We start from the raw sequence: 144,179 nt of genomic DNA on the forward strand, positions 1-144,179 counted from the left end.
ACAAAGAAGGCTATGCACATCATCTCCATGACCATGCTTGCCCAGCTATGATCATGTTTCCTTCTAGTCGGCTTCACTGGAATGGTCCTTGCCGTTCACCTTGTGAGACTTAAGTTCTTATCTTACCTGACGTCTGTGGCTTTTGAAATTACTGACCTTTCTTTAAAACATTCTCCTCTCTTGATTTCCCTGACCCTGTGCGTTTCTAGTTTCTGAAGATGAGCTCTTGTCTCCTTTATCTATTCTGCTTCTTGTCTATGCCTTAAATCTTGGTCTTCATCGGGGTTCTGGTCTTGGTTTTTTCTCACTGAACATATTCTCCTGAGTATTCTCCCCCGTTTCCCTTGTGACTCATTGTGGTAGATGCTGTAGAGTTGCCTGCTTGATGTCCATTCTTCTCAGTCTTCCTTATAGCTAGGGAGTTCTAGTCAAATGAAATGTGAGTGAAAATCTCGTAAGCATTTTAAGGAAAGTTTCTGTCTTCCTGACACAGGCACTACCTTTTTATTCTCCTTTTTCTTTCCCTGATTGTAGATTGGAGATCAGAGTTGGAGCCTGAGGGTGAAAGCCTCATGCTGAGAAGAGTGGAGCGGGAAGATAAAGCATGGCAACACTGATGACACCCTAGGCCTAATACACCAGCCCTGACCTGCTTACCTTCTCTCATTTGTAGGCTATGTAGTCCAGTCACTTTTACGTGCAGCTGAGTACAACCCTAAATGATATATCAATCGCTTCAGTGACCATTTATATGTCAATAGCTTGCACATTTATTATTTGCAACCAAAGTATCTCTGGAGGTACTGATGTGCATATACAGTATTACTGGAAACTTCTACTTGGATATCCTCCAGGCAACTCGAATATTTTAACATGTCCAAAGCACATCTTGTCCTCCAACCTACTCCCCCTGTGATTTCCTTGTATCAGTAATGGCACCAGCGTTCACACAGGTGACCAAGCCTGGATAGCAGACGCATCCTCGATGTCATTCTCCATCCTCCGCATACCCTTCCCCCAAGATCATTTCTACAATCTTTCAATTCTGCTGTTTAATATCGCTCAGATTTGTCTCTTCCTCCTCATTCCCATGATGCTACCTTCACCTAGGTTCTGGATACTGCAATTGCCTTCTGACTTTCTCCCTGCCTTTTGTACTGGCCCATGTAATTCTTTCTTCAAGATACTGCAAGGGTGCTCTTTCTAACGCACAAATATCGTCATGCCACTCTCTGCCAAAGATTTTTCAATATCTCCCCATCTTTTTATTTCTCCTCCTATCCTTTCTCTCCATTTCACCCTAGTTACAAACCTCATCCTCTCAGTATGTCTACATAGATGTTGAGAAATCTTATTAAGTAAATTGACCTTAAGGGAAGCTATCACTTAGTTATCTCAAAAATAAACTCTAACAGGAATCTCAGCATTGTGGGAAAAAGAATTTTGGGGCATGAAGGATTTATCCCTTGCCACATCAGCTTAGGCTGGTTTTACCTCTACAGATGTAATAAGTTACAACCTAGGGCCATGAGGCATGGGGTATAGAGATGTCAGGTTGCATACCAACTAATGAGACTGGCTTCAGTCATCGATGGAGTTCTTTTGGTAACGGATTGTGCAGTTATCTATTGCAAAATAAAACCTACAAAGTTAACTATAACATCGACAACATATTTGAATGCTACATATGCATATTAATATTTTGTAACATGATACTTGAGCTGTAGTGGTAAGCATTTCACATTAGTGTGTGTAGTTAAGACATTAATTTTCTCTTCAGAGGTAAGCTGTCTAGCATCTATAATCAGCATCTCCACTTTTGTTCATCTCACATCTTGGAAGACAAAAGTCTTGGCCGGGAATGGTGGCTCACGCCTATAACCCCAGCACTTTGGGAGGCTGAGGCGGGCAGATCACGACGTCAGGAGATCGAGACCATCCTGGCCAACATGGTGAAACCCCGTCTCTACTAAAAATACAAAAAAATTAGCTGGATGTGGTGGCGCGTGCCTGTAATCCCAGCTACTTGGGAGGCCGAGGCAGGAAAATCACTTAAATCAGGGAGTTGGAGGTTGCAGTGAGCCGAGATCACACCACTGCACTCCAGCCTGGTCACAGAGTGAGATTCTGTCTCAAAAAAAAAAAAAAAAAAAAAAGACAAAAGTCTTAGATCCAATTTCCCAAAGCTGAGATTCCTGTCTAATTTTCTACCTTTTTTGTTTTCTAAGCCTGGGCACAGATCAGAGGTCAAAAGGTAGTCAGCCACAGGACAGTAGTCTAGCCCAAATAATTTTTATAGTTCTTAATAAGGATTTAAATTAGTTTTTAATGTTTAAACATCAGGGAATTGCACCTAAAATCCAGATTTCCAGCTTCTCTTGAAAATTTAGAGGATTTGACAATACTGGGCTTTCATTCTGACATGGTAACTATGACCTCCCTTGTACATGAACTTGACGCAAACTCTTAGGTCCACCACAAGGCTTGCTGGGGATCTAGTCCCATGGGTGGTTTGAGTCTGTGACCTTTGGGTCATTCATTCATAAAAACACATCTTGTGCATTCACTACATGCCAGATACTATTCTAGGCCATTTATATAGGCTCTCACTTCTCACGACACTGTCACTTTCATTTTATAGATGCAGAAATGGAGGTTCAGAAAGTCAAAATGGGGGTCACGTAGCAGGTAAGTGGCAGAACCAGATTTAACCCAGGTTGTATCTCAGGTCCTGTAGTCACTGCATCCATCGTTACCTACTTTAAGAGGCCCGTCCTTTCCTTTTTAATCACAGCTCAACCTGGCATTTATGCTTATAGTATAATTTAAAACGGCCAAACCACGTCATGACATAGAAAGACAGCAATTTGTATAAGTTTCCATTAGTCAGTTTTCCCTCACTGTAGTTATTTCATGCATTGTTTTATAACAAATGACTTACATCAGCTCATAAATGCAATCATTGGCATTTCTATGAGCACAATACCCCAACATTTTTCTGGATTCTGACATGAAGACTGTCACCCATTTTATAAAATTATTAATATAATTTAAATAGAATTAAGGAGCAATAGAATTGATTCTATTACTTCATCTGGAAAAAAAACTTTTCTCCAACTTAATATTTTTAAGTGACAGAAATGTACCCTTTTGCAAAAAATACCCAAAACCTGTTTAAAAGATGTACATTTAAAATCAAATTATACTTTGGGAGGCCGAGGCAGGTGGTTCACCTGAGGTCAGGAATTCGAGACCAGCCTGGCCAACATGGTGAAACCTTGTCTCTACTAAAAATACAAAAATTAGACAGGCATGGTGGTGTCCACCTGTAATCCCAGCTACTCGGGAGGCTGAGGCAGGAGCATCCTTTGAACCTGGGAGGCAGAGCCTTTAGTGAGCTGAGATTGTGCCACTGCACTTCAACGTGGACAACAGAGTGAGACTGCCTCAAAAAAAAAAAAAAAAAATTCAAATTATACAGAAACTTGAAACCAATGTAGAGAAACAAAATGGCTTCTGAACTCAGCAACATTAACCATTTCGCATGGAGATCGGTTACATGGGGGAGGGACATGAGGAAGAATTAAGCAAGTCAGTCAATATGTTGGGAATACTCAGTCATGATTCTCACTGCCTGAGAAGAAAGTTACAAATTTGGAAAAAGGGAAAGCTTGAATGAACCCTGTTGGTGTTGGATTGCAGTTGGAAGGTTGGTGTGAGCTCATGGTTTTTATGTATGTAGGTAGGTATATGTATGCGTATTTTGCAAGTGTGCACCGAACTGTGCATATTCATAAATACATTCTAGCTCTACCAAGACAGCCAAGGAGTGGTGACACCCAGTAGAATTGAGCCTATCTAGCACCCAGATGTTGGTTTTAAACATACCATTCTTATCAAAGCAATCAGGGCTCTTTGGGAAAATGGCTGATTCCAGGGCCAAAGGAGACATTGCGTAAGATGGGGCTGAAAGTATGGAAGTGTTCAAAGAATAATGGTGGCTTGCCAAGGATAGAGAAGCTAGCTCTCAGACATTCCCACTGGGCAAATCCGCAACAAGTTGAGCAAATATATGATGATACATGATAAATAAATGGGAGAAGGGAAAGCTCTTCTTTGCAGCAAAATGTTGCGAAGAAAAAGTGAAGGAACTACATCACCATTTGGCAACCATCAGAGTAATATATTCAGGCAAAAAAGCTAAGAGCAGAGTTAAAACTGGGCAAGAAACATCATATTTATGTAGTCTCAAATATCACCCCCAAAGAATACTTCCAATTATAAAGGTGGATTTTAATTATAAAAGGAAAGACTAACTATACAGTGTTACTATCAGTTATCACCAGTGACCGGGCAAACGACCTCTATGCCTCCTGACATGACACACCGAGAGGAGCACAGCATCACCTCTGTGATGTTCCTGCCAAAAGTGCATACTCTGAATCTAATCAAGAAGCAGCACCAGACAAACTCAATTTGAGGAGCTTCTATAAAACAATAATCTGAAATCTTTAAAAAATTAAGGCCATTAAGGTCAAGGAAGAACTAAGGAATGGCCCTGGATTCAATGAGACTGAAGAAACATGACAACTGAGAGCAACCTGTGATCCTGGTTTGGATCCTCTTGCTATAAAGGACATAAATGGGCAGCTGGTGAAACCTGACTGGGGTCTTTGGGTGAAGGGTATACAGAAGTTCTCTGTGGTATTCTTGCAACTTTTATATAAGTATGAAATTATTTCAAAATAAATAAAAGTAACAACATTTGTTCAAAAACTTTTATTTACTATAAAGACAAAAACACCAAAATAGGTACAAATACTATAAAATCGGTTCAATGGGGTAAAAATTTTAATTAAAATATCTCAATATATTTAAAATAACAAAGGATACATTTAAGCCAAATTTTCTTAACCCAGAGATTTTTTTTTTTTTTTTTGTAACATTTGCTTACACAGTAAGGTGCTAATAGAAGTTAGCCCTTAAGCCCTGGAAATCTTAGGAATCATAGTCACACAGCAAATATAATTTCATTGTGAAAGTGAACTTTGGTAGAAGAAAAATCTATAGGACACCTGAGGTAGTAGAAACTGGAATAAACAGTAGTAGACGTTATTTACAACTTGAGTACCAAATAACATTAAGAACACAAAAATAATTACACGATACAATTTCCAGTCCAGCTTTGATCCAAAGAAAATAAGAATATTACATCACATTTGCATTGAAAACAAAACAAAAAACAAAACACCACAATTACCAGCAAGCTGAGGGAACTGCAAACAAACTCAAACACAATGGATTTTGAAATCTACAGATAGTTTGAGTTTGAAATGTGGTGGGCATGGTGATCTACAAAGTAATACTGATTAGCTGAGGTTCCTCAGTTTATACAGTTTACATTTTTGTCAGACACAGTATTCATCTGACCAATGATCTTCCAGTACATAAAATGGCAAGAGTGCATCCTTTAAAGCTTGCACATGAGAGACTTGGAAACAATCTTATTAGAATTGTGAAAATTCTAAGTAGTCAAAAAAAAAAAAAAAAAAACAAAATAAAAAAGAAAGTCAAGTACAACACATTTAGAGCTACCAAACTTCACATTTCTGTACTATTTTTAACTCTTCAAATATCGCCAATCTTCCAAAACAAAGGAATGTAAAATTTCACTAAGAAACATATTCACATAAAAAACAAACTGCCTTTTAAAAATTATAAGCAATATATCCCTGTAAACTTATCTTGTAACTTATTTTATTTCCAATTTGTGTTGTACATTTTAAATGTACTCTATATATAGCTTATTTAGTTTATCCTGAGTCTTTGAGAATAACCAATTCTATTTCACACTGGCTTCTGAAGAGTTAAAACTAAAATCTCAAAGTTGTACTTAATAGTTAATCAGTACTTGATTTAAAAGACTCACACACACACAAAGATTAAAAAGCTACCATTTTCCTTCAGGATTCCATGCATCTGAATTTAACTCCAGACTAAAACCGTTAGGTAACTGTGCAAAATCCAAGGAATTAGTGTATAAATGAAATTCAATTCCATTTTTCTTTCTGAACACATTTTCCAAGTTCAAAGCAAATGTACTGTTTAAAAACATTACTGATTGGTAGTTGAATAATCTTTTTAAAAAATGATCTGCCAGGCCTACTGTAAAGAGATGATGCATGGTAAAAGGAAAATGGCAGCTCTATGTTATTACCAGTAGTGAAGGTGAATGATGGATTGTTACATACAGAGTAAGACTTAAATGTTGTGAAGTTTCCTACAGTTTGACAACCAAAACATCTAAAAAATTCAAATAAATTTTAAGGTAATCTTGATCTTGGTTGTGAGTTGCACCAGAGAGGACAGTTTATTTTTAGTTAACTTGTACTTAACCTGCACAATAAGAGTGGTGACTGACTCAAATGTAGGTAGTACTTTATTGTATTCCAATTAAAAAAAAAAAATTAAGTCTATATTTTAAAAACTCTGACAATAGCAAGATATTTAATGAACTCTACTTCATATCTAGTTCATTTTTTTTTTCTGGTTTGAAAAAAAGATCACCTTTCCCTGAATAAACAAAAATGAATGTAAATAAAAATGAAAATACAAAACCATAATTTCCAAAAACGAAATGAATGGGCCAACAGTAAAATGCACAATGAGCCACAATTGCCCTGGTATTTAAGAAAATAAAGGTCAACTGTGGGTCATAAAGAAGTATCAACTTTTAAAAATATATGTATGTATTGCTACTCATAGCATACTCTGACCTAAAAGAGGCAGATACTGATTTTATAGCCAGTGACAAAAAATTTGAACGGAATTGCAGAACCCCCTGCTTGTGATCACTATATGAAATGGAAGAATAATTGAAATATTAAAATAGATCCTGAGCCCCTCAGCCGCTAATATTGCTGAAAAAGTGCTCCAAAAAAATAAAATTATGCTTCTGCAATTTAGTCATGCAAACTTCATTGTTTTCCTGTTCACCTAGGGCCAGTTCTTTGAAAGGCACGGTTTACAGCTTCTGCACTAGTTTGGGCTTTTGCATACTGAGCTTAGGTACAGATCATGATTTGTCAATCACATACTTAGGTAAGGGTTCCCCACTGGCCTCGTTCATAGCTGTTCAGTGGCATCATGGCCAGTAGAATATCAATGTGGTTCCCCACAAGTTTTTTTCTCTTGTTGAGCATCCTGTTTCTATTGTAGTTGATCTGCATAATTGGCTACCATGTAGTACGAAAGACTGGATGCTTCAGTAGCTCTCTTGATGGAGGTCTGTCCTGAGGTTGAAGTTCTAAACAACGAAGAGCCACATCTCGTAAACCAGGAGACAAATGTGAAGGGATCGATGGAGCAGTAGTTGCACTAGCAATCTGTGGAGAAAAAGCCAGAGTGTTGAAGCTTTGCACAACTGTAACTTCTGATACAGAAACACATGTGCATAGACCTCATAACCCTTACATTTACATCCTGAACAGAGAGGAACTGAAGCAGAAGTGGGAGGATTTTCTGCTATCAAAAAGTCTATGAAAAAATTCATCCACTGGATGGGAGGTTTTCTCTAACAATCTTTCAAATTTTAGGATTTTAGGATTTGATCAAATATATCCTATTCCTTATTATTTACATCAACAAGGCTAAGTACATCAAAATGTTCAGGTAGATAAAGTATTCATTCAAATGAATTCTGCTGTCCTCATATTCAATCTCCGAGATGGTTTGTTCTTACTGCACGTTTTCTATTTCTTCAGCATACAGAGCTATTTAGATTAAGAAAGACTAAAACTGAAGAGTCAATTTAATACATAGAAAACACAACTGCATTGTTTTTTTCCTTCCGTGTTGGACAAATTCTGATTCTTAGTATCAAATACACGATGAAGAATAACTTTTTTATAAAAAAATTGTAAGTCTGAATACTTTTTTTTTTTTAAAAAAGAAATTTTATTTGGTCTTATTTGTAGTTTTTCTAAAAAAATTCAAAATCTGATAATTATTTTTAAATTGTGATACACTCTTTACATTCTAAAATTTGTGCTGCAATAACCATATTTTAATTTCAAGTCATATATAAAAAAAAGTATTAGTTTTCTAACAATTTTTGAGCACCCATTATGAATCAGAGCTGACTCCAGGCAGAGATAGTGTCTTTCTTGCATATCTGCCTATTTGTGGTATCAATTTTCTTCTTCTTGAAATGCATTCCTAAAAATAATTTTTTTCAGTGAGTGTCTGCTGAAGGTAAACTTCCACAATTCTCATGTGTCTGAAAATATCTATTTCATTCTTATTTTTTGATGATCATTTAGCTAGCTATGAAATCCTAGGTTAACTGTTATTTTATTTCAATCACTAGAAGGTACAATTTGTCTTTTGAATTCTCTTGTTGCTGCTGTATTCTGTTATCCATATAATTGTTATCAATTTTTTTTCTTGTAATTTGTCTTTTCTCTTTGGTTACTTCTTGTCTTTAGTATTCTTCAGTTTCATTAAGCTGATAAGCAACTTCAGCAAAGTCTCAGGATACAAAATCAATGTGCAAAAATCACAAGCATTCTTATACACCAGTAACAGACAAACAGCCAAATCATGAGTGAACTCCCATTCACAACTGCTTCAAAGAGAATAAAATACCTAGGAATCCAACTTACAAGGGATGTGAAGGACCTCAAGAACTACAAACCAGTGCTCAATGAAATAAAAGAGGACACAAACAAATGGAAGAACATTCCATGCTCATGGATAGGAAGAATCGATATTGTGAAAATGGCCATACTGCCCAAGGTAATTCATAGATTCAATGCCGTCCCCATCAAGCTACCAATGACTTTCTTCACAGAATTGGAAAAAACTACTTAAGTTCATATGGAACCAAAAAAGAGCCCACATTGCCAAGTCAATCCTAAGCCAAAAGAACAAAGCTGGAGGCATCATGCTACCTGACTTCAAACTATACTACAAGGCTACAGTAACCAAAACAGCATGGTACTGGTGCCAAAACAGAGATGTAGACCAATGGAACAGAATAGGGCCCTCAGAAATAATCCCACACATCTACAACCATCTGATCTTTGACAAACCTGACAAAAACAAGAAATGGGGAAAGGATTCCCTATTTAAGAAATGGTTCTGGGAAAACTGGCTAGCCATATGTAGAAAGCTGAAACTGGTTCCCTTCCTTACACCTTATACAAAAATTAATTCAAGATGGATTAAAGACTTAAATGTTAGACCTAAAACCATAAAAACCCTAGAAGAAAACCTAGGCAATACCATTCAGGACATAGGCATGGGCAAGGACTTCATGTCTAAAACACCAAAAGCAATGGCAACAAAAGCCAAAATTGACAAATGGGATCTAATTAAACTAAAGCGCTTCTGCACAGAAAAGAAACTACCATCAGAGTGAACAGGCAACCTACAGAATGGGAGAAAATTTTTGCAATCTACTCATCTGACAAAGGGCTAATATCAAGTCTGAATACTTTAAACTCACCTATCCACTCCTAATCACAAGAAAACTCTCTTTTCCCTACCCCAGTAATTTCATAAATGCTTTGGGTTAAAAAATGCAAAGTAATATAAAGAAAAATCCTCTAAGGTCTGTGATCCTATATCATGATATACTCAGCTGATATATACACATCTTACACACCACAAAAAGGAAAAATACAAAACAAAAAAAGTCCCTCTTCCTTCTTTTCCCCAAATGTAACTTACTGATGATTTGTGTGTGTGTGTGTGTGTGTGGGGGGGGTGTGTGTGGGTGGGTGTGTGTCTGTGTGTGTTTTGTGGAGGAAAAAAGGCCAATATATTCACAGACTTAAGATTTTCTAAAATGTCTACAAAAGAGAAAACTTAATTTAGAGACAGGGTCTCTCTCTCACTGTCACCCAGGCTGAAGTGCAGTGATATGAACATGGCTCACTGCAGCTTTGACCTCCTGGGCTCAAGCGATCCTCCCACCTCAACCTCCTGAGTACCCTGGAGCACAGGTGCGTCTCACTATGCCCAGCTGATTTTTTTTTTTTTTTGGTAGAGGTGGGGTCTCGCTATGCCCAGGCTGCTCTCCAACTCCTGGGTTCAAGTTTTGTTCTTGCCTCAGCCTCCCAAAGTGCTGGGATTACAGGCATGAGCCACTGTGCTTGGCCAGGATCACTTTATATACCTTGCTCTTTTCACTTATTAATGTATCTTGTAGCACTTTGTAAATCAACACCAACAGCTTTATACTCGTTTAATTTCTGTATAGTGTGGATAATTTAATTACTTTCTTGAGTAGAGTGAATAATCCTGAACTTGGCACTTGGTACTTCTGGAGGTAATCTTGAGTAAATTCCTAACAATGGGCATAGCTGAGTCAAAGAATAAGTGCATTAAAAATTCTGGCAGATATTGCCAAATCACTCTCTAAAAAAACGTGCTATGGCAATTTATACTACCATAAACAGGGTATGGAAGTGTTTGAGAAAGCTTTGGGGTGCTTCCAAAAACCTCAAAGTATTTACTCCAAGTTAAGGAAACTGAAAATGTTACAGTACAATTCTCTTTAAACTCTACCTAGGAAGGAGAATGCAATGAAATCTGTTAAAATATGAACTGTGCCAATTTGAAAATTATTTACAATTGTTTCCAGGGTCTCATCAAAACTCTTAAAATAACATCAAACTTTCAAATTGATCCTAGCCATGAGTATTTATTGAGCAACTTCTGTATAAGACTCTGGGAAGAAAAAAATGAATCAGACATGAATGGACCTCAAGGAGAATTAGTTTGAAAGAGGCAGCAAGATAGGAACATAACTAGCAAACAAGAAACAAAGTGTCAGAAACAAGTATGTACTAAAATGCTATGAGAATCTGGAATGAGTAAAAAGGGGCTGCCCAAGCAGGAGAAGCACAAAATGGGGGCCTTAAAGAGAATAAGAATTTGAACCACGTAGAGAATGGACATGGGACGTCTGAAAGAATAGAGGAAATGAGGTGATAATACGAAACAGGTATTGTCAGACAGGTGACTGAGGAGGTTATATAATAAGTGTGGGGAGCACTGGAGGAGGTTACGGCAGGTGGAGCTGACTGTGTGGGCTGAGTGCTTGACTAAGGCCTAGGTATAATTTTGTTTATCTTCATAGTAATCCCACGAAGTACATGCTTCATGGGGTTCTTGCACCAATTTTACATGTGAGCAAATGGAGGGTAGACACAAAAAATAATTTTCCTATGATTACATGGCCATTAAGGGGTAGAGCCAGGGTTTAAAACTAGGTCAGTGTGACTCCAAAGCCCATGATTTCAACCATCACATCTACTGAAAAGCTAAGAATCTCAACCATTACCTATTCTATGGTGGAAAAGGAGAGAATGGATTTGTGAGTTATAAAAAAGTAGGAAAGGCAGACAGGACTGAACTGACTTGGGTGTGAATTTTTAAAATATACAAAATAGTAAATTAGGCCAGGTGTGGTGGCTCACGCCTGTAATCCCAGTACTTTGGGAGGCTGAGGTGGGCTTGAGGTCAGGAGTTCGAGACCAGCCTGGCCAATATGGTGAAACTCCATCTCTACTAAAAATACAAAAATTAGCTGGGCATGGTGGCGCGTGCCTGTAGTCTCAGCTACCTGGGAGGCTGAGGCAGGAGAACTGCCTGAACCTGGGAAGCGGAGGCTATAGTGAGCTGAGATCGTGCCACTGCACTCCAGCGTGGGCACTGCAGCAAGACTCTGTCTCAAAAACAAAAACAAAAAACAAACGAACAAAAGAAAATGGTAAATTAGATTTTAAGATTTTTGAATTATGTAAAATGCATGAATTTCACGTTTTTAAAGTGATAGATGGATATATATACACACACACATATACATATAAACGCACTACATATTTCTTCTAGGAGCAGTGTTTTAGTATTTGCTAATTCAATATTTGTAGCAACTTAACAGAGCATAACTACCTCAAATAACAAGAAGTGACTATGTATGTCACTAACATTGACAACACCATTGACAATATCAACTCCTGGAAATACACACATACACAGATGCTCTTCAACTTACGCTGAGGTTATGTCGTGATAAACCCCTTTTAAGTTGATGATTTTTTTTAAGTTGAAAATGCAGTTAATACACCTAACCTACCAAACATTATAGCTTAGTCTGGCCTACCTTGAATGTGCTTATAATACCTACATTAGCCTACTGTTCCGCAAAATCATCTGACAACACAGTCCACTATAGAGTATTGGTTGTTCACTCTCGTGATTGTGTGGCTGACTGGGAGCTGTGACTCGCTGCCACTGCCTGGCATCATCAGAGTGTATCATAGCACATATTGCTAGCTCAGACAAAAATCAAAATTCAAAGTATGGTTTTTACCAAATTTGTATTGCTTTTGCACCATCTTAAAGTAAAAAACTTGTATATCAAATCCTCTCTGAATAAATATACAGACTATTTATTTACCTTCATGCTAGATTGTTAGGGAGAACCCATCAAAATTTGCCTCCTGCCAAATTCTGCTGTACTCCTTTTAGCACAAAGAAGTAATTTTTATCTCACAATTACCTTAAATATCAAAGCGAGATGATTGGAGTGTTTTTCTGCATTCCATGGTGGTTTTGCACAAGCCATTTCTATAATAGCACAGCCAACACTCCATACATCACAGCTCCTTCCATACTGTTGACCTCTTAGTACCTAAAATAAATCAGAGTTAATTTGGAAATAGGACTCATTTGAAAAAGAGAAAGCCATTTTGTAGTTATAGATTCTACTTTCTTACTTTAGGGAGAAAACTGGTACAAACAGCAATTCTGTGGACTACCTAATATCTAATTTATTTCATTAATGAGCTTAATTTTCCAGGTAGCACAAAAATATTTTGGAGAATTGTGAGATTCTGAAGCAGAGTCCCATCACAGAATTTTGCTCTTAGCAAACTATGTGGCAAGAGGACAACAGATCATTACTACATATGAACATGAAGAATTATGAACACGACAGAAGAAGCTGAGTCAGAAGAACAATGCTTAAACTCCTTCCACTACAGACAGGACCTGCCTCTGTATGCTCATCTCCTTTTAGAATAGAGAGAGAATATTTTTAAAAATTTGTTATGTGCACTTTGAGTTTATTACAAAACAACTGCTATAAATTACCCCAAAATTCTTTATTAGTAACAGCCGTTAAGCAAATCTATTAAAACCTATTTTTTGAATATTGCCAAGGCAAAGAAAGGTCGAGAATAAGGGTCTGAAAGATATTATTAAAACCGTATTTTAAGGGCCATGGACTTCTAGTTGGTAAGTACATACTGGATACCACTGCAAGATAATTTAGTATAATGCTGTTACACAGAATTCCAAAATATTTTCTGTCATCACACTCAAAGATGCTTCTCACCTCAGGTGCCATAAATGCAATTGTCCCCAGTAATTGTCCCTGAAACTCTCCTGCACCAGTTCCTTTTGATGCCAACCTGGCTGCAGCTCCAAAATCTGCAATTCTTAGTCTCTGACCAGTGCTGTCAATTAGCAAATTGGCACCTGTCAACAAACACAGCAAATGACCTTGTATGTTAAAAACAAAAATAAGGACAGATAAAAGCCCAGTACAATACTAATGAACTAGGACAATGATAAAAGAAAGAAGTGAACTACATGTCAGAGGTGCAAACACTTATTCTCTTTTCCTTTCACTTCATTCTTGCTAAAGGCACACAGCTCTCTCTAGCGTACGCTAAATTCATAATTAGAGCTTAATTTAAAAAGTTATAAAATTACTTCAACACATTATGTCAAATACTAGCTAAAAAGAATAATGACAGAAAACAAAATTTGCTCTTGAGAAAAATAAACTGAGGCCAGGTACAGTGGCTGACGCCTGTAATCTCAGCACTGTGGGAGGCTGAGGCAAGCGGGTCGCTTGAGCCCAGGAGTTCAAGACCAGCCTGGGGGCAACATGGCAAAACCCCATCTCTACAAAAAATATAAAAAATTAGCCAGGCATGGTGGTGCACACCTGTTGTCCTAGCTACTTGGGAGGCTGAGGTGGGAGGATCACTTGAGCCCAGGAAATGAGTTACAGTGTGCCAAGTTTGCAACACTACACTCCAGCCTGAGTGACAGAGAACCTGTCTCCAAAAAAAAGAAAAGGATAAGAAAAATAATGGGACCTACAAAGGATTTGAAGCAATTTTTCTTAAAAGAAGTTGATGATATCCCAATATCCCAATTATTCTAAATAAAACCAGGAAAAGGAACTTTCTGGGAGTCAGCGTATCATGAGGCCAAGACAGGGAATCTGGAGACCTGTGTTGTATACTTTCTGCCATTAACTAGCAATAAAACTGTAGAAAAGGCACAGCCTCTCTTGTATTCAATGTACTTTTCTATTAAACGAGGAAGGCAGATTAAATGATCCCTAAGGCTCATTTCAGTTCTAATATTCTGAATTACTCAGAGAAAAAAATCCCACTGTTAGAAACTATCAACAAAGGTCCATTTTTTTTTCTTCTTTGAGACAGAGTCTCACTCTGTCACCCAGGCTAGAGTGCAGTGGTGTGATCTCAGCTCACTTCAACCTCTGCCTTCCGGGTTCAAGCAATTCTCCTGTCTCAGCCTCCCAAATAGCCAGGATTACAGGCATGCACCACCTTACCCTGTTAATTTTTGTATTTTTAGTAGAGACGGGGTTTCACCATGTTGGCCTGGCTGGTCTCGAGCTCCTGACCTCAAGTGATCCACCTGCCTTCACCTCCCAAAGTACTGGGATTACAGGTGTGAGCCACTGTGCCTGGCCCCAAATTTTAAAATTAATTTTTTTATTGTCACTAGATAATAATTAGAAGAATTCTCACCTTTGACATCTCTGTGAATGATTTGGTTTTCATGGAGATACGAAAGGCCACGGAGTAACTGTTCAGTGTAGTTAATAACTACTGATTCTTTGAAGGCTCCATATTTACTCAGCAAATGAGCCACCGATCCCCCTATAAGACAATAGAAATAATTATCATAAACTTAAGACAGAATTAAAAGTATTTATTACACTTTGGTTTCTAAAGTTTTCACTGCATGAACTCACACTCACATCTGAAACAGAAGAAAAACATTTCAAAACTAACATATTCCTGTATCATCTCAAAAACCTACTAATTAGGAGACATTTTCACAGAACCCACAGGGAACCAGTTTATTGGAGAGTCAAGATTTCAGAAAGCTGTAAAAGTTAACAATTTCGGATTAAACTATTTCTGAAATGTACAATTCAATTCTCTGTCTTCTCAAAATACACAAAACAACTTTATTAATGACTAAAGTAAACAATGTTAACATATTATGTAGTAAAAGGTGGAAAGAATGGGAGGAGGAACAGAAAACCCAGAGTTAGGCGTCATATTCTACCATTTACTAGCTCTGACCTGGAACATGTCTCAAATTTAGCCCCTTTTAAAAGTGTTTATAGTAGTCAACCTATCTACTGTAGTGTAAATCTTTATTAAGACCAACAACAGATAACGTACTTAAGAACTGACTGGTAAAGAGAAATGCACTCTTAAATACACACACAAATCTAAGAAGTTAAACCAAACAATCTGTTCATCACATCAGGTCATTAATTTTATTGTATACATTGTATAATACAAAATAAAACTCAGTCTTCATTTATTTCAGCAGATGACAAGGTTCAACTTTATGCTTCAGTGCTAGTTTACTTGTAGTAAGTTTTCAAGTTATATGTTAATTTTGTTTGTATACTGTTATGTTAAAACACTTCCTCATCTGTCCAATTTATCATGGCTACCTGGAAATATACATATCTTATACATATCAAGTATTAAAAACAACAATGCTACACAATCATTTAAAAACACACTGGAAAAATTTAAAAGGTAGAGGTAGTCAATATTTCATTTATAGTAAATTAAATACAAAACGAAGTATTTGTGGTTCATACTAATATATTGGGGTGATTTGTTTTTAGAAACCCAAACTATTTGATAGAAATAAATTTTAATTAAACCGGTTTTTCCTAAATTGCAGAAAGTTAAATCCACGTACTACTATTTTGTAATTTAAAACATTAACATACCTGCCATCCATTCAATGAAGAGATTGTAATTGCTCTTCTCACACGTGGCTCCCAACATCCTAATGATGTTTGGATGATTCAGATGGCTCATCATTCTTATCTCTTCTCTTAGTGCTTCTACTACTTCTTCTTGCTCAGAAGATGTGTTTCTGACATAAGTCACCTGTTTCAAATAAACACATTCACAAAGTTTTGCATATTTTCACTAGCAATCTGATCTAAAATGAACAAATGCAAACTAGCATTTTATTAGCAACAGATGGCATTTATGCTTATGGATGCAATGTACTTTAAACAAACCCAAGTCAAACTCTTTTAAACACTAAGAATCTAGCTTAAGCAGCAGTAAACATCAGAAAAATGACAAAAATATTGGGATATAGTCAATATTCCAATAGTCTCAGAGTAAAGATGAGAAAAGCCCAAATATGGGAGAAGAATCAACATGATTTAAAAATGAAAGTTTAATAATTTTCCTATGCTGATTAAGTATGCTCGTTATAATAAAAAGTAAACCACTGAAACCCCAAGATGGCACCGCACAAGTACACTGTTGAAAGAAGTACCTGAAAACCACCTCTACTACCTACAAAAAGCAAAACCAAAAAAACCTTTGTAAGGCCCATCTTGATATTGTAGTCTTACAATAATCATACTTCAACTTTTATTTATTTATTTTTGAGACAGTCTTGCTCTGTTGCTCAGGCTGGAGTACAGTGGTGCGATCTCGGCTCACTGCAACCTCTACCTCCTGAGTTCAAGCAATTCTTCTGTCTCAGCCTCCTGAGTAGCTGCGACTACAGGTGCCTACCACCCTGCCTGGCCAATTTTTGTATTTTTAGTAGAGGTAGGGTTTCACCATGCTGGCCAGGCTGGTCTTGAACTCCTGGCCTCAAATGATCCAACCACCTCGGCCTCCCAAAGTGCTGGGATTACAGGTGTAAGCCACCACGCGTGGCCTCAACTTTTAACAATAACAGAATTCATGATGTTTCTGGTGCTTTAGAAACATCTACTTTGAAAACGTAAGTTTCTCAAAGTTTAAAGAACTAAAGTACACACACGTGGACATATCCTTTATTCTTTTTACTGAACATGCTTCATTTTGTGATTTGAGTCATTTCATTTATATGTTCACTAGATATTTACCTGTTTAACAGCCATTAAAGTTCCAGTTCCCACATCTTGAGCCTGATAACAAGAAGAAAATGCTCCAAGGCCTATCTGTTGACCTTTCAGCCATTCAGTGTCTTCTCTATACGGTTGTTTTGCTTTGGTATGTCCTGGTAGAGTCTCTGGTGTCTACATATTAAACGAAAGCAATCTTTTTACTGTTAAAGGAGTAAGATTTTGTGAAATTAGTCTGCAAGATATTATTCTTATTCAGTCTGGCTTCCCAAACCACCTATAAATGTGACCTCTGAATGGAAGGTATTTGTGACCGACAGCAAATGCAAAAGTAATCACCATTATACAATTAACCGGAAATGCCCATAGGCAAGAATTATTGCTGTTTAAACAGTACAAACATTATTGTTGTATAAGTAATAATTTTATGTGGAAAACTCTGCTTCTGAATGTTAGAAGCAGCATTTCTGAATTGGGTTTATTTTAGTATGGTCCAAGGAAGCTCTCTGTGAGACAGTGTCTTGCTCTGTCATTCAGGCTAGAGTGCAATGGTGTAATCACAGCTCACTGTAGCCTCAAACTCCCAGGTTCAAGTGACCCTCCCCACCTCAGCTTCCTGAGTAGCTGGGACCCCAGGTGTACACTATCATGCCTGGCTAATTTTTAAAATTTTTTGTAGAGACAGGGTCTTGCTTTGTTGACCAGGCTAGTTTCGAACTCCTGTGCTCAAGCAATCCTTCGGCCTCAGCCTCCCCAAGTGCTGGAATTCCAGGTATGAGTCACTGTGCCCAGCCCCAAGGAAGTTTTCTAACCTCTTAAAGAATCTATACTTACATCCTGTTGAATAATGATGATATCTTCTCCATTTTCAACCTGCAGCTGAGGAACTATGGGGAGGGCATCCTGAGACGCTGACATTGCCATGGCAATTGCTAAAGCTTCTTCTTCTTCAGCTTCCATCTTCTCTTTGCACTTTTGATTATGATTCACATCATCTTTGTAGGTATCATCATTTTCAGCCTTTTCAGGAGACAGGACAGCAACTTCTGACTTAAAAGTTACTGTTGTATCACTTGAAGGCATAGATGCCTCAAGAAGGTCCTCAATACTGGAGTTGAGCTCTGTATTGACATCTAATCTGCATTTCTCCTCTACTGGGGTGAACACTGTCTCGTCACTGGGTATAACAGCATTACTACTATTGCTGCTACAGCCAAAGCTGTCATCACATTTGGAACTACTGTTCAGATCAAGTGTCATGCTATTTTTTGAGGGATCTCCCTGTTTACTTGTATTACCTGGGGTAGGTCGAGATGGCTTTGGCCTGTGTATGTTACTGGAGGGCAAGGGTCTTGACTGAGTAAAGACTGGGGAAAGTTTATCTGAGTCTTTGTTTTCAGGACAGTTTCTGTGGAATTGTAGAGAAAACTTGCGCTGTGTTTGAGGAGATGCAGAAGGTATTCTGCAGGGAATGAATCCCTGAAGTCTATGCTTAGAGACATCTGTTGCAGTGCCAGCTGGTACAGATGGGGTAGAAGAAGAAGGGGTTGACAAGGCTGGAAACATTAATTGGGAATGATGAGATAAAGGAGAGGAGTTCAAACACTGACTGTGGGGTCTGCCTTTTGTTTGAACCATTGGCTTTGGTTGCTCTGTTGTTGTTGTTGTTGAACTAGAAGGTCCTACTGAAATGCTGGCCAGTCTCTCAGAAATGTCCTCTGAACTGGCACTCAATTTTGTAGCACATAATCCTTTTCCAGTTTTCTCTAAATGGATTGTGCACTCAGGGGAACTGTTCTCTGTGGTTTCCAGATAGTTGTTGGGAACAGATGCCTGCAAGAAGCTGTCCTGTTGACCATCCAAAGTGTCTTCTACACCCAACTGGATGGCTTCGGCAATTTCCACCTCATCTGCAATAGCCATCAAACGGCGACGCATCCTGGTGAAGTGAGTGGAACTGGAAACACTCAGCATTTCTAACAGTTTTGAAAACACATGGGGTACTGTAGTAACCATTCTTGCAGAACTCAAGTAGATCCTTCTGGAAAGTTTGCCAACCATTGAGTGGGAATTATCAATGGACTGCAAAGCAAAGGTTAAGAGGGACAGCAGCTTCTTATACCTGAAAGAAAAAAACATTCATTACCATATAAGTTCCAATTACTGAAAAATACATGGAAACTTAAAAAATGGTAGTAATTTACAGCATGTATACTTCAAAAACCATTTCAGCATAAAGTATCTATAAATTTTTAATTAAAGAGCCCAGACTTTGGGTTTTCATATGTCAATCAAATATTAAGGTATCAGCAACCTATTCATGCTCTGTATTTTCTGAGTCTTTCAAAAATCTAAAATGTGTCATTCTTGAGGAGGGTGTAGGGAGGGTAGGAAGATACAAGTAATACATTTTCAGAAGAAAAATTACCTGATTTCAACAGGCTCAGCTTGTGAAACATCAGTACTGACAATATGAGGATAAAATTCAGCAGGAAATTCCAACAACAGTCTATCTATAAGACAAAGGCGGCCAAGAAGTTCTTGCCAATTGTTTGATTCAGTTTGGTTTCCAAGAATACAATTTAAGACATAATCAACACCACCAATACCAATGGATCCTACAAAAAGGAAAGTAAAAATATATGATTAAAAAATAGTGATATTAAAATCTAAAACAAGACATGATTAAATGGTGTAAGGCCAACAAAAATATTCTGAACTATTTTAAAGAATTTCTCTCTCAGAGTAATTCACATTTCTAACTGTAACGCAGTGAATCAATTTATAAAATTACTTCAAAATCCTGTAAACTGCCTCATGAGAGATTATGAGATTAGACAAGGCTGCTCAGGAACATGATAAAATATGCTATATTCATTTTAAGTGAAAAGTTATTACCAGCTTTTAGTATTTCTCTGCCAACTGCCAACTCTCCTGCTTGGCCTTTGCACAGTTCCAACAGTGTTGATATGGACAGCTGACTTGTGCGGCTAAAAGCAAAGGAAAAGCAACATCAATCCTGGATCTTGGCTAAAATACTATACAATATTAGAGGAGTAATGTAATGCCTTGTGAAAAAGTGGAGAAATAATGTTTTCAGGAGTGTTTACTTTTCCACCACTAAAATCACATTAACAATGTCACCATAAGTAGTAATATTCATTTATTAGGTCTAATTTCGTAAATTTAACATATCCCCTATGTTAAGCACAGAATTTTCAACAATGGCTCTTTGCAAGTATTGATTTAAATACCAAATCAGATAAAAGTCTTATATTTTGTTAAAAGAAAAAACAAGGACCTTGATATTTTGATTTCTGAACTTTCACTAAGAAGCTCTTGAATTAAAAACAAAACCTTCCTATCCAAAAACCCTCCATTTCCTTACATAGCCAAAATGAGGTCTGAATATTATAAAATCTCTCTACAGTATTTCTTATGTTCAGTCATTCAGGTGACCAGGTAAACAACCTAAGTTTAGAGTTTCAAAAAGTGAGCAGCATAACAAATACCATGAGAACACTGAATTCTCAGAAATATACCTATTCTAATATTTAAAAATAACATTTTTCCTATGCATTTTGCAAATTACTTGTTAATTTGCAATATTTTACAGATATACAATGTTTTCTCTAAGCAACAAGGAAACATCCAATATTTTCAATCTATAGAGAAAACAATAGAGGCAAAAGACAGACTTCATGATATGAGAAATTCGTTAAAGGTAGGTACCTAATTTTTGAGATCCTGTGCAAACTAAGTCATTATGACTTGCAGAGGAAGAGAAAGGTTGTACTGAGAGAACTCTAAATGGGTGAAATGGAAGAGGCAACAGAAGGGAGATTCAACACTTCTTGCTAACCAAGATCTGCTGGGATAGAAAGAAATAGGAACTACCAAATAACTGTTCACAGTAGCTGTGATTATTAAATGAAAATTGATCTTTTCCTCCTATTTTATGGAAGGGGAAAATAAAAGAGAACCATTGGTCTGAAAAAAGCATGGCTTGTACTCATCTTTACTGTCATTGTACCTCAATTCTCTACTTCATATTTTTCTTTCCAGTTAGGGTTATTCTTGTTCCCTGTCAATTTTTAAGGATATTGCAGGAATATATAAAATCTAAAAATTTTTTGACAAAACTGTCATAAGTAGAGTAAAATTCCACTACACTGAAAATGAGATGGATTTGTTAATTTTTTATCCTGATAATAAGGCATATGCAGGTGTAATGATCTTACTGGTTCCTATTCTGTGTAACCCATACTCTAATATGAGATTATAACTTATAGATATAAATGTCAACTACTGTTCTTATCGACTGGTCTTCAGATTATGAATGTTACTAAAGAGAGTAAATCACAATACAATAATGTGGAGATCCATGCAGTTTGTTTGCCTGGCTTTTACTTGCCAGTAGTTCTTCCCGCCAGTCCTTAAGAGCTTTAAGTGCTGCATTTTCATTTTAAATCTCACATTAAAAGACAATGTTCAAAGACTCATTTAATAAAATGTATCAGATATTCACACTAGGTGTGAGGCTTGCTGCGAGGCACTTTTAAGACAAGAGGGTTTGAAGTGGTTCATCAATAAAGCCTTACCTATTGGCATCTGCACATTTGACTAGGATGGTGTCTACAACTGGCTGGAGAAGTCTCTGAAGTTTGATTCTTTCCGCTAAACTGTGGCAAGGAGTATATACCAGCATGGCTCTCAATGTTTTCTAAGGAAAAAAATCTGAAGGTCAGTTTATGTACACTTAAAAAGCATCAGAGATAATGGCCTAATTTGAGACAATTTGAGCAACAAAATAAGTAGACAGGAATGGATTATAACCCATAGAATAAAATAAGAATTCCATGCTTCTGTAATAATACAACTAACTAACAATAAATGAATGGGGCAGGAAGGAATTTTCTGAACTCTTTTCTCTGCAATTTTTAAAAGTCTGAATTCATTTCAAGATGAAAAGTTAAAAAAAATTATTTTAAAAAAGAAAATGAGAACAGGCGCCAACCTGAAAGAGCTCCATTCAATGGTCAAGGCTGGAATAATTAGAGCAACAAAACAAATGATGGTAGTATTGGGTTGCAACCCACAGAACAAAATGAATACCCAGGAGCCTACACCAATACAAATTAAAAATTGAATAGGTATATAAACGGAGAAGCTCTTCTTTATAGAATAATTCCAATTAATTAATGTAGAAGGAATGAGGAAAATAGAAAATCACCACTAGAACACCATTTTTAAAATTATACTTTAGTTGTGGGGTACATGTGCAGAACGTGCAGGTTTGTTACATAGGTACACACATGCCATGGTGGTTTGCTGCATCCATCGACCCGTCATCTACATTAGGTATTTCTCGTAATGCTATCCCTCCCCTATCTCCCGACCCCCGACAGACTCCAGTGTGTGATGCTCCCCTCCCTGTGCCCAAGAGAGCACCATTTTTAATGGTGTAGTAATAACTGCTATAGGCAAGATCCACAAATGCTTTTAAAATCAGTGGACAAAATTTTGAGGTGAAATAGGGTATTTGCATAATCTCAAAGTAACTCTCACAAGATATTTAGGAATATTAACTTTACAGCAGGGAAACTTGGTAGACATTACCTTAACTGACAGCATCACCAATAATAAAAGCCATGGGCATATGTACCCACTGATATGATGCACTAAGAAAGGCCTGTCACCTCTGTGGCATTCTTGTGAAAAATACATAACTTCCATCTAATCATGAGAAAACATCAGATAAACCCAAATTGAGGGATATTCTACAAAATAACTGGCCAGTAAACTTTGAAAGTATCTGTCAAGGTCATTAAAAACCAGGAAAGGCTGAGGAACTGTCATGGATGAGAAGACATTAAGGGGACATGGTGACTAAATGCACTGTGGGATCCTGGATTGGATCCTGGAACAGAAAAAAGACAACAGCAGAAAAACTGGTGAAATCTGAATAAAGTCTGCAGTTCAGCTATGAAGGGCACTGTTGGGCAACTGAAGAGATTTGAGTATGAACTTTATAGTACAAAACAGTATTGTGATTAATGTTAATGTGCTGACTGTATATGGAAGAATAAATGGAATTATGTATTTGGTTTTAAGAGACACATATTTAAGTGTCATGATGCTGCAAAAAACTCTCAAATGATTCAGCAAAAAAAAAAAAAAAAAAAATTATGCAGAGGGAGGGAGAGGAAAAAAAGGAAGAGACAGAGGAAGGGGAGATAAGAGAAAGGGAAAGGGTGAGCCTTAACAGCAGGAGCCATTTCTGCCTCCATGGAGCCTGGTATCCTTTATACAATCTTTGTGCTCTAGGAACTCATAAGCTAGTTGGGAAACAGTCTGAACTTAAGAAGAAACAACCACAACAGTAAGGCAGTTACGGTGTGTACAAAAAGAGTAACACAGCAAAGGCTTTGCAGAAAAGGAACTAGCAAAAAGAGGATTTTATTTAGTCAAGTATGCCTGAAGGTTTGTGTTGGAAAATACTAAGTAAGAGGCAAAATATTGGGCCAATTGGTCTTTATTCTATAGTATGCTGGTCCCTCCAGATGCTACATGAAAAAACAGGGTGTAGCAAAATAACTCTGGGAAACAATGCATTCTATCCTTTGATCCTTTAGGTTCACAATGTACATTAGCTTACTGAAGGATCCTAGAAGCCTTTCAGTCAACAGACCTAGTTATCCTTGTGTAATCCAGTGTTCACCAATCTTAACTGAATACGGGATTCTTTCTTCAGGGAACTTTTCACAACCCTGCCAAACTTCCACAGAATATGCTTTAGGAATGTCAAAGAAACAGAAACCTCTAAAGGTTTCTAAATGATTTGGGGGATAATCCAAGTTGTGTTTAAGAAATAATGATAACTATTACATAATATTAAATGTTCTTACAATGTGCCAGGCATATGGTTGAAAGTTTCTACATAATCTAATTTCAAATCTAAGAGGTATTTTCATTATTTTATGGGTGAGAAAACTGAAGTTTATTTAAGAGAGGTTAAGTAACCTTCGTAAAGCCATCGTGCTAGTAAAAGGGAGAACCAGAATTTGAATCCAGGTCTGTCTCTATGATCTTGATCATGTGTTCAGATTGCCTAGGCTAGTCCAACTTTAACCAGCACATTATGCAAGCATTGTGGTTGGAATGATAAATTATGAGATCACTCAATTGTGACTCCAAACCCATGTTCGTAACTGTCATGCTGTATTACCTGTCAAGAAGATTCATTAGGCCCAATCGGTAGAGGATGCATTAGAAAAAGACTGAGGGAGGAAGCCTACAGACTGCTCATGAATTTTAAAAACAGACTAGATAAGAATTAAAGTAGTGATTCTGAATTGGGGGCAGTTTTGACCACTGGAGACATTTGGCAATGCCTGGAGACATTCTTGGTTGTCATAACTGGGGGCATGATCGGGTGGGGGTGGGTTTGCTCCTGGTATCTAATGGGTAGAGGCCAGGGATGCTGCCACAGTACACACATGACAACATCCCTGGCCCTCCCCCCACCCTCCAACAAATAATTATCTAACAAATGTTAATAGTACTGAGGCTGAGAAGCCCTAAAGAGACATATACGCAGAATGGAGAAAGTCCAGTTAGTCTCCTAAATTACCTCCTTGTCACTCTATTCCACCCATGAAAGAACTTTTAACAGGTTAAACTGGAAAACAACTCAATGATCTATGTCATGGAACCCTTTTCTTTGAAAAGGCTTTTGAATCTCCACATGACAATGTTTATTAAAAATCAATCAAAATGTTTATTAAAAACATATCTTCCTTAATATCTGATAAGTTTTTTAAAAAATCAGAATAACGTTGATGACTCTGCCATCCCAAAAAGCATTTTTAATTTGGTCATGTATAAGGTATCTGCTCAGAAAAATGTACAGATATGAACAGCAAGACATTAAAAAAATCTTTAAAAATTAGCAAGCTTGTCTAGCTCACCCTATTTGTTGTTGTTCTGTTTTGTTTTGTTTTAGGCTTTAGCAGCCTGAAGCCATGGTTTTTAGTCTGTCTCCAGTGGTAAGTGGAAAAGGAGGATGAGGAAGGAGCTTTACTGGCCCAAACAGAAACAGAAACTAAGAAACCATGACTATATTCTCTCCCTTGGATACCCCTGCAAAGCCTTTAAAACAATGAAACTAAAAAGTAAAACAGTTATATAAGAAACCTTGGACATCATAAGAATCAGTAAAATTCAAATTAACAAAAGAAAAGCTGTAATTTCCTGGAATTATGGAATAAAAATAAAATTTGGATTTTCCAAAATTAGGTAAAGTAGCTTTATTGTATCTTAAAACACTATCTACGAACCATCAAAAAACCCCAAACCCATAATGATATGATTATGGAATAAAGCTACTTACTAAAGCAGCAACGTACACTTTGTAGACAGGGTCAGCACAGACCATTGACAGAACGCTGCAGCATGCCTCCACCACATCTCCTGAGATACTGGTCTGGGAAGACCCACTGGTGGCTCCCCCACTCGGGCTGCTTCCACTGCTGCCCCCAGAATTTCCAGTGCTCTCCCCATTTGCCAACAGCAGGGCCCCACTGACATCATGGGAAAGACGCCTGAGGGCCATCTCTCTCACATTCCAGTTTCTAGAAAATAAGCAGCCAACGAGTTCCATTCCAAACACCTGTATCAAACACACACGATGAATTCAATGTAAAGAAAAGCTTATGGACCCAGAGTATTTTGAGTTTAGCATCATTTTTGATTACTGCATAAAAACTGGACATTTCTGAAATCTTTACCATCCTTCACAACTTCAAATATATCCAGCCACTTAAGCATCATAAGGAAGAATTTTATACTGAAGTTTAACTGGTAATTATCCAAAGTCATTAATATTTATTAGCTCAGGTAAAATTAATAATAAGCTCCATTAAGTCACTAGATGGCTATACATACATTCTATGCCTCTACTGTCCCACATGCTTACCAAAACGCCAAAAAACTGTGAAAACCTCAACTCTGTATTCATATTAAGGTAGTTTAAAGAGAAAAACTGGAGCAAGATTAAGAAAACAAACAAACAAACAAAAAACAAATCAAAAAAAGCACCAGGAGAAGGTTTCAAGAGATATAGAGTATTTCTCTTACAGACAAGAGCAATAAGCAAAACACATTTAATTGGTTTTTGTCTGTATAAAAAGGTTTAAAAAACTAGACAAAACAGGTAGGACTGTAAAACGAACGGAGTGGACAAATCAAACAACTGAAGAAAAAATGCTTGTGTTCGAGTAAGCAAAGGATAATTGTAGACGTAGAATTATAGTATATGCTGTTATCGTCGTCAATACCATGCCCCAAAAGCCAGAGTCCCTACAGTGAGGAAAGGGTGAATGGTCTTGACATTATGGGCCAATTAGCTAAAAGTAAGCTTAATACCTAAGATAATTCATTATGTGAAAAATGTCTAAATATTAAAGATGAATAAACACAATTTTTGGAAAAACAGATCATAACATACTTATTTACATATGTTTTGTTATAAAGGGATATTATGGGAGAATGAACCAACTAGAATATAGTGAGCTTCTGGTACTGTTAAGTAGTGTCCCACTACCTATGTTTTAACTGTCTTACCTAACATGCTTAATAAAAAGCTAGGAATGTAGAGCCTAGTCTGACCTAAAGCTTAGGCAAAACAAACTAGACCATATGCTTGAAAGAATGAACTCTAACAGCTCAGAATCAACTTGAGAGTTCTTTGATGGGTCATGAAAGGGCAGGTGAGGGCCTATGTTCATTAATAGTTCATTAAATTTCATTAATGAACTAGGTACAAGAATGTGTTTAATATTTTTGCAGATTTTATTAGATTCATAAATGGGTTGCTAATATGCTAAGAGAATTCCAAAGCTGCAGGACTGTAATGGTCACAAAAGAAATATGTAACAAATCCTAATGATATATAAGCTCAATGTGTTAATGCACCTGTTCACAAATTTAATTCAACAGAATTTAACAGATTATTGAAAATAATTATTTTACTTTATTATTGTCTACTGGAGACCCGTCTGGTTTTAGATCCTACATTTAAAAAATAATAGACTGAGCATTCAACAACCAAGAAAATCATTACAAACCAACTGACAAAAAAGCCCTACTTAGGATGAAAAAACATTCAATCAGAAGAGATGGTAAAGGGATGGGAAACTGTTCTTACAAATAAAAATGATGAACTCAAGGTAACCATCACATATTTTTTTCTTATTCATCTCCTCTGCAATTATTAAGCACCCATTGTATGCCATTAGGATATGAAAAGAGAAATTAATTTTAAATGGCAGCAAATAATAAACATGATAAAAATTCTTGGCAGGCACGGGGATTAAACATTGGGAAAAGTTAGCATTGAAGGGTTCTGGTTTCTATCCTTCTATCCTTGAATAACCCCGTATGTCCGTTAGTTCAGGAAGAGATGTTTCTAGATATGTGAAGTGAAACCACAAGAAGTTTTGAAGTTGAAGCTGTACAATAAGCAGTATAGTATTAATACCAAAAGTAACATTAAAATTTCCAGTGGAATAAAGGTCATGATGGAGGCAAGTAAAAGTGTTTTTTTAAATTATAAACAACTGAGGGAAGGAGACAAATACATTAATTGATCTATAAATATTTCTTTGAGAAATGAAAAACAAAGAACTACTTACCTGAATCCATGGCTCAGCTAAATCTTTGTAAGCAGGAGGGATTTGCTGAGTTCCATAATGAGTAAGGTTAAAATTGCTCTCTTGATTCCTTCGTGATCCAGCCAAAGGCTGCTGCTGTACGGTTTGCTGCTGTGCAGCTCTGAGGGAAGAAGGGGAATCCACAGGACTTGACAACTCGTGGCTAAAATGAAAAATAACAAAACTTGCTTTAAAAAAATTAAGACTTAAACCACACTTTGAGAAATTTTAAAAAATTAAACATATCCGTATCATTTCAAAATTATTACCTGTAGAAATCATGAGATCTCCACTTAGATCTACAAAGGGGACATATTAAAGGTTCTCTATTTCTTCTACACTCTTCTGCCCCTGAAAAATTACAGAAACAAAATCTTACAAAAATGTAAATGCTTAACATTATTTTTATTTCATAACTGTTTACAATTATAGAATTTATATAGAAGGAACCTCAAAAATAATCTAATTAAATGTTTATCTGAAAGCAAGTAAACACAGCAGGTTAAATGATTTTGATTTGCAAATGCTATTTTATTCATTCTGATAACATGTACTCTGCTTACTATTTTTCAAAACATTCTGCCCTGTTTGACTACCAGGTAAAGTCCTTCCAAACCTTACTTTGATGCTAGCCTTTCTGTAATGCCTGCCCAGGTCTTCTTCCACCTCCTTCCCTTCATGTATACCTTCCAGATTGAAATTGTTTCTAATTCTGTGCACTTCTTCCATTATCACATATGTCACACACACTTTATTGCATTTCTTTGCTCACACAGGTCATCTCCTAAAGATCCTACATTCCCATTTGTTGAAAACTTTTCACATAGGACTTAGGACTTAGATATACTTTTTTTATTCTCTCACCAATTTCCCCTCAAGCCATGTTACACTCTTAAATAACATAGTTAGCTCAGAGAGCAACTGTGTTGAGTAAGCACAGGGAGAAAAAGAGCCACATACAAATTGACATGCAGTGGTGGTGCAGCTTGTTCCTGCAGCCGTCTTCACACACTGTAAGACTTTCTTCATCAAGCATGCCCAACAAGCAAATAGGACACATCTGTTCCTCTTCATCCTTTATGCTATAGAAAAGGGGAAGAAAAAGTATTAAGCATAAAAGAATATAAAGTAGAACGGATATGCTAAAAACACTTTCTGCTTGCTTAGAATATAAATACATTAGAAATTCTTGTTTAAGAGCATCTTATATAACTGAGATACATATTTACGCTATTAATATACAGTAATTTAAAATCAGATTAACACACGAGTATTTATAGATTGTAGGTGTGAGTTAACCTTCTTTGCTATGAAAACAATTCAATACACAGACTGCAATCTTAGAAAGAAACATTTGTATCCCCCAAATTCTGCTACTGTACCTTTTGAATAGACCAACAGGTTTGACTATGTACAAAAATACACTACATGGTACCAGTTTCAAGATTTTAAGTACTGGCGGACCTTAGAGCTCAAAGATTCCACATCCTAAATTTAAATGCCTATTTCAGAAATTTCTGGTGGCAGTATGAACTGATCCAACTTTCCCAGAAATGAATCTAGGAACACATCACATTTTAAGTGTACACAATCTTTCACCTAGACTTCTAGGAATGTATCATAAGAAAATAAAAAGATAAATATATAGAGATATATGTATGAAAATGTCCACTGCAATATTATTTAGAATAACGAAAAGAAATCAAAACAACCAAATGAATGCCAAAAAGAGGCTAAACAAATTATGGCAAACCCAGACACCTTGAAGCCTTTAAAAAGGAACAGAGAAATCCATAAATGAGGTCAAAATAAAACTACCATGTATAGGATGATTCCATTTATGGCAAAATCACAACATAATGGTTAATTATATTGCATATACTTGAGTATTTCTAACATACAAAGTACTTTTAAAAATCAGTTAGAAAAATACTAATAAATAGTACAATGGACAAAGGAAATAAAAAGGCAATTGGAATAAAAAATAATAGATTGGTAACATCTGGCCCTGATAATGGCACAGAAAACCAGGTTCTCATATAGACTGCTGGTAGGAGTAAAAACTAAAATCTCTGGAAGGAAATTTTGTTAGTATTTCTTAAAATACTACATGGTATATATTCATGACTTAAAAATCCTATTTTCTAGGATGTTATCGCTACATATTTTAAGTATGTAAACCAAAAAGTGGAGGTGTACTTAATGTACATTAATTAAGGCAATGGCTAAATAAATTATGGTGTACCAACATAATCTTATACAGCCATGAAAAGAAAAAAGTATGTAATTTGGTGATGATGTGGAAAAATATTCTTGATATATAAAGTAAAAGTAAAAGAAAACTGCACACCAGAACATATGGCATGACTTTGTATTTGTTTAAAAACAGTAAGAAAGTTGAGAGAAACATGGATGGGGGAACGTGCGTGCATGTGTTTGCTGAAGTACGAAGTGTGCAAAGAAGAGTTTCATTCCTTGATTTATGTAATTTTTAAAAGTTGTATTAAATAGTTAACAGTAGTTATTTTGTGTGCAGCCAGGCTAAAGAGGGCTTTAGTTTTCTATTCATAAATGTTTTTATTTAAACCTTCATGATGTGAGGGATGGCTTTTAAAATCAATAGCCGTATTTCCATTATAATATAAAGACAAGGCTCTGGGATGTTAAATAAGTTGCCTCAAATCATAAAATCAGTTTGTGGCAGATTTATCATTACACTTTTATCTGAGAAGAATATGCCATAAACTTACAACATCTATAAATTTCAGAGTCTGCTAAGCTAGGCCCAATATTGCACTTCTACTATCTTAAACTATTAGGTTGGTGCAAAAGTAATTGCGGTTTTTGCCATTACTTCTAATTTTTTTAATTCTAATTTTGCCATTAGAAGTAATGGCAAAAACAGCAACTACTTTTCCCTGAAAAACAGATCTGAGTAACTACCAGCAAAATAACCAGTTCCCCAAATGCACAAAAAGCTTTCCAAAAAGCTAGTCAAACAAGTCAGCAAAGTCATAATGTGTGATTCCTGTGATGAAGGCACACTTACTAGTCTGTCCCTCCTGATGTACCTGCCCATCTCTTTTCCTAATTATGGAGCTACTTAGGATGGGGAAAAACTGTCAAGACTATGCATGCATTAGTAACAAAGAATTAACAGCAGCATTACAGAAATGATGTATACAACTACCTATAATAAAAATATTCATGGCAAAAATAATCCAAGGTCAACTAACCCTTCAAATAATTATACCAAAATTAAGCTTATTCATAGAGGAAAATAAAGTTTCACAATTTAGTCAAATTATAAGTGCAACTTATTAAATACTTCTCTGACAACAAAAAGAATACCATTCTGGGGTATTTCCTGCCTATCTTTTTTCCAAGTACATATTTTGTAAGCATTGTTCAGATCATTTATGTATATATATGCACTATTTCATATTTTAAAAATTTTTATTATAAAATTGCACTTAAACTCTTCATATACATAATTCTTTTTTTTGTTGTGGCAACATATGCATAACATAAAATTTACCATCTTAACCATTTTTAAGTGTACAGGTGAGTGGTATTAAATGCCTTCACGCTGTGCAACTATCACCACTATGTGTCTCCAGTATCCTTTTCATCTTGTAAAACTGAAACCCTGTACCCATTAAACACCATTTTCCATGATCTCCTTCCTCCAGCCTCTGGCAACCACCATTCTACATTTTTTTGAGACAGGATCTTGCTCTGTCACCCAGACTGTAGTACAGCGGCATAAGTATAGCTCACTGCAGCCTTGAACTTCTGGGCTCAAGAGATCCTCCTGCCTCAGCCTCCTGAGTAGCTGGGACCACAGGGGCATGCCACCCATGCCTGGCTAATTTTTCTTTTCTTTCTTTTCTCTTTGTTTTTTTTTTTTTTGGTACAGACAGGGTCACACTATGTTGCCCAGGCTGGTCAACATATCCTCCCACCTAGGCTCATTCTACTTTCTGTCTCTATGGTTTTGACTAAGTATCTCATGTAAGTGCAATTATACAATATTTGTCTTTTTGTGACTGGCTTATTTTGCTTAGCATAATGTCCTAAAGGTTCATCCATGTTGTAGCACACTTCCTTCCTTTGTAAAGCTGAGTAATATTCCACTATGTGTATATACCACATTTTATCCATTCATTTATTGATGGACACCTGGGTTGCTTCCACCACATAATTTTTAATGCCATCATAATTTTCCACTGACTAGATAGATCCTGTTTTAAGTATCCATTAATGTTGGACATATAAGCTGTTTCCATATTTTTACATTTTAAGAAACCATTACGGCCGGGCGCGGTGGCTCACGCCTGTAATCCCAGCACTTTGGGAGGCTGAGACGGGCAGATCATGAGGTCAGGAGATCGAGACTATCCTGGTTAACATGGTGAAACCCTGTCACTACTAAAAATACAAAAAATTAGCTGGGCATGGTGGCGGGCGCCTGTAGTCCCAGCTACTTGGGAGGCTGAGGCAGGAGAATGGCATGAACCCGGGAGGCAGAGCTTGCAGTGAGCCAAGATCACGCCACTGCACTCCAGCCTGGGTGACAGAGAGAGACTCCGTCTAAAAAAAAAAGAAAAGAAAGAAAGAAACCATTACAAACATCTTTGTACTCATTTTTTTTGACGTTTCAGATTTTTTTTAGCATAGTTTTTTCTGAAGCAAAATTACAAGTATAGAGCAGGGAGTAATGAACTTATAAGGAAAACAAATCAGCCTGCGGACTACTTGTGTAAATGCAGTTTTACTGAACATAGCCATCCCGTTCATTTATATATCGTCTTTGGCTATTTTCAGGATATAAGGGCAGAGCTGAGTAGTTTTAAAAGAGACCAAATGGACCACAAAATATTTAAAGTTTAAAAAAAGTTACCCATAATAGCACCTCCTATTAATAACCAGTGAAGTTTTTATTCCTTCTGATTTTTACATACTTGTAATACCTTTTCTGTATAAAACTGGGTTCATGCATAATATATTATTATAACCTAGATTTGGTTTTACTTATCGACATTTTCCCAGGCCATTCAATGTTCTCCAAAAGCATAATTTTAATGCCTACATGACATTTGTAACATGGGCATATGCTAATTTAATCATTCAATTGCTGTTGGATATTTAAACTGTTTCTACTTTTTCACCATAATACTATGAGAAACAGTCATATATGATATATGTGAGGCTTTTGCATTTCTCAGATTAAACTTTTACTTAAGAAGAACATTTACTGGATCAATGAATATAAATGTTTTTAAAAGCCATATTCCTTTTTTCTTCAAAAGGCTATACGGCTTTACATACGATCAAGCACATGCTTACAATAACTGAATTACATCATTTAAAAAGTCTTCATTATTTCGGTAAATAAAAACTGGTATCTTTTTTTAAAAAATGAACATTTCTTCGGTTATTAGGCTGACTGAACAGTTTTTGTGTTTCTTAGCCCCTTAAAATTCTTTTTTGGTGGATATTCTCTTTATGCCCTTCATTTTCAATTGAATTTTAAATTTGTTTATCCTAATTCTTTTATTATTGTTTTGGGCATAACATTTAAAATTGTATGTAATCAGACCTCCAGATAAATTTCCTCTGTATTTTCTTTTTATTGATCTTAGATATAAAAATAGTGGTTATACGAAACAAAAATCTATGTATGTATGTACAGTACAATCTCAGTAACCAAGATAACTTTTGTGATTCCCCCCATGGATATGCAAATCCAAATATATATATTTAACCTCAGAGAGAAACTTTCTATTTTGACTACTTGGTTTTAAGCATCTGTTATTTTTCTCCACAGTAAAAAGTTACAGAAATGTCACTCAAAAGGAAAAAGGAGCTGGGTGTGGTGGCTCACACTTGTAATCCCAGCACTTTGGGACGCTGAGGTGGGAGGAATGCTTGGGGCTAGGAGTTCAGGAGGCTGGAGAAATAAAGCTCATTTTTTTCATTTTATTTAGAAGAGATGAGGGGTAAAACAAAGATACCCAGGTTCTGGCTATACCTTTCCTCAAATGAGCTGCATAACCTCTTGGCTTCACTTATCGCTGTGTCACTGAGACATGCCAACTAGAAAATCTTCAATGTCTAAAAACTCGTAAAACTCTAGGATTCTAAAATTATTTCATTTAATCAAAATTAAGAAAATTCTTCAAACATTTACTTTTTCCACAGATGAAGAAAACCTCTCTTCTCTTCACTGCACCCTTGTTACGACCCTGCCACTTTTTCATTCTTCATGAATTTTGAGGTAGTTACAATACTTAACAGATTAATAGGATGAAGACAGGATTTAACCACTCAGAACAATGCTTCTCAAACTGGGCACTTCGGGAATAACATAGAAGGTGCCCTGGTAAGAGAAGCAGCACTCCTTTGTGGATTAATTTTTAAAAATCTAATTTTTACACTAAAACCAATAAAGCAATATACAGAACAGAAAGAAGATTCACATGAATGCTGTAGTTTTTAGCACAAAACGTCTATATACACACACACACTCACATGACCTTTAACATACATACATATATACAGACATACACACACCCATATATTTTTTAAGAGACAGGGTCTTGTTCTGTCACCTAGGCAGTGGTGCAATCATAGGTCACTGGAGACTTGAACTCCTGGGTTCAAGCGATCCTCCTGCCTTGGCCTCTCGAGTAACTGGGACTACAGGTATCACCACTCCCAGCTAATTATATTTTACTTCTGTAGAGTTGGGGTATCCCTGTGTTGCCCAGGCTGGTCTTGAACTCCTGGGCTCAAGCAATCCTTCTGCCTCAGTCTCCCAAGGTGCTGGGATTACAGGCACGAACCACCATGTCCAGAGAACTTTTAGTATCTTCACCCTTGATTTTAACTTGAAAGCCAAGATTCAATAATTAAATCATTTTAGAGCAACTTAACAAGTAGATATAAAAAATTACCCCTAAAATTAAAAGTAACACTGGATTAATGTTTGAAATCCTTAAAAAGTACTAACCTGTTTTCTGAACTAGATGTAGAAGTACTAGATGATGACAATGTATGAGAATTTGACATGCGTGAAACAAACTTCTGGATGGTGTTACGAGATGGAGCTTTGATCCTTGAGCTACGCCTACTGTGATATTTCTGGAACAAACTCTCAACCTAACATTGGAAAAAGACAGTAACAATGATATTTGTGCCATAATTATACATATGAAGAGTTCTAGAGGCTGAATTATTTATCTTTAATTTGCATGTTTTTCATAAAGTTGATTTAAGAGCTTCAAAAATAAGAACACATTATAGTTTTTACTAAGGACAACATTCTTACAGCAGGTCAGTGTTTGTTTTTTTCAAGCTAGAAGAAAAAGTTTAGTAAATATCTCATGAGAACTATTTATAAGCATCAACTAATTCTTACATACCTTCACACCTTTAAAATGGTCACTGCCTAAATTTAGTGAAGGATAAATTTTAAGAATATATCCTAAGAATATGCTAACAATTTTACTCTAAGCATTTATTAAAAACTACCTCAAAATTCTTTAAAGTTTTTCTCCATAACATTGGGTCTGAAGGTTCTAGTTGAAACACCCGGAGCATCACAAATAGCAGATGAATACAGAACGTTCCACGTGCACAGCTGCAGTTCTAAAGAGTTAAAAAGAAAACCTATAGGTTAATACATCTGTGGTTCACAAGAACTTCTAAATTTATCACTTTTACAATATTTCCAACTTTTTATACTAAAGTTTCTATTAATTCATATTCTTCATTATCTTTGTATATAAGAAAAATCTACAGCTATTTCCATGATTTAATCTTTCATTTTCACTGAATTTATTAAATAGATCAAATTTCTATTCTATGGTATATTAAGATAGTAAAACCTCATAAATACATTAAAGAAAAATATTAGCCTAAAATACATTTTAAGTTTACCTTTGTTTACTATAGGGAATTAATTGATCTAAATTTAAGAACATTATAGTATATAAATTTGAGGTAGTACCATATACTACTACTAATAAAGTATAAAATGGTGACGAATCCTACCTGAGGCCCAATAAACACCCGGTATTTATTGTCTGGGCTGTCTCCTCCAATCAGGAAAGAGTTAGGCCCTATCTGCTGCAGTAAGTACAGTCTGGCCCGCATCACTTTGTTAACACGGCGGTTTGTTTCCTCAGGGCTATATGGTGAGAAGCCATCTGGTGAAGGGGCTCTTCGGGGTGGTGTGATTCTGCCACTCTGAAACTTCACAACATTTTTTTTTATTAGGTACGTTTCTCATTTCTTAATTAAGAAACTATTATCCGGTCAGGCATGGTGGCTCACGCCTGTAATCCCAGCACTTTGGGAGGCCGAGGAGGGCGGATCATGAAGTCAGGAGATCCAGACCATCCGGGTTAACATGGTGAAACCCATCTCTACTAAAAATACAAAAAATCAGCTGGGTGTGATGGCACATGCCTGTAATCCCAGCTACTCTGAGGCTGAGGCAAGAGAATCACTTGAACCTGGGATGGAGGTTGCAGTAAGCCGAGATTGTGCCACTGCACTCCAGCCTGGGCAACAGAGTGAGGCTCCATCTCAAAAAAAAAAAAAAGAAACTATTATCCAAAGAAGATCATACAAGACAGTCATGTGGCAGATTACAGTCTGAAAAAATGTCCATTTTAAAATATTATGGAACAAAGGCTAAATGATTTTGTCTGACATACTCATCTCAGGTGAACTTTTAAAATCTCAGTCATCCCCATAAATGTTGATAAATATCTGGCTGAGAGAGACAACCATGTGGTAATTTTATAAATTATTCTATTAACATTTGAGTTCTTCGAAACATCTAATATAAACCAAAACAAAAAGCATAAAAAGTATATATCATAAGCAGGCAGAATGCTGTGTCTAGTAGTAAAAACTAAAAATCCAACTTCCTGGGATCTATTGAAGGCTTTATTAATCTTCTTTAACAGGAAATTTACAAACGCTGCCATGGAATGCCTCCCAGCATACACTCTGCAGACTCTTCCTCAATAAAAACAAATTAGTGGAAGCTGACAAAAACGCTCCTAGGGTGAGGATAATATATAACACTCTCACTATACTAATTTTCCTAGAACTTGGTCTTTCCATCAATGTCCAGTGGAAATTCCAGTTTTTTGGATCCCTAATTAAATAGTTAAGGGTAATAAATGTTGGCAAGACCACAAAGCAATTAGAATTCTCATATAGTGCTGGCAGAATGTAAAATGTGCAGCTGGTTTGGAAAACAGTATAGCAGTTCCTCAAAATGTTAAACGTATTACCCAGCAATTCCATTCCTAGGTATAAACTCAAGAGAAATGAGAATATATGTCCACATGAAAACTTGTACACAAATGTTCACAGTAGCATTATTCATAATAGCCACCAAACAGGAGCAGCTCAAATGTCCATCAACTAATAGATAAACAAAATGTGGTATATCCATACAATATTGCTCTGCAATTAAAAATGGAGTACTAACACATGCTATAGCGTGGATGAACCTTGAAAATATGATACTAAGTGAAAGAAGCCAGTCATAAAAGATCACCTATTAAGTGATCCCATTTATATGAAATGTCCAGAATAGGCAAATTATATATAGAGAGAAAACAGATTAGTGGTTGCCTAGGGTTGGGAGAGACTGTTGTTAAATGGAAAACTTTAGACAAAATAAATTTAACAGAGTTTATTTGAGCAAAGAATGATTCATGAACCAAGTGGTACTCAAAACCGCAAGTTCAGAGATCTCTGATCTAGCACCTTGAACAGCCAGCTTTTACAGGCTGAACACAAAGCAAAGCAAAGCAAAGGAATTAGCTGATTGGCTACAGCTAGGTGTTTGCCTTACTTGGGCATGGCATTATGCGAAGTCCCTAGTTATATAACAAATAGGCTGGCTGGCTGTTTGTGATTGGCTAAAGCTTGGTTTCATTTCCAGGTGTAGAAACAACCCCAGGCTACCTACTACCTATTTTGCTTTAATACTGCTAATAGGTATAGGATATCTTATTGGGGTAATAAAGATGTTTAAAAACCGACCATAATAATGGCTACACAACCCTGTGAATATACTATAAAACACTGAATTGTACAATCTAAACAGGTGAATTGTACAGTAGATGAATTACACATCAATAAAGCCATTATTTTTTAAAAAGCAGTTACTAAAAAGTAAAAACAAACAAAAAAAGCCAATTATGCATGCACACGTCATTTTGACCTGCTAGGTATCCAGCCTATGGATATGTTCACAGATACATGCTCACAGATGTACAAGATGACATATGTATAAAAATACTTTTGAAGCACTGTTTTCAGTAACAAAAGGTTAAAAAGATTATAAATGTTCATTAGTATATCATTCATTAAATAAACCATGATTTATCCAGCTAATGAAAGGCTATGTAACTGTTAAAAAGAATGAGGGGGTAACTTTGTCTAGCATATATGCCCAAAGTGGGTTTTGGGGGTGGGGTGTGGGGAAGGAAGACAGTTCTGTTTATACTTGTTGTAAACTTTCATTTTGATGGCCCCCATGAACCATACCTCCCAGTATTTACATTCTTGTGTAGTTCCCTATCACGTCAATTCTGGGTTTGGGCATGCAACTAGCTTTGGACAATAAGGCATTAACAAACACAATGAAGTGGACGCTTGAGAAGAGCCTGCATGTTGAGACTTGCCTCTCGAAACAATACTCGTTGCAACCCAGTCTTCGTGCTAGGAGGAAGAGATGCCAACAGCCCCCCAAGTGTTCTAGTATCCCAGCTGAAGCAATAGGCATGTGAGTGAAGAAGCAGTCTTGGACCTTTCATCTTCAGAGAATGTCACGAGGAACAGAGATAAGCCACCCCTGAGCCCTGCCCAATCTGCAGATTCGTGAGCTAGTAACTGATTATTGTTTTAAGTTAACAAAAATTAATAGTTAATTTAAAGGTATTTTAACATAGAGCCAACAACTACTGTTGGGCATCAGGTTTTACTGTAAAATGTTTTTGCTTCAAATGTACTTTTTAACGAATTTATGTACCTTAATAACTCCAGATCTTAAAAAAAACCCAAACTCCTCTTGTGGTCACTATCTCAACCATTTTTCCATTCAATCATTTGTTCTTCAAAGTTAGAAAGTGAGTCTTAACATGCATTTCCACTACTAGAAGTCTCTCTCTCACATGAATTTACCACCTATCTTTTTGCAAATTTCTTTGATGTTTAGCTTAATATACAAGACAGCTAAGATTCTCATAGCTGCTTCTGCATTCAATCTGCTGTGATATGATGTTTTGATTAAAGTATATGAAAGAAAGTTTGGCCTCATGCAGATACGTAGATGTAAAAGGAAGGAGTATTTTAATAGCCTTTTTTTTTTTTTTTTTTTTTTTAAGGAGTCTCACTCTGTCGCCCAGGCTGGAGCGCAGTGGCGTGATCTCGGCTCACTACAACCTCTGCCTCCCGGGTTCAAGCCATTCTCTCTGCCTCAGCCTCCAAAGTAGCTGGGATTACAGGTGCCTGCCACCACGCCTGGCTAATTTTTGTATTTTTAGTAGAGACGGGGTTTCGCCACGTTGGCCAGGCTGGTCTTGAACTCCTGACCTCCAGTGATCCGCCCACCTTGGCCTCCCAAAGTGCTAGGATTATAGGTGTGAGCCACTGCCTGTTCAAATAATGATGAATATTCTTTGGTACTATACCAAAGCTCAAAAAATGGTTTCTTAAAGGCAGTTGTAATGTGGAATCTGAAACCACATCAACAAACTTTTCCTACTGGCACATTAAAAATCCAAATGGTGTATTTTACACTTTGAATGTATCTTTTACCTATGAATAATTTTGTTATTATCATACACTGATCACGTGGAAAATATTGGTTCCTTAAGTTACGCAGATCTTCCAAATGTTCACATATTTCATTATACAGCATGAAAATAATCACATTTGTTATCACCAATCTTATCAGAAAAGTCTAAGCACTGGGAGGCTGTCAAGCTCATAGTGGTGGATAGTAGCTTTCTAAAATTCTAATTTTTGTTTCGACATCTCAACTTTTAACACTAGTGAAAAAATACTTAAGTTGCTTTTCTTTTTTTCTTTTTTTTTGAGATGGAGTTTCGCTGTTGTCGCCCAGGCTGGAGTGCAATGGTGTAATCTAGGCTCACTGCAACCTCTGCCTCCTGGGTTCAAGCGATTCTCCTGCCTCAGCCCCCCGAGTAGCTGGGATTACAGGCATCTGCCACCATGCCTGGCTAATTTCTGTATTTTTAGTAGAGATGAGGTTTCACCATGTTGGCCAAGCTGGTCTCGAACTCCTGACCTCAGGTGATCTGCCCACCTCGGCCTCCCAAAGTGGTGGGATTATAGGTGTGAGCCACCGCTCCCAGCCTTAAGTTGCTTTCCTTGAAGTGACAGTCTCATTTAATTCACCTTAAGAAAAATGTCTTCCAAATACCCAAATCTAAATAATCATAGTTTGTTGGTCACTCATTTCATGTTCCATGAAAGAAAGAACTAGTTCAGCTTGCAACTCTAACAACCGCACAAATACTTCTCCTTTAGAAACTACTGGATTTTGGTATGTAGAAGTGCTTTATGCATGCATCCCATTTCATCACACACAATATTACAAAGGCACGTATTTACTAAGAGTCAAGATTTAATAAAATTAATTTATATTTCCTTGTCAAAGGCATTATCAAGTGTAACTGGCATTTTTTTTTCTTTAATGGCTGATACACAGCAATAATGAATATAGTTTCTACAGTTGTAGCCTTAAATTGGGAAAAGGCACCAGTAGCTTTACCCACCACTGCAAATATCAATGCAGGGAAAGAGGCAAACAACATCCCAGTTTTATCACAAAATTAGTTTTGACCTAATAGACCCCAGAAAGGGTCTCAGGAACCACCCCCCCATCCTCAGGGGTCTGCAGATCATATTTTGAAAACTGATGTTCTAACAGATGGCTGGCCAGTCTTTTCTTTGTTATAAATGAAGCTAAAAATTATAAAAACTAACATATTTGTTGTAACATTAACTTACAGGCACTGGGGAAACTCTTTTTCTCCTTACTCCTGGAGATTCTGATTTCACTGTGCGACCTGATGGGGAGTTGCCAGGAGAAGGACTGCGTCGGCCTTTGGAAGCTGGTGAAGCCGCACTTGCCTGGACCTCTCCTGGAGACTCAGCTGCTAAGTGATTCATTTCAGATCCATCTCCTTTAACTGGGATTGGTTTTACCACCTGAATCAAAGTATTCCAATATTTTGATTACTTAAAAATATAAAAGGTAAGTAAATGTAAATATCATAGACTAGGAAATACACTTAATGAGTTTTTGTTATGAAATATTATACCAGTATACCAGACAATATATCAACTTTTATTATTACTTTAAGCTATTAATGTAAAAGACTATTTTTACCTGCACAAATTTCAGTCATTTAGGATTTAACACTAGTTAAAACGCAACCTCCTCCATTACAATTTTGTAATGCATACAAAACTGTAGAAATGGTATTATTTGTTATATACCCTAACTCATTTAACACTCAAAAGCAACAATCAAAGGTGATTAAACAAATGTGAAAAATAAGCACTCATAACTTCTACAGTCAACTTATTCAACTACTAGATCTAAGATCTAGGTACGTTTTTATTTGTTTTGACAAAATGTAGGACCTTGAAACAACACTGGGCATAATTTCAAATAGTTTGATGACTATGCAATCATTTTCCCTGCTTTGTGTGTGTGTGTGTTTCTTTACAATGTTATATTACAATAATAGGTTAGATGTGTATCTCAGAAAACCAAAAGAGACTAGAAGTTTAAAGATCAATTTCTCAAGCAGAAATGCAGTTTACAAGACCTGCCTTTTTTTTTTTTTTTTTAATTAAGGCTTTCAGACCTAATCTAGCCATGACCAAAGGCCAAACTCCACAGCCTTGTACAACTGAAGCTCAGCAGACCTTTCTGGACTTTCTCCCACTGCTCCTGTTCTATAGCCAGTTGCTGTGTTCACCAAACTTGCCTGACCCTTCCTCCTCCTGTGCTTTCACTCACTCTCCTCTTATTTTAATACTCATCTCCAGCCTGCAGCACCCCAGGCAGTACACCTTCACATGAGGAAAACTTACCCATCTTTCTAGGCTCAGTTAAAATTCTTCCTTTTATGAAACTTCCCTGAAGTCTACCAGCATGACATTCTTTCTCTTTCCTAAGTCCCTATTGCTCTTTTGCCCATCCCACACATTTGGCACCTAGTCACAAGTTGCTTTGTGATATTTCATGTATTACTCTATTTATTATGTATAAGTCTAATTTTCCCATTTGGAGATGTTTACCCTTTATGTTTCAAGAATGATTTGACACAACTTACTTAAAGTATAAAAACAAACAAAATCAGACCTCCCAAGTAAACAGTAAACTTCCTAAGGATAATACGAAATCCGTAAATCATAAAATGTAGGGTGGCATAATTAAACTTAAGGACTATGTGTTATGCATCTTATTCCACACATCTCCTCCCTCTTCACTCATGTCTTATATACAGACAAGGTACTTTGGTACTTGCTAGAAAGTGAACAGTATAAAAACCAAAATTTTGTCTTAGAGAACTGGATATTCTTAGTTCATGTATAATAAAGAACAAATAGCTGGCTCATTTTTAAAAAGTTGTGATTTATGCCCCACGGTATTCTCAAAAGATTTAGGCTGTTTGAACACCTCCATCTAAAGGAGCTCAGAAAGCAGCACATTCAAACTTCAGATGGCTCTGCTTGTTCAAAAGTTCTTTATATTGATTGAGTAGTAATACGCCCTTTTAACTGCCAACCTTCTACAAGATGTTTCAATAGCACTTTCTCTTCTCTAAGATAAATCCTTAATTTCTTCATATTCATCTTCTGGCACAAATAGCTAAAATGGTGAGGGGTTCCCACCATACCACCTCACGTGAGTAATAAATGGAAGAAATGTAGAAACTTAGCTGTAAAGACAAGGACTCATGGGCCCATAATAACTTAAAGTGCTGGTATGGAAAGGAACAATTAGATTTATTCTGTATAATTCCATCGGTTAGAATGAGAACCAGTGGGTAAAATATTCCTGACAGACTGCAGCTCAGTGATGAGGATATCGAAAGCCACAGGGATTATTGAGTTATTTAAGTCAGACACGAGTCAGTACTACACATCTAAGAGAGCTTTCTGAGGCAGTGAAAATGTGCTAAAACTGCACTGCCTAAAAGGTAGCCATTGGCCACATGTGGTTACTGAGCATTTGAAATGTAGTTGGTGAGACTGAGGAACTAAATTTTTACTTTTATTTACATCTAATTAATTTAAATGTAAACTTAAATAGGCATATGGGATGAATGTAGGGCAGACAATCACTTGGCAGGGGTGTATTTAGACCCTTGTCGAAGCTTAGATGAATTTTAAGTTGCCATATCTGTTTTAAAAGAACAAAATAAAAACTTGCTGAGAGAGATTAGTGCTAGGATACTGTAATACTTCTTCCTTTGTAAGAATGAAGACACACATTTCATGATGGTATTCTTATAAGAATATATATTCTTATACCTATAGCAAAGGACAGAGTATCCCTGCTTTTTAAAACCTAGGACTCTAGATTTTCTTTCATCAAACCCCACACATTTTTAATTTATCTTAATCTCCATAGGTCTATTAAACATTTTTTCATGTCAAATGAGGATAACATGCTGACACTGTAACAAAGTTGGAGAAACGCACATCTTATGCATGCATGTGAAAACCCAATGATTATACTTATGAATTACTGCAATTAAATGTTTTCTTTCCTAGAAGATTTCTGAAATTAAGATCCTTGGATCCTGTCTTAGAGATAAAACATCTAAAATAAACTGGAAAAATTCTTTTTAAAATTTACAAGTACAGTATAAAACTCCAATGAAAGGATTTTAGATACTGACATGAGAGGGCAGTCTTGGTTTAAGCATTTACCCCTCCACCAAACACAACAGTTAAGTTCCCAGAATAGTTTAAGTTGTTTAATGAGCATAGTTTTAATTATGGTTTCTTCCAAATGACCACAATATCAAGTAAAGAAAACTACTACGTTTAAAATGAAGAAGAAAAGCTTACAAGAGGATCTATTTATGCTTACTTTTCCATTTCCTCCTATGCTTTCTTCCTTATAACTGGTAACCCATAGCCACTTACCACAGGCCCTCGCCTATTTCTCCTTTCCAACCATTCGTGCTTCCAGGCTGGCATACAGGTTGCCTTCAGTTTCTCCCTGATCATTCGTTCCTCTGGACGATCATCCATCTTGTGCAACCCTTTGAGAGTTTCTTTATTCTCCATCTCACGACTAAAATGCAGGGAGAAACAAATAAAATGAAAAATTTATATATGAAAAATAATTTCCAAGAACAAACAGAATGGATGGTTCTATTTTATACTTCCAACGGACATGTAATAAAAAAGATAACTGCTAAAAACCCCAAATGACTTAAAGCTTGAAAAGATTCTGAATTATATACTACTGACATATATCATGCAGACCTATGTTCCACTGTAGTTAACAAAATGAATCCCAAGACATTAAGCACTATATTAACAAATATATTCACTAAGACTGCATTGTTTTTAATTCTACCACCCAAATAACAAATATTTAGAAGGGTGTATTACTACACTTTTATCCCAGGATTTCCAATAAATTAAGTCAATACAGATAGAATCTGGTGGATATGCTGATTTATCTGAAATAAGCTCAATAAATATTTAATAAGTGAAGTGAAACTTAACTACATCATCTATGACCCCAAAACAATTTTTCATAGCCTACATGATTAAATTTTTATTTTCATAGAAGAGTGACTTCATAACAAAGCACTTGGGGTACTCTATAAAGAATAAAAATTATCCAGTACAAACATTTGATCTTTACTCCATAAAATGGTGTGGATTTACCAGAATAAAACAATCTCTAAACTAAGAACGTTTGAGAATTAACTCTACAAAGCCTAACAGGCAAAGCATCAAGCTCACGAAAATCACTAATTTTAAAATATACCCATATCCACATGAGCATACATGCATACACGATATGCACAGATTTGAAAACCTGATTTATAAGGATGCAGTTAAAGCAACTGCACCTTGGGATTAGTAACAACTTTAAAAATACTAAGCTAATTTCAGTAACTATTTTGAAAAGTCTTTAAAGCTAGAGAACAGTTTTTCTACACTGATAGGAAAAGGAAATACTCAAGTAAATACCAAAGACAAGAACCTCAAGTTTACTACAAAGACAAATTCAAACTCCTCTAGGAATTTTCCAGCTAATCATAACTATGAAGTACGATCTTCAGACAATCAGCCAAAGGAAGAAGAAACTACTTAAAAATAAATATTCACTAGAAAGGAAACGGTTAACCCGTTTCACTGAAGCATCAAGACTGTGAGGAAAGTAGAAGGCAACATATTAAACATCTTTGTATCAGCAACTGGCCTAGACATTTTTAGAAATACAAAGAATACATAACATTTGGTTTGAAACTTGCAAATAGGCATTAAGACCACAGCGTAGAATATTTCCTTACACACACATACACACACAAATACTGTTATATAGAAGCAATATGAGATTTTCAAAAAGTATGAAAGAAGGAGGATTATCTAATTTACTTATATGTGCTTGGCTGCTTTTTATGCTGATTATAAAATATAAATATTAGGGGATGTGTAGAAGAAAGTAAGAGAGGGAGGGAGGAGAAAGAAGGAAAGAGGAAGGGGGGATGGAGAGAAGGGAAGAAGGCAGAGAAGAAAGGAGGAGGAGAAAAAGGAGGAGGGAGAGGAAGGCAGAGAAAGAGAGGTAGGGGTGAAGAACACAGGGGATAAAGTGTCTTCCAAAAAAATCCATCCTGCTCAGTTGGTATTCCAGGAGGCTCAGCTTTGTAGGCAACTGAATTTATGTGGTGACTGCATACTAAAAATTCACTTCCAAGTCTTTAGTATTAAAAGCGCTTTCCCCCTCCAGTAACAATGTTGCAAGAGGTGGTTTGGTTCCCAGGCTAGTTCCAAAAAATAAGCCTCACAGTGGAACTGCAGTGCATTTTTATACCAGAAACTCCTGCACTCCTAGACCAAGGTGCTTGATAGTCTTTCCTCTGGTCCTAGCTATCTCTCTTACCCCAAATCTCTTCTCTGCTATGGATTTTCAGTTTCTGTTCCTGGCCCCGAGTCAAACACACAAAGGACGTTCCTTGTCTAAACAAATCTTCCTGGATGGCATGGCCTCCTTAAAGTCTAATGTGTCTCTTTCCTTTCCACTTGTTTGAAAATACTGTCATCTTTTAGACCAATTTCTTTTATCATAAATAATAGGGATGAGCATTCTAGTAGCTGAACTTTTACACACATCTGAGATTCTTTTTTAAATTTCGTTTTACCTTATTTACGTTTAAGGACTATGAGATTTTTTTTTTTTTTTTTTTTTTTTTTTTTTTTTTTTTGAGATGGAGTTTAGCTCTTGTTGCCCAGACTGGAGTGCAATGGTGCAATAGGCTCACTGCAACCTCCGCCTCCCAGGTTCAAGTGATTCTCCTGCCTCAGCCTTCCAAGTAGCTAGTATTACAGGCATGTGCCACCACGCCTGGCTAATTTTGTGTTTTTAGTAGAGACGAGGTTTCACCATGTTGGTCAGGCTGGTCTCGAACTCCTGACCTCAGGTGATCCACCCACCTCGGCCTCCCAAAGTGCTGGGATTACACCACATTCGGCCTAAATTATTTCTTTAGAATAAACACCTAGAAATGGAAATGCTGGGTAAAAAATGTACACAAATGAAGACTTTTGATAATATTGTCAAATAATCTTCTAAAAAATATGTCTTCCATTCACACGCCCATCCAGGTCAGGCTGCTCTTAAACCTGGTCTGAACTAGCAACAGGCTCCTAACGAGGCTTCTTTAACTTTGAATCTTACCCAGATTTCACAGTGCAGCCAGGGTTACTTCCTCCATTAAAATGCTCTAGTGGTTCCCCCCGGGCTTAGACTAAAATCCAAAATGTTTAGCCCAACCTAAGTGGCCCTGCACCACGTGGTCTCACCTCAATTCCTGTCATCAGACCTGCAACCCCCCTTCTTCACTGCCTCAATAACCCCAAGATCTTTCCTACTCAGGGCTTCTGGACAGGCTGCTTCCTTCTCTGTCTACTTTTTACCTAATTTCTACCCACTCTCTAGATTTTCCTCAACTCCTCAGAGACTTTCCCAATTTCAATTAAGAACTCCCAGTTCCATTCTTTCACAGCACTTGTATTTTTCCTTTAACATGGTTAATGCAGTTTGCAAACTGTTCCTCTCTTATGAACTGTAAGCTCCATGAGTGAGGGGACCACGTGTTATCGCCATCTATACACCTAACATCTAAGCATGTCTGGCTCATAGTAAGTATGAACATATATTAAGTGAATGATCACTTATTAACTCTGGCAGTCCTACAGCCTTCCCAGTTTTAAATTTTAATGACTATTCTTATTAACTTTTTTTATAATTCTGTATTTAATTAAGACTAAATTTGCAATTTAGATGTTGTTCAGAACAATTTTCACTGTTCCTAAATTAATCTGCAAATATAAACCAAAGTGTTTTTCCTAGTCTCTTTGTAATAATTACGTCATTAATTCTAAAATGTGTATTTTTTCACATTTTAATATCTGAAATATGAATGCCTCTTGCAATCAAGAGTTATTATAATTTAACTGGCAGGTGTTATTTCCTTCATAGTATATAAAATAATGGTACAACTTACAACCACTGGGATCTTTGAATCAATGAAATATATAGTAAATCCTATTGTATTTGCCACGAATAAATCACATCTACTCTGTTTAATTTCTCTCTGAAACAGACCAAACTGTGAAAAATTTTTTTACATACTTGTATTGTTTTTGTTATAATCCTAACATATAATCTTCCATAAGCCAGGCATATATAGGGTTTTCATTTTTACTAGATGAGTGTGTATGTGTATGTATGTATGTATATAGCAGTGATTTATCATCCAATTAAGATATCACAGCCATAGCAGGAAAAAAATCTTTTTTTAACCAAAGCTAATCTAAACAGATAGCTGTGAAGTCACTGGGAGATGAGAGCCATCTCCAACTCATGTTGGTTAAACGTGAATGTTTCGGGGAGTTATTTTTGCCAAACATTACCCAGAAACATACCTATTTTAAATAATAGTGTATACACTTTTGACCTTAAAAAAATAACAGATTTCAGCTAAACAATGTGTTTTGAGAAACTACCTTGAAGACTTAAAAATAAATAAAATTGTGGTCAGAAAAATAAAAGAAACTTAAGCACTATTACAGATCAAGCTTTATCTTCATTTCCTGTTTACTTAGGAAACATGAGGTTTCTTGGTTTTGGTTTCTAGACATTCCTAAGAATGAATTTGTGACCTGACACAGAACTTCAAGAACGCTTACTCCCTGAGGTTAGGTTTCTAGTCCTAGACTCTTCCTAGACCTACAAAACTCACCTGTTAAAAACCAAGATGCTTCAAGGGTCCCTTCTCAGGGAAACTGTAGTCAGTCCTCCCTTTATAATGTGGTGTCAGCCACTGTTGATTGTGCTAACTCTCTTGTAGGTCTCTCCTCTACTCTTCTATGAGGTCTTTTTCTCCTGGTTCTATGTCTAATCATCTTCATCAGTACCATAAATTAGACCTTCTTCCTGGAGCCCCTTAAATACCAACTACGGCCCTCTTCTCATAGCACAAAAAAACTTCATAAATATACCATGATATTTTACTCCCGTCTCTGCAGATGACTTTTTTTTTTTTTTCCCTGCCAGGAATACCCTTTGCCATCTCAATATGGCTTCAATGAAGAATTTCCTACCACCATTCTATGGCAGTTAGCTGCTCTCCCCCTGCATGGTAAATATTAACTACAATATATCATAAAATTAAGTATATGTTTAAGTATCTGCTTCCCTCTCCACATTGTGAGCTCTTCCAGGACAAGTTCCCTCTTATTCATTGTTCTATCACACTGCCCAGTGACCTGACACACTGCCCCTTTCTGGGAAGCGAAGGGTCTGCCCAGTCCTAAGGGTGGTGGCTAATGCTTAAGGTGCTTTATACATCTGAATCCATCCCAGCTTCCACAGCTGCCTGGTCCAGGAATGTTCCTTGGTCCAATGACCTTCTGTACTGAACGGTATTGTATGCCTGAGTCAGCTCTCTCCCTGAGAGTTTGAAAGTAAAACACACAAATAGTGTTACTGCAGGAAGAGTGGCACTTAACACGGAAACAGAGCAAGGTAATAAGTAGAAACACTGAGACAGAAATAAGGGAGAAGAGAGAGAAATTAGAAGAAAGACAGGGATGCAGAAGCAACAAAAGTCAACCTAACAAGTTGTACACGGGTCCCCTGATAAGCTGTTAGATGATGACAGCCACTTTTATACCACCCCTGGATAATGAATGACTAGTTCTCCAGGGGCCAAGTGTACATGCTGCAATGGAGGAAACTTCTTGGTGGATTCTTTAATTTGGAATGAAATAAATTTTAACCCATCTCTGTTTCCTGCAACCTCAAATAGTCTGACTAAAACACTAGTTCTGCACAATGCCTGGCACACAGGGGACATTTCATAAACACTCAAAAATAGAATCCTGGCCGGGCACAGTGGCTCACGCCTGTAATCCCAGCACTTTGAGAGGCCGAGGCAGGCAGATCAACTGAGGCTGGGAGCTTGAGACCAGCCTGACCAACATGGAGAAACCCCATCTCTACTAAAAATACAAAATTAGCCGGGCATAGTGGCGCATGCCTGTAATCCCAGCTACTAGGGAGGTTGAGGCAGGAGAATCACTTGAACCCAGGAGGCTGAGGTTGCGGTGAGCTGAGATCGCGCCATTGCACTCCAGCCTGGGCAACAAGAGCAAAACTCCATGTCCAAAAAAATAAACAAACAAAAAGAATCCTACCAGTCTACTGTAATTTTTAAGTTATTTATTAAATGGCTCATCCTCAGGAAGGAAATATTATGTTTGTCAACAACCAGCGACATGGAGAAATAACTGCCAGAGTGTCATCACAGAAAAATTATATTACATGCCAGACAATGGATTAGGTGCTTTACATGTATGAATTTACTGCACCCTTCCAGCAACCCTGTGAGGTCTTTTCCATCGGAGGCTTGGGGAGGCTGGGTTATGCCCAGGGTAACACAGTTTGTAAGTGAGTGGCAGGGCCAGATTCAAACCCCCACAGGTTTGATTCAAGAGCTGTGCTCTTTGCTGCTATGAGTGTTCACTGCCCAATCTAAGTTTGTTTTTACAAGAAGTCAGCACCTGTGCTGATACCTATTTGATAATAATCCAAACAAGTTTTCTAAGTTTTTACAACAGTGACTATTTGATTAATTATAATAATTAAAGAAGCATATTAATTCTCTTCATTATTAGAGCATTTCACTGCAATAGAGGCAACTAAGACTATAATGATCGTAGAAAACCTTTCTGGAAATTAATGAGATTTAACCTTAGGTATAAATTAAGATTTCCGTATCTTGATTCTCTTGGTGTCCAAGGAACTTCAAGGAACCCTAGAAAATACATTATTTGGGACAGGCACAATTCAGAGCTAACTAATTAAGGTCCACCCGGGAAGCCTTCCTAGCAGAAGAAATTCACACACTACCAAACTCATAAGCCATATTACTGAGGAAGAGGACAGCAAGGGAGGAACGACCTTCCAAAACAATCCTAGTCCATTGTGGGACACTTAAAGTGTAAGGTTCCAGGTAAAGGACAAGAGCAGGAATGACTTAAACTGAGGATAGGGAGAGCATAATGAAACAGAAAGGCTGACAATTCCTTCCCAAGGATAGGGCTAACAGTCACATGGGTTACTCAGTCAATTCTCTTGAGACACGGCTCTTACTACTCCATTTTACAGATGAGACAAAGGATATGGGAGGTTCAGCTACATGTTCAAGGTGATAAAGTCTATATGTAAAAAACACTATGACTTACACTCAGATGAGTGATTTCACAGTCTGTGTCTTCCAAGAACAAAAGGAAAATGAATATTTACAAGTACTTTTAATCTGTTGACCTAGATCTGAGGCATCTGCAAACAAAACCAAAACCAAAACCAAACCATCTTTATCTCAATACTAGGACAATTCTATTTTCCAGTAAGATAGTTTCTCCAGAGACATACTGTCTTTGCCAACTGTTGGCCTATTCCTTCTAAGCAAGGAAGATTAAATAAACCATTGGAAGGGCGAATCTTCCATCTTTATATGATACAACATTTATAACATAGGTAGGTTTACATAAGAAGTAACAATGTATAAAAATGGCTCACATTCTGAAAATTAGTTCCCACAAGATTTTATTCAGTAAAGTTTGACCCTGAGGACTAAAGACGGCACAACTGCTATTTATTTATAACAAGAAACAGGCACTACTACTTTTATCCCCCCATAGGGTAAATATCCTCTCTTTAGCACAACAAAGGATTGATTCTTTTTTTTTTTTTAAAGACAGAGAGGGTTTGGCTCTGACGCCCAGGCTGGAGTGCAGTGGCGCAATCTTGGCTCACTGCAACCTCCACTTCCCAACTCAAGCAATCCTCCAGCGTCAGCCTCCCGAGTAGCTGGGACCACCGGCACAAGCCACCATATCTGGCTCATTTTTTTGTACTTTTTGTACAGATGGGGTTTCTCCATGTTGTCCGGGCTGGCCTTGAACTCCTGAGCTCAAAGCAATCTGCCCGCCCTGGCCTCCCAAAGTGCTAGAATTACAGGCATGAGCCACTGCACCCGGTTGAAATCAGTTTTATAGTATGTTGAATCTGTATCAGAAATCTTTATTAGTGGAAAAACTATTTTAAGTATTGTGTGCAAACCTTCCTATTTAGGCCTTTGAGAGATATGGGCATAGAATTCACCCTCAAAAAGCTCATGTTCTGATTAACCACATCAACAGTTAAGTAATATGGAAGTCAAGTAACAAAGACAATAACACAACTAATTATAAACGAGACATAGAAGCAGTTTAATACCACCTTAGTGATTCTGATTGACTCATATTGATAACATATTCCACATGGTCATGCACAACAAATCCATTTACCCTAAATCACGGATTAGTTTCCATCAAAACACCACTCCATTTGAGTGGTGTTAAAATTAAAAGTATTCTCCAGCACAATTACAGGATTTTGAAAACCAGAACACAGTATAGAAACATAAAATATATATAAAATTAACCAAAATTAAAATAAGACAATGTATTAATAGATAATCATACTATAAACACACAATCACTGGCTGAACTAGACAAGGAAAGGGTAAATTCTTTGAGGGCAGGGCCTTTTCCTTGTCCTGCAGCTAGGAACAAAGCACCCAGAACAAAAGATGTCATGGGCTTGATAAACACTCCCTGATTCAGAGTCAGAGTAGCTGATTATCACTTCTAATCAACAGAGATCTAAGAAGTAACACCATGCAGATGTTACACCATCATTCATAATGGACAAACATAGCCCTTAACAACTTCTACCATAAATTAGTGCCTCTAGGGATATGTAAGTAACTTCAAAGAGAAAAGGTAAAGAACTTCAATGAGAAAAGGAAGAATATTCGAAAGTTTTTATTACTTCCAAATTAGTAAATTTGTAACAATCATCAGGCAACTAACTATAATAAGAGGGAATTTACAAAAGACAGAGAGCTACTAGTCAGCATCAAATCATTCTTAAAAGTGGCAACTCTGTATGAATTTTTTTTTTGCAGTCAATTACCTTTGACTCAGTCTATAAAGTACATGCCCAAATCTCCCTTTAGAGAAGAAAAGTGAATCAAAAAGAAAAATGTATATTAACTGTACAGTTCTCCTATACTAAATGTTCTTACATGCTCAAAATGTATGAATATATTTAAAGCAACTGATCCTCTATTGAATACTGAATAAACTTGAAGGGATTTCTAAGTAAATTATTACTGGTAACTCAAACTCAGTGTGCTATAAATTTCAGACACCACTGGAACATATAAAATAACGTCTGCATAAAATACTGACAACTGTAGACCAGGGCATTATTATGAGCAGAGAATACATTATTAAGTGAAGGAAAAGATTCTCATTTGTCTTCTTGCATGAAGTACATTTTTTAAAAACTCTATTCAAGATTATTTTATGATTAAAAGGCATCTTTCTTGACCACAAATAGTCATAAGAATATTCAAATATGAATTTGAGAAAACTGCTTTGCAGGAAAAGTGTTACTTTTTTTGTTGAGATCCAGTGTTACTCTGTCACCCAGGCTGGAGTATAGTGGCAGGATCTCAGCTCACTGTAGCCTCCACCTCCCAGGTTCAAGCGATTCTGCAGCCTTAGCCTCCCTAGTAGCTGGGATTACAGACGCCCAACACAACGCCCAGCTAATTTTTGTATTTTTAGTAGAGATGGGGTTTCACCATGTTGGCCAGGCTGGTCTCAAACTCCTGACCTCAAGTGATCCACCCACTTCGGCCTCCCGAAGTACTGGGATTACAGGCATGAGCCACCACGCCCGACCAAGTCTTTTTTACTTTTAAACTAACATACAAACATTATGGATGTACTTCAACAGTCTCCAAAGTCACTGACATATTTAAGGTAAAACACTAAGGCTAAACTTTCAGGTGGCCATGTTTAAATATGGATAAACATCATCAAACGAAAGGGGCTATATTCCTTGCAGCTGAAACCCAGATAAACACTAAGAAAAAGATAAAATGCAAAAAGGTTTTCTAAATCATCTCTTTACACCTGCCTAGTTCCAGAAAGAAAATAAGGCAGTAGTGTAAAAGCTTGGTTATGGTGTTTCTTTGGCACACTCATGTCTCTCAGAAATGTAGCTGGCAGATTCCATTAAAAACTACCACATTCAAGTTATTGATGTACCACAATAAATCAATCCAATACACATTACTAAGCACATCACTAACAGAATTGAGATGTTCTGTTCAAATTTGGAAAAAGAACAGTTCTTCTAAATGTGTTAATAGATGAACAGAAAAATCAACAAATTTATACAATAATGAAACTAAATATGTACACTTTGTTAAGCCATGGAAACAATCATGAGCACTGACAGGTCAAGAAAACGTCAAACTGCAACAGAAGTCAAAACTGGCACCAGGAGGAAATATAATCCAGACAAGTCAAATACACATCAGAATTCGGAGAGGGGAACATGGAGATATAGCCATGCAGAAATAATCAAGAATATGCAGTGACTCTTAAAATTGGTAGGGATTTTAAATAAATCTAAAAGAGATAAGACAAATCAAGTTAGTAAGCAAGTTAACTTGGTAGCAAATGAAAATTCTAGAAGACTAGCAATTTGAGTTAGCGAATGAAAATCCTAGAAGACTATCAATTTGAGTCAGGTACAATTATTTTTTAAAGAGCAGGTGAGGAGAAAAAGCAGGAGGTGAAGGAAGACTTGTTTTCAAGCGAACACCCTTGGTGTGTAGGCATAAAAGAAAACAAATTGGACTAGAATGAAGCCAATATGTTGTTAGTTCTATTGTGACCTAAGACTCAAGTTCAATGAAATCTGCTGACGTATCACAAATTATGAACTATAATATGTGGGTAATATTTACATAGGCAAGTGAAAATTGTAAAAATGGTCAGACCTGAACAGAAATATGAGTTTGGTGATTCTGTATGATTCATCATCTTAGAAAACATATAAAAACGTTAGTGACAGAAAAACAACATTGTTCTGCCATTTAAGACAACAAAACAAATGAATTGTAAAGTTACTGTCTGTCTTAGGAATATTTACTACTTAGACTAAATATTGCTTTAAAACACTTATATCACTCATCAGAGTAATCAGCTTTGTAACAGTACTTCTAAATACTAGGACTCTTTCACCCATCTTCCTGGGGGGAGAAACTCAGAACATTCATCAGGCTTAAGGTAAACTATTTTCTGAGCACCCAACAGAGGGAGTTTAAAATTAATATGGTCCCATTTCCCACTTGTTCCTTTCCAACAAAAACCCATAAAACCTTGTATTCTTTTGACATTCTGCGCTAAAAATTCCACTGTTTTCCTTTGTTGTGTCCTTGGTACTTGAGGAAAAACCTTTAGAAACCTTTGGGGAAAAACGAAACATTGTGAGTATCCTCTTCCCTAATTGTTGAACACAGATCAGTAAGTAAGAAGGATGTTTTTAAAAACAAAACAAAACAGTTTTTGGCTAAACGTGTTTTTCCTTTTAAGAATCCCCCCTTGCTACTTGACAAATCTAGGGCTGGGAATGTCTACAAGACAACTGATGCATAAACCTAGAGAGACGTTACACTAGCGAAGTAGGTTGGAACTTCCTACACTACTACTGTGGGGGGAGGGGTGTTCTCAGCAAGGCCATGCATCCTGCCCTTATCTGGGGGCACTGGTACAGAATGCATGGCACAGTGAAATGAAAACCTCTGTTCCTTCACCATTTGGGTTTTCATTAAAAAGATCCCAAGTCAGTGTTACATGAAGGCTGCAGTGTATGTTTTCTCCTATGTTTACTTGTTACCTTTGGGGAAATGTGGCAGTGCAGTTTGAGTATACTTCTAAGTGGTCAACTCAACAGGGCTAGTACATACTTACGAAAGTGGTCTGTTAGTATATGTAGGTTATGGCATAATACAACTTACTATAATTCTTAGCCCACTAACAAAATTTAAAGCTTCTGTATTTTAAGAAGTTTTAGATATGTAATATTTTGAGTGAATACCTTCTATTTTAAAAAAGCCCTTAACTGTTTTTAATGCTCTGAGATTAAAGGAGAAGAGGGGATAACCCCGAATTAGCATACAAAGCCCTCTTACAGTCTTTGCTAGGAGAAGGATTTCTTTCAAAATTCTACAGAACAGCTAGTACTATACTATTTCCTTCCACCTGGTAAAAAGGCATGTTAACTGGGATGCTCAGAATGAGGAAGAATGACTTCCTGACAAATGCAGCTTTTCTTCTTTATGCTTTGAATGCTAGCAAACCACTCCGTTCAGTGAATGCTGGCACACCTACCACAGATAAGCACTGGCCAGGCAGCAAAGAAGAAAAATTAAAAAACGAAAGATAAATAAAACAGGGTCTGTGTTCCTCCAATCATTCTGTCTCACAGAAGCAAGAAAACACAATGTCATCTCTGCTGTAATAAAAGTATTTAACATCCCATAAACAGTTGCGAAGGTGGAGTGATCTCCATCCTTAATTTTATCTAGGAGAGTCCTGAAAAGATCCACAGAGGAGGTGATGCCTGAATAATTTTAAAGAACAGAACTGGAAGAGAGAGTTGGTGAAGGCCAAAAGATGTTCCAAACAGAAGACACAGCTTTGGCAAAATAATATCCTAGGCCGGGCACGGTGGCTCACACCTGTAATCCCAGCACTTTGGGAGGCCAAGGCGGGCGGATCACGAGGTCAGGAGATCGAGACCATCCTGGCTAACATGGTGAAGCCCCGTCTCTACTAAAAATACAAAAAAATAGCTGGGCATGGTGGCGGGCACCTGTAGTCCCAGCTACTCGGGAGGCTGAGGCTGGAGAATGGCATGAACCCAGGAGGCGGAGCTTGCAGTGAGCTGAGATCCCTCCAGCCTGGGCGACAGAGCGAGACTCCGTCTCAAAAAAAAAAAAAAAAAAAAAAAAAAATCCTATAATACTAAACATCTAATGATTCTGCAGATCAGGGAACACTTGATAAAAACAAGTTAGTTGGCTTTATTTATCACAGGACAGCACAGAGCCTCTAATAAGACCTACATGTGTCATTAATCTCCAAGGGGAAAAAGAAGGTATGTAGCATTCCTCACATTCACTTGCCATGGAAGTCCTTTTTTGCAGAGCATCTTTGATAGCGCAGTGTTCCTTGGAACATACTCTAAGAAACCTGTACTGGCTCATCTCTACAGACCCTCTGGCTCCAGTAAGTCAATATTTCTAAGAAAATTGCAGAGAAAAAACTAACACCAGGAATCTTAATGTCTTAATACTACTTAAGCTATCACAAAATTTAGCATGTCTGTAGTGCAATTAAGGCTCCAATAATTCAAAATGAATATGGGGAGAAAAGATTATTTAGACAGCCAGCGAGATGGGTAGTCTCGTTGTATGAACCCACCCTAAGAGAAGGGGGCATCAGAAATTCAAGCCTGGCCCAATCCAACCACTAGCAGAGGCCAGAGTCTGTCACAAAGATTTGCCCCTGGTCCAGTCCACTCATTCTCTGCCAAGCTCTTAGGTCTGGGGAGAAAGCAAAAAAGCCAGGAGAAACCAAACCAAACCAAACCAAAAAACCTTGGTAATTTATTTTCTCTAAAGGTCTCTATATGGTTACAAGTAAGTCCCAGAATACAAAATAAAATAAATGGGCCTGGGGAATTGTTCTCATTTCATTGTAAAGACCCTGGAACTCTGCACAGTGGGAACATTGTGCATCTTCAGCACTGATGGTGGTGTTACTGGCAGGACTGGTGGGTGAAGCAGGTCCGAGGGGGCGAGGCCAATGTGGCTGAAGGAGGTGATGGCAATGGCCAGAAAGCAGTGCTGACCAGAGACGGCTACTGGGTCACTGGCCAAATTCAGCACATGTAAGACCCACACTGGGGACTTCAGGAAGAACTGGTGGGTGGGGGGTGAAGAGACTGTTAAAGGTACTTATGGAGCAACAGCCACCCAAACGAATCAAATCCAGGTAGCTTCTATCAAAATGACCCCATTTTAACAGGCTGGGGTCACATGAGGAAACGTGTTGCATCTACAGCAAAACCAGGAAGGACTTCTTAGTCAATAGAGATCATACCACCTGAAAGATATGTTCCTAGGATTGGATAGATAAGGTAAGAAGCCATACCACATACAGAAGAAGTATGGCACAGCGATCAGGGGCATGAGTTCTGGAGCGAGACTGCCTGGGTTAAGATATAAGCTCTGACACTACCTGTGCAATCTTGGTAGAAGTGCTTCTTTGTGCCTCAATTTCCTCACTATAAAATGGGGATAACAGTATCTATCATATAAAGTAGCGACCAGGATTAAATAAATTAATACATACGTAAAGTACTTAGAAGAAAGTTAACTTCTTAGAGTTCCTCCCATTAATTTATTCTCCTATAAATGGGGATAATAATAATAGCTAATACTTATGACCCACCTACTACCCGCCACACCTTGTTCTAAGTCTTTTACATATAGTTAATTCTTACCTCACTTTTTAAATGAACATGGATGAAGTACTTGCAATGGCACCAAGTGCATGGTAGCCCACAATAAACTGAATTACTACTATCACTACTACTACTATTAAAGCTAGCCTCTGCAGTGCCTCCTCTGTTCTAAGTACTACGCTAGGTATTGTCCATACAGTGGCTTTACATCTCACCAAAGCTACAAGGTAAGACTCCTCATCTTCATTGGGCAGATGAAGAAACCTGCAGAAAGATTAAGTAGTTTGATTAACTCTCCATAGTCAGTGACAATTCTGAGTTTCAAAACCAGCTCTCTACGACTTTAAAGTCCTGTCCTCCTCCACTATGCTGTTATTATAACTTCTTTTAACAAGTTATTTGAAAAACAGATGACAGTAGCAAAATAAAACTTTTTTTCTGGTTTCAGAAGGTAACAATGTTGACTAGCAACATCTAGAATATGAAGACTGCTGTACAAGGCTGCTTCTGCTGGTAATGAGGGAGGGAAGAAGCTCTAGCCAGAAGACAAAGGAGGCTTCAACTGTTTCTTTAATATTAGTTCCTTTAAAAAATACACATCCAACTGCACTGCAGCAAGTACAATAAAATATTAACATTTATTAAATACAGGTGAAGGTTTTCTGGCTGTTTATTATACTATTATCTAATGTATTCCATCTGTATTTTTCTGTATGCTTGAAATATTTCCTTAAAAATAAACATGCACCACTGAACTACTACTCCACACTGTGGGAAGCTTCACGGAACTAAAGGAAAATGACAGGATTCAGGGGTCTGGAAATTCATAATCAAGTCCTGATTGTGCCATTAGCCATAACATGCTCTTAAGAAATTCACAACCTTTTTGGAACTTAAGAACCTATGAAATCACATCAGACTACAAGATGATAGCTTAGGGTCATTCAGTGTGAACATACAATTCATTTATCGCCACTGCCACATCAATATTATTCCTGTCAGGCAGATAAGACACCATCAGAAGATAGAAAGCTCAATAGGACCACAAATTCCTTTTAATCGTTAAATCTGGAGAGTACTTCCCAAAATTTTTTTGAGTAAAATATTCTTTGTCATTCTATAATCCAGTGGCTCTCCATGTTTTTGAATGTGAAAATCCTTTCTTAAGGTATCATCACCATCTACATGGTAGCTAAGTGGATCTGCAGACCCCTTGTACTAACTCAGGCAGTATATCAGTATGGGTGACATACTGTTACGAACTTTTAGACTCCTCCAATATTCACTATCATAGCAATTCAAACTTTATTACTAAGAGAGGCAGGTATTATGTATAAGACTCTATCAAAGCTCTCAGAAAGTTCAGACAACTGTCAAGCAGAACATTCGAGAAAGTAGAGAGCACAAAGATTTTAAGATCGTTTTACATGAAAAATATTAACCTTTTTTTTTTTTTTTCTAATGAATAAGCCATACATTTCTCTTCCTTAAAAGGCTTAACAATTTTGACCTCAGATGATCTGCCTGCCTTGGCCTCCCAAAGGGCTGGGATTACAGGTGTGAAACACCTTGCCCAGCCAATATGGCAAAACCCCGTCTCTACTAAACACACACACAAATTAGCTGGGCGTGGTGGTGCATGCCTGTAATCCCAGCTACTCGGGAGGCTGAGGCAGGAGAATCGCTTGAACTCGGGAAGCGGAGGTTACAGTGAGCTGAGAACGTGCTACTGCACTCCAGCCTGGGTGACAGACAGAACAAGACTCCATCTTTAAAAAAAAAAAAAAAAAAAAAACCTTAACAATTTTGCATTTGTATATTTAAGTGCTGTAAGTCAAAAAGATGCAAAGTAGTAGCCTGAAATGAGACATGAAGCATGGCGGCTCTCAGACCAAGTTTCAGTTCCAGTTGTTTTTACGTCCCAATGTGAATTCTATTAATAACTACTTCAGGCCAGAGCTCTCTGTAGCCACACAGCTGACTTTTCTCATAATCTGGAATAATGGTATCAGATACGCTTAATCTCGGTCAAGTTACAGAAGTTAGGGTTTTCTGTTTTTAAAAAGGAGAAAAGCTGGGATACAATATTAAAAGTCATACTAGTTTTCTGAGTGCAAATCTGAAAACACAGTTATTGCTAAAATATTTAAAAGTTTTGTATTATTAAATAATGTTTTCAGAGAACACTTGCTATTCAGCCAATTAATACTCATTATTTGGCTGGACGCAGTGGCTCATGCCTGTAATCCCAGCACTTTAGGAGGCCGAGGCGGGTAGAACACCTCAAGTCTGGAGTTCAAGACCAGCCTGGCCAACATGGTGAAACCCTGCCTCTACTAAAAATACAAAAATTAGCCAGGTGTAGTGGCATGTGCCTGTAATCCCGGCTAACTGGGAGGCTGAGGCAGGAGAATCGTTTGAACTTGGGAGGCGGAGGTTGCAGTGAGCCGAGATCAGGGCACTGTACTCCGGCCTGGGTGACAGAGCAAGGCTCCATCTCAAAAAAACAAAAAACAAACAAACAAACAAAACGCTTATTTAAGTAACATGAGTAGATGTCAATGGCAAGTTACACAATAAGAGAAACTTTGACTTTAAAACCAACTTTACCATAGGCCAATTGATGTAAACAAGTGGGAAAGTTCCTATGGCATATTTCTGGTCACAAAAACATCACCAAACTTCTAGAGACCCCAAACACTTCTAACACTAAACACTGAAAAAATGTGAGCTGTAACATACATTTAAGAAACATTAATAACAAGATGATTATTTACCCACTTATTCCAGTTCAGGGTCACAGGTGGCCAGAGCCTGTCCCAACAATTCAGGGTGCCAGACTTGAACTAGCCCTGGGTAGGATGTCATCCCATTGCAGGGTGCATTAACAAACACCCACATTCTCTCAGTCTGGGTCCTTGCAGACATGACAATGAACCTAACGTGCACATCTTTGGGGTGTCAGGGAGAAACCGGAGTACTGAGAGAAAATCTACCCAGAGATGGGGGGAGTATACAAACTCCATACAGACAGTAGCCTCTGCCAGAAGAGATTTTTTATCCTCATCAACTTTTTAGCAAAATTGTCCAAAATGTTCAACTAAATGACATTATTGAAGGATCTGCTATACTTTACACTGGAAAAATAAAAGGCAACTAACCATTGGTTAATATACCTGACACTATATATGTATTTTTTCACTTCAGGATCTTAATCTATCACCCCTCATGGATTATACCATTAATCTGTACACATAAGCAAGGATAAATCAATTTAGCATACAGTCCACCTCCTTTAAATACCACTCATGACTTGCATAATCCAATCGACAAGTGGAAAAAGCTGGAGATGGCTGATGCCTAGCAGTCAATTAAGCCACAACATCAAAAATGTCCCAATATACTAAAAATAATGACTGTGCGAAATTCTCAAATGATGTCCTTTAATTCTGATACTGGTGTGTTTGCTGCTGTTCATGTACTCAACCTTTCACTAATGAGATACTATTGTTAGGAACTACAAAAAGAGCACCATATGGAATACTCTGAAGTAGGCCTTTGGATTCGCAACTTGACCTCAGGAATCCCTCCACTGACCTATGGCCAAGTTGTGATCAAGCAATCTCTGTACTAATATTATTCCCTAGAAAAACGAAGTCTCCCCAGAAGATCTCGACCAATGTCATATGCTCTTCAATCCCCTTCAATTATTTTTTGGAATAGTTCATTTCCTCCCAGCCATTTGCTCCTAGCTCAAAACAAAACAAAACAAAACACCTTCTGGGCCAGTGAGTACATTAACATGATGGTAAGGTTTTGAGACTTGCCGAGTGCTGAATCATGTTTATGTTTAGGTTTTGTTTCTACACCTGGTTTTGGGGGCATAAACTCCCTCTAAGAATCCTAGCTACCCTAGTCAATCCACTGGAAGACGGGATCACTGCCCAGCAAATGCCACCCACTAAGGATTCAAAGTGAAACAAGATTCTTTGAATTGAATGGAAGAAAACAAAAGCTCTTCATTCAGTAGGTGGCACTCTTTCCTTAAAAATGTTAACTCAGGCAATCATTAATACCAAAGATGTCATCTGCCCACTAATCACTTTGAAGAGAAGGCACATTAACTCTAACATCCTGTCCTAAATATAGTCTGAATCATTACTGTCTTCCTAAATAATGTCTTCCTCATTTCAATGAGATCCTGGAGTTGTTCATAAATATGCCAATTTCTTTTCACTATAGCAAAAGCTACAATTTCATAGAACCAAATAATTGCATTTACTTTAAACTGGCAGGTTTTGACTTATGACTTTTCCTGCTATATGCTTCAAAAGACATTCATCATAACTGTTTTCTAATTTTAATGATTTCAGATATAAGTGACAATTTGAATGGAAATGGGGCAAAGAACTGTACTTGTAACACAGAAATTGTATTACTCCATTTTAAAACAAGACAGCTCTTTTTCATAGGCATGCATATGAATATTCTTTTTAAAAGAACAGCTTTGACTCAATTCATCATCACTCTGACTGATACCGGACCAAAGTTATCAAACTGAAAACTTTTAAACTGAAAAATGAAAACAGACTGACAGCTAATAAAATGTGAGTTTGCCTAGCATACAGAAGAAGCAAAAAATAAAAATAAAACCCTAGTTTATCTAGTTTTCCTTAGGCATATTTCTTGGTGTCAGTACTCTGTAGGGTTCACCTCATTAACTGAAGCTCTAGGGTCCCCTTGGAGAAACCATCCCAGGTGCTGCCTTCAGCCTCCCCCACTGGCCACGTCCCCTAAAACTCAGTGTGAAGAAATCTTCCTCAGTCCTCACTCAGCAAAGAGCACTGCTATAATGGTCTCTTATCTGTTTCCCACTCTTGACTTTGAGATCCGTGAGGACGGAAATGGGTCTCAAGCTTATGTCTCCTGCCCCAGCAGAAAGCTTGGCACAAAGGTGGTAGTCAATAAATATGTACTGAATAAAATAATGGATTAATCTTTTCCCCTTGGACTTTTACTTGAGAACAAAGCCTTTGTCTTACTCATCTTTCATCCAGACTCCCAAATGCCCAGTATTTGTACATAGGAGGCTGTGAGGAAGCAATGCCTTTCCAATATGAACTTCTACGCCAGAAAGATCTCCAAGATGTAAATAAGCTTCACTGAGGCCTTTGTGTATGCCAAGTATCCACTGTTAGTCCTGGGGCACTGCAGAAAGAGGGAAGATGGGGCACTGCAGAAAGAGGGAAGAGCTCCCACACCACTCTTGGGAAAAATGACAGCTTTCAACCCCAGGAAAAGACTAAGAGATGGTCAGTAAAGAAGCTAAGAACCGTGAGTCTAGACTCATATATATTTCAGTGAAAACCTAACTTAGGAACTTACCCATGTCTATAATTTTGTTAATGGCTGTTGATTTTTCCTGTGGTAAGTAGGAATAAAATGCCTTGAAGAAAACCCTCAGAGATTCAAAGATCTTGTGGCTGGGAGGGGAGATGCAAAAGCCATGAAGTGCATCCTATTAGGGAAGCAACCCAAGAGGAAGAAAGGGAACTAGCTCAGGGGGTCAGTGAATGGGCATGTCTGGGGGGCAGTGCTGGAATTCCGAATCCAAATTCCTCACACCTAGATTCTCCTAGCTTAAGGTGAGGGGATACTGCTGGCAGGATACATTTGAAACCACAGCATAAGCATAAAAAATGGAGCATCTATTTTCTAGAGTGTCAATTTTATTCCAAGATTTCTGGGAGGAGTACCCTGTGATGGTTTTATGTCAAAGATACAAAGGTGGCTAAAATACAAAATTCAAATGGATTAAGGTAAATCAAAAGACTTGAGACTTGAATCGATTGTGTTCACTGTTCCAAGTAAGCATTACTAGGATGACAGTCTGCACAGACACTCCTGGGTCCCTTTCCTTCAGTCCCCTAAAAGAAGTATGCTGGATGGATGGGGCCAAAATGTTTGACAATAGGCTGAAGCAGCTGTTCTCAACAACTCTGCCATCATAATATGACAGTCACATACACAAGACAAAACTTCAATAAACTGTTTAGGGAGTGCCACACAACTAGCCTCATGTAAACAGTAACAAGTCACCCCCGACCCGAAGCAGAGACAAGATAAACCGCACAAATGCCCAAAGCGTTAATCACAGCTCTACCACTTTCCCCATCCAAGAAAGCCTATCAGTATGCAAGAGAATAAGTAATATCTATATGGGTATTTCTAAATAGGTCCGAAATTAATTCTCTAAAAACTAATCACTATAACACTCTGACATTATTACCAAAAAAAAGGTAATTCCTGAATTACCTTCCCACGTGCACTGCCACACCCATGTCATCAGCACCAAAATTTGACTGGCTGCTAGTCAGGTACACACGCTGACCAACTTGAAATATGGAGAGACAGTATTTCTATGAGGTATTTAAAAGCGACAATTAGGAAGAGGGTGGACAAACACAAGAGCCACTCAGAGGGCTTGGACAGAAAACAATTCTCTGAACAACCTGGGATAGGGATGGTCCTTTACAGGAACTGCTCACATCAACCTCAGTCGAGTCCACAAACCAAGCAGAAATCATGAAATGGGTTCTGAGCACACTTACAAACACGTTTTTGTTAGAATATTATCTCTCTGAGAGCAGGGATTTGTGTCTGTTTCATTACTGCCATCTTCCTAGTATCTGCATACAGCCAATTCTTTACAAAATTTGTTGAGTGAATGTTTTGTTATACCACAAGCTACAATTTAAACAAAGAGAACACAAACATTTCTAACTACAAATTTCCTATTTCAAAGGTATAGCTAGCTTTTCATTAGACTGGCTTCCTATTAACCATCAATTGACCCCCTCCAAGCCGCCATCTCCTTGAGAAATGACATTTCAGAAAAGCATGCTCACTACTTTAACCACAAATAAAACTTTTTCCTCTCTGTGCCATCTCTTCAGCTTGTAAAATTCCCCCCCTTTTTATCTTAAAACAAAAAACCACCAAACCCCAAAATGCTTCATCTTTGCAAACATTCTAGCTTCTATTTCTCTCCCATCTCCCTCCTTCTCCAGGTTTCTCCAGAGTAGCCTATGATTCCGCACCTCCCCTTCATCCCTCAGTAAAGTACGTCCCACTCCCATCACTCCATTAACCCACGTCCTCTGTAGCCCTCAACCAGCAGCATCCCTACTGCGGACCACTGGCTCCTTGGAAAAAGTCCTCTTCCTACCTTCCTGTCTCCTCTTCCCTGCCTTCCTGTCTCCTCTTCCCTGCCTTCCTGTCAACTCTTCCCTGCCTCCTTGTCTCCTCTTCCCTGCCTTCCTGTCTCCTCTTCCCTGCCTTCCTGTCTCCTCTTCCCTGCCTTCCTGTCAACTCTTCCCTGCCTCCTTGTCTCCTCTTCCCTGCCTTCCTGTCTCCTCTTCCCTGCCTTCCTGTCTCCTAACCTGCAGTGGTCTCAGGCTCCTCCGCAGGATCCTCTTCAGCTCTTTTCCAGGAAATACTGGCATTCTTCAGGGAGGAAGCTGAGCTAGTATTTCCCTGCTACCCTTTCTAAGGTATGGATGTGATCCTGGGCCTGCCCATCAAGGAATTAAGATTGCCAACAGAACTATCATTCACTTCTCAACCCTTAGCATCTGTGCCAGATTCTAAGCCATCCAAGGTTCAACGGAGCAAAGGTTCCATTGGAGAGAAACACTGGAGGCCATGAAACTTCAAGCCTGCAGGTGGAATTACCACTAATAAGTAATTAACTTGTATAAAATAAGATACTTAATTTTATATCTTATTACTTAAGACTTATTATAATAATATCTAAAATTAAGTATCTTATTTTATACAAGTTATTCTCTTAAAAGCTGTATATAAGTAAAATATACACAATAAAATCATTTTCAGGAGCCTGACACCATCACCCTTATTCTGGCTGGGGTGTCAACTCACATTTTAATTTAAAAGGCTTTCTTAAAGCACAAAAATATTTCTCTCATCTTTTTTCTTTCTTTGTTTTGAGATGGAGTCTTGCTCTGTTGCCCAGGCTGGAGTGCAGTGGCATCATCTCAGCTCACTGCAACCTCCGCCTCTCGGGTTCAAGTGATTATCCTGCCTCAGCTTCCCGAGTAGCTGGGATTACAGGCACCTGCCACCATGCCCAGCTAATTTTTTGTACAGTACAGACGGGGTTTTACCATGTTGGCCAGGCTGGTCTCGAACTCCTGACCTCGTGATCCACCCAAAAGCAAATTAACAGGCAGTGTTCAACAAGCTGTCCTCATATCCAGGCATACACATAGAATCCTGTCACATCCAGGTAGAACCTACAACTACTCTTCAGTTTCCTCCAAGAGTTTCTTATGAAATTAGCTACAAGTAATCAATAACTAGCTAGAGAACACAAGAATTAAACTCTCTTTTTATCTCCCCTGGCTCCAGCATTTACCTAGGGCTCACTCAGTTCCTAGCACAGTACATACACATAGGAAAGTATGTCAATAAACAATTGCTGAGCTGAAGTGACAGTGTTTAAGTTTCCAACCATAAGCAGTTCACATAAAAGACTTATGGGCCAGCAAACTACTATTATTGAAGAAAAAATAATGGCATGTCAGAGACACAGTTAAGGATAAAGATATTTATCTTGCCTTGAAGGAGATTTCAGTTTTACCTGAGTGACCTTTCTATAAACTAAAAGATAATCTCCTTTGTTGGGAAGGCATAGGGGTCAGGAAGATTACTGAATTCTCTCAGTCACTAAGCTCTTTTATAATTATCAAAGAAGGTGCCTGCTGAACACAAAATAAAGGCCCCACATGTGACAGGCAGGCATTCGTTAACTTATTTCACTAGTAAAGAACAACCACCAGTAACAGAATAAATGAACAGAAGTCCATCTAGGCATAACTTAATACTAGATGCTGGCCTTAGATATCATCTTTACTCAAATTAAAGGGCATTACCAACCAAGAATAATTAATTCTTTTAATTAAAACACATTAATTAAAAGAATGCTGAAGTGTGAAATAAGCCTAAATTTAAAATAACTGGAAATGAAAACCAGCTTTCCCCGCCGCCAAGGCTCATTTGTAAAGAGCTTTAACAAGTGTGTCTTGTTGTAAAGACACACATTTCAGAATGCCTAAGCTACTGCAGGAAGCTCCCTGGGAGCATGCACAGAGATACTCAGGTGTGAGCTGAGGCACTGTGGGGGAGGGAGTGTGTGCATAGACAGCAGGAGGTCATGAGTGTTCACTCTCCCCTTACTACTGTGCAAGGCTGCGTAGGCACCAAATGTGAAGCATGTCAGACAGTCTGGGCAGGCACTCTGTGAAGTACTCCAAAAGTGTTAACAATTACTGCTTTTAATGTATGTGAACACCAAGCATATCTCCAATTTTGCTGGCAAAAAAATGTATGTATTAACAAAGTTCAACCATATTTTTCCCTGAAGCTGCGTCTCTTCCCTGGCATTGTAAAAACACTGAAATTTAAATGTATTTGTGTTTATAACTTGCTTTATTTTAGAAGAACTTCATATAAAAACAAAAAAATGATGGCAGAGCACGGTGGCTCACGCCTGTAATCCCAGCACTTTGGGAGGCTGAGGCAGGCGGATCACAAGGTCAGGAGATCAAGACCATCCTAGCCAACATGGTGAAACCCCATCTCTACTAAAAACACAAAAATTATCTGGGTGCGGTGGTGCATGCCTGTAATCCCAGCTACTAGGGAGGCTGAGGCAGGAGAATCACTTGAACCCAGGAGGTGGAGGTTTCAGTGAGCTGAGATAGCCCCACTGCACTCCAGCCTGGTGACAGAGCGAGACTCCGTCTCAAAACAAAAACAAAACAAAACAAAAACTTAAAATGCTTCACTAATGTTTTCTGTATTTTTGGAAGACCTAAATAGATAATTTAATTTAAAAAGTCATCACTACATATGATTTTGACTTCATAATACACTATGTGAAGAATGAATAAAAGCTAAGACAAAGAAATGAATAATTTTTCCAAGATAATAAAATTTGTGCTCTGATTAAACAAACTTACCTCTTGATTTAAAAAAAATATGCAGAGATAATCATAAAGGTTAAGAACGCAGGCTTGAAGTCAAACTGCTAAGGTTCAGTTTCAGGCTTTGCCACCCACTAGCTGTGCTACCACCTTGCCAGGATACCTCACCTCTCACAGTCTCTGATTTCTCATATGTAAAATGGCAATCAAAATTCACGAGGATGATGTAAGACTTAAATGAGACAATTTATATAAGGCATCCAGTGTACCAAGCACAGAGGAAGTTAACTATTATTGCCATTTCAGGTAAGTACAGTAGGAGAGTGACAGTGAACTAGGATGACTGAGGCTGGATCCCAGACCCAGCACTGTACTGAAGTAGGAAATCTCTCAACAATGGCTGAACCCCCTTTGCTTGCCACTTTTACTGCTTAGAGTCAGGAGGTTGTCCTTCCGAATTCTAAAATGCTATGACCATAAATCCTAGTATTTTATTTTTACCCTTCTGAAAGGGTAGGTTTTTATGTTCATCATCTCATTTGCTCTTCCCAAATTCTGTAAGTATGAAGGGTATCATTATTTCTAATTCATAGATGAGGTCAAACTCAAAAGAGGTTAAATAAAGTAACTTTACTCAAAATCCTGCCAAAGTGTTAGGACAGTAATGGGGAATGGTCTCACAAGCCTGAGCCAGTGCTAACACTTCATCTACCACAATAAGCAGTCAGACAGCAGGTTAAATATCTTTCCACTAAAGACACCTGGCAATTCCCTCTCCAACAGCTAAAAGGGGAAAGAGGAAATCAAATATGCCCACAAGGAATGTCTAGACTCTTGAATTTCAACTGCAATTCAATTAGGTTTTTTACTTTAACAGACACAGTAAACTGTTTAGTATCAGAGTAATTTAGGTTTTCAAAGTATTATCTATAAAAATCTCACTTTCACATAAAGTAGGTCTCCTTAACTCTTGTGAGGTCAAAAAAGAATTCTCATGGAATTCATTTAATTTTTGCATTAGTCCTACATAAGCAATCATAAGTACCTTGAAATACATGAGAATACTCAAAAGGATTAATGTTTAATGTTCTAAAAGAAAAAGGAAATGATTCTGGATATCATTTAATAAATGTGTAAGTTTCAATTTTTGAAAGTGCAAACTAAATGCCTGCCTGATAGTTGGTCTGATTAAACTCGAATTACAAAATGAACAAATAGATAAACATTAGAAATCATGGGTTAAAAAAAAATTAGGGCTAGGTTTTTTGTGGTCTGTCTTCGTCTCTCATAGAATCTGCCTAGAAAGAAGCCTGATGAGGTTTTGGAGTTCACTGGTTTGCGATGGATTCTGCCACCTTCCCTTTTCTACTCCCTGCTCTCCCTCCCATTCCTAATCCTGCAGGTGGGAATCACAGGGGACACATATAATCACAGAGGACAGACAGTAATGGCTTTCAGGTCTCTGCAGTGACTGCAGTCTCTGAACCTCAAATTCACACACATGATCCTAAAAAAAAAAAAAAAACCCAACATTTTATCCCATTTTCACGGGTTAAAAAAAAGTTATAGAAGACAGAACTGGAATGCAGAAATAAAATTTCTAGGCTATTTTAATGCAAGAACACTGTACTTGAAAAGATCTGACACACATGACTACTTAAGCATATGGGAAAGAATGAATTAACATTTTAAATATATTATATTCCTTACGCAGAAACTTCTTACAAAACATTTACGTGCTGTTACCAATGCTTTTAATGTAGGCAATCTCTCATAGTGCATTACAAAAAAAAAAAAATCAATCCTAGACTAGGTATTTAAAAAAAAAACAGTAAATGACAACATAAAATTTTTTGTGTCTTTGGGCAAAATTTTGTGACAGATTTTTAAACTCTTTAACCAATATAAGATTTAGCTCATGTGCTCTAAATACACACAAAATGATACAGCTGGGGCAGAAGTAACCCAATAGTATAAGGACAGGAAGTCAGACTAGGTGTAAAAAGTACAGTACAGGTAATCCAAAGTATAAAGCAGAAGGACAGCATCTGATTACACACACAAACCCTATCAATGCTCAATAAATGATTTATAAAATATTTATTTTTAAATAAAGAACTGAGAAATTTACAGGAAAATGTGTGTGTACCAGCACTATAGCAACTTTTCTATAGCACAGAACCCAGTGTAAGAGGCTTACTGAACCTGGAACACCAAGTCCCAAAACAACTTGGTCATGTGGAGTGAAAAGGCAGTAATTTAGAAAGACCTGTATATGCATGGGGGTGGGGTAGGTAGTATATGTATGTGTTTAAGAAAGAGAGAGGGAAAGTAAAACAAGAAACAGAGACGGAACTTGGGGAAAAAAAATTTCATTTTGGATTAGGTTATGGCCAACAGTATCTTCTACTCAGATAAGAAATGTCTACTAATTTGTTTTTAGTAATTAAAATCTATGACATTTTAAATTTTAAATTCACAATTATAATCTGCAAAATCTGTGACATCTATCGGTATTCTGGGGGCATCCTCAACAAGAAGAAAGCATTATATTACACAATATAATTCTGATAACATTTCTTTAGAAGGCTGCTGGATTCAGAGGTACTTCAGACACCAACGGTTTTGTATCTTATCACCAACACTTAGTCCAAGAAGTAAGAGGGAGAAGAAAAAGCAAGAAGTTCTTGAGCATAAACCTTTTCTCTTTAATGCCAAAACTGCTTTTTTGGACCTGAGCTCAAAAAGGGAAGGCTTTGTTCTCGTGTGTCTTCAGCACTATTTAAAACTCTCCTAGCAAATCATCTTGCAATGGAGGGAATGTCCTACTATCCACTTAAAAAACTGCAGGATGATTTCAGTTTGCATTGTGCAGATGACAGCTTAGCTGCCTTATTTACTGGTAACAAAACCTACAGCCAGTTATCACCATCAGTCACAACTACCTAGAGAATGGTGCTGAGGTGACCAAGATTCAAGACTTTGCTCTATTCCTGATCACAGCCTTATCTGGAAATCACGTGCTAGCAGCACAGAGTAAGTGCCCCAAATAAATATCTAATAACTGATCACAACAATAAGAACTAGCATGGGTTGGGGTAGATGCAGGAAGGATCAAGCATTCTTTACTACCAGGAATCCAAGACAAAAAATAATTACTGCTGAATGTCCATGTGCTCTGCAATGAATTATGAACAGTTTCAGTTCAGTGTATAAAAAACAGCAATGCGGGCTCGGCATGGTGGCTCACACCTGTAAGCCTGGCATTCTGGGAGGCCAAGGCGGGTGGACTGCTTGAGCCCAGGAGTTGGAGACTGGCTTAGGCAACATGGCGAAACTCTGTCACTACAAAAAAAAAAAAAAAAAATTTTTGCCGGGCACAGTGGCATGCACCTGTGGTCCCAGCTACGCAGGAGGCTGAAGTGAAAGGATACACTGAGCCCGCTAAGGTTGACGCTGCAGTGAGTCATGATCATGTCATTGCACTTCAGCCTGGGTGAAGGAGTGAGACCCTGTCTCAGAAAAAAGAGGAAAAAAAAAAAAAAAGAAGAAGAAAAACAGCAATAGGCAAGGTGGTTTCTGTGAATACGATTCAAGTTGGTGCAATTACAATGATTAAATCAGTTAAACAGTCTTATTCCAAGTCTATTTGAAAGTCATAATTTTTTAGAACTTGAGCCCAAAATAATAGGATTAATAGTGAAATGCAGTTGCATTTTCTAGTAGCTGTCAACTCTATCCAAATTACATGAAAAAACCCCCAAAATATAATTAAATGTAAATTTTCACAATTAGGAAGCAATATGATTGTTACCAAGCGATGCATTTTTAACTTAAAAAAAAAGATGCATACATGTTTATTTACAAAAAGGTCTTTATAAATAAACACAGGAAGAAGTCAAAGAAGAAGCTTTTTTAGAGGTTATATCCAAAAATGTCCCTTCTTTATACAACTAACATTAAGAAGAAAAAGATAGCTTTTAATAGCAAAGTTGTCAAAAAATTAAAGTTACTTTAAAAACTGCCCTCTAAGGTAGTATTTGCTAAACACAAACATGCTAATGACTTTGACCTAATTTATTTTCTCCAATTTGCAAAATAATATTCTCCTAGCAGTTATTAAGCTTTTTTAAAAACAGATTTTCTCATCACTTAATGTTGCTTGACAAACATGATTTCTTTTTTCTAAGCTTTTGTTGCTTTTCATTTGCATTTCTCTTTATAGTTGTTACCCAGGTTTAAAATTCCAAGAGTTTCTAAGTTCAAAAAACTAATTGTTGTTTCAATAATTACAGCTAAACTTAGCCACAAGAAGTAATTTCCAAGTTAAATTTTTGGAGAGTTGCTAGAGCTTGAATGGAACTGAGAGATTATGTAAACCAACCTTTTCTTTTCACAGATGAGAAAACAAGACCAAGAAACCTGCATTAGGTCACAGAGATGAGAACCCTGAGGAGATGCTTTATCCCATATCACAGAATTTTGAAAGTTGCCATTTTCTATTTTTCTAGTAAATCATTTCAAAATAACAGGGGAAAATGTATTGTTATCAAGATGATGTATTATCTACACAAACTGCCTTTGCTAACCTAGTGATAAGTAGCACAGCAACCTTGGGGGAGGCTCTTAACCTCATTCTAAAAGGTTAAAGGTTTAAGTAGTGAGCATAGACAGTTACTTGCAAAAGTATTATCTACAGTTAGTATTAACTGAATACTTTTCTGAATCAAGAATGGTGCTTCATTATACCACCAACGACCCCATTTTAGAGACAAGAAATTCAAGGTTCAGAGAAGTGACTTCCCTGGGGTCCAAGTAGCTAACAGGTCTAATTCCTAGGGCCCAGGTTTTTTTTTTTTTTGAGATGGAGTTTTCGTCATGTCACCCAGGCTGGAGAGCAGTGGCGCGATCTCAGCTCACTGCAACCTCTGCCTTCCAGTTTCAAGTGATTCTCCTGCCTCAGCCTCCCGAGAAGCTGGGATTACAGGCACACACCACCAAGCCCGGCTAATTTTTGTATTTTTAGTAGAGACGGGGTTTCACCATGTTGGCCTGGCTGGTCTCGAACTCCTGACTTCAGGTGATCCACCCGCCTCAGCCTCCCAAAGTGCTGGGATTACGGGCGTGAGCCACGGCACCCAGCAAGGCCCAGGTTCTTAATCACTACAGTGCATGGTCTCTGAAATGGAAACATGTAGTTCCAAAACCAAATTCAGGACCACAGTGGATGGAATTCATTTTGCCATGAGAGCACTTCCCAATCTGTGAACCTCTGAAACTACATGGAGCTACTGAAGTACAAAAGCCACAGCTCCCAGATTTGTGACCCCAGACTGTCTTGTCCCAGCTCTGATGTAAATCCTTCTTGGGGCCTCCTGACCCACTTCCTAACACTCTGTGGTTACCTGTCAAATTACAAAGGCTTTTTTATTTTGTCCTAAGCGCTGAGATTCAAGGATTGGCCAGTGGGGGCAATACGAGGCAGAGAGCTCTGCGTGGCTCTCTCTCTGGCCAGAGCCAGAAATCATGTCCCAGCTTGGTCCCTGGACCCTGCCTCCACTCTGACCGAGTTACCTGAACTCCACTTGCAGTCCTCCATGCCATCCTAAGACTGCTGATTTCTGGGCGTGTGTGTTCTCCACCCACCCCCAGGCCACAAAACCTCCTTGCAAGTTCCTTTCACCTGGTTCATTCCTCCACGTTTATCGGGACTTGGCTTGGTGCTCCACCTCACATTTCCCAAAAAAGCCTCCTGATGCCTCCCCGACTCACAGTGGACGGGGGCCTGCACTGTCCGTCATCAGGTAAGCTCCTCCACAGGCAAGTGATGGAGACTTCCCTCCTGCTGTGTCCCCAGCACCTTGGTGCCTGGCTGGCAGCTCTGAGTGTTTCTTGAAGGCATGGACATCTCCTCAGGAGTGACAGCAGGACTGAAGACACATGCTCTAGCATGCTTACTGATCTGCCCTTTCATTTCTCAGGAAAGAACATCCATTGATCCCACAAAAAGGGATGTGAGTGACCTGCACATCTAACGTGCTTGCTCACCTACAACCTGTCAGCTTGCTGGGACCCTGTCTGTGGAGGTCCAGCAGCTGACATAAATCTTGTGATGCTTACATCGTCATCAAGCTCTCTGCTTGAAGTATCTGAGCATATCTGTTGTCTGACCTGTGAAGGTCTCGGATTATTCTCAAGGACAGTAATATGTAGGTTGGCAGCAACATTTTTTCCCTGAGACCACACCTCTGAGCTTTTAACACAAAATAAGAAAATCTGATTCACTTTACAATAATGTGTGCTTTACAAACATCTCTTTGTAAACACTGTCATTCAGAAAGACCTGACTACATGTACAATGATAGAGAAAAAAACTAAAAAGGCTTAAAAGTAGCAAATCTAACTCAGATATCGAGGAACTTGTTAAACCAGAGTTCGGCAGAATTCACAGTACAGCACTGATTTCTACAAAGCCACATTTATTTTTTAGTGGAATACCAATAATTCTTTATTGCAAAGAGAATAAAAACAAAACAAACAAAACCTCACCACGGAGCTGGAAGGAGTATTCTAGATAGAGGTAAGAGCATTGGGCACGCCGAGAAAGAAGGGTGATCAGCTGCAGGACAGAGCTGGAATTCAGCTGGTCAACAGTCCAACCAGAGAAGCCATTTCAAATGCCTTATCTATGTATTCATGCCAATACTTCTTATAAAATAAATTTTTAAATAAAAATTGTTTTCTTTAAAAAAAAAAAAGAAGAAGGGTCAGTTGAGGGACTAAAACTGAGCACGATGCCGAATGACGGGAGCAGACCATTCTGAGGGGCTGCTGAAAGTGAGCAGAAGCCTGAGTCCTAAGGGTTTCTGAACTGCATTATGGAGTCTGGACTTCATTCTGAGGGTGAAGAAAAGGTCGACAGTGGGTTGACAGTGGCCTGACCCTGGGTTAGCAGTCATGGCAGTGGAGGAAGTTGGATGGATTCTCAGGCTACTAGGAGAGTGGCAATAACAAGAACTGGTGACTGATTGGAAGCTGAAGGTGTGAAAGCCAGAAGAGTAAGAGCACAGCAATTAAAGAGACAATGGCAGTGTTTACCCTGATGGGCACCCTAAACCACATGGAGATCTGAATGCAAGGATGAAGAGGCAGAGCAGGGCAGAGATGCAGCCTGGACATGTGACTGCCACAGTGCCTGGCAGAGGGGTCCCTCCTGGAGGAACTATCCTGGAGAAAGTTGTATGCAGGATTCTGTCACTAAAGCCAAGATGTCTTAGGCACCACAGTATCAATGAGTCAGCAAAGATACGGCTGATAATCTCTTAACAAATCCTTTTCTTCCTAGTTAAAGACTAGCTTTCCTTCAATCTTTGTACAAAACTTGAAATTTGGTTATTTAAGAATCTAGACCTGGCCGGGCATGGTGGCTCACACCTGTAATCTCAGCACTTTGGGAAGCTGAGGCGGGTGGATTACCTGAGGTCAGGAGTTCAAGACCAGCCTGGCCAACATGGTGAAACCCTGTCTTTACTAAAAATACAAAAATTTAAAAAGTTGGAAGTGGTGGCAGGCGCCTGTAATCCCAGCTACTCAAGAGGCTGAGGCAGGAGAATTGCCTGAACCCAGGAGGCGGAGGTTGTGGTGAACCAAGATTGTGCCATTGCACTCCAGCCTGGGCAACAAGAGCGAAACTCCATCTCAACAACAACAAAAAAAGAAGAATCTAGACCCTTGGAGCAAGAAAAATATCTTTAAGACTCCGTCTCAAAAAAAAAAATAAAAAAATTTTTTTTAAAAACCGGAAAAGATCAGTATATTAGTGGTAGTGGTGATTATTATGCATTTTAAAGAAACTGCAAGGTATAAAATGACTCAGGTCAACAATAACAAAAAAGATTTCTCCACACAGATAATAGATAAGACATTCGGTAAGCAGCATCCATTTTTATGTAATTCTAAAGTACATATTTATTCAGTATCATCAAGGCTACAGAAATACATCTTACAGAAAAGTTAGAGGTTTACCACTTCAAAGATCAAGACACTTTCTATAACTATCTTGGATAGTAATTTTCCTTAATCTATATTACAAGCTTTCCAACTTCACTTCACTGAGTATATTTTTAAATGGCAGAGGCTACCCTAGATGGAACTAATTGTACCAATGCTAGGTGGCCCCCGACTGCAATGTTTTGAGTCCTATTCTCCCTCTCTCCTCTCACTGTCAGGTGTGCCAACACTGCTGCCTTTGGGGAACCTGCCTCTTGCAGGACTCACACCGCCACCCCTTCTAACTGGCTGCTTCTAATTGCTGCATGTTAGGAACACCACATGAACAACATCTGAAATAAGTATCAATCCTGAGCAAATGCCCTGGGAACTCTACTAAGTGTAAAATCAAAGTGCTTCAAAGCACGTATTTTGTTACAGGTCCTTTGGCTGCTTAGAGTATTTTTTCTTACTTCTTAGTGCTAACCCGTGTTCTAGATAAGAGAGGCTGCTGGGTTTACTTACCAACAGTAAACTTTAAAATGTTTTGTTACATGGGTTCTTGGCTTCTGCAATCTCATGGAGTACTTGCCTAACAAATATTTTCTTCAATGGAAATGTGAACTTTTATTTATCCCAAGTTGAATTATGATCAAATTAATGAATTTTGGATGAAGTAGGGTTATCAGATAAGAATTCTAAAAATGATATCTTAAGTTTAGATGACATTCTGAGAACTTTAAAAATAAGAATAATTATATTAATGCATGACACCTTTATGTGTATATTTATTCACAGATGTATGTATGAATATATAAATGCATATATATACACACACGCACTCTTAACTCCCTATTAAGTACAGAATAATTATTTACACATAGCAGACTCTTCTTACCTATAAAGTTGTCATGCAGTATAGCTATTTGCTCTCTACTACATTAAGCTGTCCTATTTCACTCGAGCCACCAGGCACGTCTACAAGTCCAGGTACCTCTGAATGAGTCTATCACAAATCTACAGTGTTGAAACACCATAGTCTAGACTTTTGCCATTTAACACCTTTTCAGCTATGTCCTAAACTACGTCTGACTAAACAGGAAAAACAGTGGATCCACTAATTTGAACATGCCATGCCATTATCCCTCTCATTCATTTATTCAACAAATATTTATGCAGTGTCTACCCTATGCCAGGCATCCTGCTAGGTGCTAGGGGGAAGGCAGTCATTCACCAAATGAGGTAACAAATGTAAAAGCACAACACTGACAGTAGGGACACCCTGCTACAAAGCCAGTCTGGGCGGATGAGGGAAAGCTTCCCTGAGGAAGTGTCAATGAGTTAAGATTTTAACGAGGAGCTGACTTTATGGAAAAACAGTGTTCCTGGCAGAGGGAGCATGTGAGGGCCCTATAGCAGAAGGCAGTGAGTGAGTCTGAGGAAATGAAAGCATGCAACCCTGCCATGGAACAAGGGCAAGTGTGAGCTGAGATGGGCCTGGAGAAGCAGACAGGGGCCCAACCGGGCAGGGACTCGGTCAGGCATGTTAAAGATTTCCTGGTCTTTATCCAAATGGAAGCCATCTGAACATCTTAAAATTAAATTACATTTACTTTTCTGGAGGGAGGAAGTTATAATCAGATTTACATTTGGAAATGATCACTCTGGCCACCTAATACAGATTGGAACGGACAGCAAAGGAGAAAGGACACAGGGATCAGGCAAGGAGGCCACTAAGTTAGTGGAAATGAGAGACAACGGGCACCTGGCTAGGGGTGTGATAACAGGTCAAACTGCCAGCACCTAAGGATGGACTGAATCTGACGAGGTGAGAGGAGGAGGTGTCAAGGGTGACTCCTGGGTTCTGGTTCTGCCATTTAATGAGCAGGGAACATGTTAGGAGAAGGTTTAGGGAAGATCTTTAATTTGGTTTTAGACATCTGACTGCGCAGAAGTCATGTAGCCAGGTGTAGGTCTGGACTTTAGGAGAGATCATGGTTAGGACAATAAACTCTGCAATCATTTGTAAATGGTCCATAACTGATCTAAGGGCATTAATAAGACTGGGGTGGGGATGGACAAGACAGAATGAGAGAAGGCCTAGGACCACCCTGGGAATCTTCCAGTATCAATGTTCAAGAGAATGAAGATGGGCGCCACGGAAGAAGTGTCATGGTTAAGTAGAAAATCAGGAGGGGCTTACCAATTAACTCAAATAATTAGACACTTTCAAATACCAGGAATTCAGTTTTCTCAATATTTGACAGTTTGAGCATGGCTCCAATTATTTTGTAACTACACTAATTATTAGAAGGCTCACATTATATAAAATTGGTCAATATTATCAATGACTGCTTGCTAAATGCCAACTACTGCTATTAAACATCAAGCAATGGTCTGGCCACAGTGGCTCATTTCTGTAATCCCAGCACTTTGGGAGGCCAAGGTGGGTGGATCACTTGAGGTCAGGAGTTCAAGACCAGCCTGGCCAACATGGTGAAACCCTGTCTCTACAAAAAAATACAAAAATTAACTGGGCATGGTGGGGCATGCCTGTAATCCCAGCAAGCTACTCGGGAGGCTAGGCAGGAGAACTGCTTGAACCTAGGAGGCAGAGGCTGCAGTGAGCAAAGATTGCGCCACTGCACTCCAGCCTCGGCAACAGAGCAAGACTCCGTCTCAAAAATAAATAAATAAATACCAAACGATATACAAAAACTCCTAAAAAAAGACAGTTCTTGCCTTCAAAACTCGTCTTAAGCTAGATCATGATTAAAATCACACTACAGTAAGTTAATCTTCAGATATACTAATTTAACCACTTTTGGAAAATTAATTCATGTTAACATTTCTGGGTACCTAATATTCATGGGTGCCAGACACTAGTCTAGATGCTGGGAGATGGTGCAAAGAATCAGATAAAGTTCCTGGTCTGTTAACAACTGATGTTTAGTATTCAGCATACCATAAGACCAGTTTGAAGATTATGTGTTAACATATAACTTACATTATTGTTTAGGCAATGAAGAAAAGTAAAGCCAGACACAGTGGCTTGCACCCATAGTTCCAGCTATGTGGAAAGATCACCTGAGCCCAGGAGTTCGATTCCAGCCTGGGCAACATAGTGAGAACCCATTTCTAATTTAAAAATAAAAACAGAAAAGTAATGATAACATCTGTCAAGAGCAAAGCTTCCACCTACACCCCAGTACTGACCCTGTTCTCACTCCATGTCTATCCATCATTATGCTTACAAGTGATGAACTTAGTTAACGCACTAACTACAGTACTGTGTAGGCTGTACCATGTGGCTCCAAGCACTTTCTCCAGTCTTCAAGAGGTCTGGTGGCTTAGTAATTCCCAGGTGACAGATGTGTACTTGCAGAATTATACACTTGGTGAGTTTTAACAATTCCCCTTAGTATTCTACAACATCTCGACATCTCGATCAAATTAACATCTGCATCAAACCAGCCTGGTATTCCAAAGGACTCAATCACTAACAATACAGAACTCCCTTCCATACCAAACATAACTCAATCACCTATGACATGCCATAGAGTAAATAAAGACAAGGCTATCTTCTTGATCATCTTATGCCCTAAAGAATATTTTATATTTCTCCATGTTGTTTTCGTAACTAGTAGAGTTGCTGTTACTAATAATAAAGACAGAATTTCAGAACTAGCAGTAGCAGATGTTGAATTTCTTGCTCCCCGTATCTCCTTTTTAATTTTCCCTTGGAAGAAAAAAAAAACATGCCTGAACATGCAGTTTTGTATATATTCTTATCAGAAAATAGGCAGAAATAGTTTGAAACTAATATGTTGTATCCCCTCTGTATCCCCATCTCTCTTATAGCACTTAACACGGTATTGTGAAACATGTTCATACTACAACCTACCGACAGAAACAGCTTGTGCACTCATGATCTTTTTCTCCACCACTCAAGACCACCACCTTGCAGAAGTTCATAAATGTTGAATGGATGAAATCTAAAACAATAACAAAGGGGTAGGGTCTAGCAATACTAAAAGTTTCTCTTCCTGTGTGATTACCATGAATGAACCATATTAATTTCAGCTTATCTCCTTTCACTTATGATTTAATACAGCATAAATCAATAAATCTAAGAAACATTCAACACTAATGACTAACCCTCTTTGGCTGACATGATAGGGTGATCCAAATACAGTTTACTTGTATTACATACACAAGGCCAGGTTACAGAAACATACCTATTATATACATTAACAGGCAAACTTAGCACAGGGTAGAGACCTAGCTCATGGTCTATTAGAATGCCTGCAAAACAAATTTCTCCTTAAAAATAATCAATTAATTTGATTATTAATTTGAAAAAAGAAAATGGAAGAAGCAGAGTAGTGGAAAGAAATGGACTGTGGAGTCAGACTGACTTGGGATTGAATCCTAGCTGTCTTCTAGTTGTGTAATCATGAGGCTTTACCATCTCAGATGAGTTTGCACCTACAGAAAACAGAAATTACACTATCTTAGGGGGCTGCAGTGATGATCAAATGAGATTATATATAAACATATATATAATACATATAATAGATATCATACACACACACAGAAGGCAAAAGAGTTGATTATGTAAAAGGTATCTAGGCATATCTATATGCTCAATGAGTATGTTTTAAGCCACAGATAAAATCCTAATATATTTTTGCAAACTGAAAAGAGTATCTGACTAATCTCATGCTTTGCAATGAACCATTTACTAATTCCGGCCCTGATTATTTCTTTCATGATTAAACATGTTCTTAAATAATTTCTTAAAGACAACTTTGGGTTACTCCTAATCTTACACATTTCCTCACATTAATAGTCTACCATTTACATATTTAAGTTGCTTTAGCTTTTAACTTAGGATATAGAAAGAGGCGAGGACTAAGGAAAACAACCAAGTCTATACTTGATATATTTGATAGAAGCAAAGAATTCCAAGATTAGAGGTGTAATATACACGCAGTTCCTAAACAGCCTCTAGAGACTACTACTTTTCCATGACACATTTTCCCATCGCCTTCTGTATAACAGACAGCCCTCAACCCAAGAAGATGACTGGAGTACAAAATGCAAGAGGTGCTTTCTACCTGAGAGCATTTCTGAATGCCCCATATTTTTCCTCATGGTAATCCATTCCCCATTAACTACCTTGCCACCCCCTCATTTCTTCCTTTGGGATGCACACAGCCAGTGTCAAGGACTGATTAGCCGACTCAGCCTAGGCAAGCTGTAGCTGGTTTTTTTTTGCTCTTGTTGAAAGCAAAAAAACACTCCTTTCTTCCCACATTTTGAAATCTGCAAGTTGACAAGTCAGTGGCCATTTCTAAAATATGCAACATATTATGCTCGAGGTGCTATGGAAGTTGTAAAAGAATATCAATGAACAGGGCTACTTCCTGTTTTTCGTATCTAACAAAATGGAGTTTTAGTGTATTGGAAATCGTATATTAAGGAATGCTGGTTAACCAGTCACTCTTGCCAAAATCAGATATGAAAAGAAAATAAAAGTTGGCAACAATTCTAGCTCTGATATTTCTCTTCCAGAATTATATTAAGGTTCATCTTTGAAGAATGCATTAATTTTCTTATCTGATTTAAAATGAAACTGACACCATTCTTAACTAAAAACTTACAAATTCACGGAAGACTAACTTATGTGACTACCTTTATTTTTATAAAGTCACCCACTTAATATTTTAAGAGTAATTTTTAGGTAATAATGCTCTTATACCTCCTCTTTAGTAAAAGGTCACTAAATCATATTTTTAGCCTAATAGCTTTAAAAAGGAAGTGAAATCTGAGGGCTATATGAGGATATAAAAGCAGCCTGTGAAATACCTTTAGTTTTAAACAAAAACTAACATTAACAAGTACAGCATATCTTGTTCTTTCACGGGGCCAGCAAATTGATAGTTTGGTTTTTTAAGTTACAAAAATAGGATGGGGTAATTATATCCACCAAACTCACAATAGGCTGTTCAATGGAGAGTAACACTGTAATTTTTCTTCAAAGACAGTAAATAGGAAGAAAAAGCCCCTAAATTCTGTAATATAAGGAAAAATTCCAAACCCTTGGGCGCCACTTACAGGCACTTTCACTGATTTCAGCTATCACCCTGAAAAAGAGGGACAAACTTAAAATCTTCTATTTAAATACGAGTATTATTTATTTATATAAATTCTAATTCAAAGTATATTTTCTACATTCAAAGATCAGAAGGAAATTCTAAAATTAAAAAAAAGATCACAGAACTCTTAAATATTTCAAAATCTTAGATTTTCCTCTTGGAAGTATGAATGTAACTTAACTGTCAAAAAAAAGTAAAACATAAAGTTCAATTGATATTTTATTGAGTTGGCTATAATTAAGGGTTTTTTTCCCTAAAACTTTAATTTAAATGGTAAGTAATAGTGTAGCATAACCAACATGCAATACAAAATATACACACACAAATAAGATACAAGCCCTTTCCCCACAAAGTTTTATACGAACAGATTCAAATGAATTTCAACCCAATTGTTAAGAAAAAAAAATTCACTATATTTCATAAGGTTAGGGAATCAACATTTTACTATAAATGAAATCTTTACGTATGACCTTTGGGATAAACCAACAGCATTCTGACTCGTAAAAATAATTTCTTTAAAAAAGATTATCCTTACTAGCCCATTATTTTCTTATACTGTGCAATTATAATCTACACCTTAAGCAAAGGGGAAAAAACCTCGGTTACAAAACGCAAATACTAAGCATGGATTACTTAGTCCCTAAATTCTATCTGCCTCCACCTTAGTCCTCTTATTTTGTGTCAAGAGACAACATTAAACAATTTCAGTACATTATTTTTACAGTGGATGCTCGAATATTCACAGCTCATTAAGAGTACTAGAATGCTGACGTTTGCTAAATTATTTATTGTATCCAAAAAGTTAGGTCTCAATAGATACAATTTCTTAAATTTGGGGTTAAAAATTTTTATCTGGAATTCATTTAAAGTAGAAGTTGCCTTCAAAGAATTATTCCAGTTAAGTTTTAATACAATCTGCACAGAAACAGGAAAACTATAGAGGTACATAACTCTTGTAAGAATAAATTACATGCACAAGTGCACACAAAACTGTAATAGTCACAAATCTCCTTTGGTCTCAGTAGTGCCATGGTACAGTGCGAAGCATATTTTTTAGTTCTTGGGGGGAGGAAGGGGACTTCCAAATACTAAATGGATCGTGATTTTAAGCAAATAATCAAATGCACAAAAAATGCCAGATCACTTTAGATAATTAATCCAAACCAAGGACTCCTACTGTCAAATTCGTCTCACAAAATGACACGCTTTATTCTCATAATAAAGGTCAGGGAATTCTACAGGGCCACGAGGGACTATCACAAAAACATTTCCAGCAACTCAAAATACCCATCAAGACTTTGTGCTTTGCATACGTTAATCAGGTTTTTAAAAAACAAACAAACAAGGATGTAGCTGTCACACTTAAAAGAATTTCCTTTAACATAAAAATTTCCAGTAGCCAAAAATGGGCGAGGCCAATAAACCGCTGGTCTAAATTACCTTACACATACTGTACTTCATATGCACCAGAAGACGCATCTGAGCCGAAGCCCACCGCACTGTGGCCCCTGGAATTCAGCGGGCGGCCCGCGCCAGGGCACCGAGCAGGAAGCACTGCACCCGCGCCGCGGTCCCCGGGCCAAGCCGGAGGGGCTGCGGGGAGCAGTCACCACTGCTTTGAAACTGAATGGCTGACACATCCGGTCCTGGCTCTTACACCACTCCGCCAAATGCAAACTTCAAAGGCCAAATTCAAACTCCAAACAGAAGTCACTCAAGTGACTTAGCAGTGCAGTTCGCATTCCCAGGAACACTCAAAGCCCCTTGGGGGCTGCAATTAGACAAACCGCACTTCCTAAAAGACTGCAAGCCTCCGCGAGTGTGCAGCCTCCCGCCGCACCGCTTTGACAGGCGTTACCGAGCCGTCCTCCTGGAGCCCTGCGGCCGGCGCTGGGGGCGCGCCGCCTGCGTCCGGGCCCAGCCCGCGGTACCTGCCTAGGGACTCGAGTCCCGGGCGGGCCGAGGGGCTCTGCCTGTCACGGCCGCTGGGACCTGCTACTTTCTCTTCGGCCCTCTCAGTCTCCCACCCGACCTCGGGCTTCCCACCCACCCCGCCCCTCTTCCGACCACCGCCCGCCTCAGGCTCGGGCCTCGCCCCCCAGTGCCTTTGCCCCGGGGACACCCGTCCGGGGGCGCCGCCGCAGGGCCGTGCCCCGCCCCCGGGCTCCTCGGAGAGCCCCGATTCCAGGAGTCCCACAAAGCCAGCCGTGGCCCCCTACACCTTTTCGCAACGGTTCCCCGCAGAGAGGCTCGCACGCCTGTCACATGTCTGCAAACAATAACAAACTCTTCCGCACGTCCCCGTCCGGTCCCCCAGGCTGGGTCCGCGGCGCCGCCCGACTCCGAAGGGGTCGGGGGGTGCTCAGGGGCGTAGGTCCCGGCGAGCGGCGCGTAGCCTCGCTGCGCTGAACCCCGGGACGCTGTGCATGGTGCCCGGGGTTCATTCATTGCCCTCTGCCCGCTCTCCAAGTCCCCGCCGCGACCCCGGCCGCGCTGCTCACCCGGCGGGGGCCGCTGCAGGAGACGGCTCGGCGGCGGGCGCCCGCTTCTCCCCGGGCTCGGCCGCTGCGGGACTCGAGGCGCCGCTGTCCGGCGCCGCCACCGACTCGGCAAGGTGGGCGCCGCCGCGGCTCGCGGCTCCGTGGGGCGGCGGCACCGCCACAGGCTGGAAGCCGGTCCCACTCCCCGCTGCGTCCGCGGGCTCCGGCGACGGGGAAGTCGAGGAGGCCGGCGGTGGGGCGGCAAGGAAGAGCGGCTGCTCAGGCAGCTGGTCCAGCTCCACACTCCGCACTTTGCGCAGCTGCCGCCGCCGCCAGTCCGCCCGCTCGCGGCCCCCGCTGCCCGCCTCCCGCAGCAGTCCCGCGGCAGCCGCGGGCGCGCTGCTCGCCTTGAGGGCTCCTCCGCCGCCGCCCGCCTCAGGGCTCGCAGCCCCGGCGCCCGGGAATCCCGACGACGAGGCGCGATTCCCCGCCGCCGCCGCCATTTTCTCTCGCGGGCTACATTCGCTCGGCCCCTGCGAGGGAGGGAGGGGGCGGGGAGAGCGCAGGGGGCGGGCACTGCGCCGCCAGCGTAAGGCCTCCTGCGCCAACTGCGTGAGCGCGGCCCGCCGGGCGCCTGGCCTGGACTGACCGACGGGCGGGCGCACTGGGTCCGGCCTGCGGCAGAGGTGTGGGTGGAGGACGGCCCGGCGGCCGCAGGTGGGAGGGAGTGGGCTGTGCTCTCCGCCGGGCGAGAGGGCGGGCGGGCGAGGTGGACTGGGAGGCGGAGGGGGCGGGGGCGGGGGCGGAGGCGGAGGCGTGGGCGCCCGGGACTCTGCGCGCTGCACGCGCCGTGCCGCCAGGTAGTCCCGGCCGCACCGGCGACAGGAGGAGCCTTGGCGGCAGCGCTGTGCCGCTTCCTCTCGGCAATCTCGGCCCGGCTCCGCGGGAGCTCGCGGGAGGGGAGTTGCACCTTCCGAAAGAAAGAATTAGTTCCAACTTGGGTTTCTGGTGCTTGAAGGGGACGCAGGCGAGAGGGTTTACAGTCTGTCATTCGCACTGCTCTTTGCAGTGGGCGTCGGGGGACCCGGACGTGGACCAGCCTCCCACCGACGCGCAGGTGGCGCCCGGGACCGTCGCCTGCTGCAAAGCGAAAGCAAGTCAACGTTCAGCAGACAGGCTGCCGCGGACCAGAAAAATAAAGTTTTGTTTGTGTTTTCTTTTGAAAAGAAAACATTCCTTCTCTATTGTCCCACCCCTGTCCCTGTGCTACAGATAACAAAACTTCAAAGTTTTCTGTGATACTTACATCCTGAAGCTGCTGATTTGGGACAACTACCCCCTACCCGCACCAAGTCCCCACAGCCTCTGAGAAACCGTGGGGGCGAGGAAGGGAGGCGGGTGTCCCCGTCGATCTTTAGTTTTTCCTTGGCTGTCTTTGGGAAAGGCAGTCCCGTACAAAACCACATATAGAGCGTTTGGGGAGGGGACCAGCTCTGTGCCAGGAAGTGCTCGGTAATGTCACCCTCGGCCAGGTCCCGGCCCTCCCCGAATCCGATGCTTCTCGCCGCACGTCCTTCTTCCCTGCAGGGTCGGGCCACCGGCCGGGTTCCCTCTGTCCCCACTCCTGCAGGGCCTGGCTGCCCATCGCTGCGTTGTGAGTCCTCCTAGTCCCCGGACTCTACGTGAGAAGGTGCTTTGGGATGGAAAAAGCAACATTTACACGTTAATGATTTTTGACCTTTCGTCAACTGAGGAGAACTTCTGTGTTGCGTTTATTTCTTCCTTCCTTTCCTTTCCTCCAGCTGGTTTGTTTAGGATGGGGAATCTCCCAAAACCCAGGAGGAGCGTCTATAGATTTACTTTGTGAAACATGATTAAGGAGGGTGGAGGTTGGGGTAGGGGGGTGCGGATTCTCACGGAGATAGTCTTGTCAGTCTTCACATATTTAGACAAAAGCCTGAACTATTTACAGAATAATTCCATTGACTTCTGGAGACTAGGTAAAATGAAAGCCCCTTTCCCAGATACAATGTTAACTGCGTAACCAGGTTAGATCAGAGGGGTTTTTAAAAGTCCAGATTTCATATTAGCTCAATGATTTGAAAACTGCTGTAACATCTCCCATAAGATAGTTTTAGATCGTTACACCCAACGGTACAAATTTTGAAAGTTCAGATAAATCTGTTAAAAATTAAGTCTACATTCAGGCTATAATTATATGCTCTTTTAATGGCAGTCAAATGTATCATTCAAACCAAACAGTGGTTATTTCTCAGGTCTTCCTGGGCTGCCACACCCACCAAATCCTAAACTGAAACGGATAAACTTTCCTTGTTCCTATTTTGATCTAAAGACTTACATTTGCACGCACATATTCAGGTACCTGTAAGTGAGAAAAGTAAGTGGAAGACTTTAGCCAGAGTAGCAGAGTAAAAAGGAGATTCCAGCAAAACTGATTTTTGACTGTTTGTACAGTGGTTGAAACTGGGGATCAAAGGGAGAGGGCTACCCAGCGCAGCACTATCAACTAGCTACAATTCTCTCACTTCCTCCATCCGCCACGTATTACCATGGAGAAACCTAAGTGTTGGTATTTTCCCACAGTTTTTGTTGCTTTGAGTCATTTTTTTCTTTGTTTACGTAAATATTCAGGTTGTCATTATGCATCTGCATATGGACACACTGATTTCTTAAAGAGAGAATCAAAGGACATGCTTAACTGAAAAGGGTGTTCTCCCTCTGCCATATGTTAATAGAAGTTTCTGAGTCTAATGCGTGATTAAGACTCTAGCTGGTTTTGGTGCTGTTCAGTCCTGCTATGTTACTGCAGAGAGGTGGATGTCAAATATCAAGTACTGTAGGCTCTGAATTCTCTTAATATGATTTATTTAATAACATTCAGGAGACTTGTATTTCTTCCAAGGTTGTTTCTAGACTGAAAGCTCCAATTCCTGTTTCCAAGCTCTTCATTTCCATCCTCACTGGGACGTAAACCTTGCAATGATTTCACGCATGCAATTTCATGGCAATTTCATGACAATTTCAGTAACCTTAATACCAGTGCATTACAGATCACTGCCTCCACATAGTGCTTCTGGAAACTGCCTACATCACACTTCAGTTCCTACAGCATATTCATGTTGAGGATCCACTTTGACACTGGGCATTTCCTCACTGTACATAAATATCACAAATATTAGAATGAGCAGACATAATATACATTGGGAGAAATATTTCAGCCTGTACATCATTCATCATATATTTAGTAAGCACCTACTGTGCATATGCAGGAATTTTTCTTCTCTGAGGATATTGTTTGTTGTTTTTCATTTCTACAAAAATGAATAAACAAAATATTCCAATCTACAGATATTTTTATTAGTGGGTATTTATCAGGCTGACTGGTAGAATTCCAGATCCATCAGTATGTGAATGTATTCACATATTCATGGCTGTTTGTGAGATCTATACCTCAGATAAACATAAAATAGGGTAAAAGCTGGTGTTCTTTCAAGCTTACAAATATTTATTATGGAATACTTGCAGGAGTGCTGGGGCTAGAATTTGGTTTCTGCATGTTCTTTCCAGACAACATACTTCCCAGGTGTTTTCAGATGTTCTAAGTCAGAAAATCCTGTCATCAGTGGGATAATTGGTTCCCTACAAGGGCACTGTAAATGACATTATAGTAGAAGGTCTCTTAACCAGCCTCCATTTAGCTGACTCATCCAGTAACAGATACCAGCCATTACTGTGTGGTGTACAACATGCAGAGGGATGATACAGCACAATAAATGCTCAGGCCAGCGGCTGGTGTGCACCTGCATACTTCTGTTCCCACTAGGTGAGTTATGGGTCCCATGAGAATTCATTGTGCTTGTTCCCAAACTTGATTCCACCTATTACAATGTTCCTTGTGAAATTTAATGAAATATTACACAATTGATTATTAAATTTAAAAACATGAGTATGTGTGTGCGAAAAGAAAGTTGTTCCAGTGAAAATGAAGTGAAATGCTTTGAGAGAAAAGTGATTGAAACTGGGGATCAAAGTGAGGCGGTACCCAGTGCAACACTTATCAACTAGTTAACAATTCTCTAACTTCTTCCCAGCCACCGCATACCACCACGGGGAAACCTAAGTGCCAGTCTTTCCAATAGTTTTTGATGCTTCTAGTCATTTTTATTTTAATCACTTATGTGAATATTCAGGTTGTCATTATGCATTTGCATATGGACACACTGATTTTTTAAGAGAAAAATGATCAGAGGACATGCTTAATTGAAAGGGTGTTCTTCCTTTACCATATGTTAATAGGAAGTATTTGAGGCGAGGCACTGAAAAAATCTGTCAAATTAGTTGTGGGTATGACCATTATGAAAGATTGGGAAGAATTTACTTTACAGGTATCTATCAGTAGTCACTTTAAAGAAACTAAAACTGAAAATTGTAGATGATGTGAAAGATACATGGAACTCTAAACGGTGAACCCACATTTTAAAGACTAAAGCCCTACCGCCAAATATTGACCAAAAAAACCCCAAACCAACCAAAACAAAACACTGTTGTTTATATGTTTTAAGCTAAAGTAAAATACTTAAGAGATATGTATGATTCCCTCTTATTAATAAACCTTCTAAACATTTTGCATGTATTTGCATGTTCTTAAAATCAGAAATTAATTTTTGTAATAAATAATGAAAAGTACTTGGGATTTTATATTTAAGAACACAACTACAACTTATTAAATTTAATTTGCCTCAGAGTAAGCAAAATTCTTCTCACTTTACAATCTTGCACTGATTCTCTGAATTCTTTGAATGGCCATCGTAGTTGCTGTTTTTTGATGCATGCTGAGATACTCTTTTTCCATTTGACCTTTGTGGCTTAGTGAGGGCTATCATTTTTGCAAACAATATTTGAAGGGTTCATACATTTTCCCAAGATCCTCCTGTAATACTCAATTGCTTTTTTTAGACTAGTGTCCTTGTCAGTTTTTTCTTCCTTTTACCAACTTCCTGGTCCAACTCTGCTGAATCCTGCATTCACAAGGCTTTGCATGTGACCTGAGCAGTTCAGGACCACTTTCATTGGCTCTGTTCACTTCTGCGTCTTTTGCAACATTTGCACCTTCACTTTGCAATTGATTTCCATTGTTTTGTGGCCAAAGCTGCTATAAAGAGGTATACAAAGTTGGCATGGGGTTGGGCACAGTGGCTCACGCCTGTAATCCCAGCACTTTGGAAAGCCGAGACAGTAGGGTTACTTGAGGCCTGGAGTTTGAGGCCAGCCTGGGTGACATAGTGAGACCCTCATCTCTACAAAAATTAAAAAAAAAATTAGCTGGGCATGGTGGCACACGCCTGTAGTCTCAGGTACTCAGGAAGCTGAGATGGGATGATGGATTATGCCCCGGAGTTCCAGACTGCAATGAACCATAATCACACCACTGCACTCCAGCCTGGGCCACAGAGCAACACCCTGTCTCTAAAAATAAATAAATAAATAAAAATTTTCAAAAATTATCATGCACTAGAAGATTGCTGTCTAACAAAATATAGTGCAAGCCACATATATAATATTAAATTTTCTAGTAGATACATTTAAAACCAGGTGAAATTAATTTCAATAATGCATTTTATTTTACATAACGTATCCAAAAAATTATTTCCACGAGTAATCAATCAATGTATAACGTATTACGAATGAGATAGTTTCTCTTTTTTGGCGCTTTGAAATCTGGTGTGTGTTTTACACTGACCATTTCTAATATCTTAATTCAGACTAGCCACATTTTGAGTGCTCAAAGGTCACAGGTAGCTGACGTATTGGACAGTGCAGACCTAGAACTATAGTACCTAACACCAATGAGTTTTATGGATTGTTAAATGCTTGATTAGGTCAGGATTAATATATAAGAAAAATAATCCACATGTGTATGTTCAGGAAATAAGAAATGCAATGGATATAAATTATAGTCATGTGCTGCATAATGAGGGACCACATATATGATGGTGGTCCCAGAAGATTATAATGCCATGTTTTTACTGTACATTTTCTATGTTTAGATATATTTGGATACCCAAATACTTACCATTGTGTTACACTGCCTACAGTATTCAGCACAGTCACATGCTATATAGGTTTGTAGCCTAGGAGCAGTAAGCTATACCATATAGCTTATGTGTGTAGTAGGCTATACTATCCAGATTTGTGTACATACACTCTATGATGTTCACACAATGACAAAATCACCTAATGATGCATTTCTCGGAATGTATCAAATGTATTCCAGTCATTAAGTGGTGCATGACTGTAGTAACATACAACTAAGAAAATTAGTCTTTCCACCTCTCCTAGCTACCTTTTCAAATACATTTTAGCCACTATTGTTGGAGTTACCTTTCTCAACTACATTTCTGATTCTGTCCTCTCTCCTCAAACCCCTTAATGGTTCCACATTGCATAGAGTATGGAATCTACATTCTTTGATTCATTCAACAAATATCAAGTGCATTACCTCCTATGTGCTAGACACTGTGCATACCCTAGAGACCAAAGTAGATATGACCTTTTACCCTCATGGAACTCTCGGTCTATCATCTCCCTTACTTTCCACCATTGACAGTTCAGTTCTCACCATAGTACATCCTGTCCTGAGGCCTGGGCTCCAGCCACAAATATCAGTTGCCCCTAGTTAGGAATATATCGTGCTCTCTTTCCTCTTCTCCTGAAAACACTTCCTTAAATCCACTTCACTCCTAAAACCCTCACTACACTACCCCTGGGCCAATCACTTTCCTAACATTTTCAGGGTTGGGGTGAGAATACAGATAGAGGCCCCTTACAACATTTTTAATTATTTAAAAGTTAAAATGTAAGCCAACAGTAAGTAAAATATGTTCTAGGTTCCCACTTTGATAAGTATACTTTTATAAAGACAAAATTGAATATTATATGTAAAGTTATGGCTTTCATATGACTGATATGACAAAATATCAAAGACAGTTGTATTTAATTGCAGCCCATTAATGGGCTGACAATGTTTGGATGAGGAATAAAGACACGTAATTTGCAATTTTTTAATGAAATTAATTTTCTAGCTTTAATTTCAACAAAATTACTAATTATGTTGTTATATTAAGATATTTCACATAATTTGTGTTCAGTTACTTGAAACAATCCAATGATCTATCATTATTAAAAGGTAAAAATCAATTCAAAATACAAATTTGACAAACATCAAAATTTTAAATAAAAATGATTTAAATAAAGCTGAACTTCTAAAACTTTTGAAAATTTGATTATCAAATATTTTATTAAAATAAAACTATTTGAACTTCTAGCATTCAAGAGCCACATAGTTGCTAATGTATGGACAACATACTTTAAATGTTTTGTCAAATCTATATAAATACAAATCTAAGTCACACATAATGCTTAATACTGCAAAATATTCCTTAGTGTTCGTGTGCAAATGTTGTTAATATTGCCCATATTGTGAGTAGTTAGGGATCCATGAAATGGAACACAAAGGGAAACAAGAACATGGACTCTCAGACAACCAGGACGTGACATGTTATTCAGGAATCCATTGCGTTTCTGTTATGTGAGGGAAGACATTTGACAAGTTAGCGGATTTCTCTCTTCTCTTACTGAACACTTCTACCTGTGAGGTCCTCCCTGTGTCCAAAGTGGTGTTGTTTCCAACATCAGTGGCAGCATCAACATCCACAAAACTTTTTGACATTTGAAGGCCCTGGGGCAAGGCATGTGAAGCTGCGCTTCCCTGGGGCTCACTAGTGTTGATCGCCAGAGCAGATGTTTGCCCAGCCACCACTGTGCACTAGATCCCAGTGATCAGGGCAGCTGTGTGTTCTTGAGTCTATTTCTATTTCCAAATTTGTGACACATCATGTACTCTAAAACACAGGGCCAGGGGTAGTCTCCTGCCCAGGTCCGAGGGAGGTACTGCTAAGCACCTGCTAAGGGGCAGGCCCTTTTCTGGGAGGCATAAGAGGTGCTGGGAGCAGAGAAAATAAGACAATGCCCTTTTCCTCTGGATATTTACAAAGCCTGCCTTGCATTGGAGCCACTTGTGTCTGTGTGCACATTTTCCAATTCCTATGAGACTCTGGAGCAGAGACCATTTCATTTTCATCATCTCACCTCCACAGGGTCCCTACCTCGGTGCCTTGCATGCAGTAGATGCTCAGTGAACAGGAGTTGATTTAGATGGTTATGAAACACCAACTGTCTAAGAGTTCTTAGGATTTGACCTTTAATCACAACACTCCCTCCCTAACAGGGAGTTCCCCTTCCTTGAAATAAAACTACCTCATCTGCGAATTCAATTGTGCATTCATTTTAGAAAAAGGTAAGAATTTATCTCTATCTATATTCTGAGTCTCTTACTGGGGGCAATTGGTGGGAATAGGGGATCAGGGAAACTGGGAATCTAAAAGGCAGAAAAATAGAATGGCAGAAAAGAAGCAGAAAGTTTTGCAACGAAGACTCAGGAAAGTTTAAGGAAAATGAGGGGTAGTAAACTCAGGTCTTAAAAGTGCACTTCAGGGGCCTCTGTGAGGAGAAGGGATTGTTGGTAGAGTGAGGGAAGAGGTGGACCCTTGAGGAGTAGACTGTGGTCAGGGTGGAGCTGGGGGGTCATACAGTTGAAAGGCACTGAATATAAGGATAGAAGCCCATAAAAGGAAAGAAAAATGTCTCTAGGTGTGTGTACCACCTGCAACACAAAACAAACCTGAAAGGTTTGGGGAAGAGGATCCTGGGAAGTTTCTGGAGAACAAAAGGTGTTTAAAATTATCATTAAATATAAACGTATTAAACATTACTATGTGCCATTACAGTGATAAGTGCCTCATGTATATTAACTTATTTAATCAACACAATAACCCTGTGAGGTAGGCACTGTCGCCATCACCATTTTCCAGGTGAAGAAACTGAAGCAGAGAGGTTAAGTAACTTAACCAAGACTATTCAGAGTCAGTAGGGGTGAGATTTGAACTTAGATATTCTGGGCTCACAGCCCATTCTTTTAACCTCAAAGCTGCAATGTGTATCCATTATGATAACATAATATATGTAAAATATCTTTGTTGTTTTTCTATGGTTAGCTGCTATTTTCTTAGTGACAAACCTATTTATGAGTTCTTTCAGTGTTCTTGCTTCAATACAGCTTTCATTCTCTAATGCCTTAAGCTTCTCAAGTGAAAATATTACCATGAAGGTCTTCACCAGTACATACCCCTTTGAATGGAGAAAGGGATACTACACTCTGCATTATTTTTGTAACTCAAAGTAGCAAGCTGTTTCAAATTTTATTTTTGAAAAATCTTCATAAACTAGACATAAAAATTTACCTTTGAATTACTATAGATATTAAAATTCATTATACAAAGAAATGGAAAACAATAATATCCTAAAGACTCTATGGGAAACTGTGATAGAGATGGTTAGCTGTCAACCAAAGTCCTTATCCCCAGCCATTGCCATGCAGCTGTAGTGGGGAAGCACTTGCCTAGCCAGTGGCTAAGTTTTCCAGCCTGCCTTGCAGCTACATATGGCCATGTGACTAGTTCTCATCAACAGCATGTGAGCCATAGATTTCAAGAAATGGCACAGCTGAATACAGATGACTATCATGGCCCAGAGGATGGCAGAGAAACAGAGTGAAAGGGTCCCTGAATGACTGGATGGAGGACAGTCCCCTAGATAATTCGAGTTCCCACCCACAAATATAATTCCTTTGTCTTAAGCCATTGCCTATTTAGATCTACTTGTTAGAGCAGAATAATTGACCCTAAGTAACACAATACAGTTTTATTTGTTCACTAAGGCATTGTGAGATGTACAGCTTTCTACAGGAGGAACAGCATGACACAGACTAGAAGGCTTTGCTATCAGCCAGGCCTGTGTTTGAATCTCAGCTCCTCCATGATTGTGTGACTTTTGGCAAGCCGTACACACTTTAGTCATCATTAATACGGGGATGTAGTAGTCACTGTTGGGGCCTTGCCCTTTTCCTTTCACCTTACCACTACCTTGGTGCACATAAGCCAGATTTCCACGGCAGCACCTGTATCTGTCTGGCTTGCGACACTCAATTTGCTGAGTATATGGCCGGCTAGAAGTGGGCTCTGCTCCTAATCCTAAGCAGTCCTTAGCCAATGATGCAAGTTGCAGATGGTGTGCTGGAGGTGGCTTCCATCAACTTGAGAGCCTAGAGTGCATCCCTCTTCCAAACTCTAAGTTCAATGATGTCACATTGGTGCTTGAAATTGGCCATGGTGGGAGCATTTACACTACAGAAACTGGCAAATGCTACAAATCAGAGCTCTCCCATCTTCTTCCAGAGCTGGCTGCTAAAAACTGACCAACATACTACCTCTCTTGCCCTTTGGGTAGGACAACTCGGGTATGTTCTACAAAGGCTTCTGGATTTTATTTTCCAGCAGGGTTAGGCTGTAGTCGCCCACAGTAGTAGCCAGTTTGGAAAAACACCTTTACTGGCTGCCTTCTCTGTCTCACTTTCCCACTCCCATGCAGTGTTTCCTTCACCTCCTGAGTCAACTATTTGAACTGGAATCCCATCTGAAGGTCCCCTTTTGGAGGAACTCAAAGTAGGACAGGGGATAGCAATAAATAAAGTTGAAATTCTCTAAAATGCATAGAATTTAGTAGATTCCTTGCAAATATTAGCTCTTCTCTAGCTGAAATAATATATGGCTGAAACAAACTCAACAGAGTTATTATAGGTTAACTAACCATAATAGGAGTTTAAATTATGCATTTAAAAGTCACTTGTCCTAAATATATGAATCACCTTCAATAACTTTTAACTTTCATTATTTTAAACAGTTTTATTATAATAAGTAAAAACTGTACATGTGAAAACTTAAGGTAAATCTCTAACATATCCAAAGAGACGAAGTTAACTCTGTAATATAGTCTTGTGAGATCTAGATGTCCAGGCTCCCTTATGCTGCTGGTAGGTATAGGCTTCTAAAAAATTTAAGATCTCTGACACTTTTTATTAATTGATTTTTTTTTTTTTGAGATGGAGTCTCACTCTGTCACCCAAGCTGGAATGCAGTGGTGGGATCTTGGCTCACTGCAATCTCTGCTTCCCAGGTTCAAGCTGTTCTCATGCCTCAGCTCCCCAAGTGGCTGGGATTACAAGCATGCGCCACCACACCCAGATCATTTTTGTATTTTTAGTAGAGATGGGGTTTCACCATGTTGGCCAAGCTGGTCTTGAACTCTTGATCTCAAGTGATCTGCTGCCTCGGCCTCCCAAAGTGCTGGGATTACAGAAATGAGCCACTGTGCCTGGCCTATTTATTGGTCTTGATTTTGTGTTAGCAACTCTCAGTTTTGTTTTGTGTATTTTAGATACTCATGCTGACCTCATATTTTATGTCACCTTTGAACTAGGATCCCAGTATTCCAGTAATAAATTGCAGTTTAGGACCCTTCAGAAAGCTCTCTCTGGAGCTCACCATAATAATGTTTCCTACAAAGATATCATGTCTCTGGATATTTTTCTTTAAAAAATCGTTCTTTGTGATGCCTTTATGGTGAAATTATAACATTTCTTATTTCAGTAGTAAATGTGGTCTTATAAGATACCACAGGTGAGGATGTTGTGGGAAAGCCAAATGATCAATTTCTGAAGAAAGGACAACATGGCTTAGCAGGAAAAGCACCAAAGAGTCAGGAGTTCCAGGCCAGGGCTACCCTTGTCTGTGTCACAGGTGGCAAGTCTCTCCATTACTTCTCTTCACTGGGTCTTAGTGTCTCCATTTTTCTAAGCCGGAATACTCAACTTGGTGATATTTAACATCTAGTCCGTCTCTAACAGTTTATGAAAGTCCGTCACATATAGACAAAGGCCCAAATTCAAATAATACCCATCATTTCCTGGTCCTGTCTTAACATTTCAAGAGCTATAAGGTAGTAGGAAAAGACTTCTGGTATGTTGTTTCCTTGGCACCATATTTGTTGTGTGAAAATCAGAAAGTAATACCTTCATCTGGGTTGGGGGAAGAGGCAACAAAGTATTGGTTTTTATCTTAGGAGAAACTACTGATTTTTTTATTGTGGTTTACTTGTGATTTTTAAAAGTGTTTTCTCTTTCACTTACTAATAATCACACATGCGATGAAAACAGTGACATTTATTTCCTGCCAGACTGAAAACACTTTAAAAAGTGGATAATGTCTGGTATTTGCTAAGGACAAAAAGAAACAGTCACCATTGGTAGGAGTTTAATTTGTGTCCCTTGAAAGCAGATCCTGAGATGAGGAAACAGGAGTGAGGGAGGTGAAAACCAGGCCTGGGGTGCCTTATCCAGTTGATTTCCACCGTCATGGATGGTTGGGGCTCAGTCCCTCTGGGCCCATCTGGGGAGCTGTGTGGAAGGTGCCTCACATTATACACTGGAGAAATGGGAGAGGGTAGGGTAACATTTACCCTTCAGCTCCTGTCTTCAGTGGACAAGCTCTGGGCCAGGAGGTGTTACCCTTCCACGTTTCAAGCTTTGTGCCTGTGCAGAAGGCAATCGGCTTACCACTGGCACCTTCACCTGGGGCAGAAGTGAGCCATAACAGGGTGGGGCTAGAGTGAGATGCTGTGGAGCCACAGCGAGCTGCCGCCAGAGCAGAAGTAAAAGGTAGACCAAGAAGATGTGAGGTGCTAAGCTCAAAAAACAAACTGAAAACAACACATGAGATGAGAGAATCTTGGTTTTTGGTTTTAATTTAGTACTGCTCTGCACATCCTAAGACGATACTCATCATTGACTTCCATCTCAAATTACAAAGAAAAATAATTTCTAAGATGAAAAACTAAAAGTATCATTGCAGCAAAAGCTCTAAAACACAGGAAATCTCTGCAGAAAGCCTCCCCCTTCACAGATATTTATTGGCAATTGTGGGATCCATCTGTTGCTTCAGATGATTTAGTGGGCAGAGAATCTGCTGTGCCAACTGTAGTAGAACATGGTAATCTGTGGAAGCTGAGACAGAAGCTCTTCACTCTGTTTCGTGGGCTACAGAGCAAGTCATATCCTATCTGAGTCTGAGAGAGGCAAAATAAACTAAGAATGATTTTTCTTTGAGGAGTGCTTCAAATGCTGGTAAAATCACAAGGCTATCTTCTTTATTTCTAAATAGATTAGTATAAAATCCATGAGTATTGTTGTTAGCTCATTAGTATATGTGAAAACATTGGGATGCCAACTCGTTTAAAGGGAAGAAACCATTGGGTTAGGCAAAGTAAGACCATGGAAATACAATTTTTCATGTTATTTTAAAACAATTTTGATATCTCAGAGGTTCCCTAAATTTTGTCTTAATGATTCACCTCCTCCATTAGCAGTAGGATATTGGCAAAATGAGTAGAACCTAATTCCAGGAAGATTTAGGTTTTTAAAATTTTTTCAAATATTAACATGTTCAGGGGTGATATTCTATAGAAATGTTATTGGAAATAAAAAGCTTCTGAAATATAAGAACAATCCTAAGCTGATTTGTAAATGGCTATCTTTTTCTAAAAGCAGTTCTTTATCTTCCTGAAACAGCTAAGTATATACCAGTACTTAGATTCTGAATTGATGGCTGAGGAGACCTAGGACATTTGCATTTTTCTATTCTCCAACTGCTTTGCAGGCTTGTTGGCTGGGACCAGTGCCCCTCCCTGCAGTTTCAGGCCCAGGCCCAGCTATTCCTATTCATGTGTCAGTTGCTAATCATCATCTGGTCTGGCAGAAGGAAGGGGCAGCTCCCAAACTGCCTGGCCCATCGCATACTGGAGCTGTCAGTCTCCTGAGGGGCTGAGCATCTGTTTAGAGTGGCCTCTGCTAACTCAGCTGATTTTTGACCTCTTCACTTGTATTTCTTCCTTATTCCTTGGATGCTGTTTTCATCTTATTTGAAGGGAAGTATCTCAGCACTTGTCATCCTTCTCATATTAATTTAATCAAGGATGATAATATGAGCTTAGGTAACTGTCAAGAGGCCATTCTTAATAAGAGGATGGCATAAAATTACAATGGGTTGGGTTCTCTCTGAAAGTCTGCAGTTGCCCTTACATACATAGGGAAGTTATTAACATTATTGGATTCACTGCCTTCCTTGACAATGTACACCAAAAAGTCTGGGCTGCTCTGTGAGCTTATTCATATCGCAAAGATTTTAATTCTTTTTATTGCTGTTGCAATATTTAATATTCCTTTTATTCTTACTTGCTTCTGTACTTTGCCCAAAATGAGTTGATTATTTTTGAAGGGAGGAGGACTACTCAATAATCCAGAAAACAAAATAAATGTATCAAATTTATTGATGGAAAGACTAAAATTAGAGACGAACTCCTTCCCGAGAATGAGTAATCTAGAATTCAATTCAACTAGCATTTGCTGAGAACTCTTGTGTGTCAGGCATTTTGCATACTGTCACCCCATTTAATTCTCCCACAACTCTTCTTCAAGGTAGACATAATTCTTCCCATTTTACAGACTTGAAAATAGAACCTTAGATTTTAAAAATATTTTCCCAAATCACTTAGCTGGCAAATTGGTAGGATAGGCTTCTAATTCTAAATTCAGTATTTTGTCACTACACACTGCTGCTTCCAGGAGGAATAAATATATCCTTTGTACTATAATCAGGCACTGCTTAATCAGTCAATAAATATTTATCAGGTGCCTATCAGGTACCATGCAGTTGAAGGTCTTTTGGATAGCGATAGTGTAGTAATCACCCACAGTCTTTGACCAGTCCTATTTCAAGGAGTAGCATAAAATTTCCCAGCAGTTTGCTAGGGTTAGAAGGTTAGTTGGTGGCAAAAGTGAATTTCTCTGAATGATCCTGAATAACTCAAACAGGGACCACAACTGCCATTTCTCCTCATTAGAATTATGTTTTAACAGGGCACTGGAGTTTCAACACAGATTTTTACCAATTTCACTAGAATTATTCAACATGCATAGTGGGTATTCAGGGTACTCAAATACTGATATAATACTTTCATTTTTATATTTTCTCAGCTTTGCAAACTAAGTTCTTCACATCCACCTTCTTAGTAAATCTGTTTCAAAGTTTGGCTCCATCCTTTCCTCCTCCTTCTTCTAAAAATACTTGCATGGATAAGGAAGGAAAAAAAAATCTAACAAAGGTGCCAAGAAAACACTGCTTTATAAAGGCCTCGTAACTGAAGGAATGTTAATCAAACTTTCTCCCTAAATTAAATTTTGGGCTGACTCCAATATGGAGAGCTCCAGCTGCAAAGGATATAATCCCAGAAATTGTGAATACCTGAAAACAGGCAAGGATTTTACTTATTCTTTGTCTTTGATGCTAATCTTTGCTATTAGTTTCCAGTAGGGCTGATACAAGTCCTTCAGAGATGGACAAATGGTCAAAACTGAAAAAATACGGGAACAAAATGAGCTCATAAAAAAGCATTGTTTCATCATTAGTGAACAGTAGCTGATGAAAATCTCGTTGTTCTTCAACTCTTAATTTTGGGAAAATCCTTGGTGAAATGTCACCTCTTCTTCCCCATGTGTCTCCTTTCACTGAGTAATTAAAAATTTAATTGAACTCAAAAGGACAGAATAGGCCTTCAGCATTTTACACTTGAAGTACAATCAGTATCTAACTTGTTTAAATGCATGGTGAAATGGAGAGATATACAATAGCACTTGGCATATGTTTTTAAAATCATTTTCCCCTCAGATACTTAACATGTTACTGAATTAGAAATTACATCATAAAATAGTGGTTCTAGCCAGATGACCCAAAAGCCAAGTCAGTACATCCAAAGTCTGGCTTTTCTTGAAATGATGATGAATCAACTTTACAGCACTTGAAAACCCACCATCGGAATCCATGTACAATTCTGTCTTTTCCTCCAGGGTCCCAGGGGGAAAAAAAGGGATAATGCAAATACAGCATCCCTGTCTTGTGCCAGTTTTCAAAGGGAATGCTTCCAGTTTTTGCCCATTCAGTATGATATTGGCTGTGGGTTTGTCATAGATAGCTCTTATTATTTTGAAATACGTCCCATCAATACCTAATTTATTGAGAGTTTTTAGCATGAAGGGTTGTTGAATTTTGTCAAAGGCTTTTTCTGCATCTATTGAGATAATCGTGTGGTTTTTGTCTTTGGCTCTGTTTATATGCTGGATTACATTTATTGATTTGCGTATATTGAACCAGCCTTGCCTCCCAGGGATGAAGCCCACTTGATCATGGTGGATAAGCTTTTTGATGTGCTGCTGGATTTGGTTTGCCAGTATTTTATTGAGGATTTTTGCATCAATGTTCATCAAGGATATTGGTCTAAAATTCTCTTTTTTTTGTTGTGTCTCTGCCTGGCTTTGGTATCAGAATGATGCTGGCCTCATAAAATGAGTTAGGGAGGATTCCCTCTTTTTCTATTGATTGGAATAGTTTCAGAAGGAATGGTACCAGTTCCTCCTTGTACCTCTGGTAGAATTCGGCTGTGAATCCATCTGGTCCTGGACTCTTTTTGGTTGGTAAGCTATTGATTATTGCCACAATTTCAGCTCCTGTTATTGGTCTATTCAGAGATTCAACTTCTTCCTGGTTTAGTCTTGGGAGAGTATATGTGTCCAGGAAGGATTGGTGACTTGATTCCAGGACAGGAGAGGAAGTGAGAAGCTTAAGATGGTGTTTGGTTTATTAGTTCAATAAGGAAAAGTGCAGCTCCTAAAGGTGGCAGATAGCAAGTTCTAGCAGTGGAGAGTGAAACAGGTAGATTTGGTAGAAAAGGAAAAGGACAATTAGTGAGGTATCTTAGGATCAAGGTATGTCCCTCCTAGCTCCTTAACCAGCCACCCGTCGGGCCATGGCAGGCATACCAGGGATCTGGAGCTGCAAGATCTCCCCACAGTCCCACAGCAGAATTTAGAGCAGCGCAGCACATTGCAGTGGAGAATTGTATCACAGAACACGAAATTGGAATTGCAATCATTATTTTCTCCAAAAGTGTTAAACATATGTTTGGTTCTATAGGAATATTGGCCTTCCACTATATAATCAAGTTTAAACAGGTTTGCTCTTATAAGGTTTTCTAAACTGCAGGTTTAAGCCAGTATTTTTTTTAAGAAAAGAAGAAAAGAAATACAACAGAAAGTATCAGAGTGCATTGTCTGAAGTAAGGACAATGTGATTCTTTTGTTTCATGTGTGTGTGTGTGTACACGCGTGCATGTGTGCATAGTTATGGTGTAAAGTGTATTCCTTACTGCAGGTTGCAGTAAAAAAGGATTCAAGATCATTGGGTTGGGGGCTGCAGAATGGAATCAGTGTTTACACATTTCAGTTCTAGATGTTGAAGCAGGCCCACATAGCAAAAATCAATTCATTGACAGTGAGTTTGCCACAAGCCAGTTTACCAAAAATCAATTCCACAAACTGATTTGCTGAGGCATCAATTTATCACATTAAGTGGAGACTTTCCCCACATTTTAGTTTCCTTAAAGCTTTATTATAGCACTGTAGCTAGAGATTTGTTAGACTCCTCAAATGTCTATCAATCTGGGCTACCAATCTCACAGTTTAGACACCTGTGTCCCTTTCTGCTCCTGGCTATGTGGATGTCTCTTGGGGAGACACTGCTACAAATGAATTTTCTGACAAATTTTAGCAAATTTGTCATTTGGCAAATTATTTGATAAATTGACTGTTAAACAGACCTATTGCCTGCTCATATTCTCTTTCCTTTGGAATTATTTCCCAATCATTTTCATTCATAGTGACTCTTTTCTAATCCCGTTCACATTCTCTCTCTGAACTGCACTGTCCATTGTGGTATGCTGTGCTATTCGCCAATCATGGATGCTACATAATGATCATGTTTATGATGTAGTTCATGAAAATGATACCCCTGTACAAATAAAGTGCTAAATTCTACAGTTACACAATTAGAAAACAATGTAGTATATAATGCACTGATTGCATGAGATTGTCAATTTGTGTGATATGTTAGTTTATTTTTCTCTAAATATATCCTATTCTCCCAATAAACTGACTTGAGACTTCAACCATCTGAGCATCTCTCCTGCACATTCAAGCACTAAATCTTTTCTGTGTTTCCTAAGAAACTCCTTTCAATTCCTTTTTTCCCCATTCCATCCTTTTACCGGAGTTTAGTTGTTCCTGGATTATTCAGATAGTTTACTCATTTGTTGTCTCAATTCCTCTCCCCTCCCCTCTTGTTCTTCCTCCTTCTCCTTTTAAAAAGTTTTATCAATAAAAGTAGCTTAAGAACTCAAATGGTTCTGTAAGTTTTGATATAAAAAGTAGTGGTCTTCTGCTTCCCTTCCCACATTCCCACCTCACACCCCTACCAAAGAGATGACTGCTGTCATCTGCTATCCTTTGGCTGCTTATTTTTAATGTTTATTTTTACGTATCTATTAATGTACAGTGTTACCACTTATTATTTCATTCCAGTCATTCTCTGTTGTCTTCTCACTAGAGTAGAAGAGGATCTAGTCCCCTTTCCTCCCTCCCTCCTTCCCTCCCTCCCTCCTCAAGATATTACCCCCATCCTCCCAGTAGAATTAAATTGTAATTTGAGTTGCATAAGGGATCAGCGTTTACATGTTTATGGCCACTATTCATCCATCAAAACAATTTTTTTCCCTAAAGTGTTAGCTGTGATATTGCTGTTTTCAATTTCTAAATGTCTTCATCCAGTTCTGCTCCTCTGTGGTTATTAATTCACTCCGTAGAAGCCAGGGTTTATTCCTAAACCCTCTATACACAGCAGGAGTTTTGTTCTTGGGAATGTGTATTTATCAAGATTACCCCTGTATCATAACATATCCTTTCCAATATTCATGACTGGCACTTTACACTGTTCTAAAGTGTCAAGTAAGTTAGTGACTTCATCTGTGCATTTGTACACTCAGAATTCCCAGGTGGTCTATATCTGTAAATGTCCTTCTTTGTCCATTGGTGAAACCTATGGGGTGCTTTGCAAATCACAATGGCCCTGCCGTCAGACAACCCCTTGAATGTGCTCTTCTTGGCCCTTCCATAAACCTGGAACAACTGCTCTCCACAACATGCCTCAGTGGCTACCTTCTGAAAATCTCGGCTTGTGTTCACACTGGCTCCCTATCCAAACTTCTTCAGACCCTTTTGCAGCTCCTCTGATGGGAGATGGAAAATTTGAGGAAGGTTATCTTGGACTGAAATGTGTGGGATTCTCAGGCAGGCTAGTAATTCAGCACTTTCCCAACAGGTGTTATCTAAATATTTGGTCAATGCTCATCTAGTGAGCGTGTAAAAAAAAAAAAAATCAATGTTATACTAATAAAAACTGAATACCTCAATTTATTTTCAAAATACTAGAAGGGCATTCATAAGTGGTATAAGGCAAGTGATTTATTATGGGCATAAATAGCATGTCTTTTGTTTAGAGTGTTGTCATGTCATGTTAGTTTTCTGTCACTGTTACCTGAAGAGCCTTGGCCACTCCCATTCACCAAAGATAGAGGAGACTTGCATTGACACTGTTACTCTGTTCAAAATAGGCAGAGGGAGCCTCTCCAAACACCATGATTTTTATGTGAGCAAAGTGTTACTCACTTTTTTTCAGTTTTTTGGAAAGTATTTTTACTATTTTTTAAAAACATAATTTCTTGAGATACATATTGGATAGTTTAAAATTTTAGAAAACAACAAAGTCTCTCATTCCGGGTAAATCCACTCACCACACGTTACTTTGCTTTCAGAATTTTAGCTGACAATCACAAATGGTACCAGGCAACAGCTGGCCACTAGTCTCAGGATTGGTGGCATAGCCTTTGTGGTAGCACCAGGGAACCTGTGCTCCACAAGACACAAAGATAGTCAATAGAGATAACCTGGTGCCAAAAAACAGGTAAGGGACTGTTTGTTTGAAATTAAAATGTACACTCTGTGGGCGATCGAAATCAAATTTACATTTTGCCAGTTATGAAAGGAGTTGTATGCGGAAAACACATATACACACATATATATGTTTATGTCTCTCACAATATTATTTGCATAAAGTAAATATATATGTACATAGCAATATCATGATTTGTGCTCTTGTCTCTGTGTGCATTATATATATATATATAAATTTTTTTTTTGAGACAGAGTCTCTCTCTGTCACCCAGAGTGGAGTGCAGTGCCATGATCTCAGCTCACGGCAACCTCTGTCTCCTGGGTTCAAGCGATTCTCGTCCCTCAGCCTCCTGAACAACTGGGATTACAGACGAGCACCACCATGACTGGGTAATTTTTGTATTTTTAGTAGAGGTGGGGTTTTGCCATGTTGCCCAGCCTGGTCTCAAACTCCTGGCCTCAAGTGATCTGCCCACCTTGGCCTCCCAAAGTGCTGGGATTACAGTCATGAGCCACCATGCCTGGCCATATATACATATAATTTTAATATATTCCAAAAAAGTCTATTATTAAGGCATTCACTGACTTTCAGTTTGAGCAGTTCAAATGGAATGATCAGAGACACAGCAATTGTCCCGAAGTTCTCAAGAGGTTTAACAAAATTCTATGTCTAAGATTTTAAAAAATTAAAAGTAAAAAAAACAATGCCAAGAGAAGGGACCTGGTTTAAGAACAGACTTTGAGGAAGAAGGAAGAACTGCCACCATCGCAGAAAGGGTTGTTCAAGAGTGTTGCCTCGGTCAGCTGTAGCAAGGGGACCTTTGGGTCTATGTCAATCCCGGAAAGAAAATGGCCAGAATATCTCTACAAAGAAGAAAAGGCGGTTTTTAAATACAATTATTACAGGGACTTTGATTTAAATCAACTGTAAAAAACACATGTGGTTAAAAAATAAAATATGTTATAAATCAAAATATATGCACCCAAACTATCTTGAAAAAGAAGAAAAATGTAGAAGACTCACACTTTCTGATTTCAAATCTTACAATCTTTCAAAGCAGTAATTAAGACAGGGTGGTACTGGCATAAAAACAGACATATAGATCAGTAGAACTGGGAATCCAGAAATAAACCTATATCTGACACTAAAGCCACAAGCAACAACAACAAAATAGACAAATTAGACTTCATCAAAATTTTAATAATTTGTGTTTCAAAGGACACTATTTGGAGATTGAAAAGACAATCCTGATAAAAGACTTCTATCTAGAATATACGAAGAATTCTTACAACTCAATAATAAAAAGATACAAACTCAATTTATAAATGGGCAAAAGATTGAAATGGACATTTTTCCAAAGAAGATGTACAAATGGAAATAAGCATGTGAAAAGATGCCCGACATTGTTACCTATCAGGCAAATACAAACCAAAAGCACAATGCAATACCATTCCATACCCACTATGATGGCTAGAAAAAAATGGACAGATAGTAAGTGTCCATCTCAGTGAGATTGTAAAGAAATTGCTGGTGTAAATCATCTAGCCCCTTTGGAAAACAGTTTGATGATTACTCAAATTATTAAATATAGAGTTACCATATGGCCCAGAAATTCCCCTCCTAGGTATACACCCATGAGAATTGAAAACATATGCCTACACAAAAACTCGTATATGAATGTTAATAGAAGCATTATTCATAATAGTCCAAAGGTAAAACAACTCAAATGTCCATTAACTGATGAATGGATAAAGTAAAATATGATAAATATATACAATAAAATATTATTCAGCCATAAAAAGGAATGAAGTACTAATAAATGCTACAACATGGATTAACCTTGAAAACTTGCTAAGTGAAAGGAGACAGACAGAAAAGACCACATGATATGAAATGTCCAGAATAAGCAAATCCATAGAGCCAGAAAGCAGATTAGTGGTTGCCAGAGTTTAGGCAGAGGGGGGAATGGAGAGTGGCTCCTTAGTGAACACAAGGGTTTTTTTTGCGATGATATAAATATTGTAAAATTGATTGTGGTGATGGTTGTGCAATTCTGGGAATACTGAATTATACACTTTTTAATTTAATTTAATTAAACTGTACTGAATTGTACACTTTTTAATTTAACTTAATTTAATTTTGGAAACAGGGTCTCACTCTGTCACCCAGGCTAGAGTGCAGTGGCTCGATCATAGCTCACTGCAACCTTGACCTCCTGGGGTCAAAGGATCTTCCCTCCCTAGCCTCCTGAATATCTGGGACTACAGGCACCCACCACCATACCTGGCTAATTTTTTTTTTTTTTTTAAAGATGGCAGCTTGCTGTTTTGCCCAGGGTGGTCTCAAACTCCTGAGCTCAAGTGAGCCTCATACCTTGGCCTCCCAAAGTGCTGGGATTACAGGTGAGCATGCCTGGCCTGAACTGTACACTTTAAATGAGTGAATTAGGTAGTATGTAAATGATATCTTCATGAAGCTGCTACAAAAAATACAGGCAAAACAATAATATGCATTTTGTAAGAACATGGAAATGTCACCGTACATATTAAACACGGCAGAATGGCTGTCCACGAGGAAAGGGGGAACAGTGAGGGACACATGGGGATAAAAGGGAATAAGTAAATGAATACATAGAGAAACAAGGGCTCTTTCACCGTCCGAGGACTGTGTGGTGAGCTGAGGTGCATGATTAGCTCAGCTCTTGACACCTGTATTTAAAAAGCGAGGAAATAAATTTAAAACATTGAGTTCAATGTCACCATATTGTCAATATTTCAAATGATAGGTATTTTAGGTTCCCCAGAAACTGATTCTCTGATGTACCCCTTAATCTGCTCTAAGTTTTCATCTCTGTTTTTCTTCCTCCCATCTCCTGTTCTCAGGAGGGTGTGCAAGGTGCTCTCTGCATTTTGGTTTTTCAAGCGTAGCTTGTTTACCCCAATCATTCTTCAATTCATGATCTTAATTCGCTATCTGAAAGACGTGTAAATACCCAATAGTTTTGACCTACAAATTTGGCCATAACATTGGAGCAAGGGAACACTCTTGCCAAACTGTTGTGAGGCTGCTGTGTTTGCCTCTTTCAGTGTTTCTTGGTTAAATAATGAAACTTTCACATACACAGTTTTGCTCTGCAATGATTTCTCTTCTGAAAGCATTATTTTTGTTTTTGAGACAGGGTCTTACTCTGTCACCCAGGCTGGAGTGTGGAGGCACAATCTCTGCTTACTGCAACCTCGACCTCCTGGATTCAAGCGATCCTCCCCACTCAACCTCCCAAGTAGTTGGGAATATAGGCACATGCCACCACGCCCAGCTAATTTTTGTATTTTTTGTAGAGACAGGGTTTCATCATGTTGCCCGGCCTGGTCTCAAACTCCTGAGATCAAGAGATCCGCCTGCCTCAGCCTCCCAAAGTGCTGGGATTATAGTCCTGAACCACCGTGCCCGGCCACATTATGTTTACTTAGTGTTTATATTACTGATTTGACCACTGGTCATCCATTTCTTCTGTCTGCTTTTGTGTTGCTTTTCTATGTTGCAATTTATGTTTTAATGTACTTAAGCATTTCTTCCTGACCAAATTACAAACTAACGGCAAAACCTATACCTTATGCTTTTTAATATTCTACTCAGCTGGGTGTGGTGGCTCACGCCTGTAATCCCAGCACTTTGGGAGGCCAAGGCGGGGGGACCACCTGAGGTCGGGAGTTTGAGACCAGCCTGACCAACATGGAGAAACCCCATCTCTACTAAAAATACAAAAAATTAGCTGGGCGTGGTGGCGCATGCCTATAATCCCAGTTACTCAGGAGGCTGAGGCAGGAGAATCGCTTGAACCCGGGAGGCCGAAGTTGCAGTGAGCTGAGATCATGCCATGGCACTCCAGCCTGGGCAACAAGAGTGAAACTCCATCTCAAAAAAAAAAAAAAAATACATATATATATATATATATATATATATATTCTCCTCGGTAACTGTCATGATTCTTTTCATATACAGTAGTTCCTTCTCATCTGCGCTTTTGCTTTCTGTGTGTGTGTTTTTTTAATCCACAGTAAACTGCAGTCCAAAAATATTAAATGAAAAATACCATAAACCATTCACAGGTTTTCACTTGCATACCATTCTGAGTATCACGATGAAATCTCAAGCTGTCCTGCTCTATCTTATGTGGGATGTTTGACCTGTAGAGGCCCACCTGTTAGTCAGTTAGGAGCTGTTTCACTGATCAGATCTGCTGTTTCAGTATTACAGTGCTTCTTGTGTTCAAGTCACCTTTATTTTACTTCATAATGGCCCCAAAGCTCAAGAGCAGTAATGCTGATATATTCCTATAATTGCTCTATTTTATTATTAGTTATTGTTGTTAATCTCTTACTGTGCCTGATTTATAAGTTAAACTTTATCATAGGTATGTATGTATATGAAAAGGCAGTATATACTGCATAGGGTACTATTTGGTACTATCCATGGTTTCAGGCATTTACTGGGGGTCTTGAAATGCATCCCTCAAGGATATGGGGGGACTACTGCAACAGGGATTGAAAACACAGATTGATAAATTGATTGATTGACAGTTCATGGATTTATCAAACCATCTTGGAGGCTCAAAATACTTTTGTAAAAAAGGCCTCAGCAAATATTTTTCATTTAGTATAATGTGATTCGTTTTTTAAAAAATCAGCGTATTGACCTTTTAGAATTACATAATTTTAACTCTTTTTTTTTTTTTTTTTTTGGAGATGGAGTTTTGCTCTTCTTGCCCAGGCTGGAGTGCAATGGCACAGTCTTGGCTCACCGCAACCTCCACCTCCCGGGTTCAAGCGATTCTCCTGCCTCATCCTCCCAAGTAGCTGGGATTAAAGGCATGCGCCACCATGCCTAGCTAATTTTGTATTTTTAGTAGAGACCATGTTTCTCCATGTTGGTCAGTCTGGTCTCGAACTCTTGACCTGAGGTGATCCACCCGCCTCAGCCTCGCAAAGTGCTGGGATTACAGGCAAGAGCCACTGTGCCTGGCCAGCTCATTTACTTTTGAACGTTTTTACCTGACTTGAAAACAAGTGACTTGTTATGATGTGCAATGTAACAACCGAATATTTATCTTGCCACCTCCTTGGGTTCTATATTAATCTATTTGTGGTGCTACAACAACATACCTAAAACTAGGTAATTTATAAAGAATAAGAATGTATTTTCTCACAGTTCTGGAGACTGGGAAGTTCAAGATAAAGATGCCAGCATCTGGTAGGGGCCTTTTTGCCGCATCCTTCTATGCAGAAGGCAAGAGAGGGCTGAATGCTGTGTGAAGCCTCTTTTATAAGCACCTTAATCCCATTCTTGAGGGAGGATCTATCACCTCTTAAAGGCCCCACCCCTTTTTAAAACAGGTTTTTGGGGAACACGTGGCGTTTGGTTACACGGATAAGTTCTTTAGTGGTGATTTCTGAGATTTTGGTACACCCATCACCCCAGCAGTGTACACTGTACCCAATGTGTAGTCTTTTATCCCTTGCCCCCTTCCCGCCCTTCTCCACTAAGTACCCAAAGTCCATTGTATCACTCTTACGCCTTTGCATATTCATAGCTTAGGTCCCACTTATAAGTGAGAACATACGATGTTTTGTCTTCCATTCTTGAGTTACTTCACTTAGAAAAATGGTCTCGATTCCATCCAGGTTGCTGTGAATGCCATTATTTCTTTCCTTTTTATGGCTGAATAGTATTCCATGGTGTGTGTGTGTGTGTGTGTGTGTATACACACATATATATACACACACACATATATACACATATAAATGTGGTGTGTGTATACATATACATATATATGTATATACACATATATGTTGACTTTATCCATTCATTGACTAATGGGCATTTGGGCTGATTCCATATTTTTGCAATTGCAAATTGTGCTGCTATAAACATGCGTGTGCAAGTATCTTTTTCGTATAATGACTTCTTTTCTTCTGGGTAGATAACCAGTAGTGGGACTGCTGGATCAAATGGCAGATCTACTTTTAGTTCTTTAAGGAATCTCTGCACTGTTTTCCGTAGTGGTTGTACTAGTTTACATTCCCACCAGCAGTGTAAAGGTGTTCCCTTTTCACCACATACTATTTTTTTATTTTTAAATTATGGTAAAGGCCCCACGTCTTAATACTGTTACATTGGCAACACTTGAATTTTGGAGGAGACACATTCAAACCATAGCAGGTATTGCATAGAATATCATAGAAAGACAGTTTCTGCCTGCAACAAGTTTGCTAAAACCAGTTCATAAAAATAGCCCTTTGGTAAGATTACATAGACTTAAAATTAATTGGTTTAAAGCTATACCCACTGGTACAACTAACTTTATTTCTGAAACATAAATGTTCATATTCTTACATGACCTTTATTTGCAAAGATATCTGTAGCATTGGCTGGGAAAAGTATTTCAGCAATTTTCTTTTAGTAACTGCATTTTATCAAACATAACAAAGACAGTCCTGAGGCTGTACGGTCTCTTTTAAAAAAGGGTTCATGTAGCATATTCAGAAGGTCACAGTTCGAAATTCCACTGATGTTGGCCAGTTGCTGTGGCTCATGCCTGTAATCCCAGTACTTTGGGAGGCCGAGGCGGGTGGATCACCTGAGGTCAGGAGTTCAAGACCAGCCTGGTCAACATGGTGAAACCCTATCTCTACTAAAAATATAAAAATTATTTGGACATGGTGTCACACACCTGTAGTCCCAGCTACTCGGGAGGCTGAGGCAGGAGAATCGCTTGAAACTGGGAGGCAGAGGTTGCAGTGAGCTGAGAGTGCGCCACTGCATTCTAGCCTGGGGGACAGACCAAGACTCCGTCTCAAAAAAGAAAGAAAACAAAATTCCACTGATGTCTTACATTCTAGTCTTGTGACAAAGAGTGGAAGAGTGTGAATGAACATTTCAGTGGTAGGCTTCAGCTCTGTAGTATTACTCAATTACTTGGATGTTTGCTGCTTCAGACTAGAATCTGAGTCTTGAAACCAGTGAGAAAACTTAGCAACCTTTAGTAGTCTTTCCTAGTCACCTGGTAGGTTTAAAATTATGGATTGCTTTAAAGAGCCCTTTAGCTCCCTAATTGATAGCTGAGCCAGTGCAAGATGCCCAACAGATTATGACATGTTCAGGGCACCAGCAAAGCAGGGGCACCCCCACCCTAAAAATAAACAAGTTAGCTTTGACAGATTTGTTCAGAACTTTGCACAAAAAATGTTGGAAGAAACTCTATTGATTTCAGCATGCATGGAAATTTTGCATCATAATAAAATGTTGAATTACCACTGGTGGGATGGTAGGACTCCATCATCTTTTCAGTGTTTGGGGCTTCCCAAGGGTCTGGCTACAAGAAGCCACACACTATATGTATAAAGTCACATGAAAATTCTTTAGCTCTCAATACACAAATTGAATCCAATTTTTGCAGGTATTATCTAAAATTAAGATAATGTTTTAGAGGCTGAAAGGAACTATGAGAAGTATACATGTGGAGAACTTTTCCTACCAGAAAGAAATCAATTGGAATTAGGGCCCAGATGTTTCTGAAAGCTGAACAACCACTTCTGTCTTTATTCAAGAACTGCCTCCTACATGGATTTTTGGGGGATAAATTACTGACCTCTTTTGTTCCTTTATAGCCTTTAAATCCATTTCTACACCCCTCACCCCCCACCCCCCAAAAATACAGGAAATCCTCTTCTTTTGTGTTTACCCTGCTCCATAATCAGCTAAAAGGTTTTGTTTGTACATTTTTTTGTTTTCATTTTCTTCATAATTTTATAGATATTTCATATCACAACGAAAGTTAAGAAAAATAAAGTTTTCTACTTTTTTAATTACTTTTTAAAGAATGCTTTTCTTGGCCAGGTGCAGTGGCTCACGCCTGTAATCCCAGCACTTTGGGAGGCCGAGGCAGGTGGATCACTTGAAGTCAGGAGTTTGAGACCAGCCTGGCCAACATGGTGAAACTGTGTCCCTACTAAAAATATAAAAATCACCCAGGCGTGGTGGTGCACACCTGTAATGCCAGCTACTCAGGAGGCTGAGGCATGAGAATCGCTTGAATCCAGGAGGTGGAGGTTGCATTGAGCCAAGATCGTGCCATTGCACTCCTGCCTGGGTGACAAAGTGAGTCTCCAACTCAAAAAAAAAGAAAAAAAAAAGCTTTTCTCATATGTGCTTAAGGAAATGTACATTTAGTTGACTACTTGAAACAAAATTTTAGGAACACAGAAATAAATGAAACATTTTTTTTTTTTGAGATGGAGTCTTGCTCTATCATCCAGGCTGGAGTGCAGTGGCACAATCTCAGCTCAGGCAACCTCCGTCTCCCGAGTTCAAGTGATTCTCCTGCCTCAGCCTCCCGAGTAGCTGGGTTACAGGTATGTACCACCAAGCCCAGCTAAGTTTTGTAATTTTAGTAGAGATGGTGTTTCACTATGTTGGCCAGGATAGTCTTGATCTCTTGACCTCGTGATTCACCCGCCTCAGCCTTACAAAGTGTGGGATTACAGGCGTGAGCCATGGTACCTGGCCAATATTTTATTTTTAATATTTTAAAATTATATAAAATTACAAAAAGTGGTGGCAGTAGTAGAGAGTTTGATACCAACTAGTTTTATTTTTATTTTATTTGATTTATCCAACTAGTTTTAATATGTGCTAATATTTTGCCACTCTTGCTTCAAAATTTTTTTGAATAAATAAAATAGATATAGATGAAGACCTCCCTTTCCTATTATCTATCAGATACCCAATGGTAATTGCCAGCCTGAGGTTGGTGTATATGCTTCTTGTCCACATCTTTTATGCTCTGACTATATTATGCTCCCAATACAAAATATTGCTTTATGATTTGTATATATTAATCTTGAAACATTGATTTTGAGATTTAATCATGTTGATGCAAGTAGTACTATCTCGTATGTTTTAAGATTCTATAGTGTTTCACTGTGTAAATGTACTTAATTTATGTATTGATATATCAATTAAGATTTGAGTTATTTCCAGTTTTTCCCTAAAACAAAGGTTGCTACTGGGGAAGATCCTCAGATAGCTTTCCTATGATGATGCCCACAGGGACTCTAGCTCAGTTCCCAGAAGTAGAATTGCTAGTTTGTAGGGAATGCAAATTTATTTGACTAGATATTGCCAAGTTTTACAATTGACATTGGGGATGCTCATTTCTGTGCACACTCCTCCATCAGACTTTAATTTTTCTGCCAGTCGTTGAAGTATCAAATAGTGTTTCATGTCGTTTTCATTTGCATTTCCCTGATTGCCGATGAGAAATAATCTTTTCACATACCATTCTTAAGTGAACTATCTGTTCTTACTCTTTGCCTGTTTTTAAAAAATAGTTGTCTTCATGTTGATTTGTAGGATTTTAAGAAATTTATGCTAGGGATACTAGATTTTGAGAACTTTACATTGCATGTGTGTTCTCTTAGTATGTGATTTGTCTTTTAATTTTTTGTATGATGTCTCTTGTTGCCTAAACACTTAATTTTAGCGCAGTCAAATGTTTTATGTTTATTATTTATATTTATATATCTTTTTTTGTTGTTGTTTTTTGAGACAGAGTCTTGCTTTGTCACTCAGGCTGGAGTGCAGTGGTACAATCTCAGCTCACTGCAACTTTTGCTTCCCAGGTTCAAACGATTCTGGTGCCTCAGCCTCCCGAGTAGCTGGGATTACAGGCGCCCGCCATCACGCCTGGCTAATTTTTGTATTTTTAGTAGAGATGGGGTTCCGCCATGTTGGCCAGGCTGGTCTCCAACTCCTGACCGCAAGTGATCTGCCCGCCTTGGCCTCCCAAAGTGCTGGGATTACAGGCGTGAGCCACTGCGCCTGGCCCTATTTATACTTATATTTTTAATCAGCATAGATTTAAACGTGTAATGTTGTGAGGTAAGCCCTAGTTTATTGTTCCTGATTTAATACGGCCTAATTTACTGTTCCATATGGATTGCTAGTTAGAATAGTATACCCCTTCCTCCACTGATTGAGAGTTATCGTTACTGTGCTCTATAGAGACTGCAGTGGTTCTAACATTGTAACATATATCAGAATCACCTGAGGACTTGTTAAAAATGTAGATTTCTTGCCTCCGCCCCAAGTTTTTGATTCAGTAGGTCTTGGGCTTGGGTGTGGTCTGAAAATTTGTTTCTCCAATAAATTCCCAGGGATGCTGATGCTGCTTGTCCTAGGACCACACTTTCAGAACCACTTATATAGAGGAACCAACATGTTTTGTTAGTATCTCTTGACATCAATGCCTTGAGGAAACTTAAATTTAAGCCTATTTTATAGATGAGGAACCTGGTGAGGCAATCAATTAGGTGATTTTCCAAGGTTTGTACTAACAAGTTAGAATTGGAGACTGCTGGCCGGGCACGGTGGTGCACACCTGTAATCCCAGAACTTTGGGAGGCTGAGGAGGGCAAATCACCAGGTCAGGAGTTCAAGACGAGGCTGAACAACATGGTGAAATCCTGTCTCTACTAAAAATACAAAAATTAGCCAGGCATGGTCGCACACGCTTGTAGTCCCAGCTATCCAGGAGGCTGAGGCAGGAGAATCCCTTGAAACTGGGAGGCAGAGGTTGCAGTGAGCTGAGATGCACCACTGCACTCCAGCCTGGGCGACAAAGAAAGAGTCCATCTCAAAATAAATAAATAAATAAATAAATAATTGGAGACTGCCGTAATTTCTTTACTTGGTTTTGTTTCCTACAACATGTAACTAGTATTAAATCATAACAAGATTTAAATTTTTTAAGAAAACACCAGTTTTTTCTTTACTTGAAAACTATATCTTTACATATTTGGTTCTATCTCTTAAAAATAACTATTTCAAATGACAGTTGTCTGGCCTTAGGTAACATGACAAATAGAATGCATAAAATGAATACAAAGGTCGAATGTATACATTATTGGAAAACAAATTGAAGTACTATGTTCATTAAATAGAAAAGGATAATAAACGGAAGTCTTATGGTCTATCTAAAGTCAAATAACTCAATCATAAAAGGATGAGTCATAGACTATGTGCTAAGTAAATCTTTATTTAACAACTACTTATCTTATTAAATCTCTTTGTTTTAGTCAGATACGTGGTAAGTGCGATATCATCATGGGCTCTTTCCCTAGGTCTTGCTACTCAGGAGGTGGCTTGAGGACTAGCTGTATAGACATCACCTGTGAGCTCATCAAACTGCAGAATCTCGGGCCCCACCCCGGACCTCCTGAATCAGAATCTGCTTTTTAACATCCCCAATTGGTTCAAATGCACATTAAAGTCTGAAAGTTCTGAGATTCTGCATTTCTAAGATGCTCTTAGGTGATGTCGATGCTGTGTTGAGGGTCCTCTTAACTACACTTAATGTGGCAGAACTCTGCCCTCCTATCTACTCATTAAAACAAACAATATCTTTAAAGAATACTAACTTTGCTAAGTAGTTTAATAGTGAATTCCTTCGGTAAAGATTTATGGACACTACAGTGGATATTATCCCGAAGAGAGAAAAATAAAGACAAGACAGGCACAGCTCTCAGAGTGAAATAACAAGTTTGGTAGTCAGTGTTATAGAACAATGGTAATTGTATCTGATTGCTAAAAGAAAGTCCCAAAGAACAACACTAATCAGCTGAAATATAGTTATAACAAAGGAAGTCCAGAATTTGACTTCTATAGAACAGTTTTCCATTTGAGAGAATATAAAGCGATGGAAAACAGACAAAATTATACATTATTTGGATGAAACCTATCACATTACATTGAGTACATCATTAGACTTGTAAAAGCAATTCTGCAGTTACTGTTTTGATTCAGAGGCTTTTGTATCTTAAGCTACACTAAGTACAGAAGTAATTGGTATGAAATATATACACTTTTGTTTTTTGAGACAAGGTTTTGCTCTATTGCCCAGGCTGGAGTGCTAGAGTGCAGTGGCATGATCTCTGCTCACTGCAATCTCCACCTCCTGGGCTTAAGCAAGATACACATTTTAATAGAATGTGTATTTGAATCAAAGTGCCTTGAAGTTTTTCCAGCTTCAAATATAGGAGGAAACTTTTCAAGGTTTAGTTCCCATATCTCAGCGCTGATTTGTGCCACTCAAAATGAATAAAACATAGACTCTTGGTTTGAGTATAAACGTCCAACAGTCTTACAGTCTGGGTAGTTTGTGTTGTGACAAAGCATATTACTAATGCAACTGTTACCACATACAGTGGATTAAGACTGGATTAAAACCTGGATTCCACTTCAGAAAAGGCAAGTCTATTATCCATTCATTCATTCACTCATCTTTTTTTTCCCCTGGAGGTATCCAGGCTACATTTGTAATGAACTAGGTTTCCTGTTGACGCCAGAGCATAAGGCAGATTCTCTTTTTGTTTTGTTATTTTTATGAGATAAAACACAAATTCCTCACAAGACATATTATTTCCATAAACAACATTCCTTTCTTTTTCACCTTTTTTGGTTTCTGCAGGGTTTGAAATGCTCATGAGTGGGATAGTATTTCCTGCCTGAAAAGGCTTGGATAACATCAGAGATAATTTTTTTTCTATATGTTGGTTAGCAAGAGAGAATTATCTCATTAAGAAGTCTGTGAATATTTTTATTGGCAGGTGAGATTTTCATCCCTATTTCAAGGACATTCAAATTCCAATGGCTATCTAGTAAGTTGGGATAAATCCATCTATCCATCCATCCATTTTTAAAAATTGTTTTTTCTTTCATCCAACTATCCATCCAACAAGTGCCTACCACATACTTTTTAGGTACCAGGCACTGTGCTCAATACTGTTATGTAAATACAAAACTACTTCAGTCCTTGTTCTAAAGCAGTTTTCAGTTTAACAGGGGAGACAAGTATTCAAAGCAACAATTACAATATGGTAAGATACGTGCGATTATGCAGGTGTTATGGAAGCTAATGCATAGGCATCCTGATTACTTACTGATTAGCATGATAATATCTTGCCAGGCCTTCAGGTTTTAGATGAGCTAGATTCTAGCTCCAGACTGCCTAGGTTTAAATCCTATCCCTGATACTTGGTAATTGTATAGCCGTGGACAAGTTAGGTGATCAGTCTGTACCTCAATTTCATCATCTGTGAAGTGGAGATAATAATTACACCTGTTGCATAAGGCTGATACCAAGGTAAAACAAGTTAATATATGTAAAGAACTGGAATTAGTAATATTTAGCAGTATTTACATACACTATGTCAATGTTAATTATAGAGGAGGTTCCAAGATGGCCGAATAGGAACAGCTCCAGTCTGCAGCTCCCAGCATGAGCGACGCAGAAGACTGGTGATTTCTGCATTTCCAACTGAGGTACCAGGTTCATCTCACTGGGGTTTGTCAGACAGTGCAGCCCATGGAGCAGGGCAGGGCATTGCCTCACCCAGGAAGTGCAAGGGATTGGGGAATTCCCTTTCCTGGTGAAGGGAAGCCATGACAGACGGTACCTGGAAAATCAGGACACTCCCACCCTAATACTGCGCTTTTCCAACGGCCTTAGCAAATGGCACACCAGGAGATTATATCCCGCGCATGACTTGGAGGGTCCCACACCCACGGAGCCTCGCTCACTGCTAGCACAGCAGTCTGAGATTGAACTGCAAGGTGGCAGTGAGGCTGGGGGAGGGGCGTCCACCATTGCTGAGGCTTGAGTAGGTAAATAACATGGCTGGGAAGCTCGAACTAGGTGGAGCCCACCGCAGCTCAAGGATGCCTGCCTGCTTCTGTAGACTCCACCTCTGGGGGCAGGGCATAGCTGAACAAAAGGCAGCAGAAACTTCTGCAGACTTAAACGTCCCTGTCCGACAGCTTTGAAGAGAGTAGTGGTTCTCCCAGCACAGAGTTTGAGATCTGAGAAAGGACAGACTGCCTCCTCAAGTGGGTCCCTGACCCCTGAGTAGCCTAACTGGGAGAAGCCTCCCAGTAGGGGCTGACTGACACCTCATACAGCCTGTGCCCCTCTGAGATGAAGCTTCCAGAGGAAGGATCGGGCACCAACATTCGCCATTCTGCAATATTTGCTGTTTGGCCACCTCGGCTGGTGATACCCAGGCAAACAGGGTCTGGAGTGGACCTCCAGCAAACTCCAACAGACCTGCAGCTGAGGGTCCTGATTGTTAAAAGGAAAACTAAGAAATAGAAAGGACACCCACACCAAAACCCCATCTGTACATCACCACCATCAAAGACCAAAGGTAGATAAAACCACAAAGATGGGGAGAAACCAGAGCAGAAAAGCTGAAAATTCTAAAAATCAGAGTGCCTCTTCTCCTCCAAAGGAACACAGCTCCTCACCAGCAACAGAACAAAGCTGGACAGAGAATGACTTTGACGAGTTAAGAGAAGAAGGCTTCAGACGATCGGTAATAAGAAACTTCTCCGAGCTAAAGGAAGATGTTCAAACCCATCACAAAGAAGCTAAAAACCTTGAAAAATGATTAGACAAATGGCTAGCTAGAATAAACAGTGGAGAGAAGTCCTTAAAGGACCTGATGGAGCTGAAAATCACGGCACAAGACCTATGTGACGCATGTACAAGCTTCAGTAGCCGATTTGATCAAGTGGAAGAAAGGGTATCAGTGATTGAAGATCAAATGAATGAAATAAAGTGAGAAGAGAAGTTTAGAGAAAAAAGAGTAAAAAGAAATGAACAAAGTCTCCAAGAAATATGGGACTATGTGAAAAGACCAAATCTACGTCTGATTGGCATACCTGAAAGTGACGGGGAGAAAGCAAACAAGTTGGAAAACACTCTTCAGGATATTATCACGGAGAACTTCCCCAACCTAGTGAGGCAGGCCAACATTCAAATTCAGGAAACACAGAGAATGCCACAAAGATACTCCTCGAGAAGAGCAACTCCAAGACACATAATTGTCAGATTCACCAAAGTTGAAATGAAGGAAAAAATGTTAAGGGCAGCCAGAAAGAAAGGTTGGGTTACCCAAAAAGGGAAGCCCATCAGACTAACAGCAGATCTCTCAGCAGAAACTCTACAAGCCAGAAGAGAGTGGGGGCCAATATTCAACATTCTTAAAGAAAAGAATTTTCAACCCAGAATTTCATATCCAGCCAAACTAAGTTTCATAAGTGAAGGAGAAATAAAATCCTTTACAGACAAACAAATGCTGAGAGATTTTGTCACCACCAGGCCTGCCTTACAAGAGCTCCTGAAGGAAGCACTAACCATGGAAAGGAACAACCAGTACCAGCCACAGCAAAAACATGCCAAATTGTAAAGACCTTCGATGCTAGGAAGAAACTAACGAGCAAAACAACCAGCTAACATCATGACAGGATCAAATTCACACGTAACAATATTAACCTTAAATGTAAATAGACCAAATGCTCCAATTAAAAGACACAGACTGGCAAATTGGATAAAGAGTCAAGACCCATCAGTGTGCTGTATTCAGGAGACCCATCTCACGTGCAGAGACACACATGGACTCAAAATAAAGGGATGGAGGAAGATCTACCAAGCAAATGGAAAACCAAAAAAAAAAAAAAAAAAAAAAAAAAAAAAGCAGGGGTAGCAATCCTAGTCTCTGATAAAACAGACTTTAAACCAACAAAGATCAAAAGAGACAGAGGAGGCCATTACATAATGGTAAAGGGATCAACTTAACAAGAAGAGCTAACTATCCTAAATATATATTCACCCAATACAGGAGCACCCAGATTCATAAAGCATGTCCTTAGAGAACTACAAAGAGACTTAGACTCCCACACAATAATAATGGGAGATTTTAACACCCCACTGTCAACATTAGACAGACCCATGAGACAGAAATTTAACAAAGATATCCAGGAATTGAACTCACCTCTGCACCAAGCGGACCTAATAGACATCTACAGAACTCTCCACCCCAAATCAACAGAATATACATTCTTCTCAGCACCACACCACACTTATTCCAAAATTGACCACATAGTTGGAAGTAAAGCACTCCTCAGCAAATGTAAAAGGACAGAAATTATAACAAACTGTCTCTCAGACCACAGTGCAATCAAACTAGAACTCAGGATTAAGAAACTTACTCAAAACCACACAACTACATGGAAACTGAACAATCTGCTTCTGAATGACTACTGGGTGCATAACAAAATGAAGGCAGAAATAAAGATGTTCTTTGAAACCAATGAGAACAAAGACACAACATACCAGAATCTCTGGGACACATTTAAAGCAGTGTGTAGAGGGAAATTTATAGCACTAAATGCCCACAAGAGAAAGCAGGAAAGATCTAAAATGGACACCCAAACATCACAATTAAAAGAACTAGAGAAGCAAGAGCAAACACATTCAAAAGCTAGCAGAAGGCAAGAAATAACTAAGATCAGAGAAGAACTGAAGGAGATAGAGACACAAAAAACCCTTCAAAAAATCAATGAATCCAGGAGCTGGTTTTTTGAAAAGATCAACAAAATTGATAGACCGCTAGCAAGACTAATAAAGAAGAAAAGAGAGAAGAATCAAATAGCTGCAATAAAAAATGATGAAGGGGATATCACCACCGATCCCACAGAAATACATACTACCATCAGAGAATACTATAAACACCTCTAAGCAAATAAACTAGAAAATCTGGAAGAAATCCATAAATTCCTGGACACATACACCCTCCGAAGACTAAACCAGGAAGAAGTTGAATCCCTGAATAGACCAATAAGAGGTTCTGAATTTGAGGCAATAATTAATAGCCTACCAACCAAAAAAAGTCCAGGACCAGACGGATTCACAGCCCAATTCTACCAGAGGTACAAAAAGGAGCTGGTACCATTCCTTCTGAAACTATTCCAATCAATAGAAAAAGAGGGAATCCTCACTAATTCATTTTATGAGGCCAGCATCATCCTGATACCAAAGCCTGGCAGAGACACAACAAAAAAAGAGAATTTTAGACCAATATCCCTGATGAACAACAATGCAAAAATCCTCAATAAAATACTGGCAAACCGAATCCAGCAGCACATCAAAAAGCTTATCCACTATGATCAAGATGGCTTCATCCCTGGGATGCAAGGCTGGTTCAACATACGCAAATCAGTAAACATAATTCATCATATAAACAGAACCAAAGACAAAAACCACATGATTATCTCAATAGATGCAGAAAAGGCCTTTGACAAAATTCAACAGCCCTTCATGTTAAAAACTCTCAATAAACTAGGTATTGATGGGACGTATCTCAAAATAATAAGAGCTATTTATGACAGACCCACAGCCAATATCATACTGAATGGACAAAAACTGGAAGCATTCCCTTTGAAAACTGGCACAAGACAGTGCTACCCTCTCTCACCACTCCTATTCAATATAGTGTTGGAAGTTCTGGCCAGGGCAATCAGGCAAGAAAAAGAAATAAAACGTATTCAATTAGGATAAGAGGAAGTCAAATTGTCCCTGTTTGCAGATGACATGATTGTATACTTAGAAAACCCCATCGTCTCAGCCCAAAATCTCCTTAAGCTGATAAGCAACTTCAGCAAAGTCTCAGGATACAAAATCAATGTGCAAAAATCACAAGCATTCTTATACACCAATAACAGACAAACAGAGAGCCAACTCATGAGTGAACTCCCATTCACAATTGCTTCAAAGAGAACAAAATACCTAGGAATCCAACTTACAAGGGATGTGAAGGACCTCTTCAAGGAGAACGACAAATCACTGCTCAATGAAATAAAAGAGGACACAAACAAATGGAAGAACATTCCATGCTCATGGATAGGAAGAATCGGTATCGTGAAAATGGCCATACTGCCCAAGGTAATTTGTAGATTCAATGCCATCCCCATCAAGCTACCAATGACTTTCTTCACAGAATTGGAAAAAACTACTTTAAACTTCATATGGAACCAAAAAAGAGCCCGCATTGCCAAGTCAATCCTAAGCCAAAAGAACAAAGCTGAAGGCATCACGCTACCTGACTTCAAACTATACTACAAGGCTATAGTAACCAAAACAGCATAATACTGGTACCACAACAGAGATATGGACCAATGGAACAGAATAGAGCCCTCTGAAATAATCCCACACATCTACAACCATCTGATCTTTGACAAACCTGACAAAAACAAGAAATGGGGAAAGGATTCCCTATTTAATGAATGGTGCTGGGAAAACTGGCTAGCCATATGTAGAAAGCTGAAACTGGATCCCTTCCTTACACCTTATACAAAACTTAATTCAAGATGGATTAAAGACTTAAATGTTAGACCTAAAACCATAAAAACCCTAGAGGAAAACCTAGGCAATACCATTCAGGCCATAGGCATGGGCAAGGACTTCATGACTAAAACACCAAAAGCAATAGCAACAAAGCCAAAATTGACAAATGGGATCTAATTAAACTAAAGAGCTTCTGCACAGCAAAAGAAACTACCATCAGAGTGAACTGGCAACCTACGGAATGGGAGAAAATTTTTACAATCTACCCATCTGACAAAGAGCTAATATCCAGAATCTACAAAGAACTTAAACAAATTTACAAGAAAAAAATCAAACAACACCATCGAAAAGTGAGCAAAGGATATGAACAGACACTTCTCAAAAGAAGACATTTATGCAGCCAACAGACACATGAAAAAATGCTCATCATCACTGGCCATCAGAGAAATGCAAATTGAAACCACAATGAGATACCATCTCACACCACTTAGAATGGCGATCATTAAAAAGTCAGGAAACAACAGGGGCTGGAGAGGATGTGGAGAAATAGGAACACTTTTACACTGTTGGTGGGACTGTAAACGAGTTCAACCATTATGGAAGAAAGTGTGGCAATTCCTCAAGGATCTAGAATTAGCAATACCATTTGACCCAGCCATCCCATTACTGGGCATATACCCAGAGGATTATAAATCATGCTGCTATAAAGACACATGCACACGTATGCTTATTGAGGCACTATTCACAATAGCAAAGACTTGGAACCAACCCAAATGTCCATCAATGATAGACTGGATTAAGAAAAGGTGGCACATATACACCATGGAATACTATGCAGCCATTAAAAAGGATGAGTTCATGTCCTTTGTAGGGACATGGATGAAGCTGGAAACCATCATTCTGAGCAAACTATTGCAAGGACAGAAAACCAAACACTGCATGTTCTCACTCATAGGTGGGAATTGAACAATGAGAACACTTGGACACAGGGTGGGGAACATCACACACACCCCTGTCGAGGGGTGTGGGAAGGGGGAAGGGATAACATTAGGAGATATACCTAATATAAATGATGAGTTAATGGGTGCAGCACACCAACATAGCACATGTATACATATGTAACAAACCTGCAGGTTGTGCACATGTACCCTAGAACTTAAAGCATAATTTAAAAAATGTTAATTATAATTATCACCCCTACTTTTCAAAATGAACTTATCCATTAAAGCAGTAGTCTCCTAAGATGATCTGCTGGGAGCAGGAAAAAAATAGTAGAAATACTAGAAAATGAATTCCTACTTAGTTTTCCTTTTCCTTTTCTTTTTCTTTTTCTTTTTTTCTTTTTTTTTTTTTGTGACGGAATCTCGTTCTGTTGCCCAGGCTGGAGTGCAGTGGCTGGATCTCGGCTCACTGCAAGCTCAGCTTCCTGGGTTCACGCCATTCTCCTGCCTCAGCCTCCCAAGTAGCTGGGACTACAGGTGCCCACCACCACGCCCCGCTAATTTTTTGTATTTTTAATAGAGATGGGGTTTCACCATGTTAGCCAGGATGGTCTCGATCTCCTGACCTCGTGATCTGCCTGCCTCTGCCTCCCAAAGTGCTGGGATTACAGGCGTGAGCCACCACGCCCGGCCCCTCCTATTTAATTTTCATATCCTTTTTCAATCGCCATTTTTATGTATCTTATATGTATATATATGTGCATCTCATTTATATATGTATATTAGTATACATATGTAGTTTATTAATGAATAAACCCATATGTAGACATTGGGGTAAAATGTTTATTTTATTTTATTTTTTACTGTTAGGGCACTCAACAAAAAACTTACAGATTATTGCATTAAATAAATATGTGATACCCTACCCACAGAAAGGACTTGCAATTTATAGTTTATGAAACACCTTTATGTATATTATCCCAAGTCTAAGAAGACACTGAGCATATTATCAACTATATACTTTTCATCTGCTTCTGATTCTTACCACATCTAAATGGGCAGAGCTGAATGGTGAGGATACAGGCATACTAGAGTCAATGACTTGAGCAGTCAATGCTTCCTTCTTCCCTGATGAGGCACTTGATAGGTTTTGCAGGGCCTCAGAGAAGTTGGCTCATATTTTGCTAGCATGCATTTTCATCATACACACTCAGTTGTAGCTTGGCAGTGACACATGAAATATAAAATCTATTGAAATATAAGCTGAACATATCATTGGCCAACATTTTCTCCAGTGTGATGGTTGATGAATGGTCTTTTTTGGTATTTACTTTTCAACATCCTATGAGACGAGCATACAAAAACGTTTACTGTAGAGTGCAATCAGGTCTCTCCTGTCTGCATGATTCATTTTCAGATTTTCTTGTGTAAATGAAGCTGAAGATGCTAACAAAACAACAGCTGCTTAGCTATAAATTAGTAAAACAAGCTTCTCATCCAAGATTATTATTGAGGTTTTATTTAAAGCAATTTACAAATTCATGAAGGATTTTACTTAACACATTCACACTTGAAGCCATTTAGGGAAGGCCTGGGGATTAGATGGGAGCTGCCCCCTTTCCTCTTGCTGAGAATTTGGAGATTAATTTATCTAAACAAAAAGGAAAGCCACATTTGCTAGAAATTCCATAAGCTCACTACATATTTAATTGGGGTTCCATAAGAACCTGCTCATTAAAAAGCAAAGAATATAAGCTCAAAAAAGAGTTATCATAAACCTCTCATTGATTAGAAAAATAACACAGACGAGGTAGGGATAATTAGTGGGAACCTTAGGCACACAAATTATTAGCTTTTAAAGAATTCTGTTCTCAACTTAAAAAAAAAAAAACCTATTCCTATTCCTTTTCCTTTTACCAAAGCTTGTTTTCCTAAATTGAATTATTTTATCCTTTGCTTTTGTTTTGTATTTCTTCGTATTTAAGGAACAAAAACCCAAAGGAATTGTCTTAACATAGAATCTATTCTGCACGGACAACTGACTCAGCCCTGCCGTGGGCAGGTCATTACTTACTTTTTCCTCAGTTTCCCCATCCACAAAACAAGGATAATCACACCTACCTCATAAGCTTGTTTCACTAACATTAACTAAAGAATTTACACAGCAAGCTTTCTAAAGATGGACTGTTCTGATTACCATTACTTATGGTGTACTTATTTACATAATTTGGGACATTGAATTTCTTAATGAGAATAAATAAACCTCAAGTTTAGAGAAACTAAACTTTTTTTTTTTTTTTTTTTGAGACAGAGTCTCACTCTGTTGTCTAGGCTGGAGTGCAGTGGCGCAATCTTGGCTCACTGCAACCTCTGCCTCCCTGGCTCAAGTGATTCCCCTGTTTCAGCCTCCTGAGTAGCAGGGATTACAGGTGCACACTACCACGCCTGGCTAATTTTTGTATTTTTAGTAGAGACGGGGTTTCGCCATGTTGGTCAGGCTGCTCTCGAACTGCTGACCTTGTGATCCGCCCGCCTCGGCCTCTCAAAGTGGAGAAACTAAACTTTTATTGTACGTGTCAATGTGATTTGGTCTTTTAAGAAAAGCAAATATTGTGAAATGCAGGTTAATTTGTTAATGAAGGATGCCTTACTCTGTATGTTTAATGGACAGATTATTCCTACACTATATTTATATATAATATGCTCATAATAATTTGTTAAGTGTTAGGAAACATGAAGAAGACTATATTGGCTTCTCGTATATGTTATTTTTTGAAGATCTTGATTTGTACTCTCCGAAAAGAAAACAAAAGAATGTTGGGAGCATGAATCCCAAATGCTACTTTTCTTATGTGGGTACTTCCCACATAAGAATCTGGTATTTTCAGATTTAGTGAATTTCATCCTTTTAACCTGAAGGAGTTTTGTTTGTTTGTTTGTTTCTGTTTAAAAAAATTTCAGAACCACAAACACACTAAGGATAGTGTATTATCAATGAATCAAAATACATTTATTGGGCATCTTCTATGTACTAGTTATGGCATAAGTAATGTGGATGAGTGATTTTCAAAGCGGTCTCAGAACCAGCATTATCAGCATCACCTGGCAACTTGCTAGAGAGGTAAATTCTTGGACCTCATTTAAGACCTACTGAATCAGAAACTCTGGGAATGGGGCCTAGCAATCTATGTCTTAACAAATGCTCTAGGTGATTTCTGATGTTAGCTAAAGTCTAAGAACACAAAGGTGAGTTAAATGGAGTGTTTGTAACTTGCAAACTGTGCATACTTGTCCTTGTTTCCAGCATTTGGACCAACACAGTCTGTCAGAGCGTGTCTTCCACATAAGTGCATCTATTCACTAATTATGTACTTGTGTTTTCGAGGTTGCATTTGAGAAACACAATCTGTATATCACTTCTTGCACCTCCATTCTGTAAACAGGAGTTGGTATTGAAGTTGTTCTGGGAGTGGGAGTTTCTCTCACCTGAATTTAATTTCTCTTGAATGCGTGATCAGCTCCAAGCTGTGGGGGTTAGAATAGGGCCTACACCTGGGCATGTGGATATTTAAAGACAGCGAAGGGGAAGCCCTGCTTCTGAGAGCAGGTGTGATGGAGGGTGGCTGTGGGAGAAGTGGCAGCTCCTGGCTCATTCCTGGGCTCTTGGCTCTGGGTCTTTGGTGCATGTGTTTGAGCTCAGTAGAGACGTTTGACTGTCCCAACCCGATGCTGCCTTCCCACATAAATGAGATTTTTTTCTGCCAGGCAACATGGTTTTACCCTCACATTCAAAAGTAAGTAGCTGGAGCGCTGGTCTTTGCCAGGGAAGGAGTGATCCAGAAGCTGCCTGGCAGCATTTTGTGGGCCTGGTCAGGGAATGGGGTGTAAATGACAACAGATATTAAGGGCTCTTGTGAGTAGAGCAAGGAGTTGGGTACAGAATATTCTTCAGCTGGTCTAGCAGAAACGGAATCTGCTTCCTGGTTTCAGCTCTGCAGGCTTGGTATGTAGGATGTCTTTAAGCTTTATGGCTGATGCCCTAAAGTTCTGTGTGTAAGGATGCTCTAAAGTGTGAAGTACACAGCTGCTGGCTGGGCAACTATAGTGTTTTGGGAGATAAACAGGGCAAGTGGCTTGTCTTAGGTCATGGTGACTGGAATGGTTTTCAGTACTAGGGCAATCATTCTGACTTAATTCCAGGGGTAGGGTGATGGGAGTTGAGGAACCTCAGTCCATCCCTGGCTGCTGTGGACTAAGCACTGGCTTTGACAAGCTGAGACTGCTAAGTCTTTGTCCTGTCCTGCCAGGCTGGGTAGTGGGGAGTAAGAAGCTGAAATGGAGGTGGGACTTTCCATGATAGTGGCCTTCTGGAGCTTCCCCTCTTCTTTCCCTACAGGCTCATAGTTCATACACAGCTACTGGCTTCTCTGTTTTGAGGCAGTTTCCTTCTTGGGGGTTTCCTTGATAAAGTTATGGGCTTGGGTGCCCATTGTCCCCCATGCCACTGAGCTTGTTCTAGAGTTCGAGGACCATAGAAGGGGCCTCCAAAGATTCCTTCTGGGATCTTTCCCCATTATCTTTTCATCCTACCAGTCAGAGGGAGGGTCATTATTGGATATCTACTGTTTACTCACATATTGGATGGAGGTGGTGCCCACCCTCTTGGCAGAGACAAAGATTCCAGCCACTGATGTCGCTGATGCCAGCCTGAATGAATGTTCCAGTACCGAAAGGAAACGAGACGTAGTGTTGCTGTTTGTGACCTTGTCCCACACACAGCCACCTCTGTTTCACCTGCTTTATGTCCAGAAACCCTTAATCTCTAATGTGGAGCAGCTGATCCTGGGGATCCCGGGCCAGAATCGCCGGGAGATAGGCCATGGCCAGGATATGTTTCCAGCAGAGAAGCTCTGCCATCTGCAGGATCGCAAGGTGAACCTTCACAGAGCTGCCTGGGGCGAGTGTATTGTTGCACCCAGGACTCTCAGCTTCTCTTACTGTCAGGGGACCTGCCCGGCCCTCAACAGTGAGCTCCGTCATTCCAGCTTTGAGTGCTATAAGGTAAGACATGGAGCCTCGTTCTTTCTCTTCTGGGGTCATATTGGGATAGCACTAAGTGCTCAACTCTCTAGGCCTGGCTCCTTTTGAGTCAAGGAAGCCATTGAAGTTGATAATTACATAATCTAGCACTGATGCAGTGTGTGGCATCTTCCCCGCCCTGTGACCTTATCCCTTATCTTTATTCTTAAGAAACATCAGCTTCCTAAAGATTGTTCTGAAACGGCCCTGATCCAGCAGCTTCTCCCCAGGCCCTCCTTCTCCCTTCCCATGTATCCCTGACAAGTCTACTGATGCCCTTAAATATGAGGCTGTGGCTATGAGGCACTCACCGTTCTGCCATTTGTTTCTGCAGAGGGCAGTACCTACCTGTCCCTGGCTCTTCCAGACCTGCCGTCCCACCACGGTCAGACTCTTCTCCCTGATGGTCCAGGATGACGAACACAAGATGAGTGTGCACTATGTGAACACTTCCTTGGTGGAGAAGTGTGGCTGCTCTTGAGATACCCCAAAGCCTCCTACTGGCCTCAGGGCCACCTAAGTCTCAGGACTTTAGTAGGGGGTGGGATTACTTTTCATAGCAACTAGAGCTCTTTGAAGGGAGGTGGGATTTGGTTTGTTTCTCAAAGCACAGCAAGAAGGTTGGCATTATGGCAGTAACCCCTCATAGATGCTTCTCTTTGATGTGGCAGGGGCCCCCTAGTGCTGTTCTCAGTCACTCCTACTTCTGGGAAGCTGGGCCCATTGAGATGTCTGACTATCGCTGTCCTAGATTGTGAGTGGGCTGGGCTTAGTGCCACCTCTGGGATCATTTAGGTGGGGAAAGAGGAACTGGAATTGGACGCATGTCAGCTCTTGGGGTAGGGGTAAAATTGTTACCGGTGTTAAGCTGGCTTCGGACTCCTCTGAGCCATTCAGCTGCTATCATCCTTCTCTGTACCATTGGCCTGGGGCTGGTCCAGAACTGACCTCAGCATGTGCATTCCTCCTCACCTAACACTCCTGGCCTCTTTAGAGGGAGTGAGGACTCTGTGGAAGAAAGCATTCTGTCATGGGCTAGTCATGGGTAAACGGCCCCAAGGCCTTCACAACCTGGTGTCAGATGGGAGCCTGACAGTAGAGGATGTTGCTTGACTGACAGAGGGGGCCTCTGGCCTCATGGAAAGTTTGTCTCACTATCATTTAAGGAACTTGATATTAGCTTTTCTACTATCTTTAATAAAACTATGGGACCATTGTTGTGGGTCCTATGTTGGATATCTATTACTTAATGCCCTTGAGCCTCTGAATCAGAATGAGTAGATAGATGTTGGGTTTCAAATCCTATCGTCAAGGATCACAGGAAAGAAGCAACGCAATGCACTTTGAAACAAATATTCGGTCATTATAGCACTCACTCAATGACTCCTAGTTTTAGGTTCTAAAACTTACGTCCAAAGTAAGATATAAGGAAGTACTCCAACGCAGATATTAATACCAAAACTACTTGTTAGATTTCTTGAGGCAGAAGAGAAACAAAGTTAGATGACACTCAGAACCTTAGTAACATGTTATCTGTCCTAGTGGGAGGAGAAGTATATCAGTTAAATTTACAATTTTAAAATGTGACTTTCTCAGTGGACATTCATAGTTCACATTAGCCTGCACCTTGCAGAGTATCCCTGTAGAATGATGGTCAGGGTGAGGGCTGAGCACAGAGGAGGCAGAGAGCCATCCCTGGCTCTAGACTTTCCCAAGCTCGGTCTTGGCTGTGTGGTGGATTTCAAGAAATAAGGATGAACTACTGTCTTTTTTGATTCCTTTCTTTATATCTCTGCAACGGAAGTTCTGACAAATTTATGCAAGTGGTTTGTGCTTTTAAGTTTAATAGCAATGTATGCAATATAAGAAGCTGACTTTCCAGCCCCAATCCTAAACAAAGGTAGTGACTGTCAGGTTTGACATGTGCTCTGCCAGACTGCTTTCTTTGTATATGAACATAGCCTTAAAACGACCCTATAGCTCCTTAACAAGGTGTTGTGGAGACATTGCAAAATCCTAACACTTTTTTTTTCCCCATGGACATTAGCTTGTATATAGTATTTAAATAGTTCAATACCCATTTAACTGATTCCATTATTGATGGACATTCAAAGAGGGCATTTTAAAGTTACCCATTATTACAGTGCTGTGATCATCTTTGAATATAGATTCTTATATGCAGGTAGAATTGCTAAGAAAATGTCAGATGCAATTTGGTCTCCCCAAAAACTATGCCAGTTTACATTTCCCTCAACTGTGAGACCATTTTCCTCACACAGGGCAAGTCCTTTTGATAAGGGATACATTTCATTGTTAAGTTGCATCTTTAAAAATGAAAACTTGAACATATCAAATTAGCCAGTTGAATTCTTTGAGCTTATCAAGCATTTTTTGTCTTATAGAAACTCTTAATATAACAAAATGTGACAAATATATTTAAGTTTCTTTTCTACATGGGGGTATTATATGGATAAGTCAATCTCTGACTTTATTGGTTCTAGGTTTCATATTTGGTCATCCCCATAAAAAGATCATACACACTCTGCCTCTTGTAGTTCTTGTGTTCATGGTCTTATTTATACATTAATACTTCTGGGTAGGGAGAGCTGGAGGCGCCCAGGCCACTTGTGTCTAGGCCTGGCAGTGCCAATCTCTGGCCAGTCAAATGTAAGTGGGAGTCTGCAGGGTTTCCAGGAAGGCTTCTACTTTGGAGTTGAGGGCCTAGTTTACAGTAATAATGCACTACATTACTGGGGTCAATGTAACAAAGATGGCAAAGCTGGAAAGAGTACGGGTTCCTTAGGGCAGGGATTGGCAAGCTTTTTCTGTAAAGGGACAGATAGTAAATATCTTGGGCTTTGTAGGCCATACAACCTCTGTCTACTCAACTCTGGTGTTGAAGCATAGAAATGGCCATTGAGGAAATGTAAATGAGCATCTTTGTATTCCAGTAAAACTTTATTCACGGGCCCTAATATTTAAACTTAATGTAACTTGTCACAAAATATTCTTTTTTCCAACCATTTAAAATAGGTAAAGACCATTCTTCATTTTTGAGTTGTACAAAAGTGTAATGATTGGCCTGTGGGCTGTAGACTGTCAACTCACCTTAGAATATCATTGAGCAGGTGGGCCAATACTAGCAGAGACTTCTAATTTATGAGAAATTGTATCTCTAATTAGGCCACTGTTCGTTTGGTTTTTTGGTTACTTGCAGTCAAATACATTCTTATCTGATACAGGTCTTTTTTTTTTTTTTAATAGCCCGCTGTTCTAACCTTTTATTGACTATTTGAACTTTCCTCCACCTTCATTTGGGCACTATTTTTTAAATCACATGTTAAGTTTCCTTAAGCCTAATAAGTTTTTTCTAACATTCTATTCTAATCCACTAATCTTTGTTCATTTTCATGTCCATATTAACTTAATTCCTATAGTTTTAATGTATGCTTAGGATTCTGAAAGAATGTGTACCATACACTAAGTTGTTTTTCTCATGGAAGATGTCTGAATGTCTATATCTTCCCACCCATGAACATGATATAACTTTACATTTAATGGAGAAAAAGATCTGAATGAGTTACCTCACTTTTATTTCATTTAAGCCATGGCAATTTCTACTTGGATTATTTCTTGGTGATCTAGTTTACTGTTTTTAGTGTAAATGGAACTGTTAACTGGAATTACTTTTATAGCATCAGTCCATTTTACTCTTCCAATTCTGTAATGAAACCATGTAGATTCAGAGCATTGTTTTTTGTCCAACATGGAAGACCAACTCAGAGTTCAGTGCTTTCTGTCATTGTACTTAGTCTTTGGAAGGTGCTACTGGGCAGTTTTTTGTTCTGTTTGAATTAGGTGTTATTAAATGCTAGTGAGTCCTTAGACTTGACAACATCTAGAACAGTAAAATGGTGTTATGTACAACTATTGGAAAGTGGATTGAACCTGGTTGCTGATACCGATCTAAGTGGTTTGGATTTGTGTATATTCTAAGCATCATGTTTTATGTCAATGGGAACCCAGAATGGAGGCTCAAAATAAGTTTAATCTGCATGTACAGAAACTCCTAAAAGATAAAGAAACAGAGGTAGTAAGTGGCAAGACCTGGGCAAGAGGAGAATGCCAGAGCCTCATCTTCAGACTTACATTCCAACAGGAATGGACTCGTGATGACATGCATTTTGAGGAAGCATACTTTGTGCTTTGGTACTAGTTCTCAAAGGGGCTGAGGTCTGAGAGACAAACAGCCATCAAACCAGGTAGAAAGAGGGTGCAGGCTGAGTGAAGCAGCACCCACAATGGCCTAGGGAGGAAAGAGTAGGAGAGGGCTGTTCAGCTAAGCAGAGAAAGCTCAATAGAGCTGGCATGTGGGGTTTGCAGTGGGAGGAGTTGAGTGGGTGGGCAGTTTTACTCTTCTGGGCAGAGTCCACAGCATCATGTGAATTCAAATACGTAAATTGCGTTCCTTCATGTAAGATGAAAGATCACTTCTCTTTGGTGACTTGAATGTATTAATAAAAAGTAACGGGAATATCTACTAAAGCTGAATACATGCATACCCTATGTTCTAGCAATTTCATTTCTAGCCACATATTTTACCAAAAGATGTAGCAGCACTACATGTAAAAACCCCAAATTGAAAACTACCCAAATGCCCATCACCAGTAGAATACATTGTGGCATACTCATATAGGAGAGTACTATTTAACGAGGAGAAACAAAGTAGAACTCTAAATGAACTGATAAATCCCACAGACATGTTGAGGGAAAGAAGCTAGATACAGGGTAAAACATAGCTGTATGATTCTACTTATGTAGAGAACAAAAATTGGCAAAAGTAGGACGAACACTTCAATTCCATTTATATTAAAGAATCCAGAGTGGTAAGATTCATAAAGAAAAAGTAAAATGGTGGTTGCCAGGAGCTAGAGGGAAAGAGGAATAGGGAGATATTGCTGAATGGGTATTGAGTCTCAGTTATGTGAGATGAAAAGAGTTTTGGAGACGGATGCTGGTGATGGTTGTACAACAGTGGGATTGCACTTAGTACGCTACTGAACTGTACACTTAAAAATGGTTAAGATGGGCTGGGCGTGGTGGCTCCTGCCTGTAATCCCAGCACTCAGAGAGGCCAAGGCGGGTGGATCACTAGGTTGAGATGGAGACCATCCTGGCCAACATGGTGAAACCCCGTCTCTACTAAAAATACAAAAATTAGCTGGGCGTGGTGGTGCATGCCTGTAGTCCCAGCTACTTGGGAGACTGAGGCAGGAGAATCACTTGAACCCAGGAGGCAGAGGTCGAAGTGTGCCAAGATTGTGCCATGATACTCCAGCCTGGCAAGAGAGCGACTCCGCCTAAAAAAAAAAAAAAAAAAGATTCTAAGTTTTAGATATATTTTACCACAATAAATGTTTTACAAATGGCAAAGCAAATGTTGTTAGATTAACATTACTGTTAGCTGAGGGTAGGGTGTGGGGTGCAAGTATAAAAGGAGCTCTTAAGTGTGGGGATGTTCTGACTCTTAATCTGGGCAGAGGCCTCAAGGGTGTGTTCAGTTTGTGAAAATTCATCAAACCGTATACTTACGTGCATGTCTGCATGTATTTATATTTCAATAAAAGTTATCCTGGAAGGAAAAAGCAATGGGAAGCTTTAAAGTGAATTAATTTGTAATAGGTTACACTATTGAGTGTCTGGTGCAAGGCATTCTTCTATGCTCTTACTATCAGGAAGGTGCTGTCTTACAAAAGAGGAAACCGAGGAACAGTGGTTTATTGAGGTAAAAAGTAGCCATCTACAGATTCCTAGTAGGAGAAATCTCAAATGCTTCTATATACATCTCTAGAGAAACATTACCTACTCAGTTTACAATTTTTCCATCTTTAAAATAGAAGAATTCTAATTCTTAAAACTAGGCCCTGGCATTAAATTGCATGTCTCTTGGCTGGAAGGAAAAAAAAAACATTCTCTAATTTGAACTGGAATAATGAATTTTCTCACTTATGTTAATTTAAGGGTAAACTGAGATCATAGGATGGGTGTTAACTCTGGATAGTTCAAACGCAATCATGATAGGCTTATTTTTATCTTGGAAGTAAATTTTTAAAAGAAAATTTAGGCTGGGTGCGGTGGCTCACGCCTGTAATCCCAGCACTTTGGGAGGCCGAGGCAGGCAGATCACGAGGTCAGGAGTTCGAGATCAGTCTAGCCAACATAGTGAAACCCCATCTCTACTAAAAATACAAAAAATTAGCTGGGTGTGATGGTGTGAACCTGTAATCCCAGCTACTCGGGAGGCTGAGGCAGGAGAATCACTTGAACCCGGGAGGCGGAGGTTGCAGTGAGCCGAGATTGCGCCATTGCACTCCAGCCCAGGTGACAGAGTGAGACTCCGTCTCAAAAAAAAAAAAAAAAAAAAAAAAAAAGAAAATTTATCATAGCTTTAAAACTTAAGGTGTGGGAATCAAACTAGCAATGCATTTGAAATTTTTCAGTGTCCCAAATCACATTTCACACAGTTTTGGAAAAAATACATTTTTAAAATGCACTAAACATATTCTTTCCCTTTTCTTTCTTTTTTTTTTTTTTTGAGAGAGTCTCACTCTGTTCCCCAGGCTGGAGTGCAGTGGTGTGATCTCGGCTCACTGCAACCTCTGCCTCCCGGGTTCAAGTGATTCTCCTGCCTCAGCTTCCTGAGTAGCTGGTATTACAAGCATGTGTCACCATGCCTGGCTAATTTTTGTGTTTTTAGTAGAGATGCAGTTTTACCATGTTGGCTAGGTGATCCTCCTGCCTCAGCCTCCCAAAGTGCTGGGATTATAGGCATGAGACATTGTGCCTGGCCACTAAACGTACTATTTTCTATCAAAATATGACCTTTTCTTTTCTTCATCTCTATTTATTTTACTGAGTGAAGAAACATTCTGCTAAATCTTTCCTGATGGATCCCTGCTCCCCTGTGCCTTTCTTTTGTGCTGCTGTCTTTATTCCCACATTTGTGTCTCTCACGCATGTTATCCTTCCTTGTTTAGTCTTATTGAGCTTTGTGACAATACCTGCATCCACCTTCAACCTCCACCACATCTAGTTGTCTCTGGCTGGCTGGTCAGAACTCAGAGCAGCCGTGGGTGGATCTGCTGCAGTACAGAGAGGCCTGTGGCCATGGCTGGCTGCCCAGAGCCCTGTTCTCTGTCACACCTGATCAGATTTTTGAGATACCACCTCGCCCCAGGGACTGGTTCTGGTTAAAATAAGATGCTCGGGAACACTCTTTCATAGAGAGTGGTTGTCAACGAGGTTGTGCAAGAAGGAGAGTCATCCTGGAAAAGATAAAGGGAAACAACAGGAAATGGAGAAGAAATGGGGTAAGGGATTAGTTCTTATCACAGTTAAACTAGTGCATCTTGCCACTGTATCATCAAAAATATCTCCTGTGACCAGCACTTTACAGGACATCTGCTGGTAACTGCCACTTATTTCACAATCCTGAATTCAAGGGTGCCCATGAGAGAAGAATACAGTATCTGTTGAAATAGACTCCCACATGAAGCCCATTGTGCTGTCCCCATAATTTTCACTCGAGTCCAAGGCATGCTGACATATTTTAAATGGGAGATCTCTGTGCAACCTCATTCACTGCAGACTGCAGACAAGTCATTCTCCTGCTATGTGGAAATCTCTCATTTCCCTTCCCTACTGTGTCTTTGGTCAACAGTTATAAACTCTCCCTCAGACAGCTGGTTGTGTATTAAAGTCTATTTATAACAGTCAATGGACAACTGATTGTTTATGGGGAGTCGTGGCAATTTTTGCTTAGGAAAGACAATTGGGGCATTTCTTCTGTAGCAGAGCGGGTTCAGCCGCTGGACTCCACAAACATTGCCTCACTTGTCTCCTTACATTCTGTGGACTGAGGTTACCCCAGGTGCTAATGGTGAATTCAAACCCAGCAGACTGCTGGCTGGGTCTTCAGTCAAGGGTCTTGGGGGTTAGACAATAGAAAAAAATGAAACAGTAATACCTTGTGAGGAACAAAAAAATGCAAAAGTACCCATATCTGTGAGGAACAGTATACCATACTCAAAATTTTCAGTAGTTTATGAAACTGTAGATTTCCATCCCCCTAACCACAGTTCTGGATTATGGGGTTTTTTGTTTTGTTTTGTTTTGTTTTTGAGACAGAGCCTTGCTCTGTTGCCCAGGCTGGAGGGCAGTGGTGCAAAGTTGGCTCACTGCAACCTCTGCCTCCCGGGTTCAAGGGACTCTCCTGCCTCAGCCTCCCAAGTAGCTGAGATTACAAGTGTGTGCCATCATGCCCAGCTAATTTTTATATTTTTAGTAGGATGGGGGTTTTGCCATGTTGGCCAGGCTGCTCTGGAACTCCTGACCTCACCTGATTCTCCTGCCTCGCCTCCCAAAGTGCTAGGACTACAGGCATGAACCACCGTGCCTGGATGCCCCCTAACCACAGTTCTAACTAAAATATGATCATATGACAACTTTTTAGCATTGAGAAAACTTCCTATTCTGGTGGGTCTTGTGGTGCTTTTTATTTTTCTTTGTAATTTCAAAACTTTTTTTCAACTAGGACAAAAACAGACAAAACTAATTTAAATCTCATCATTAATCGATAGTGAAATAAAAATGCTAATGGGAAAAAATCTGGATTTCTAGAAAATGTCTTGCACAATATTTTTCTACTAGCTCTGACTTTAGTAAGATGGTTTTGAACTCTTCCTTAATTTTTGGAAAAATAGAATGGGTGATATTTAATTTTTAAGTGATGTATTAGGTTTTTTAATATAAAAAAGAATATAGAAAAAATTAAAATGGTTTATACCCTCCCTGACTAGGTAACACTTGTTATGTTAGTCACTTGCTTATGATTAATAAGCTTAACTGAGCACAACATAAAAACTAAACATAATCATTATTCATATTACTAACCCAGAAAAAATTGTGTGCAGATAGATACATCTATATCCATGGAGGAGTTTTAAACAAGTATATTTAAATGATACAATGACCTGGTCTACCTCTTGGTTTGCTTATTCTGATTCCAATTTATTCCATTTTATCTGTAAATCTTAGCATATCACATTTGTCTTATTCTGTCTTCTCCAGAAGATGTTAATGAATTACAATTCATACATAATGTTATAGGTGATTTTTAATAGCTAAAAAGTTTGAGGATTTCAGAATTTTCAGTCACATTGTTTTCAAATCAGTAAGTTACCCCTAAGTGACTAGTTATCTAATTTTTAGTGCTTTTGCTGCATTTAGTAACTTTCTGAAGTCCTGTTTGACCCATATTTTTCTACGTATTCTTTTTAGGGTCGCTTTAGGAAAAAGCAGCCTTGTGTTGCTGGAACAATCTGTTCATAATTCTGGATTAGTCTGAGACTGCTTTTTCATAAACAGCAGGTGAAGGCCCATCCATTTGGCTCAGGAGGTCCTCTCTGAGGAGATTTGGTCCTTGTGCATTTCTCTCTCGGTCTCTGCTCCAGCAAAAGGTAAATTAATAATGAGGTGGAGATGAATTGAGCCAAAGCCCTTTTAAGAGGAGCCTGAACAGCAATACCATGGTTTCAGTTCTTATATTCTGCTTAAAGTCTTAGATTCTTCTGGAATGTAAGACTACAAAAATGTTCTGTAGAGTCTGGAATCAGTTTCAGATTGTTCAGACAAGATCATCGTTCTTATTCCTGATTCCCATCAGAGACAGAGCTGAAGGTTGAACTATTTAAAGCTTTCCTTGTGGCCACATTGACATTCAACTGTCAGAGATAGGAAGAGAGTACTGTCAATTCATCCCAAATAAAAGCCCTTTTCTCTGGGTTTATCAGTTAAAAGTAGTAAAAGTTTTGCGTTGATTGATGCCTCTGTGAGCTATTTGAGGTGTCGATAAACAACCAAAATGGGAAGTTGAAGACTTAAATAGGTCAAAAGAAGTTAGTATTTTCAGAATTGTATTCCATATGTGAATATAGAACACACAAGGGAGTAGTCAATATAAATAACAGGCACATAATTTTAAGCAAAAACCCTAGATGATCAGTTGGGGGCTACAGTTTAATGTGGTTTTACCAGTGAACAAATCAGTGAGGTTTTCCCTTCCAGCAGTTAAAGTGCTTGAGATTTTAAGGAACTGAACTCTGAGCAAAAAGACCCACATAATACAAGTCTTCCACAGACCAAGTGTAATGTAACTTTTAGAAAACAAAAGCCTCAGCTCCTCAGGGCCAGCCGACCCCCAAGATACAGAATGACCCTCTCTCCAGAACACACTCTTCAAAAGCCAGCACAAATGTCTGCCAGGCATTTGGGGGGCAGGGGTATCTAAGTTTTCCTTCATTTATTCTTAAAATTCACTGATAGGGTAGATTCCTAGGAACAATAAGTGTTTGATTTTTGGAAGTCCCTTTGTTTTCTTTTTTGTTTTCCTTTCCATTGTTTAAATCACTGAAGGAGTGGTTTCCCAAGCTCACTGAAACAAAGGAATGGAACATGCTTTCACTAAAGCCTTCTAGGAAGCTTTGGGATGGGGAGGAGGGTGGGTGGACCATTCAGGAAAGTGACTTAAGGTCACTGGTGACAGAGCAGAGTCAGCGAGGGTGAGAACGAGGGCAGACCTAAGACCAGAGCTGTAGGTGCTGGTGGATGGACTAAGAATTCCTGGGGAGGCAAAGGGCTGGGGAAACTACTTGAGTGACCTTGGAAGCAGTGGGTGCCTCAGCACCATGGAGGCCAGTGCTGCTTCATGCTGGCTCGTTACACCCAGTGGGCCCTTGGCCACTAGACTTAGTACATTAGAATCTCTGTGGAAAGGATTGGTATATTAAAAAATCCTGTCCAGGTAATTTTAACGAGTAGCAATGAAATCAGCTTCTGAGCAGGGAAATAATTATATATGGGGTACAAGGGAATGAACTGAGAATTCCAACATTGAAACCCCCTGAGGTGTTAACTTGGGTCATGTTGAAGGTAATACCTACTTTATGGAATTGCTAGGGAGATTATCCTTAGGGTTGAGCTCAGAGGTTTGGAATCAAACACACTGGCTTCAAATCTTAGTTCAGTCTATTTGACCATTTGTGTGTCCTTAAGCAAGTTACTTGATTTCTTTAAGCCCCAGTTTCTTCATTTGTAAAACAGGGGTAATAGTGCTTACAGGGAGGACTCAGTTCTGCAGCTGCCCTGAGCGTGCTGCTTGGCATATGGAAAGTATGCAAACATCAGAGCCGCCCTTCATTTCTTCCCTTGTCCTCCTGTTCTTGCTGCTATTATATCTAATGCCTGACAAAATGTGTACAAACCTAAATGCTAATCTTTTTTTTCCATTTCCAAACTTTGTTAATACTTATCATGGGATATAAATAGACTGTAGAATATTATTTATTATGATGTTATGATATACTATGGTACAGTACTATATACTGTATAGTAGCTGCTGATCTTTTTTTCTTTTTCCTAAATTCAAGTATTTTAATACAAGGTATGCAGAATATGTGCAAAGACTAAATGCTGGTTGTCTGGGTGGGGTTCATGCCAAATCAAATGTGACAGCCTTTTCCGGAAAGAAAGAATAATGACATTGTTACCACCTAGATATTAACTGAATATGCTAAGCTCATCATATAGACTGCCCAAGTCGATCTGTACAACATCCTTTTAAGGTTGTTAGTAGAATTACCTGTTTTTTAGATAAGGAAATGGAAGCTTACAGTCATTTGCCCAAGGTCAGTGAACCAGTTAAGGAGGATTCCAACTCAGGCAGGCTGGCTCAGAGCCCTGCCTGTTACCATTATGCTTACCAGGCCTCACGGGCCCTGGCTGGGAGCTCAGGTTCAAGGATTCCTTTCTGGCAGGCCAGCTATCATAAGAGGAAAGGGAGTACCAGAAAGCTTTTTCTCTAATTTGCTAAGTATCAACTTTCCTAATATATGAATTACTGCTTAGAGGCAGAGTTGTTATACTGTGTAATACATTTTAAAGTATGGTGTGTATGTTCCTGTGGTTGCATTTTTTGTGCATATACACACATCTCTGCAAACTTTATATGAGAGGAGGGATAAAAGGCAATGAGATGTTTTGAGAAAAGTTACAATTATCTGTATTAAGATGTATTTTCTTTTGATTATAAAACAGGTACAAAAATCAGAATATAAAATAATATAGTATCCTAACATTAAAAAAATGCACATTTATATTAATGTTAAATTCTAAATGTTAATATTCAAATATTGACAGTTGTTATCTCTATAATGGTAGGCTTGGGTTGACTATCACTTTACCTTTCTGCCCTTTTGAATTGTCTGGATTTTTAAAATAATGGGCATGTATTACTTTTATGATAAGAAATCTAAAAGCACAATCCTGTTCTAGAAAACTTAGAAAAGCCCAGAAAACTATAAAGAAGAATATAACAATCTTACCACCAGTTAGAAATGCTGACAACATTAGAAAACACACTTCCAATCATCTCTGCTTGTATGTATATTATGTGGTAGAGATCATCTACAATTCATAATTTGGTGACTCATTTTCTTTTCTTTCTTTTTAAAAAGTCGAAAGCATTTTTATGATATTAAAGACTCTTCTTAAGTATTATTATTATTTGAGATGGAGTTTTGCTCTTGTTGCCCAGGCTGGAGTGCAATGGCATGATCTTGGCTCACTGCAACCTCTACCTCCCAGGTTCAAGTGATTCTCCTGCCTCAGCCTCCTGAGTAGCTGGGATTACAGGCCTTGCACCACCATGCCTGGCTAATTTTGTATTTTTAGTAGAGATGGGGTTTCTCCATGTTGGTCAGACTGGTCTCAAACTCCCGACCTTAGGTGATCCACCCACCTTGGCCTCCCAAAGTGCCAGGATTACAGGCATGAGCCACCGCCTGGCCTTAGCATTATTTACATTATTTAAATGTTACACAATAGATCATATGTACAATTTACTTAACCATTGCCCTATGTTTTTTCTCTTTTTTTAAGGTGATCAACAATGATATGTATTAGATATCTTTATTCATGAATATTGGATTATATTTCGGATTATTTTCTAGATTCCTAGAATTAGTGGGTTAAAGTGAATGATCATAATTTAGTTATTTATTGCTACGTAAAAAAATCCAAAACATGGTGACTTAACAATATATTATTGTTTTTCATGGTTCTGTGGGTTGAATGAGCTGAGCTCAGTAGTTCTTGTTTGGGAGTCTGGGGCTGAGCCATCCAGAAGCTTTACTGGCTGGACGTTCAACATGGCTTCTTCATGCACATGCGTGATCCCTCTGTGTTCCTCCACGTGGCCTCTTTCCAGTACAGTGGCTGGATTTCTTCCGTGTCTCTCAGGGATCCAACAGGCAAGAAGTGGAAATTGTCAGTCCTCTTAAAGACCAGGGCCTGGAGCTGGCACAATGTCACTTCCACCGTATCTTCTGTCGAGAGTAGTCACCGGCCAGCTGAGCTTCGAGGGTGTGCAGGAGCAGCCTCCCCTCTCCATGGAAGAGTGGCATGTGTCTACAAGAGGGCAGCAATTGATGGCAACCATCTTTGTTTTTGTTTGTTTGTTTGTTTGTTTGTTTTTTGAGATGGAGTCTCGCTCTGTTGCCCAGGCTGGAGTGCAGTGGCGCGATCTCGGCTCACTGCAGGCTCCGCCTCCCGGGTTTATGCCATTCTCCTGCCTCAGCCTCCCGAGTAGCTGGGATTACAGGCACCCGCCACTTATGCCCGGCTAGTTTTTTGTATTTTTAGTAGAGATGGGGTTTCACCGTGCTAGCCGGGATGGTCTCGATCTCCTGACCTCGTGATCCACGTGTCTCGGCCTCCCAAAGTGCTGGGATTACAGGCGTGAGCCACCGCGCCCAGCCAAGGCAGCCATCTTTGAAGTCAGGCTACCACAGATCATTTTTGAAAATGGAACAAATTACAGTTTGGTACAGTTTTAAGCAAACTTGTGAAGTGACTGAATATTTACAAGTCTACAGAAAGACATTTCTGTCAGAAATAAATCTTGCTAAAGCCCCTTGAAGGAAGTGTGAGGCAAGAAAGTAGGCCAATGGAGGCTAGTCTCTTCAATAGGGCTAAATGTCCCCATGTCCCCTGGGAAGGTTTCTGCAGGGGGATGGAGTGCTAGGGAGCGAGAGTTACTGACTGCTGAATGACTCGTTGTGCCTCAGGCAAACACTGAACTTTCCTGTTCCTTGAGGTTCAGCTCAGGCTGTCCCTGTCCAGTCCAGACCTCCGGGGCCAAACCACAGCCTGGGCAGAGGTGCCAGCCAGGAGGGTGTGGGGAATGCAGGGACAGCCCTGGAGGGAGAAGGGCAAGTCATTGCTGGGAAGTGATTTAAGATAGGGCTGTGAGGGGAAGGAAGAGGGAGGTGCGGGATGAGGTGACCAACTGAACACAGACATCTCCAACTCTGGCTTGAAGACACAACGGATCTACAGCACTTAGCAGTGAGGGGCACGCTTCAGACGGTACTGTTCTTTCTGGGAAGGGCCCAGTGACCCGAAATCTAGCATTCTGCCCCCATAGACACTCCAACGCAAGCTATTGTAAGGCTCTGTATTGCTTCAGGAACAGGAAAGAGGAGGACTACTGCTCACTCTTCATCCACCTCAGATGCTCCCCCACCCCCTCCCCACTGGAAATTCCACTTCCCACCCCACCTTCCCTCACCTGAGGGATCCCTCCATCCTTAGTTGTCCCAAACCTCCACAGAGGCTGAGGAGACAAGATTAGGAGTGAGGTTTTTGAGCTCACTGTTCAGGTTGGGATTCGGGGTTTACCACATTCTCTGAGTGACTTTTGGTTAGTTAGTTAGCTTCTTTGCATGTTGGTTCACTCATCTATAAAAGGGGGACTTAAATATAGTCTCACCTCATTCTGTTGTTGTAAGGATTGAATGAGTTAATTATGTAGAATTTTTTGGAACTCTGTGTGGCCCACAGTAAACACTCACAAAGCATTATTTTAACTTTCTATTACTTAAAAAAAGAGAACTTTTTTTTGGTTTAAATAGACTTTATCTTTTAGAAAGGTCTTAGGATCACAGCAAAATTGAGCAGAAAGTACAGAGATTTCCCATATGCATCCTGCCTGCATACACACATAAGCAGAGCCTTCCCCACCA

At 39.1% G+C, this 144,179-nt stretch overlaps 2 protein-coding genes and 1 pseudogene across 2 annotated transcripts; 1 reads left to right on the top strand and 2 right to left on the bottom strand.

Annotated features, from left to right (window-relative positions):
- Positions 1–4,764: 4,764 nt before the first annotated feature.
- MAP3K1 (mitogen-activated protein kinase kinase kinase 1) lies at positions 4,765–85,378 on the bottom strand. Its single transcript, XM_034960082.3, has 20 exons — positions 84,872–85,378; positions 44,173–44,323; positions 41,011–41,211; positions 35,998–36,198; positions 35,476–35,592; positions 34,955–35,103; positions 28,900–29,021; positions 28,209–28,290; positions 27,922–28,102; positions 25,620–25,898; positions 21,829–21,950; positions 20,126–20,217; positions 19,656–19,845; positions 18,062–19,349; positions 17,249–17,401; positions 16,100–16,262; positions 14,865–14,996; positions 13,409–13,551; positions 12,572–12,703; positions 4,765–7,385 (listed from the first exon to the last, which is right to left on the bottom strand). Exons 1-20 carry the CDS (start codon positions 85,351–85,353, stop codon positions 7,236–7,238), a joined length of 4,530 nt encoding a protein of 1,509 aa, XP_034815973.2. The 5' UTR covers positions 85,354–85,378; the 3' UTR covers positions 4,765–7,235.
- Positions 43,672–43,783, bottom strand: LOC112440003 (small nucleolar RNA U13; annotated as a pseudogene).
- Positions 85,379–127,651: 42,273 nt separating the features above from the next.
- Positions 127,652–134,858, top strand: LOC130541565 (growth/differentiation factor 3-like). Its single transcript, XM_057302430.1, has 3 exons — positions 127,652–127,754; positions 128,770–129,021; positions 129,374–134,858. The coding sequence occupies exons 1-3, from the start codon at positions 127,731–127,733 to the stop codon at positions 129,518–129,520; spliced, it is 423 nt and encodes a 140-aa protein (XP_057158413.1). The 5' UTR covers positions 127,652–127,730; the 3' UTR covers positions 129,521–134,858.
- The last annotated feature ends 9,321 nt before the right edge of the window (positions 134,859–144,179 follow it).

This window comes from Pan paniscus, chromosome 4 (genome assembly GCF_029289425.2).
Source record: "Pan paniscus chromosome 4, NHGRI_mPanPan1-v2.0_pri, whole genome shotgun sequence".
NCBI classification, from domain to species: Eukaryota; Metazoa; Chordata; class Mammalia; order Primates; family Hominidae; genus Pan; species Pan paniscus.

What these genes read in the sequence shown, in the direction of transcription:
- MAP3K1 (XM_034960082.3), bottom strand. Translation starts at nt 85,353, where the DNA reads ATGGCGGCGGCGGCGGGGAATCGCGCCTCGTCGTCGGGATTCCCGGGC. An exon ending in AGATCTCATGATTTCTACAG is followed by an intron (nt 28,103 to 28,208) that starts GTAATAATTTTG and finishes TTTTCATTTTAG; the next exon opens with CCACGAGTTGTCAAGTCCTG. An exon ending in CATTCACAGAGATGTCAAAG is followed by an intron (nt 13,552 to 14,864) that starts GTGAGAATTCTT and finishes GTTTGTTGACAG; the next exon opens with GTGCCAATTTGCTAATTGAC.
- LOC130541565 (XM_057302430.1), top strand. Translation starts at nt 127,731, where the DNA reads ATGGTTTTACCCTCACATTCAAAA. An exon ending in TTTTACCCTCACATTCAAAA is followed by an intron (nt 127,755 to 128,769) that starts GTAAGTAGCTGG and finishes CTTTATGTCCAG; the next exon opens with AAACCCTTAATCTCTAATGT. An exon ending in CCAGCTTTGAGTGCTATAAG is followed by an intron (nt 129,022 to 129,373) that starts GTAAGACATGGA and finishes TTGTTTCTGCAG; the next exon opens with AGGGCAGTACCTACCTGTCC.